Below are 123502 nucleotides of genomic sequence, written 5' to 3'. Positions count from 1 at the left end.
CCCAGTTTATCCCTCCCCACCCCACCACAACCCCCCTGTGGTCTTCAAGGAACTGTCAATCAAAGTACAGAGTGGGCAGGCACAAGATCCAAATTAGGCCACTCGGAGCCTTTATCCTGGAAATCTGAATCTGGACACCAGATACAAGGATTTTTAGCTCACTGGTGGGGCTGGGAAGGAAACTTCCAGACTCTTATCTTCTGCTAGATCCCCACATTTGCCCTGGGACCACCCTTTCTGAGGCCTATTTCCCTTTTACCTTCTAGTATATAAACTACCTCCTTCTCAAAAAAATTGCTTCTTCGCTGATGTTGGCTAGCGTTAATTTCTGTTACCTGCAACCAAGGAAACCCCCTGATCACCTAGGCCTCCCCAAAAGGAACCTTGTTTTTGCAGAGGAGACAGTTTAGTTGCTTTTGCAGAGCACATCCCCTCAACAAGGTGACCAGGCCACTTCTGTCAGGAACAAATGCTTAATTAGAAGGAGAACTGGGACCCTGGAGTGAACTAGGACTCTCCCTGGTGGACCACATGCAGTCATCTTACACCTTGACCACTTAAAAGTCCACAGAAATGGACAGACCTGAGTGGGATCTCCTGTGTTGAGTCAAGTTAAGCTGAAGGCTCCACTACCGCTGGCACCCTTCCTTCGATACCTTTAAGTTTCAGCTGTTCAAACACACTCCTGTGTCCTGTGCTGGAGGATCATGGGAATAATGCAGCAGCAGCCATAGTTGGCATCATTTATGTTGAAACTATGATGGTGTTTGAGCTTCAAACCTCCACCTTTCCTTCCTGATGAATGAAAACATTCTTATCAAATACTTTCGCTATGGGATACCTTTAAGCCTCATTTTTCTCATCTGTAAAATGGTCACAATAATACTGAGGTTTGTTTCAGGGTTAGAAGGTGACTGTGTACGTCCAGCCCAATGTCTGGCATGCCCTATATCATTATTTCTAAGACATTTTTTTCCACATTTTAATATCTCTAAAATTGACCTGCATCTTATGATCGATGGCATACAGTTTATTTTCAGTGGTTTTTTTCTTATTAATACGGAAAATAATGGTGCATCTTAACATCAGTGGTGGCTTAGATTCAACAAAGCATAGTAGCAGATGCTCAATCTATGAATTACCAAATGAATTTTTAACTTAGCAAATTTAATTTAGTATTTTTAGCTTAGTAAACATTTAAAATTCTTACTTTGAGCTCTGCAAGCTATCAATCTCTAGAGAGGAAACAGAGCCTCCTGCAAATTTGCCCCCTGCAAATTTCTCTTGCGGTTTCTTCTCTAGCTGGACATGCTGGCAAGGGAATTCTTGAAAATGAGGTTCAGCTTAGCCAAGTTGACGTCTAGAACCACCACAGGCTATCACTGAAAGCCTAGCGAATGCTGGCGCTAGCCTATGGAATCAGGCTTTATGAGATGGAGGTCAAGATAACTGAGAGATTGTACCAATTTTCTAAGAGCCTGGCAGGAAGGGGAACAGACATAAAATGTAACAGGAGGCTGTGTTACTCCAAAAATATCGCAGGATCGGATGATGTGAAAACCTTCACGGAACATTGGACCATGACACCATTCGCATCGGGATGAGCTGCAATGAAGGAAACATCAAATCTACTAAAGGAAAGAGAGTTTGCTTGATTCTATGTAAGACTCAAAGTAGTATAAAACATGGCCCTCTCGTTATGGATCTTACCATCTCACTGAGGAGCTAAGACATATGCAAGTGAAAAATTAAATGCTGAAAAATAAACGTGTATACAATGTAATAAGAAATAAAATTCTTACTTTGATAATTTTATCAAAGTTCTTCATGTGTATATCAATTCTACAAGGCTTGTTATCAAAATAAACAGTACGCCTACTGCTTCCACTCCAGGCAACCACTTTCAACTTTTAGCTGATCCTTCTTGTGTTTCTCTCCATATGTCTAAACAACATATTGCTGCTTTTTTTGTTTCCATCCTCCCTCCCTCCCTCTCTCTCTCTCTCTCTCTCTTTCAACTTTAGGCCTTTCCTATTGACTTCCTGCTAAGGAAGATAAGAATTTAACCTTAATCATCCCACCTCTGCCATCACAAACACCTCAACCCTCCTAAAAGTGTTGTCTTGTAATTTCATTTGAACAATAATTAGTAAATGCTACTCACTAAGTTTGAGCTTAGCTATGTACTCAACTATGATTATTTTTCCTTTTCTGGAAAATATTTTAACCTTATTCTTTACTTAATAATTACTTTTAAAAACATGTACCTACTTTCTATGAATTCATCTCTAATTCAACTTCAAACTGTCCATGCTTGCCACACAGACACATGAGGTGTTCTATTGCTTCAACTTTTTGAAGACGTGTCTCCCACAGCATCCTGACAGGGGCCCTAGACTCTAGGTTTATGGTAAGACCACCATGTTGAGATGGCCCTTCACCCTCACCTGGGCACTGACTTTTCCTCACTCTTATGCTGGACCTCACACATTTCTTGTTATTCCCCCAACACTGGCCTTCTTTTGATAGAGCAACTCTTCCAGTGGCTTCCGGAGGAACAGTATTTGAGAGGTTACTTTCTTGAGAATTTACATGTCTGAAATTGTCTTTATTTCACCCTTACGCTTCATTAATAGTTTGGGCATATGATTCTAGGTTAAAGTGTATTTTCCCCAGAATTCAGAAGCCATCAGCTTCCAACTTCCAGTGTTACTGTTGTCTGATATTATTCTGATTCTCAGTTATTTGTATGAAACTTGTTCTTTCCCTCTGAAAGCTTCCGGGATCTTTTCCCTGTCCTCAATGTTCTGAAATTTCATGAAGATGAATCTTGGCATACGTCTAATTTTATCAATTGTGCTAGATACTTAATGGGCCCTATTGTTCTGCAGACACACATCTTTCAGTCCCAAGAAATGTTCTCAACATTTTTTAAAGACTCTCTTGGGGAACTTCCCTGGCATATATATATCCCCATATCCCCTCCCTCTTGTGTCTCCCTCTCACCCTCCCTAAGCCACACCTCTAGGGGGACACAAAGCACCAAGCTGATCTCCCTGTACTATGTGGCTGCTTCCCACTAGCTATTTTACATTTGGTAGTGTATATATGTCCATGCCACTCTCTCACTTTGTCCCAGCATACCCTTCCCCCTCCCCATGTCCTCAAGTCCATTCTCTATGTCTGTGTCTTTATTCTTGTCCTGCCTCTAGGTTCATCAGAACCGTTTTTTTTAGATTCCATATATGTGCATTAGCATACGGTATTTGTTTTCTCTTTCTGACTTACTTCACTCTGTATGACAGACTCTAGCAAGACCTGTATGCAGAAAACTATAAGACACTGATGAAAGAAATTAAAGATGATACAAACAGGTGGAGAGATATACCATGTTCTTGGATTGGAAGAATCAACATTGTGAAAATGACTATACTACCCAAAGCAATCTACAGATTCAATGCAATCCCTATCAAATTACCAATGGCATTTTTCACAGAACTAGAACAAAAAATTTTACAATTTGTATGGAAACACAAAAAGACCCCAAATAGCCAAAGCAATCTTGAGAAAGAAAAACAGAGCTGGAGGAATCAGACTCCCAGAATTTAAACTATACTACAAAGCTACAGTAATCAAGACAGTATGGTACTGGCACAAAAACAGAAATATAGATCAATGGAACAGGATAGAAAGCCCAGAAATGAACCCATGCACATATGGTCACCTTATCTTTGATAAAGAGTTAAGAATATACACTGGAGAAAAGACAGCCTCCTCAATAAGTGGTGCTGGGAAAACTGTGAATTCTTAGAATCGCATCTTGATCCTTTTTTCATGGACACGTTATTTTATCTTAGGATATTGATAGTTTTTTATTACTTGAAGTTTTCTTCTCCAGGCATATTGTTTCCTCCCAGATGCTGTCTGCTCTTGGTTCTATTTGTCTGTTATATGAAATGCCTTCCTTACATATGGATCTTTGGGTGCCTGTTCAAGTTTAAGAACAGGGCTCTAATATGTTATCTGGGAATTTCTGTGGGTGTGGGTGGGACTTGGTGGGTGAGGCTTTTTTTGTGAGGTGCTCTGGCCAGCCTGTTTCATTAGGGGGAAGTACCTTAAGTCTTTTATTTTAGGCTAGTCAGATTCCCAAGAAATTTCTTCAATTGTCTGCCTTCCGCCAGGCGGGACAAAGTCAGCTGCCAGTGTCTGGGAGCACAGGGGGAAAGAAGGCTGGTGGACACTCTACAGCCAATACAGAAACTTCCACCAACCTTCCTTTCAGTAGAGTAGCCTCACTCTCTACTGTGCCTGGTGTCCTAGGCTTCTGCAGGGTAATGGAGGGGCAGCTGGCTGGCTACACAGGGGAGCTGAGTGGGTCTAGAAGTCTGATGCTTTGTCTTTCAACTAAACCTACATTTTTAGCCCCATTTCACTCCCCCTTCCAGAGGTTCCTTGTGCCAATTCTTCAGCCTTTGGCGGGGGTGGGGGTGTCTTCAATGATGAAAAATGGGTTCTTAGATTTTCCTACTGCTGACCTAGGATCCAGCCTTCTTGGGTCTGCTAACTCAATCACAGTCTATCTGCTTTCCAGCATCCAAAATTTTGTTTCTGTTGATGACTCTTCCTTTTCACCCTCATGGGCTTATGCCATTAAGAAAATCTCTTTCCTGTCATTTTCGTGGAGACTTCGGAGCAAATGCACCTAAATATGTGTTCAATATACCATGTAGTTATGGTATATTGTTCAAATTTCTAAAAATTATTAAAATTTTTAAAGAAATTCTCATACCAGTAACGAAGATTTTCTTAAGTTTTAGATCACAGAGCATCTTTAACATGCATTTTCTTTGAAACTGATGACAACTATGTAATGGTAAAGATTATTGTTTTATAGATGAGAAAAACCAAGAAAAACGAGAGGTACACATCCTTTATTTAAAGCAAACAGAAAACGTATGTGCCAAATCTATAAGTTTTTTTATAAGAATTTATTAGAAATGTTAAAAATCAAGAAACCTTGCATAAAAAAATCCAATTTTCAGCAGCTTGAAAAATTGGAAAATGGGGCAACACTGGGCCCACACTCCCCATGGGGACAACCATTTGGAGCTGAATCTGGGCTGCCTCTTTCAGGTGGGGCTGAGCCCTCCAATTCACCCCACCTCCACCCAGCTACTTCACTCATGTGTTACCAGGAGACATTTGTTTTGTTTTGTGGTACGCGAGCCTCTCACTGTTGTGGCCTCTCCCGTTGCGGAGCACAGGCTCCGGACGCGCAGGCTCAGCGGCCGTGGCTCACGGTCCCAGCCGCTCCGCGGCATGTGGGATCTTCCCAGACCGGGGCACGAACCCGTGTGCCCTGCATCGGCAGGCGGACTCTCAACCACTGCGCCACCAGGGAAGCCCACCAGGAGACATTTGAATTTGAGGCCAGAAAGAAAGAAACCACTTTATTTGGAAAGGCAAAATGGAACTCAATATATATGCAAAAATAAATCTATAATGCAAGCCACTTCTCTGGGTCCACCCAGTGTCCACCTTGTCTAGGTTAAAGGGGTACCGCAGAGATGAGAAAAGTGAGTAACAGGCACAAATGCAGAGAATATGCATATTTTGTCTCCTTTCCCCCACACAAGCTGCATATACTCGTGTAAACATTTTTGATTTGTAAAACATGTCTAGTACTGCAGACAAATGTGCTGGGACGAAAGGAAATGAAGTCACTAAAACAGCAACAACAGTAATTTACCTGGCTTGGTTCATCAACGTCGCATTTGATGATAAATTCCCACAGGGCCTCAGGTGAGGAGGAGGGGATAAGGATATCCAGGTGCACAGGGGTTACAGATTTTTTCCTACTTACATCCATAAAGGCTGCTCTTTTTCTTTTTAAACCTACAGCAAAACTGAAAGAGACATTACACTCCAGTTTAACTTTAAATTTTATTCCCAGGATCCTCTAAATAAAAGCAGCTCTCAAATCCTAGCTCCAGCTTAGCCTCTAACCAGCAGGGTACTTGGAAAGAGTCTACCTTTCAGAATCGTGGATTCTCTATCTGTGATTGAAGATGCAAATTACATCCCCGACTCTGCTGATCTCCTGGACCTTCCCCTGTTTCTTGCACCTGAAAAGAGTCTCTGATGGCTCCCCAGTTGGGCTGGAATATCCTGGGGTTTTTTTGCTTTTTTTTTTTTGGCATGCCTAGCATTTGTGGAAAAAGAAGATGCCCTAACCAGCTTCAGAAGGCACAGAACTAGCTTTTTAAAGTGGAGTAAGTTCTGCTGGCTCAGAAGGATCTCAGTATTTTGCAGATCATTTTGCTCTCAATGGTCCTTAAAGAAGCATTTGCCTAGCTATCCCAGCCTCCTGCAGAAGGGGACTGCCCTGACATTAAGGCCATGTGAGTGGGTGGAATTACAGGGGTGACCGGTCAAGCCAATCCAGACAAGGAATCATTAACCGGTTGGAGGAACCAGAGCCACAAAGAGTGAGTGCTGTGACTAGGGCTGGTTCTCCATTGTTCATGAATTTACTGAGTGCCTACTCTGTGCTAAGGCACTGTTTTTAAGCACTGGAGACCAAAATAAAAATTGAGATGACTCTTGCCCTCAGGGTTTAATATAGTAGCTCTTAAGTCAGGATTAGAGCAGGGGTTGGCAAACTATAGCCCAGGCAGGCTGTTTTGTCAATAAAGTTTTATTGGAACGCCAGCCATGCTCATTCGTTTAGGTATCGGTCACCGATGTTTCTGCACTACAACAGCAGGGCTAAGTAGTTGCAACAGAGACCACATGGCCCGCAAAGCCTAAAATATTTACTATCTTGCCCTTTACAAAAAAGTTGCCGATACCTGCGTTAGAGGAAAGCACTGACATATAACTAAGAAATGAGACAGGTAGTCAGGGAACATAAATGATTTGCATAATAAAATCTCAAAGAGCAAGGAGGCTGGTTGAACTAACAAAAGCATGAATTTTATGAAGCTTGACACCTTTGAAGAGATAAGTCAAAATAAAGTTGCTTCTAAAATGCAAATTAACTATATGCACTGGTTTAAAACACACAAACAACTTAAGGCAAGCCAACCACTTGATCTGTGCAAAGGGAAAAAGGGATCAGTTCCAACTTCTAAAGGAAACTGGTTGTGATGAGTCCAAATACAAAAACAGGGATACTGTCATTTACAGGTGCTCTACAGGATTTTTCAAGGGTAATTTTGACTCTGCTTGATTTTTCCTTTAGGGCACACTCTGAACTTTGGAACCTAATGCATGCACAGGGTCATGACTTCACAGTACTTAACACTAACATGCTAAAGCACCTGTCTTAATGAACAGGTAAGAATCGTTTGTATGGAAATTTCCTGGAGGCCCAGTGGTTAGGACCCTGAGCTTCCACTGCAGGAGGAACCGGATTCAATCCCTGGTCGGGGAACTAAGTTCCACAAGCCGAGTGGTGCGGCCAAAAAAAAAAAAAAAAAGGTTTGTATGTTACGCTCTGTTTTTTTTATGTTTTCATTTTTAAACAAAGGAAGAGAGGCTGCTTTAGTAGCACTTGGGGTTGATCAAAGCAGTCTGTTTTCTTTGCTATTTGAAACACCAACTGGAATCAAACTGGTGTTAAATCTGAATTCCTTCTAAAGAGAACGCTCATTAAATACAGATAGCCATAGCCTGGCCCTGGGGAAACCACTGGAATTAATGAGTGTTTATAGTTCTTGACCTTTCATTCTCCAACAGCTTAGACAAATCTCAAGGGACCGCTGCTGAAAGCATCCTGCTGCAAAAAACAAGAAAATCACCAAAAGCTTCAAGCAGAAAATGCCAAGGACAGGGGTTCGGGAGCGGATTCTTCATAAGAACACCAGGTGCTAAGAAAATACAGAGGAACACGGTACAAAGGGTACTTCAGTATATTGTGGATGCTGCCACTGAAATGCAGGGTACATGTCCGCTTGGAGGACAGGCTCCAACTTTCCAAGCCACTGTCCTTACATGTAAAAGCTCTGAGGTGCACCCAAAAAGGTGCACAGTAGCTGATGCAGGAGTTAGAGGTAGTGAAAGTGTGCATAGAAAAATCAAACCTGTTTTGTAAAGCCCACTGTAGACAGCATGCTTCAGAATGGAATTTGGCTGTATTCCAGAAAATAAGCTGCATTTCAGGAAGGACATTAAACTAAAAGATTAGAAAACATGGGAATTCCCTGGTGGGCCAGTGGTTAGGACATGGCACTTTCACTGCTGAGGGCTGGGGTTCAATTCCTGACTGGGGAACTAAGATTCCCCCCCAAAAAAATAAAACAGTGTGCGGGTCTTCCCCCATGGTAGAAGGGGGCCTGGGTGATGTACAGTCTCACATCCACCAAAAAACGCCAGCACACTTACAAATGCTCTAAGAAGGCTTTGCACTAAGTCACGACACTACATGCCCCATGGAAAGTTAACGTGCAGCTCTACTGTACCCCCATTGCATCCTTACTCAGGAAACACAGGCTCTGTGGTCCTGAGATTTCAGCCCAGCCTGGAAAGGCTGATGAGCAAAGCCTTAGTATTTTCCATCCAGGGGAGAAAAGATACATTTTCTTACATCTCATGACAAAAACCAACAATAACAACAACAAAACACAGAAGAAGAACCTCAGAGAGATATGTTGGTTCATTAGGCTGCTTTTTCAATCCCCCTCCCCCAAAATGCTGCCCTAGGGGACAGCTGCAGTGTCTCCACTGGTAGCAAAGACATTTTCAAGAGTCAACAATAAAATACAAAAGTTGATTTACAACACACTAAAAATATTTGCCTCCTCCGGCCCCAAAACAACCCTAAATAAGTAAAGAAGTCTTTTTCTTTCCCCCACTCCTAGCCCTTTAGCTTGCGACTGGCTGGCAGTGATTTTTCCAGCAAGCTATTCCTCCATCTGTGCCCAGGCCTCCTCAGCTTTCTCGTAGTACTGGTTGGCCAGCCGGCCCTTCATGGCTTCCATTGCTGCCTCGGCTGCCTTGGTGTACAAGTCGCCTGAAAGAAAGTGAAGGGGTGAAGCACCTGTTATTTTTGCCACCCAGTGTCCCCGACCCCCTCTCTAGAAGATCGCCCTGAGGTTACCCTTTCTTGCCTCTCCCTCCACATAACCTGGTTGGGGCTCTGGGTGGGCATGTGATTCAAGCCTGGCCAATCAAAGCACTTTCTCATTCCCCACCAGGCCACAGGGAGTGGTCCACATTTAGGCACAGCCAATCAGAGTAAGCCATCTCAATAAGCACAGTGATTGGTTTAGGGATGGGTAGGTGATTCCAACTGAGCCAATGAGAATCAGGCTGAGGGCTTTTACAGGGCAAATTGGGAATATATGAAAGTAGAAAAGATAAAGTATAAGAAATAAAAATTATGAACAACCTCACGTCAATTCTGGACAGGTTTTGCCACCAAATGAATTTGTGCAAAACATATAAAAACACTTGGTTTTCAGAGCTTTTTGGATTTAGAAGTTTCAAATAAAGGATTGTAGAGTTGCAGTATTATTTGCTTGATTTTGTTACACCACCTTAAAAAATAACTTTTAAACTTAGCCTCATCCTATACTTGTGAAATCAGGAGCTCAGTATGTCTATCATGTTATTTAAAAAAATACATATAGGGACTTCCCTGGTGGTGCAGTGGTAAGAATCCACCTGCCAATGCAGGGGACACAGGTTCAATCCCTGGTCTGGGGAGATCCCACATGCCGCGGAGCAACTAAGCCCATGCACAACTACTGAGCCTGCACTCTGGAGTCCGCGAGCCACAACTACTGAGCCTGCACGCCACAACTACTGAAGTCCACGCACCCTAGAGCCCGCACACCACAACTACTGAGCCCGTGTGCTGCAACTACTGAAGCCTGCGTCCCTAGAGCCTGTGCTCTGCAACAAAAGAAGCCACCGCAATGAGAAGCCCACGCGCTGCAAGGAAGAGTAGCCCCCGCTCATCGTAACTAGAGAAAGCCCGCATGCAGCAACGAAGACCCAATGCAGCCCCAAAATAAAAAAATTTAAAAATAAATACACATATATATATTTCATATATATATAAAAGTGTGAATCAACTGATGAATGTATAAACAAAATGTAGTATCTATACAATGGAAGATTATTCAGCAATAAAAAGGAATAAAGTACTGATACATGCTACAACATGAATGAACCCTGAAAGAAGCCAAGACACAAAAGGTCACCTATTATACGATCCCATTTATATGAAATGACCAGAATAAGTAAATCTATAAAGATGAAAAGTAGGTTAGTGGTTGCCAGGGATGGAGGGAGGGGGAAATAGGAAGTCGCTGCTAACAGGTACCAGGTTTCGTTCTGGCGTAATGGCAATGTTCTGGAATTAGGTAGTGCTGATGATGGCATCATACTGTGAATATACTAAAACCCACTGAACTTTACACTTTAAAATGTTGAATTTTATGTTATGAAAATGCCAGCTCAATTTGTGAATTAAAAACAAACCTCCCAAACTCCTAATATTTGACTATTAAAATATAAAAATGTTCGTCTGCATACCAACTGCATAAAGTCCCCTTCTAAGCCTGCATTATACGGGTATCCAGCCTGGCAAAAATACAGGGCCAGTACAAATCTTTCTCCCAACCAGAACTGAAAGAAGAGACTCAGTCTTGCATGTTGTTGTAACTCCCAGCGAGACAGGAATTACGTCTCTCACTGTCTAGCACCGTCCCACCCCAGGGGCAGGTCTGCCAGGCCCTACCTGATCTCTGCGGGTTCTTCTCCAGCCCGCAGCCGCCTGTGAACAGCATCTCTGCCTCCCTGGCCAGCAGCAGGTACCGGGGCTCATCGTGCATCCCATCATACTCCCCACCTTCATCACAGTCAGTCGTCTCCAGGGCAGTGTTGTACCAGAGTAGAGCCTCTGGCCAGCTTTGGGACCTTGCCAAGAGACACAGAGGAAAAGAGGGAAGTTACCATAGCAGCAAGGCAGGAAGGAGGAGGCCCATCAGCAGGAAGGGTAAGTCAGGAATCCCTATGGGGTCACCACCTCTGACTCAGGACCCATAGGACCCAATGCCACCACATCTAAATGGTGTCATTTACATTGTAGATTTACATATTTATTACAATAGTGGTCAAGCAGTTTTCCCTAAAAAAAATTGGGATAGTACAACAATTTTCCAAAAAAATTGGGATAGTACAACAATTTTCCAACAGATGGAAGTAGAGCATCTTGAAGAAGGGGAACATTTTCCTCATTTGCACAAAATCACCCTATGGGAATTCCCTGGTGGTCCAGTGATTAGGACTCAGCACTTTCACTGCCGTGGCCCAGGTTCAGTCTCTGGTCGTGGAACTAAGGTCCTGAAAGCCGCATGGTGAGGCAAAAATAAAAAAAAAATCACCGTATGGGTGAATTTTGCATTAGCAGTGGCTGGTATCCCAGCCAATTTGCCCTGTGACTCACACAGGAGAGAAGGTGGGTGGGGGACTCTGTCGAGGCCTCCAGAACCTTCTCACAGCAGTCATTGAGCCCCATCTTCTGCTCTGCCTCTTCCGGCCAGCTCTAGCTCTACTCCAGCAAATGCAGTTTACCCGGAAGAGCTGACTTCCCTCTTCTGGCTCTGCCCTCTACCCTCAACCCTTTCTCCTACTGCAGCACATGAATGGCCAAACCACCAAGGGCATATGCTGAATTCAAGTTCCAGCTGAATCTGAACAATACAGAATAAAGAGCAAACAGGGCAGTGGGCTCTTTTCCTTGGGGTGTACTAATGCATATTACCAAACATGTGAGTAACTATTTAGAGTGCATCAGGAAGGAGCAAAGAGAGACACAGAGAAGAAGGTCTATGGGCCTCATGAAACGTTCCAGGAGCAACAGCTATATATATATATATATGGACCTGGCTCTACCCTCCGGTCTTAGCTCCTGTCAACCTCCTCCCATGCCCGGCTCGTTGGGTCACGTTCTCCTCCCCGAACACGCCAGCTCCTGTCGGCTTTTGCACCTGCTGCTCCCTCTGCTTAGAACGTCCTTCCTTCAACTCTTCCCATACCTGGCTCCTCACCTCTCCAACCTCAGCTCAACTTCTTCAGAGATGCTGTCCCCAAACACCCTATTTCTTATAATTACCTCAATCTGTTCATCTCCTGTTTACCTACTTACTTGCTTATTATGGTTTCCCTGACTAGAACATAAGCCCCAGGAAGGTAGGGACCTTGTCTGTTCTATTCGCTGCTGCATTCCCAGGGCCTGGCAAACAGCACAGCCTCTCTAAATGTCTGTTGAAGTGGCTGGCTAGGATGGTGTCAGGAGATAACCCTGACTCCATTTTATTTTATAAAAAAGGGAAGTTATTTGAAAATTACTGGTGACACACCCAAAATACCAGGGTTTTAACAGTGGATTGGAAGCCACTGAACTACATGATCTCACTTCTTTCAGCTCTGACCCTCCCCAGTCTTGAAGGGCAAGGCAGAATCCCCCCAACACATTAAATGTAAAAGGAGGGAAAGGGCCTACTCTCTCCCCACCCACCCCTACCCAGCTCTGCACCCAGCGGTTATGAGCATGTCTACCCTGCCTTGCAATTTCCAATGACTTTTCCTTGTCCTATTAGATGGTAACTTCTAAGGGGGTCAAAACCCCTTAAAATGCAAATAGCTGACCCTCAATTAATGCTCCCTGAATGGAAGAGGCTGGAGCTGGTTGGAATGAGGAAGAGTAAGAAAAAGACTATAGCAGAAGCTATAGAAGAAAATCTTGATAGATTTAACTACAAAATATTAAAAACCAGCATGTCCCCAGACCCAATAAACAATGGTCATTGTGTGGCACATGTGCCATCCCCTGCCCCCCCCAAATCTATGATAGCCAGCTCTCTTTTTTTTTGGCCACACCTTGCGGCATGCGGAACTTCCCACACCGAGGATCGAACCCATGCTCCCTGCAGTGGAAGCGCGGAGTCTTAACCAAAGGACCACCAGGGAAGCCTTTTTTTTTCTTTTTTTAAAAAAATTTAACACTATCTTTTTTTTTTTTTGGTAGCCATCTCAGAAAATTTTTTAAAAGCCAACTCATATACCAGAGTTAACAGTCTTAATATATTAAAATTTTCAACAGGGAATTCCCTGGTGGTCCAGTGGTTAGGACTCCACGCTTCCACTGCAGGGGGGCATGGGTTCAACCCCTGGTTGGGGAACTAAGATCCTGCATGCCACATGGTGGTGGTGGTGGTGGGAATACATATATATATATATATAATTCTTACAAATCAAAACCAAAAAACCTATTGTCTCAAATTAAAAAGAGAAAGTAGACAGAGGACATAAAGAGAAAACACATACAGCAAAGATTTTTTTTAAGGGCCTCAGATACAGATATTCAATGCCCAGCTCCAGCTCCCCACACCCATGCGGTGGTGCTTCCCCACTGCACTCAATGGGCACCACAGATGTTGGCATTTGATCGGACACAATTGTGTCGTGTCTGTTTTGTTTACCTCCCCACAGAGGAGGGAACTGCCAAACCGCCCCCATCCTGGAGGTTTAGACAATGAAGGTGCCCACCCTGCTCCCTGCGCCTGAGGACAACAGGGGGAAGCCGAGATCCACTGGGAGCCACAGAGGGTGAGCAATGGGTCCCGCTAAGAGTTCAATTCCCCCAACCGTCCTCTGCTCCTGGACTTCTGGGACCTCCCACTGGCCAAGCCAAAGAGCCGAGATGAAGCTGCCATTCTCCTCTCTTCCCACCGCAGAGTCCAGTCCTGGCACCCCTGCCAGAGGGATAACCGAAAAGCTGTTGACACCTGCAGGGCTGTAGCCATCAGGAGTCTTAAAACCGCTCTGGAAAACTCACACCAGGCTTGAACTCCCCTGAAGCTTGCTTCCTTCCCTCCCCTCCCTCTCAGAAGTGAAAAATAGTAGGAATAAAAAAAAAGTAGGAAGAATCAATTAAAATCACCCCTAATTCTACCATCTAAGGACCACCACTCTGGACCTGATGCTACATATCCTTTCAAACTCTTTCTCAGGCAAATCTTTACATGAAATGGCTAAGATGCCATTTATCTCTCACTGTATGTGCCAGGCACAGTGAGGATTAAAGGCAGCATCTCATTTAACCCTCATACAATGAGACACAACCACCCTAGGATGCAGGTTCTATAATCGTTTCCATTTTACACAGTGAAGAAACTGAGGCCAAGGAGGTAAAACTACTTGCCCATGGTCACTGGGCTGGTACTCAGGGGAGCCACATCTGGAACTCAGGTCTGTCCTAACACCGGAGGGGAAGCTCCCACCTGCAGCCCAGGTTCCCACCAGTGTCACCTGAGCCATGGCCACAGTACCTGTCTGGGCTGAGGTTCTGGCCAGTGTCAAAGGCTCGTGCCACCAAGATCATGGACTGTCTGTCGCCAGCTTCAGCTGCCTTCAGTAAGTAATTAAATCCTTTGGTTTTATTCTCTTCTGTCTCCTGTTAACACAAACCAAAGACAGGGAGAGAAAAGGAAATGAGGCTTACACGGGAGGGGCTGCCAGGATCTCACTCATCAATCTTTTCCCTGTTTCTTGAATTGTTTTGAGAGCTCCAGGCTGGGGCTGCTGTAGAATTGCGCATCGTGAGAAAGAGAACAGGGCTTCCCCTGCTGCAAAGAGCTCTCGGGGGTTCCCATCAGGCAGGGAGAAATGGAAGCTTAGCTCACTCCCGCTCGCTCTCCTCTATCTGCTCTGATTCCTCCAGAGACCACATCATCTCTCGCCTCCAGCAGGGGCTCCCTGCTTCCAATTCTTTTTACATTTTTTAGCACCTTTATTGAGATATAATTCACATAACATACAACTCACTCATTTAAAGCGTACAACTCGATAGTTCTTAGTATAATCACAGATTGTGCAACCAGCACCATAATCAATTTCAGAATATTTTCATCAAGCCAAGAAGGATTCAAAACACCATACCCCCTACCATTACCTCCCAATTGTTCCATCCCACCCAGCCCTAGGCAACCACTAATCTACATGCTGTTTCTAGAGATTTCCCTACTCTGGACATTTTATATAAATGTAATCATATAACATGTGGTCTATGGACTTCCCTGGCAGTTCAGTGGTTAAGAATCTGCGCTCCCCTTGCAAGGGGCGCAGGTCCGATCCCTGGTCAGGGAACTAGGATCTCACGTGCCGCTTGGCTCAGCCAAAAAACAAAACAAAACAAAAAGCATGTGGTTTAGTGTGACTGGCTTTTTTCACTTGGCGTAAATTTTTTTTTAATAAATTTATTTATTTTTGGCTGCATTGGGTCTTCGCTGCTGCGCGCGGGCTTCCTCTAGTTGCAGCAAGCGGGGGCTACTCTTTGTTGCGGTTCGTGGGCTTCTCATTGCAGTGGCTTCTCTTGTTGCAGAGCATGGGCTCTACTAGGCGCGCGGGCTTCAGTAGTTGTGGCTCGTGGGCTCTAGAGCGCAGGCTCAGTAGTTGTCGCGCACAGGCTTAGTTGCTCTGCGGCATGTGAGAATCTTCCCAGACAAGGGCTCGAACCCGTGTCCCCTGCATTGGCAGGCGGATTCTTAACCACTGTGCCACCAGGGAAGCCCTGGGATAAAGTTTTCAAGGTTCATTCATACAGCTTCTATCAGTGTTTCATTCTCTTTTATGGCCAAATAACATTCCATTGTGTGAATGTCTCACAATTTGTTTATCTGTTCATCAGTCATCAGGTGACGGCTATCTGGGTTGTTCCCACCGTTTGGCTATTATGAATAATGCTGCTATGAACATCTGTGTGCATAGTTTTTGTATGGATGTATGTTTTTCTTTTGGGGGGATATATATACCTAGGAGTAGAATTGCTGGGTCACGTATAACTCTATGTTTAGCCTTTTGAGGAGCTGTTTCCCACAGTGGCTGCACTACTCTACATTCCCACCCGCTTCCATCCTGCTTCTCCGATATCCATCCAGAGAGATGCTTTAAGCCCAGGTCAGGTCATGTTACTCTACCAAAGCTGCTCTAAGACTTCCTATCTCACTCGGAGACAAATCCAAAGCCCTCCTATCAGCCTATGAGGCCCTTCTCGACCTTCAGGATTCAAGGAGTGTGGCTGGGACTCCCAGTTGTCTGCCATATGCATTCTCCTCTGCCATATTTTTGCTGGCACATGGCTAACCAGCTAAAAACTACATTTCCCAGGCTCTCTTGCAGCTGGAATCAGCGTCCTAATAACAAGAGGCCTATCCACTCTTTTTTCTTAAATTTATTTGTTTTTATTTTTGGCTGCGTTGGGTCTTCCTTGCGGTGCGCGGGCTTCTCATTGTGGCGGCTTCTCTTGTTGCGGAGCATGGGCTCCAGGCACGTGGGCTTCAGTAGTTGTGGTGCACGGGCTCAGCAGTTGCGGCTCGCGGGCTCTAGAGCGCAGGCTCAGTCGTTGTGGCACAGGGGCTTAGTTGCTCCATGGCATGTGGGATCTTGCCGGACTAGGGCTCGAACCCGTGTCCCCTGCACTGGCAGGCAGACTCTTAACCCCTGCGCCACCAGGGAAGCCCGTATCCAGTCCCTCCTGATCTCACTCTCTGTCACAATTTCCCCCCAGCACTTAAGAACAATGCTTGGCACAGGCAGTGCTCAATAAAGGTCAGTTATTTTTACTTCTGTTGGAAATATTTTCATTTGTTAATTATTATCTGTATTACAACCTTATCTGCCTGAAAAGTTTGCTGTTGTGAATAAGAACCTAGGACGGTGCCCAGAGTGTAGGAGATACTCAAAAAGCATGTGCTGGATAAACGAATGTCTTAGCAAGACAACAGGAAAAGGTCCTAAGAATGGGGGCTTTGGGGAAAGCGGGAGATGGGCCAGCAGCCTTTCAGGGCATGTGGCCATGGTTTTCTTTGCTGCCAGATTCTGTCCTGGAGGGAAAGGCCTTTGGGACACCTGCAGATGAGAAAACCGAAATAGCTTCTACATCCCTTTACAAAGGTGCTCGGGTGCAGCTGGTGCAAACAGCCTGAGATCACAGGGAGAGTTACCAGGGAGTCTCAGCGAGAGTGGTCTCCCCAGTCCTGGCCCCTAACCACTCATCCTGGACCCTGGCATTCCTTTATTCAGGCCTCAAACCCTTCTGAGTGTCCTCTCTGTGCCAGATGCTGGGAGAACAGGCCAAACGCAGTGGGTACGCTGGAGCCGGCTCTGCAGGCTTGTGAGAACCGATGTGAAAGCAAGCCAGTCGTAAAACACAGCCATTATTAGAAATTAAATTACGTAAACTTACAATTAAATGAAAGGTAACAAATACCCAAAGCTCATCACTTCCTAACTATTTTACTGTTTTACTGTTGTCTGTCCTCTTGAGGTTATTTATATCTATTGCAGGGCTTCTCAACCCTGGCACTACTGGCATTTTAGATGACATAATTCTGTGTTGCAGGGACTGTCCTGTGCGTGGTAGATGTTTGGCAGCATGCCTGCCCTCTACCCACTAGATGCCAGTTGCGCTCCCAGAGCTGTGACAACCAAAGATGTCTCCAGACACTGCCAAGTGTCCCCTGGAGAAGGGGGAGGCAAAATGACTGGTGGAGAACCACCAGTCTGTGGAATCTTCATGATGGAAATGCTACGTGGAAATGGTGTGCTGTGGTGCATTTCCTCCAACTCCGTGCTCGGCGATGTCATCTTAGTGCTTGCACATTGGCCATGGTAGAAGCAGTTATACCACGAGATGGCAAAAAATATTAATAATGCAGACTAATTTGCAAGTGTGCCGTGTCTGTAGCCATTACATTGTGACTAGCACAAGAAACTGGAGAAACATTCTTCAGTATTTAAAACTATCGTCTGATTCAGCAAAGAAGTTGCTCGTATCAGCAGCAAATAAATGAAGTTCCAACTCTGACAAAGGACTTGCTTATTTCACTTTCATCTTACTCACTAAAGTAAGTGAAAGTATCAACCAGTATCTAACGTCAGAACTTCATGCCTCCATCAGCTGCAACCAAAGCTGGGCTACAGACATGAGTTCCACAAAAATTAGCAACGGAAGTCTGTGAGGATCTATCGACTATATAGAATTCACAATAGTTTTATGATTTGTAAACTGTATGCTCCACGCTCCTTATATCACTAAATGTATAATAAACTTACAAGTAGATGTATAATAAACGTACATACATATATGTGCAAACATTCCCTCCCCACCTGCAAGAGCCAGTTGTTAAGCATTTATCAGCACACCACTGGCTAAATGAGATATATTCAGTCCACTCCTCAGGGAGCACGGAGACGAGAGAAAGAGGAACAAATCATCTGCCTGTCAAAATCCCCTCCCCCAACCAAGCCTGCCCTTCACCATCTAAAACAGGAAATAAAAATGGCTGTAAGTTATCCCTGACCGCACGCCAAAGGATGTATCTGACTGAACCATATGAAACTGCCAATATTCTACCCTCATGACCTACAAAAACGGTTCAACTTCATATGTCCAAGTCTGGTCACTGCAGCAAGTTTTGAGATATCATAAGAATGGAACCAACCCAAGTGTCCATCAACAGGGCACAGTTTAAATAAAGTACCTGTACCATGGAATGTTACTCAGCTGTCAGAAAGAATGAGGAAGCTGTCTCTACAGCACTGAGGGGAAAAGTCTGCAGGACACTGCAGAAATAGGGTCTTTCCAAACAGACAGACGTAACTAGTGAAGATGAGGGCAGACTGGAGTAGGGTGGGCCCTAAACTCCATAGGACTGGTGTCTTCGTAAGAAAAGAGACACAGAGACACACACACAGAAAAAAGGCCATGTGAAGATGGAAACAGAGATTGGAGTGATGTACCTATAGACCAAGGAACACCCAAGATTGCCTCCAGTCACTAGAAGCTAGAAGATCATGGCCTGTCAACACACTGATTTTGGACTTCTAGCCTCTAGAACCGTGTAAATGAATTTCTGTTGTTTTAAGCCCCCCAGTTTGTGGTTCTTAGTTATGGCAGCCCTAGGAAATGAATACCCTCTTGGAATTACATGTGAGAACCTAATAATGATGGTTACCTGTTATCAGGAGAATGAGAAGGTGGAGGAAAAGGTGGGAGGGAGATTTTTCACTGTAAACCTTTTCACATTAAAAAAACGTTTAGTCACATGACTGTATTAACTATTTTAAAAAAATCAAGGACTTTTGGGTGCCTTTCCACACTCTTCTGAGACCCCCCAACCTGCTGGGCCATGGTGAGGCTCACAGAGCAGGGCTGGTGCCCTGTGCCCACACCAAGCCCAGCCTTGTCTGGCTGCAAGCCTGGCCCACGTGACAGAGAGCTGGAGACTTTTATGCTGGGAGCATGTGCACACCAGGGGCCTCTCAACTTCTCTAAGGAAAGGATCACACTCCCTAGGCCACGTCAGGTCCTGTCCGCTGTGCCCACGGACCAGGGGAGTGATGAGGGAGCAGACACCCTCACGGATTCCCATCACACCCATCCTGCCCGGGCCCCTCTCCAGCCTCATCTCCTGCACCTTGTCTTCACGCTCCACACTCCAGCCGCACTGATCGCCTCCTGTCTCCCCAGGGCCTGGGCCCGCGCTGTCCCCTCTGCCCACATTCCCCCCCCCCACTCTGCCTGGCTGACTCCACTGGGCCCGCAGGTCTACCCTAGGGATCACTTCATTCATTCGTTCCACAAACGAATGCTGATTATCTAGTGTGTGCCAGGTCTGCTCTAGCCACTAGGGACAGAGCTGCAACTGCCAATCAAGAAACCCCAGCTGCGGCCCTTCCTCATTTATCTGCAGTAGCATCTTCTGCTTCTCCCGCCGCACAACGTCACAATTGCCTGGGAATGTGACTGTCACCTTCCACTCAGTCCCCAAGGCCAGAGACCAATTCTATCAGCGTCAACTAACTTGGAAGTGCCTGGTCCCAAACTGATGCTCGGGAAATTTCTGAGGCGTAAACCCAGGGAGCAAAGGGTGATGGGTTGCCTGAACCCCCGCCCCCCTCACCTTCAGAGAGACGTCCGCCAGGATGTGGTGGGGCAGCTGCGAGTACATGAGTCCCAGGCCTGCGATGGCCTCCAGCTCGCCGAGGTCGGCCGCCTGCTCCAGGTGGAAGATCGCCGACGCCCGGTCCCACTCCTCGTCCTTCTTGCAGAAGCGCCCGCCCTCATGGTAGCGCACCATGGCCAGATGGACCTGCCACACAGACGGCAGGTGGGCCTGGCTGCCTGGAGGCCACGGCCGCGGCCGAGGGCCTCCCAGCCAGCCTGGGGGAGGGAGCGACTCTTGGGGGAGGCGCCGGGTTAATGCAGAGAGGGCATCACCATACCTTCCCCAAAATGGACTTCCCGATTCTCTTCTCAAGGTCCAGAGCGTTGAGCCTCTGCACTTCCAGGGCCACGGCTGAAGGCCTCGACAGGTGGAGACGGGAGGAGTTGAGGAGATTCCACTTCTCCACACAGACCTGAAGGGAGGACCGGGCAGTTACAGGCCAGAGAAGCGAGGGGCTGGGGATGGACGCACCCTCCCAGCTGTGAAAGTCGGCCTGGCGAGTTAAGGGGCGCGGACCTGTGCGGTGTCAAGTTTTCCTGGACAAACCCGGCTCCATTTCCAGTCACTTGAATTATGCCAGCTTGTGGGCACTGAGGGACACAAGCAACAGGTAGCAACAGGACACAAAGGCTAGCACACTGCACTGCAGCAGTTCAAAGAAGTGTCTCCTCACTTATCCATCTGACTTAGGTCGGGGAGTTTCGACCCTGAGCTGCTCCTCTGCCAGCTCCCCACACAAGGCACCAGAAGAGCCTCACTTCAGACCTGGCAGCAAATCCACTGTGCTTTCCCTGTGCATCCACAGGGTGCTTCAGGAGATGGGCTTAGAAAACACACTACGTTTCCCAGCTAAAAACACCCCTGTCCAAAGTTCTCGCAGGACAGAGCCAGGCTGCTGTGCGTGTATGTCTGTGTGTACGCACACTAAACAGCCTACCATGCACAGGGCATCCTCCACAAAAAAGAATGACCCAGCCCAGAATGTCAGTGGTGCTGGGATCGAACGACCCTGCCTCCGCACCACGCTGTGGCCTTGACCCGACTGAGAAATACCCTGTGGTAAGGAAATACTGCGTAATAAATAATGTGTTCTGGAAGCGGCAGGAGTCAAGCCTGCCCCGGGGATCAGGGAAGGCTCCTGGAGAAGGTGCCACTGGGGTCCAGCCTGGGAGAGCAGACAGGCCTGAGGAGGTATGACCACAGGGGAGGAAGGACCTTGCAGGCAGGAGAGAGACTCGCCTTAGCAAAGGCTGGAGGGTGAGAGGTTCAAAATGTGGTTCCGAGTCAGCTAGAGAAGAGCATTTAGGAGGGTGGTCTTTCCCACACCGGCCTGATGATAATCACCTGAGATACTTCTTCCAACTATTAGCCGGGTAACCTGGGGAGAGTCGCTTAAGACTCCCTTTTTCTCATACATCAAAAGAGGATGAATAACATTAGCCTGTCTCAGTGGGTGGCTGCAAAAATTAAATTTTTGGGGGCTGCACCACGCAGCTTGTGCGAACTTCCCCAACCAGGGATTGAACCCGGGCCACGGCAATGAAAGCCCGGAATTCTAACCACTAGGCCACCAGGGAACTCCCTAGACGTAAATTAACGTATACTGGAAGGCGCTGTGAGCTGAAGCCTCCAGGACAGGCCGTCCTGATCTTCTCTAATTCTCCCCGCTGATCCCGCAGCGTCACACCCAGGAGCTCAAAAAGTATTTGCCGAGGGGATTGGCTCCTTTGCAAAATCGTCCTTTAGGAGACATGTGGAGCACCTGGGCAGGCAGAAGTGAGATGACGTGAGGGGGAAGAAACAGAAACAGAGTCTGAAAAAGGCAAGCACGCAGCCACGACGAGGATTCCTGGGGGCACATTACCCGTCCCGAGCTGCCCAGGCTGTCTTCGTCCGACTCATACCTCCGGTTACCGTTTGAGTGGCCCTGATGGAGACATAGATTAGAGTGATCCAAAGAGCAGCCTTCCTCCCAAGAACCTCCTCCTGGGGAACTGGTCCAGCCCTCCCAGGGGACCCTCCTCAGGGAACTGGCTCGGCGCCTCAGGAAGCTGACACCTCCGTCTGCCAAGCAGAGGGGATGCTGGGTAACAGGCAGGACTGATGTGCTGGGGCAGCCGCAGCCTCCCTCTCGCTCTCACCATGTGCACGGACGGAACCGACTCAAAGGCACAGGATCCCAGCAGACAGGCACCAAGAAAACTGAGCCAAGGGCTTCGCTTAGCCAAAGCCCCCATCGCCTGTCTCTACATATTCGCAGTAACAAAGCCGAGACCAGAGGCCCCCCCGGCAAGACTGCCTGTAATGCGCATGCGCCATTTTGGCACTTGGCCAAAGCTCTAAACGGCTGATACTGCCTAAGACCACCCTCACCAGGATGCTGCTGAAAAGATACCGTAAGGCAGCTTTCATCCTCTGGAGCCTTCCGGAGGGACTGCTGGAATCCCGTGCCTTTGAGCTGGGCCCTCCCATCTACCAGCACCATTCTGGGCCACTGCCCAGCATCCTCTCTGCTTAGCAACCAGAGGTCCAGCTTCACAGTAAGATGCGTCCGCCATATTCAACCCTGTGTCTAATCCCCCATGCTTGTCCCCTTACTAAACTTACTACTCCACATTACCCTGTTTTATCTTCTGCCCTGCAATTATCTTTATCTGAAATGATGTATTTATTAATTTACTTTATGCTCTTACCACCCATTCACATTCCCCCCTCCGCCCCAGCTCTCTATCCTCCTGGACAACTAGGCAAGAGGGGACTCTGTTCTCATTTCCTTGGGGTTCCTTACATGTTCTCGGGGCTCTGGGTCGTCCAGCTCACTCCGCTTCTCACTGGGGTATCCGCTGTCTCCACTGTTCTCAGAGTCCTGTGGAGAAAAGATGGCCCTAGGGTCTCAGTGGTCCTCTGAGTACCTGGTGGTGGTGATATCTGGAATCCCAGCCATTTGCTTTCTCTCCTTTGCCCCATCATCCCACAACATTCTCTTCCTCCTGCCCTTGCTGGTTGGGTGACAAGGGAGCGGTAAAGAAATAGTGGCGAAGAATGTGGGCTCTGGAGCCAGACTGCCTAGGCTCAAATCCGAGCTTTGTAACTCACCAGCTATGACTCTGGATAGCTGCTCAGCCTCTCTGAGCTTTGGTTTCCCTAGCTATGGGGATTCATTATAGCTACCTACATCAAGCAGCTGTGAGGATGCAATGAGATGTCACACTCAGAGTGTGGATCGTAGTAAGTGCCATTGTTAAGAGTGACTCACCCATTTCACAGGCAGAAAAACAAAGCCTGGCTTAAATGATATGACCCATGGATAAAAATGCAGCATTGGAGACGCAGACCTACTAGAGGATGGACTTGAGGACACGGGGAGGGGGAAGGGTATGCTGGGACAAAGTAAGAGAGTGGCATGGACATATATACACTACCAAATGTAAAATAGATAGCTAGTGGGAAGCAGCCGCATAGCACAGGGAGATCAGCTCAGTGCTTTGTGACCACCTAGAGGAGTGGGATAGGGAGGGTGGGAGGGAGGGAGACGCAAGAGGGAGGAGATATGGGGACATATGTATATGTATGTATAGCTGATTCACTTTGTTATAAAGCAGAAACTAACACACCATTGTAAAGCAATACAATGCTTTACATTAAAGATGTATCTTTAACCAATAAAGATGTTTAAAAAAAAATGCAGCACTGGGAACAATTATTTACTACAACTAAGCCCTCTGCCAAAACCGCACACATCACCTGGGCATATGTTTTATTCTTCTAGATCTGAGTTCTGTTGTGAAAAGGAACCTGGTATAATTTAGAATCTCTAAAACGTCAGTCATTTGTCTACCAACGTTGAGCTCTGGCCATATCCACATGTCACCTGCATCACTGTTCAGCTAAAACTTCTATTTTTTTCCTCCTTCATTCCACTGAGAAACATTTCAAACACACAAATAAGAACAGAGAATCCTAAAATGAACTCCTGTGCACCTGTTGCCAAGTTTTGTCAACTCTTAACACTAGGCCTTAGTTACTTTAGATCTTTTATTTCTAAAAGTTAAAACACTGCTGTTAAAATTTAGACCTCTTATGAGTCCCCTCCGCATCCCATTCTCTTCCTCCTCCAGATAAAACTCTTCTCATGAATTCATGCTTCTTTTTTATTATTTTTCTTTAAATCACTTTATTTTACTTAAGTCTATATATATATATATATATATATATATATATATATATATATATATTTTTTTTTTTTTTTTTTTTGCAGTACGCGGGCCTCTCACTGCTGTGGCCTCTCCCATTGCGGAGCACAGGCTCCCGCCGTGCAGGCTCAGCGGCCATGGATCACGGGTCCAGCCGCTCCGCGGCATATGGGATCTTCCCGGACCGGGGCACGAACCCGCGTCCCCTGCATCGGCAGGGGGACTCTCAACCACTGCGCCACCAGGGAAGCCCTTAAGTCAATATATTTTTAAAAGAAGCTTGGTATCACTACCATAAATGTAAAACCTGGATCAGTCTCCTAGACAGATGGGCGCCATGGAACATACACAATGGAATCCTTGGCCTCTGGTCTGGCCAGGATCCACTTCACCCAAAGGAGATGCGTTATTCTAAAAAGGCCCCTGCCCTGGTTTCGAGAAGCACCACAGGCTTCCTACCGCCCTCCCCCAGGTCTTTGTTCTGTGTGAGCCAAATAGTTGTTCTTTTTTTTTTTTTTAACTATTTCAATTTTTTTAATTGAGGTATAATTTACAGACAACCAAACTGAAGTGTTCAGTGTGCTGAGTGAAAGGTCTTTTTTGAAACTGGATCACAGGCTATACCTAAAAGCTCCGGGCAGCCCCCTCCTCGCACCCACTCTCTGCATGACCTTGGGCCCCGTGTCCCACCCTTGGGAACCACTCCCAAGCCGGGCAACAGAGAGCCTCACTGAAACCCCAGCTCTGCACTCCCCAGGTAGACCTTGAGCAAGGCGGCTAACCTCTCCAAACCTCAGTGTCCTCATCTGAGAAATGGTGGAGAATAGAAGCAAAGGGCAGCAGTACAGAGGGTGGGTTCGAGGCCAGATGGCCTGGGTTTGAACACTGGCTCCATCACTGAGTGACCATGAGCAAGTGGCTTACCTTTCTGTGCCTCAGTTTCCCCGTCTCTAAATCAGGGATAATGAGGGCACTGTCTAAGCAGCTGCTAATGCTGGGGATAAGCAGCAGGTGGCTGAGGGGACAGGTGGGAGGGAGACTTTTCACCTTGTAATTTTCTGAATCTTTTCCTTTTCAACCTACGCTGAAATTCTAAAATTCATCCTAGCTCTAGAGTAAAACATAAAACCTATTCTAAAAGGAATAAAAACTATTATCTACTTATCTCATAAGTTGTTGTGAGGATTAGATGAGAATTATCTACCAAGCTCTTAAAACAGTGTCTGCCCGTAGTGATGATTCCATATGTGTCAGCTATTCCTGTTTTTTGTTCCCACTCAAGAACTCTGAAAAGCCGTCAGGAGCGAAGTTGAACCTTTGGAGCTGAGAGTGCAGCTTGAGATGCTGTGGCCTGTGCAAGTGTGATGTGTCTGTGAAGTCTGTTTAAAACATTCTAATGAATTTTTAATTTGACACCATAATATATGTTTGTCTGAATGCAAAGATGTCACCTACAGCTTCTTACTGCTACTCACGCAGAGACTGCAGGAAACCTGTTCTGCTTATCCAAGCTGTGAGCATCACAGCTACCTCTGCTATAAGTTACACATCGGAGACCCAACATAGCCCCCTGTCCCCCAAGATAGCTTGGCCGCACAACGTGCGGCCAAACCAAACCCAGGGCCAAGCCCAGCATGTACCGGAAGGTTGTGTTATTGCTGACTTGGATTCTCTCTGCTTTAACCACCTCCAGGAACTGGAATAGACCCAGCTATTCCCAGACAAAATGCTGCCCTGGGCAGGAGGCTGGGATTCCCTCTCCCCCGTGCACCTGTATCCTGCTGCCAGTGTCCGGAGCAGACCTGGGTTACCCACCTCTGAATCTGAGGTCTCATCCTCAGTTCCCGGGGGAGGGAGGCCCCTCCTCCCCGCCCTGGTCCTCCAGCCCCTCTACTCACCCGGTGGTTGTCCAGAGGGTCGTGGTCTCGGGGTGCCAAGTTATCGAGGTCGCTGAACACAGGCCAATCTGAGCAGGGAGAAAATGGAGGAAGGCACCAGCTCCATCGCTGGAACAGTTCACAAGACCCACCTGCAGCCTACAGCTGCCACCACGCCTTTTTTATTTTAAATTTATAAAGTACAAAAATGGGTGAAGAATGTATGTGGTCAGCACCTGGGGGGACACAATTCTTCCTCGAGAACTTACCCAGAGTCTCTACTCGCCAGCTGTGGGGTCCTGAGCGAGCAGCTTAACAGGTGTGCCTCCTTGGGTTGTCATAATGTAAACACAATTGTGTCATGTATTGACAAGCACCATGTGCTTGACCTACGGTCAAACCTCAGTGAGGTACAGTTGTGAAGGAAGGAAAGCCATTTGTATATTTGGGGTCCCATGAGTAGCTACAAATGGGAGAAGCCTTAGATGGCTTAAAAACCAACCCTCCCAGTCTTTATCTCCTGTCCCAAGCTGCCACTAGCCAAATCTGGCTTGTCTCCTATCCTCATATGGTTTTTAAGAATGCTTTTTACATTTTTTAAATGGTTGAAAAAAGTCAAAAGGAGAATATTTTGTGATGTGAAAATTATATGAAATTTAAAATTCAGTGTCCATAGAGTTTTACTGGAACACAGTCGCATCTATTGGTTTGAAGTATTGTCAGTGGCTGCGTTTATGCCGCAAGTGCAGAGACCACATGGCCTACAAAGTCTAAAATATTTATTACTCTCTGGCCTTTTAAGAAAAGGTTTGTCAACTCTTGCTTCAGACTATTCCCCAGGCCTTCCAGTGGTGATTTACAGGCTTCTTTAATATCTGACATTAAAATCCTCCTCTCCTGCTTCCCTGGGGCCTCCTCCAGCTGAATAAATGGCCCCATCATCCTGCCAGTTCTTCAGATCAAAACCGTGGAGTCAGCCTTGCCTCCCGTCTTTCCTGCAGACCCCGCGTCCATATCACGAGCAAACTCTGTCACTTCAACTTCGGAAATAATGATGCCCATTTTTCTCCTTTGACCTGTTCATATGATGTTAATTGGTTTCTGAACACTGAACAACTTTCAGATTCCTGCAAAAACCCTATTTGGCTGTGACAGACTATTCTTTTAAGGTACTAGTCTTTTTTTTTTTTTCCCCTGATCAGGGATTGAACCTACGCCCCCTACAGTGGAAGTGAGGAGTCCTAACCACTGGATCGCCAGGGAATTCCCTAATATACTAGCTTTTATTTGTTAATATTTTATTTAGAATTTTTGTCTTGTATATCTATTTATTTATTTTTAAATTTTAAATTTATTTTTGGCTGCATTGGGTCCTCGTTGCTGTGCGCGGGCTCGCGGGTCCTAGAGCACAGGCTCAGTAGTTGTGGCTCGCGGGCTCTAGAACGCAGGCTCAGTAGTTGTGGCGCACGGGCTTGGCTGCTCCACAGCATGTGGGATCTTCCCAGGCCAGGGCTCGAACCCGTGTCCCCTGCATTGGCAGGCGGACTCCCAACCACGACATCACCAGGGAAGCCTTGCCTTGTATATTTATACCTGAGGTTGGGATATGGTTTTCTTTTTTGGTGTTTTGTCAAATTTTGGTATAAAAGTTTTCGCTAATTTCATAAAACACTCTGAAAAATGTTACCTTGTTTTCTACAACAAAGACTTGTTTTTACAGCATTTGGATGACTGCATCTTAAAAGTTTATTAAAAAGAACTCACCCGTAAAACCATCTGGGCCCTCAATCTTTTTGGTTGGCATGTCTGATTTTCTAACATAAGTGAAAGCCAGTTTAGCCCTGTTTTACCCGTGCTCGTCCCCTCCAATCACAATGCCCAGGGGCCAAACCATCACTCACGAAGGTGGTCCAGTTTCTGGCTGTGCGGCGTGGCAGAAGATGGCGAGGAAGGGAGAGAGTCAAAGGTTATGTCACTCATGTTCTCATCTCCAGAGTTCTCTGAGAGGCGAAGGAGCAGTGGGGGCCGGCTCCCCGAGAGGGTCCTCACCCGGGGGCTCCCGCACTTTTCCTCTGTCCCCCTCAAGATGGTCTGCGCTGATTGCTGGAGAATTAACAGGGACATGCACGTCACACAGGCACCCTCTGGGAAAGTGGGGCTCTTCCTGTTGCCTATTGTTCCCTCAAAACCTGAGGCCCTTTCAGCCACAGCACCCACCTGTGCCTATTAAGGGACTGGCAGAAAACCTAAAACGAATCAGTGGGGGCTTAACCCAAAGGCCTCTAAGAAGGGGCATCCGGAACAGGAGCTCAGAGGGCCAGCATTCCCAGAAGCGCTGCCCACGCTTTACAGCCCTGAGCTGGGGGATACATTCCAGAATCCCAAGCTGCTCTTTGACAATATTGTCTTAGATCTGGTCCATGCAGTGGGGGTGGGGATGGGGGTACATCCTGGACACGGAGAGGTACTCAGTGAGCCAGGTCCGAGTCTAGTCCAGCCGTTTGTCAACACACCCCACTCACTATCTGTACATACCTGGACCCCTCACTCTGGGCAAAAATGGGCCTATATCAAGCAGACCCCAGCTCCTCTATTAGTGGGGATATTCAGGAGGGCTGTGTGCACTGGCTCAAGAGGGACGAGGGACACAGGCAGGACTAAGAGTCTTCCGGCCCCAGTACTCTTGAATTAAGCATTGCAAGGCCTGAGCCACCAGCACACAGAAAACACAGTTTGCGGGTCCTGCCAGCAGAAGGGCCCTGCCAGTCTGAGCAGGTTCACGCTGGGTACCCACCAGTAGCTTGATGTTCTGAGTCACCGCGTCCCTCTCTCTTGGGGAGAGGTCGAAAGGAGTGAGGCCCATGCTCTTGCAAATCCGGTTGCAGGCATGAGAGTGGAAGAAGAGAGCCATCCCGCGGACACCTGCGGACGCAACAGAGCAGGGGTTCTGGAGCACTGCTCTGCTTTGGGGTGGGGGCAGGACGGTACTGAGCACCCTAAATGCGGCAGGGGCAGGTGTAAAACATGCTAAACTGGCAGGAGCCAGAGGCCCCAGGCTCCCACCTCCACAATCTTGGGGCGCCCCATATATCACCTCGGCCTGCTTTCTTGGGTGAACAAAGAGCCCGGAGATTTTGTGGGGAGTGTGGTCTCCGTGGACATGCTGGCTTTCCCTGCCTACCTAGGTTGCCATCTCCAAAGTCAGTGCCCCTCTCGGTGTGGATCTGTGGGTCGGTGTAGAGGTCACCCACACCCTGGACGTCCACCACAATCAGCTGGTGGCCGGAACGCTCAAAGGTGAAGTGGCTGAAGGCCTGTGGGGTGACATGAAAGAAAAGGTGACCACAAGAGACCAGGCTGTGGGCTGCACAAACGCTGGCAGGCAGTGCTCTGAGAGGTTTCAACACCCCACCTCTGCCCATGTTGGGGGCCTTTATCTGCAGGGAGGAGTCGTACAGAGGCAAAGACAAAGGAAGGAGCCCTGCCTAATTCGGAGGGACCCGAGGTCTGCTGAGATGGGGCACGGGCGTCTGCAGGGGCCTCACCTGCGGTGTCAGGCGCATGTTGTCATCGCGGACGAAGCCTGAGTTGGAGTTGTACTTGATGTACTTGCCCTCGATGTAGTGCTCTAGGTGGAAGAGAGGCCGGCCCTGCCTTTCCTTCAGCTCTATGATGCACATCTGCATGATGTCCACCTGGCGGGAAGGTGGGAGGGGGGGTCAGAGGGAGGGCCCAGCAGAACCCTCCTCTGATAAGAGGCTGGAGCAGAAACGCTGAAACGGCTGACTGTCCCCAGAATCCACTCCCCTTTTCCTTTGAGAATGAAAACCACTGCTGCGGCCTCAATGTATCTCCCCAAATTTCATAGGTTGAAATCTCAACCCTCAAAGGTGATAGTATTAGGAGGTGGGGCCTTTGGGAGGTGATAAGGTCATGAGAGAGAAGCCCTCATGAATGGGATTAGTGCCCTTATAAAAGAGACCCCATAGGGCTTCCCTGGTGGTGCAGTGGTTGAGAGTCCGCCTGCCGATGCAGGGGACACGGGTTCGTGCCCCGGTCCGGGAAGATGCCACGTGCCGCGGAGTGGCTGGGCCCGTGAGCCATGGCCACTGAGCCTGCGTGTCCAGAGCCTGTGCTCCGCAATGGGAGAGGCCACAACAGTGAGAGGCCCGCGTACCGCAAAAAAAAAAAAAAAGAGAGAGAGAGAGACCCCATAGAGCTCCCTCACTCTGTCCACCATGTGAGGACACAGCAAGAAGATTCCAGCTATGAACGAGGAAGAGGGCCCTCACCAGAACATGACCATGTTGGCACCTTGATCTTAACAAATTTCTGTGGTTTTTGAGTTACCCATTCTGTGGTGTTTTGTTACAGCAGCCCAAATGGACTAAGACAACCCCCATCCCTGAGCTTTAACAGGATGCACAGCCATTCGGTAGGGATGGCATCGCTTGGCTTCCCTTGGATGCTAAGTGTGGCCATGTGACTAAGCCTGGCCCATAGGAAGCAAGCAGCAGTGATGATGCAACTCCAGCCTGCCCTCTCCTCCTCTGGCCTTCCTGAGGCTGTAAGGTGGACATCTGCCAGGGAGCCAGATCTGACCATGTAGTCCAGGGCAACTCCCGGCAGGTGGCAGAGCAACAAGACAGAAGGAACCAGGCCTCTGGATGACTTGAGCAGGCAAAGCACCAGCCCACCCTGAGACCCCACCAAAGCGGGATTGTTAGATGAGACAAAAGGGAACCATTTCGAGTTAGCACACAACTGTGGGTCTGTCTGTTAAGCAACTCAACCTGTGCCTTATGCTAATACAGTGAATTTGCGCCAGTTATTTCACCATTCTGTGCCTGAGTTTCTTCACCTGTGGAACGGGTAAGAGGATGAAATCTGTTGGCACAGGGAAGAGGCAGTCAACGTTTGCCGACGTCATTATTATCAGCAGACACAATTCTAGAGTGATACATACCAAACCGTAAGAGTGGTTCTTTCCCTGCAAAGGGGACTTACAGGGAACTCAGACACTCCTTGCTAAATTTTGCACCAAGTACACGTTTAACTTTGTACTCAGAAGAAAACATGTAAGTACTGTGTATGTTTGTAAAGTAGAGCAGGGAAAACCTGAAACTCTAACTCGTTATCTATTACACAAGATCCTACCCACGGCACCCTGTTCCCTTGACGCCACCCACAACAGGAGCCAGGCCTGGGTTTCCCAAGGAAATGACCACCCAGGAAACTGCTTGGCTGAGTCACCAGACAGGCAGACAACAACTGCAGAGGCCAAAGGAGCCCAGAGCTGAGAGCTGAGAACCTCCCCAGATGTGGCCTCAGTCTTGAGAACCAGACAGGGGGGAAGGAGCGGCTGGTTCCCAGAGGGTTCCTGTTCCAAAAGTTGGCTCCATGTCTACCAGGAAGCCTGCTGCAGGGCCACCTGCTTGAGCAGAAGGCAACTGGGTGAGGGTCAGTGGTAAGGATACATCCTCAAGGGGACAGCCACGTCCTCCTCAAACAACCACATTCCTCTCCCTTCATCAATTCAACCACGTTATTATTCACTGAGCACCTAGGCACTCGGACAGAGTTGAACAAGACAGATAAAATCCCTGCCCTCGGGGGAGAGAAGCAACTGAAATATTAACTACATGAATAAGACCCTTTCAGACGGTGCCAACTGCTCTGAAAAAAAAGAAACCAAAACAAAGTGACATGACAGAGGGTGCAGCGGTGGGTTACTTCATTTAGGATGGGCTAGCACAGCCTAGCTGAGGAGGTGACATGAGCTGAGACCTGAACCGTGAGCAGGATTGAGGAGATGCAGTGATGCAGCCTTGCAGGAACAGTCAGTGCAAAGGTCCTGAGGCAGAAACAAGCTTAGGGAGGAAGGAAAAAGCGGCCAGGCCTGAGTGTACTGAATTACTAAAGAGGACACAACCCCCGAGGGTGGGAGTGTGGCTTTTTGTATCCACACCAAGGACACTTAATCAAGGGCTCTGCAAACAGTAGGCACTCAATAAATTCTGCTGGCTACCTGGAAGTGTGGCTCTCCTAGGCACTCAGAAGATGGTACCTTATAGCTAGCAGGTGCACAAACAGTAGGAGAGCTGAGCTGTGAATTTAAGCAGGGCAGAGGCCTGGGGTGCTATTTCCTCAAATGCCTGCAGGCAACAGGAAGTTCTGCTTGGCTTCAGGTCACCAATACCCTGGGGGCTCAAGTGAAGAAGGCAAGAGCAGGGGCTTGGAAAGCCTGGATTTGAGCCCTGGCTCCATCCCTGCCCATTTGGGCAAGACACTTAACCCCTTTGTGCCCTAGGTTCCCCAGGGGCAGATAAGGAAGGAAGCCATTCCCCACTCCCTCTCCTGCTTTTCCTTGGGAGCTACCAATCTCAGTCCACCTAGTCTGGGTGGAAGAACCCATATTGCTGGTGGGTACAAGGCTCAGGCCTGCCTAATCTGCATATTCCCACACCCTGGCCATCGTGATTGGCTCAGTGATAGGCACCTGACCTAATCAAGCCAATGAAACCCATGGGACTTCCCTGACAGTCCAGTGGTTAAGACTCCGTGCTTCCAACAAAGGGAACGTGGGTTTGAACCCTGGTTGGGGAACTAAGACCCCACATGCCGTGCGGTATGGCCAAAAAAAGAAAAAGAAAAAAAAAAAAAGAAACCCAGTTTTGAGACTCATTGAAACTTGCGGGAAAACATGTCATTCCATCAAGGTTGCCGAGAAATGGAAAGGGAGCCTGCAGCTACTGGGACTAACATGTCACTACAAGCTGAAAAGCCGCCTGAGAGTGATGCCAACACAGAACACTGAGACTAGAGCTGGAGGAAGATTCCCAACAACTTCAATTTGGTCCTGGATCTAGCTACACCTGTAGCCAGCACTATTTCTCAGTTATAGGTGGCAATAAATTCCCTTTTTGGATTAAGCCCGTTTGAGTGGGTTTCTGTCATTTGCAAGCAAAAATCCTGACTAATAGATCCCATCTGTAAATGGCATAAAAACATTCCGACCTCAAACAACCTCAGACCTCTGTTTTCAGAAATCAATAACTCTTGGCATGTAGAGTACTTGACATATCAGGCTCAATACATGACGGTTGTTATTAGCTGCTGCTAAGATGGTGAAGAAGGAAGCCTGTGACAGGCACCTCCATCGTCCTCATCTCCAGATACGTCCTGGTGTTGGAGGGCGGCAGACAGGGGTGCCACACACCTGCTTAGGGGGCTTGTGCCGATTATACTCCTCTCCCCAGAGCTTGGCTTCCATCTGTAGACGCACATCCTCAAAGTACACGTCCCTGTCCACGGACTCGATGTAGCGCTTTGCCACGTAGTTGGAGGCCCCCTTCCACTGCTGAGTGTGCAGGAAGTTGGAAAGCTTCTTCCTGAGGGGAGAGGCATCAGGGGGCCCGCCTGGGTGTTCTGGATCCCAGCCCTAGTCCCCAGGACGGGAAGACCCTGCCTGACCCGGCTGGCTAGAGCCAGGAACAAAATGCAAGAGGTGGGAGGGGCTTCCCCACCCCACAGCATCCTTCAAAGAGCTGCGAAGGGGGCTTAAGGGACATACTTCCTGTTCTCCTCCAGCCCATCCCCACAGCCGGTCCCAACGTGTGGTCCAACGGAGACCAGATGGAGAGGAGCTTGGGCTACAAGAAGAGAAGCCACTGTCTCCATTTCTTGACTGGAAATGTCACAGTGCCCCTGCTCTCAGGAGCCTGAGGGAGTCTGGGCAGGGCCCCAGAGAGGCAGGCTGAGTCACTTACGTCCTGAAGCACTCCCTCATTGCTCCCCGGCCGAAGGGCTGAAAGACATCACACAGCGGGTTATCAGTCCCCACACCCCACCCAGAGGCTACCCTGAGCCAGGAGGAGATTTTCCCCTTGGACGTCACCCACCAAATCGATGCCCTGGACCTCATCTCAACCCTAAAATCCCCGGGCCCTCCTTCCTTTACTGCAGCACCAAGGCCTCATAGAACTTCCAGCCTGGAGGCTGCAGGACTGATGAGACCACCCTATTCCCCACCCTAGCTGAGCAGAAGACTCCTCAGGGGGTGAAGATATTATGGGGGTGACGGGGTGGGGGTAGAGACAGTACATGTCAAAGGATGTTTTTTGTAGCCCTGTCTGTAACAGAAAAAAAAGCAAAACCACCCAAATGTCCATCGACAGTATAATGGATCGATCAATCAGGTCTATTTGCTTGACAAAATATTATACAGCAATGAGAATGAACAAATTACAGTTCTAGAAAAAACATGTACAAAACCTCATGGACAAAATGTTGAGCTATACATATACGGTATGGTTCCACTTATAGGGAGTATAAAAAGAGGCAAAACCAATCTCGGGTGATAGAATTCAGGGTAGTGCCTACCCTTGGGGGTAAAGGAGGAGTAAGTGGGGCTGAGAGGGGCTTCTGGGGGTGCCGGTGATATTCTGTATCTTGATCTGGGTGCTAGTTAAACACATGTTCACTTGGTGAAACTCATCAAGCTACACACTTTTCTGAGTGTGTGATACACTACAAAATGTTTCACAGGTCGATCCTGCCCCTTACTATGCAGGAAGTTCTCTATTTTCTAGTTGATTCCTTTTTCTTGCAACCCACTGAGTTCACCTTGTTAGATGAAAAGTAATAGGTGGTGACCTGCAAGTTTTGAAAACGGATATACACATTCACGGTTCACCGATTTTCAAGAAGAGTGTCAAGAAGAATCTTTTGATATATACGATTAATACATGAAATGCCCAGAATAGGTAAATATACAGAGACAGAAGATAAATTAGTGGTTGCCCATGGCTGGGGCAGATAAGGGAATTGGAGACTGACTGCTAATGGGTAGGTACGGGGTTTCTTCTAGAGATGGTGAAAATGTTCTGGGACTGATCGTGGTGATGGTTGCATAACTCTGTGACTATACTAAAAACCACTGAACTGTACACTTTAAATGGGTATGGGGTATGGTGTGTGAATTATATCTCAATAAAGCTGTTGTAAAAAATAAAATAAATATACAGTACTATAAAGAATCCCCCAAAGTTAAAAAAATAAAATAAAGTGGGTGTGGAGGAGAGGAAGCAATCCCGGATCACACTGGGCTCGAGGCTCTGCTCACCTGAGACGCCATCTTGATCAGAACTTCATCCTCCAGCCACTCCCCGGTGACAGCGTTGTACCTGCAGAGACCAGAACCCACCCCAGGGCGCAGCGTCCATTACCTGATCCTGTCACTCACTAGCTGAAGGCAGAAGACTTTTCTGGGCTGCCCAATGCCCTCGGGATCAAATCTTCTCTCTACCCACAGGCCCACCTGACCTCCTGGGTTGGGTCTGTGGACACTCCCCCTCCCTCCCAGGTCCCCACCACACTGGCCTCCTGCCCCTTCGTCAAAGGCAGCTATTCCCTCTCCACCATGTCCCCCAGCGCTTACAGTTGTGCAGTGGGCGGGCTTGCTCCCTACCTATCTGGCTCCCCCACCGGACTGTAACTCCACAAAGGCAGGCCAGTGAACAGGACCTGGGACAGGGGAGGCTTAATAAACGCATGGTGGATGAACAGTTGAATAAGTAAATATCCTTGTTATAACTGGCCTAGATAATGAATGGCGTGTCCCAGGACGGGAGGTGGCAGCATCCTCGGTCTTGCCGGTGTGAGGCCCAGCCCAGGTCCCGGTGCAGGCAGGGCCGGGGGGAGGGTCCTGCCTCTGAGTCCAACCAGGAAAGCGGCTGCCGGATACACACCCAAGGCAGAGAGGGATGGAGAGGGTTCCAGAACATTTTCCTCTCTTTTCCCAGGGATCCTCTTTTCCAGAGCAAATCTGCCCCTAGGCCTGGCTGGGCCTTAACAGGTTTGCCTGGTAGGAAGCTCCTTGGCTCAGTAAATCCCTAAAATCTTAAACCTCCCCCAGGGCTGAGGTGTCCTTAGCTCTAGCAGAGGCCTCCCTGGCCCTCCCTCAGGGGCGACAGACTCCAGAACCTCCCAGCTCGTGGGAACAGCCTTTTCAGAGCCTGAGAAACAAGCAGGGGCCTGGCGGTTAACCCACCCCAGGCCCAGGGTGGGGAGGAAGGCTTGTCAGAGCCACACACCTGCTGGCACCAGCCCGTGGCAGTGCTGTGCCAATAAATAACAGCAATCATTGTTAGCACTGCTACGTAGAGGCCAAGGTAAAGGAAGTCGTCTTCCCTCACTTCCAAACAGACTGAAAGCTGAGAGGCGCCCAGAAGTTGGGGGAGGGCAGAGACATGCAACACTGGAAGGGTCTTAACTGTCCTTCACAATCACTAACCTTACCGAGGACAGAGCTGCTCTGAGTTCACTGAGCATTCACTGTATGCTGAGTACTTACACGGAACTCCTCCATCAACCGTCACTCAGCCCTGTGAGATCCGTACAAATATTGTGCCCACTTTCCAGATGGGGAAACCAAGGTTCAGAGAGGTGAAAAAACCTTCCTGAGAGCCAAGATTCAAACCCAGGTCGGTTTCAAACAGAACCTTGCTCTTAACCAGCCTGGGTACAACCCATGTGAACAGGAAATCTGTCCCAGTAAAGGGCTGGCTTGCAGCAGAGCTCTTTAAAAACCAGCAATAGAGGTGGAAGCCTCCAATTTAGAAATCTCTGGACATTCTGTGCCTGATCTCCCTCTGCTGGCAGCCAGGGCAGGTGAAATCAGCTACTATGGTTAAGAAATAAACACAATTCGGCGCAGCCCCTGGTCCCTGGCCCCCAAGGAGCTCAGGGACACACAGAACCAGCCCAGCACGTGAGTCCTGCTTTTCCAAGGGCCTCCCCGGTAGCCTGGTGTCCTCAGCCTGGAGGCCAGATGTCACCGACCAGCCACCACGCTGCGTTTACAGGCAGGAAGGAACAGAGTCCGCAACCTGGCCTTCTGGGGCCCCGACGATGCTGACCTCAGCTGCCGGCACAGACCCCAGAGTCCACTAGGAGGTCAGCCTCCGAAATGGGGAAAGGTGCACACTAGGTTCTAACCCATCTCCTCACAGGGTGGGAGCAGGAACACATTGCAGAAAGGTGGAGAGGGCTCCACTGTTTCTGCCTGCCTAGCAACTGCTCCCCTTTCTTCTGGTAACAGCACCCCAATTTTCCTTTGGAAAACCCCCATCCTCCATTTTCAGAACATATGGACTGGGTGAAGCTGATCCCCCAGCACCTTCTTGCTTGTGGTATGTGATCTAGACCTGGCCAGTGACAGCAAAGCGCCTGGCACAATGACTGGTTCAGTAACCGGCCTATAACCAAGGCCAGGCCAATGAGATTCAAATGTGGGACTTTTGTTTTAAAAAAAATCGAGAAAGAAAGATCCTTTCCCACCGAGTGAGATGACATGTGGGGCTCCTAGGAGCCGTGTGTGCCACTGATGTAAGACAGTCTATCTGGGGTCAGAGCCAAAAGCACCCTTGGAGCAGCTGGGACTAGCCATACGTGAAGCCCACGTAGATGAGTCAACCGTTCCTTTCTATGCTTAAGCCACTGCGAACTGGGTTTCTGTCACTTGCATTTGAAAAAGAGTCCTGACTAATTCACAGACACTGATCTGAGTCAGAAAGTTATCTTATTAACTACCTGGGTGACCCTGTTCAAACCTCTCTCTCCACTGGGGCAACTGAGGGAACTCACGGGGTTCACCTGGATGAGTCAGAGCTGGAGGGGTCTACAGAGGTCACAGGACACAGGACAGGCCCCAGGGCAGATCCATGAGTCTTCTAAAATTATGAGTCAAATAAGACATATGTGTGCAACTTTCTGAGATGGCTTCATCAGATCCTCAAAGGAGTGCCGAAGGCTTGACACAACTACTCCAGACTTATTTAATGAGTAAATACATATAGAGTGCGTAAACAGTACCTCGCAGATGGAAAATTCAGTAAATAAGGACCCCATCATCATCACCATAGTCCTCCTTATTATTATGTTGGTGGTAGTGTTCTGTTGTTTTTATTTTTCTTCCTAAAACCCCCTGAAAACACTCTTCCTTCCTTCTGCCTTTTCAAATAGGAAATCTAGACCCTCCCAGCTCTGTTTTGTGAATCTTCCTGGGGCCAAGGCACTGAAAGGCTGGTCTGCTTTCTTTCCCTTTGATAGCAATTGTGGGGTCATGTGTTGAGATGATGGAGCCACAAGACAAAAGTAGCCTGGATCCCTGAGATGCCCTGAAGAGTTACTCAACTCTCACCCAACTTCGTATGAGCAAGAAATGCACCTTTGTTGCATAAAGCCCTTGGGGTATTTGTCCTTGCAGCATAGCTCAGCCTAGCCTGTAGAATACACACTTTACAGGATTAAATACACACGGTAAGGATTAAATGAGATCACGCACAATGCCTTGAGCATGCGTAAATACTCAAATACTGGCTGATATTATTATTATTATATTCCCTTTTCCTTGATCTCCAAGGGTACTTAAGCCTCGCTGATTTTAAGCAGAAGGAGGACCCAAACCCCAAGGACTCCTTGTGGACTGGGGTCATATAGTGTCTGTAGACGAGGTACTGACCTGTGACGTGTGGCGCATTCCGTGGCAATGTCCTCCAGGTGGAACTCGGCCCAGGGGTCAGGCATGTGCTTGGCCTTCTCGATTGCATGCTTCCAAGCTTCCTGCAGAAGCAAAGGGGAGTGTTAGGTCCAGACCAGGGGCTTCTGGGACAGTGCAGGGCAGCTCCTCTCACCCTGTGATTTCCCAGTGTCTCCGACCTCTGGGGAGGCAGACAGCATCGGTCAGAGAGAATCACTTCCATCTATTATCCTTGTAGGAACATAGTTCCCAAAAGACCTCACATGGGCACAGCTCACATGGGCCCAGCTTTCCCACCGCCAGAAGTGACCTGTCTTAACTACAAAACCGAAGAAGAAACATAATATGTATAGAAAACACATACTGCTTCACTTGTTATCAAAAAGTTGAGAATGAAAATAAGATGATAGTCCCCCATCCCACCTTGTTCAGACTGGCAAACATTTTAACAGCTGGTAATGACGAGTCTGACCAGGATGTGGGGAAACAGGTGTTCTCACGTACTGTCAGTGGGTATAAACCTCTTCTAAAGGCAATCTGGCAATGTACTAAAATGGAAAAACTGTATTCCTTTATTTTGACCCAGCAATTCTACATCTAGGTATGTATCCTCTAGAAATACAAACATAAGTGTGCAAACATACGTGTACAAGAGGTATCACTGTGATCGTGCAAAATGAATTCATCCCAAACGTCTGTGGGGAGTGGTTAATACGCTTTGATTCTATTCATTTAAAATGCTAAACCGCCTTATGGTGGGAATTCTGGACTCTATCAGGCCCAATGTCACCTTTTCATAAATATTGTATAAATCATAAATACACCCCATTTTACTGCCCTAAATGAAATTCATAGACAATTTAACCTTCTTAAACTCAAGAGTGTATCAAACGATGCAAAAGATATGTTGCCTTTACATTAACAAAGTGCTAAGTTCTCAGTTAATTATGAACAGATTCCCATGAGATGTTCCAAGGTCCTGGGGGTGCAGGACAATTCCTTGTGCAGATCTGCTCTGCCCGTTGCAGGTTCAGCATTCCCGCCTTCCACTCATTTGGTGCCTCAGTGCCTTCCACTGTTGTGCTACCCGAAAACATGTCCCCAAACGTTCAAACCCTGTTAAGAACGGGGCTTCAAGGGTACTAACTGGGAAAGATGACCAAGGCACGTTATGGAGAGAACATGCTGATTCTCAACAGCATCATAGTATGACCCCAGTTTTTTGTTTTAAGAAGCTCATTTGGGACTTCCCTGGTGGTCCAGTGGCTAAGACTCCATGTTCCCAATGCAGGAGGCCCAGGTTCTATCCCTGGTCAGGGAACTAGATCCCACATGCCACAACTAAGAGTTCACATGCCACAACAAAGATCCCGAGTGCCGCAACAAAGATCCGCACAGCCAAATAAATAAATATTAAAAAAAAAAAAGCAGCTCATTTTACTGTTTTTATAATCCCAAGGTGGACTCCTTTCTTGTCCCCTCCAAACAAACACTCCGACTCTCACACTGGGTAGCAATACCCTCTCCATCTTTTCCTGTAGAGCTTGAACCTTTGCCCGACAGCCTCTACAGAGGAATCAGTGAGACCAAACCTCCCTTCCAGGCCACAGGCCTGAGCCACAGGGAGGGTCTGGATCGTGGGCTGGCCACTGTCTGGGCCTGGCAGATTCCAGACCTCCCCACCCCACAAAGGCATCCCTCAGCCTCCTGGACCAGCTCTTAGGAGCTCTTCCACGGACTTGGGTCCAAACAGGACAGCTCCCAGCGCGTGCCCCCGGCCTAGGCTCCATCACTGGGAGCCTGCTCAGAGGAGATGAGGCACACACACACATGCACGCACACGGCCCAGGGCTCCCTTACTGGGGCTTTCTAATCTCTGCAAAGTCTAAAAATGAAGTCCGTAATTTTTTGCTTCCTATTTGGAGGTAATTCATGCTTAATGAAAACACTTGGAAAATACAGAAGACAAAGAAAATTCAAATCTGCCACGTGCTGTCCACCAGAGCAACTATCATCAATGCTTTGGACTAGTTATTTTCCAGATCCCTTATGTGCATTTTTAAATAAAATTGGAATCACACTGCAAATATAACTTACAGCCTTTCAGGAGAGTGGGTCAATGGGACTTGGTTCTTTATTTAGTGATCTTGATTTTTTTCCCTGATTCCAAATGTTTGATCTGCTTATTACAAAAAAGTACAAGTACTACAGAATTCTGAATTAGAAAGCAGCAGTCCTTTCTAACCTCTACTCCTCTGAAAACCTCAGCTGACAGTTGATTTAGATATTCTGCAGGTTTCCTCCTATGCATTTGTTAACTCACACATGAATTTAAGAGCACTGGGACGGTATTGTGTTCTGCATCTTACGTTTCTCCACTTAACACAGGATTCTGGACCCAGCCTTTCCCTGTTATACGTACAGACAGGCTGGATCGACCTCGTTTCCCTTCCATGGTTGTAGGATACACAATTGTATAAATGTACCTTAAGCTGTTTCTCAGACCTCAGTTGATGGTTATTTAGATTCTCTCTAATAATCCCTCGTATAAACAGTGCTAAAGGGACCATCCTCGTATCTAATCCCTGTGCACCTGTGCAAGAGCTCAGTAGGACATACTTCTTGGAAGTGTAATCACTGGATCACAAAGTTTAGAAATCTGGAGTTCTCCTCCAAAAAGATTCTCCTAGGTTACACTCCAAGAAGCAAAGAACAAATCACTCAAATTTTTTGACACAAACATCACATCATGAATTTACAAGTTAGCTGTAACAGCTGTGTAACAATCCACTGCATGGGTTTATCATTATTGACTTAACTGTTCACCTGTGGTTCTCCACAGTGAGACTCTGAGCTTGTCACTGCCTTTTCCCTGTTACACATAACCCTGCAGCAGACATGTTTACGACTAAAGCAGTTGTTGGATTTCTGTACTTTAAAAAAGTGCCACAGTCCCCTCTTGTATTCCAGCTGCTGCGAATGGCAGGGATGGCCTTCTGACCCCCACCTGTCAAGGAGCCCGCTGAGTTCTGAGTAGTCAGCAGGCCGCCCTTCTGAGCATGTCTGTACAAGCGCCCTGTTCTCTGCCTGAGACACATGACTTTCTCAATGTACCTCTCTCAACCGGTGACTAAGACGCGCCCTAAGCAACCAAAGACAGGGCCCCCCATTCAATGAGGATTATCGACAGAAATTACTTGCTGGCTGGACGCTATGGCCGCAACCAAAAAAAACAGTCAAGGAAGAAAGTATTTCAGAATTAGAGGGCATGTTATTTCACAGGCTCAGAATTACCTTTTTTTACAAACCCAGAAAAAAAATCAAGCCACACCTTACTGGCAACAGGTGGGTTTAATGCAAGTGGCTTTTTTTTTTTTAAGCACAATATAAAAAGTCCTGTACTGGGCTTCCCTGGTGGCGCAGTGGTTGAGAGTCCGCCTGCCGATGCAAGGGACGCAGGTTTGTGCCCCGGTCCGGGAAGATCCCACATATCGCGGAGCAGCTGGGCCCGTGAGCCATGGCCGCTGAGCCTGCGCGTCCGGAGCCTGTGCTCTGCAACGGGAGACGCCACAACAGTGAGAGGCCCAGGTACCACAAAAAAAAAAAAAAAAAAAAAGTCCTGTACTAAGATTCAGTTCCCTCAGCTCTGGTTCCGGCCCACTGCTGACGAACTTGGGGAACCTCTATTTCCTCATTTACAAAAGACAATGAAGAATATTTTGACTACTGGTGGTCAACTTCTTTCCTGTCCCCACCCGTGGGGTAGACATGCTCCCACTAGAAACAGTGGCTCACTGAGCACACAGTGCTCATTACGGTTGAACAACCTCAGCTAAACTTAAATCACTGGTACTATTTTATCCATCAGGTTAGGAAAAATAGGTGGTTACGGAGGACCGGGAAGTGAGTGCTCTCAGACACTGTGAGGAGAGTGGAAGCAGGTACTGCCACCTTTGAGGGCCATCTGGTTATGCCAGATGGTCGGCCAGTGGTTATGAACCTTCTTCACTGACTTCTGACCCAGCCATTCCGATCACCTACCCAGGTGTGCTCAGGTCGGTGCTCGTAACGCTATGTAACAGGCAAGCATTACAAACAACCTGCCAGTCCACAGGGGGACGATTAGGTACACTTGGCATACTTGCATGCAGCCGTTAAAAAGATGACGATGCTGATATGGGCAATCTCTAAGGTCTACTGTCTGGGGGTAAAAAGCAAGGTGCTGAATAAAGCAAACAGCATGACACCATTTACTGGTGGAGGAAACCCACAAATCAGTACTATAGATTTCTTAGACTCACAGACAGAGATCAGACCTGTGGTTGCCAAGGGGGATGGGGGGATAGATGGGTGGAATGGGAGATTGGGGTTGGTAGATGCAAACTATTACATTTAGAATGGATAAACAACAAGGTCCTACTGTATAGCACAGGGAACTATATCCAATCTCCTGGGATAAACCATAATGGAAAAGAATATAAAAAGAATGTCTATATGTGTGTAACTGAGTCACTTTCCTGTATAGCAGACATTGGCACAGCATTGTAAATCAACTCTACTTCAATAAATATATATATGAAAAAAATACCATAGATTTCTAAGGATATGTGTGTCTGTAGATATATGCATAAATGTACATTTATATATAAATACATCTTAAAAGGTCTGAAAGTTTTACAGCACAGGGAATATAGCCAATATTTATAATGACTTAATTTTTTAAATAAATTTATTTATTTATTTTATTTTTGGCTGCATTGGGTCTTTGTTGCTGCGCGCGGGCCTTCTCTAGTTGCAGAGAGCGGGGGCTACTCTTCGTTGCGGTGCGCGGGCTTCTCATTGCGGTGGCTTCTCCTGTTGCAGAGCACGGGCTCTAGGTGTGCGGGCTTCAGTAATTGTGGCTCGCGGGCTCTAGAGTGCAGGCTCAGTAGTTGTGGCACCTGGGCTTAGTTACTCCGCGGCATGTGGGATCTTCCCAGACCAGGGCTTTAACCCGTGTCCCCCGCATTGCAGGAGGATTCCTAACCACTGCGCCACCAGAGAAGCCCCTATAATGATTTTAAATGGAGTATAATCCTTGAAAATACTGAATCAATATGTTCTACACCTGAAACTAATATAAGGTTGTAAATCAGCTATACTTCAATAAAAATTAAAGATAAAAATAAATTTAAAAGGTCTGAAAAGTGATTATTCGAAACTGACACAATGGTTATCTCTGGGAATAGAAGAAGATAAGAGGCTGATCGAGGTGACTTCATCTTCATCTACATTCATTTTTTTACTATGAGAATGTCTTCAGGCGTTGCATGTGTAAGTCAACGCTATTAAACAAAGATCACTGGGTTAGATGACCTTAAGGCCCTGACAGCTCTAACATTCTCTAGCTTCAAAGAGCCTAAAACTCAGGTGAGTGGACTAATTATTCTTACATAAAACAGGCGGTTTCACAAAGAGGAAAACATAATCCTGGGAAGAGAACAGAATGGCTTTGGTTCCTCAGAGCCTGAGAGTATAAAATAAAACTAACTAATTAATTAATAATAATAGTAAATTTCCTGAAATATGCCAGGAGTGAGACCAGATGTGTGGCTAATGTGTTTGCAATCTCTTTGGCACATATGATGTTATCAGCTACTGCTGCCGTTTTTATATCACTATTCTTATTACTACTATCACAGCAATCAAAGCCTCTGGATCTTACATGAAGCATCCAGTAGCTCCTTGAAGCTTCCTCCTTTTCTAAAATTAATTTATTTTATTTATTTTTATTTTTGGCTGCGTTGGGTCTTCGTTGCTGTGCGCAGGCTTTCTCTGGTTGCAGTGAGCGGGGCCTACTCTTCATTGCAGTGCGCAGGCTTCTCATCACAGTGGCTTCTTATTGCGGAGCACGGGCTCTAGGCATGCAGGCTTCAGTAGTTGTGGCACACAGGCTCAGTAGCTGTGGCATGCGGGCTCTAGAGCGCAGGCTCAGTAGTTGCGGCACACGGGCTTAGTTGCTCCGCGGCACATGGGATCTTCCCGGGCTAGGGCTCGAACCTGTGCCCCCTGCATTGGCAGGCGGATTCTTAACCCCTGCACCACCAAGGAAGCCCGAAGCTTCCTTCTTGAAACATCAACTGTTACATTCAGTAAGCAGATGTTATAAAATATGTTTTCCCCATCATCACTTCTGTAGAATTTAAGAACTATAGCCCTAAGTCAGCCCTACTTACCCCTCCTGACCGACAGTAAAGGGCTTAAACCACAGCCAAGGACAAGTAAAAGAAGTGGGAAGAAGTGGAGATGCACATCACGCTCTGGGATGGAAAGAGGCCGCACTACTGTGTGGCTGCCCCACTCTGGGCCACACGCATTTAGAGGTTTCGTGCAATTTCCATGGAACCCAGCACGGAATATAATAGCAAAAACCTGGAAACTTCCTAAGGATCCTACAAAAGGAAATACTTAAAGAAACTGTGGCGTATCTATACAACGGGCTGCCATGGGGCCACTAAAAAAATGATGGACTAGATCCACATTTACTGATGTGGAAAGATACGCACCATTTCTTTTTTCTTTTTTTTGCGGTACATGGGCCTCTCACTGCTGTGGCCTCTCCCGCTGCGGAGCACAGGCTCCGGACACGCAGGCTCAGCGGCCATGGCTCACGGGCCCAGCCGCTCCGCGGCATGTGGGATCTTCCCGGACCGGGGCACGAACCCATGTCCCCTGCATCAGCAGGCGGACTCTCAACCACTGCGCCACCAGGGAAGCCCACCATTTCTTGATTGCTGAGGAAAAACTGGTTATTAGAGAACGTATATAGCAAAATCCTGTTATTGTAAAGAAAAGTCCCTGTTTATTTAGTCGTGTCTGTATTTATACGGAAATACACACCAAGACCTTAACAGCAATTGTATCTGCACTTTCAAAGTTGTCTTCTGCAAGGAGCATACATTACTTCTATAAGCAATAAAATAATTATAAAGGAAACAAAGTTAAAAATCCTCAAGAAATCTCTCTCTGTTGAAAACAGTAGCTGCAGGTCATCTTCCCTGACCAGTGGGATTCAGAGTCACGGCTAGAGAGGACAGGAAGAGAAGGATGGGAACAATAACCAGCAAAGCAATAACATTCCCTAGGATGACAAAGCGCCCTGTCTCCTGGAAGTCTTTCCTCAGACAGCATCCTGGCCGGCACCTCACGGTAACCTTGCCAAGGACGGACAAGCAGGTAGGATAGTTCCCAGTCCACTGACGAGGTACCCAAGGCTCAGAGAGTGAGGAGGTGATTTGCCTTCAGATCTACAGCAACCATGAAATGGAAGACCCAGGACTCAAGAATGTGGATCAAACACAGAGTTACCATATGACCCAGCAATTCCACTCGCAAGTACCTACCTAAGAGAAAGGAAAACATGGTCACACAAAGACTTGTGCAGCATTATTCAAAACAGCCAAAATGGAGAAACAACCCACATGTGCATCAACTGATGGATAAACGAAATTGGTACATCCATCATCAGTAAAAAGGAATGGGGCTTCCCTGGTGGCGCAGTGGTTGAGAGTCCGCCTGCCGATGCAGGGGACACGGGTTCGTGCCCCGGTCCGGGAAGATCCCACCTGCCGCGGAGCGGCTGGGCCCGTGAGCCATGGCCGCTGAGCCTGCGCGTCTGGAGCCTGTGCTCCGCAATGGGAGAGGCCACAGCAGTGAGAGGCCCGCGTACTGAAAAACAATAAATAAATAAAAAATAAAAAGGAACGAAGTACTGGCACGCACTTCAACATGGATGAGCCTTGAAAACACTGTGCTAAGTGAGAGAAGCCAGACACAAAAGGCCACGTATTGTATAATTCTACTTACATGAACTGTCTGGAGGAGGCAAATCTGCAGAGACTGAAAATAACGTTAGTGGGTATTAGGGTCTGGGTGGGATGGGGATACTGGGGGGTGATGGCTAAGAGGTATGGGCTTCTTTGAGGGTAATGAAAATGAGCTAAAATTGGTTGTGGTGATGCAGATGCATAATTTTATGAATACACTAAAAGCTACTGAATTGTACATTTTAAATGGCTAAATTGTATGGTATGTAAATTATATTTCAACAAAGCTGCTAAAAAATTTACAAAATAAAATTAAAGAAGGGGAACCCCTGTTAATGAATATCCAGCATATTCCATAAAGGAAAGATGAGGCCCTCCAGCCAGGCTTGACTCTCTTCAGTCTCCTCCTGTTTTCCAGACATCAGGTCACTGACGGCTTCCTGCCCAATGCCAGATGCAACATCTTTTTCCTTCATCCACCCAGCAGGCCCTTATTTTGCCGGAGGTCCAAAGCTTTTTGGACCCAGGACACCTAAGCTTCTCTTTCCCACTCTGCATTCCCAGAGCACTGGGCAAAGTACCAAAATGGTCACCACCTCTGCGTATGCACAGAGTTTCCTGTGGTCAGTGGGCAGGGGCAGAAGCCCAAAGATGCGAGGCTGGGGTCTCCCCGGGCTCGGGTGGGCAGGGACGCCTCTTTTCCCAGTGAGTCATCAGACGCTCATCCACTTCATTCTGGGGCGATTGCTGTACTTTGACCAAGCTGCTAGAGCCACCCTGGGCGGGCTGAAAGTATCAGTCTAATCACCAAAGTCTACCAAGAAGGGCGTGGGAAGCAGGCATGCCCATGCGTCACGGGAGCACCAATGCCGGTGCCACCTCTTTGAAGGGCAATGGGCAATGCTTAGCCAAGTTTTAAACCCACAAACATTTTGCTCCAGCCATTCCACCTGTGGGGATTTACCTGGCAGGCGCACCCCCGAGTGGGCACCAGGACACACGCACACGTAAGAGACACACGTAAGAGATGCTTACGGAAGCGGTTTGTGGTAGCAAAAGACTGGAAACGACGTTCACGCCCACCCAGGAGGGACTGGCTAAATATATTACAGTGCTTCCAGATAATGCCGTGAGATTCGGCCATTAGAAAAACAAAACAAAATAAGCAAGACAACATTCTGCACTCAGGAAGCATCAAGCAATTAAGCTCTCAGAGCCTCAGTTTTACTATCTGTCAAAACACCGATCCTCAGAGGACTGCTGTGCAGATTCAATGAGTTGATATGAGTAAAACACGTAAGGCGGGCCTGCCTGATCCACAGGGCCGGTTATGTAAGTTCTAGCTGATGTCAGTTCATATGTGCCAATATGGGAAGACAGCACAGGAGTGCAAAACAGGTTTGCGGTCAACTAACATTTCTGCGAAAAAGGAAAGAGAGTCACGTACGTACATATGCTTATACTCACAAGGAACATTTCTGGAAGGACATCCCCCAGGGAAACAGGGATCAGAGGTGGGAGGATTACTTTTCACTGTTTACCATTTGTACAGGTTGAATTCTTTCTACCGTGTAGGTATATTATTTACATATTATAAAATACATGTATTTTAAAGTTTGTTTAGATATGTGTATAGATTTACTACAGCACTGTCTGTAATAGGAAAAAAAGGAAACAACCCAAGTGTCCCTCAAGAGGAGGAACTGGCTAGGGATTTCCCTGGTGGTCCAGTGGTTAAGACTCCACGCTCCCGACGCAGGCGGCCCAGGTTCGATCCCTGGCCAGGGAACTAGATCCCACACGCCGCAACAAAGATCCCAGGTGCTGCAACTAAGACTCGGTACAGCCAAATAATTTTTTTTTTTTTAAAAAGAGGGGGACTGGCTAGATAAACCCATGTACATCTTGTGATGGAATACAACTTAATTCACTTAAAAAACAGGTGATCTATATGTGCTAATTGGAATGATCCCCAAGATATTCTCAGCCCAGGAAAACAATTCTTTTAAATAACATTTTCCACTTTATTAAAAACTTGAAAACATATGCTTATTCTAGAAAATGTAGACATGGCACAGAAGTAGAAAAAAAATGATCCTATCCTAAGACAATCTCTGTTGGCGTGTTGATGTACTTCCTTTTAGGGTTTTGTTTTGTGTGTGTGTGTGTGTGCACGTGTGTGTGTTTACAGAGCTAAATCATACTCTATATTTTGCTCTTTAAAATTAACTCCAGAACAGAAGCACTTTCCCACGTTATGAGAAACTGTATAAACATCCTCTGGTTGGCTGCCTGACATGCTACCCAGGGCGTGGCCCCCTAAACGATTCTGCCACCATCCCCCTGGGAACTCAGGCAAAACGCCCTGGCCTTGACAGTGACAAACTCAACAGTTCACAATACACGCCTGGTACCTGCCAGGTGACGCCACCTTGGAGGAATGCCAGGTAGCCATTTTGGTTAAACAACTCAGTTGCCATGTCAACAGTAAATGAAAAAACACATTCAGTTTGTTGGGTGCCAGGGAGAGTGAGGTCTGGAAAACTGAGCTGCCATCTCCCTCTGAAGTCACCACTGGCAACAAGAACCCCATAGAGCCTCCCTTCGATCACCTAGGACGGTGGGCAGCCAAGAGCTACATCTCATCCTTAAACAACCCTTCCTCTGAGTACTGGGGATGAAGTGCAATGGGACACAGCCCCTAGCCTTGAGGTCAGGGGCTGACTCATAAACAGAATGGCATTCAAGAATGACAGATGCACAGAAAGGTCTGCTACGAGCCCCAAGGAATGCCAAGGCGATAGCCAGGGCAGGGCGTCTAGGGAGGCTGAACAATCATTTTAACAGACCCAACTGAAAGAGGTTTCAGGAAGAGGCGTGAAAAGAGAAGCCTGGGGCTTCCCTGGTGGCGCAGTGGTTGAGAGTCCGCCTGCCAATGCAGGGGACACGGGTTTTTGCCCCGGTCCGGTAAGATCCCACATGCCGCGGAGCGGCTAGGCCGGTGAGCCCTGGCCACTGGGCCTGCGCGTCCAGAGCCTGTGCTCCGCAACGGGAGAGGCCACAGCAGTGAGAGGTCCACGTACCGCAGAAAAAAACAGAGAAGCCTGCTGCAGGAGCAGGGAGAGGTGCGGGGCCCTGCGGACCATGAGCTACCATCGTCAGTGAGGATTTTGAACTTTCTCTTGCAGAATCGATGAGTTTTAAAGACAGCCAATTATTTTATAAATTTATTTATTTGTTTACTTTTGGCTGCGTTGGGTCTTCGTTGCAGTGCGCGGGCTTCTCACTGCGGCACCTTCTCTTGTTGCAGAGCACTGGCTCTAGGCATGTGGGCTCAGTAGTTGTGGCTTGTGGGCTCTAGAGCACAGGCTCAGTAGTTGTGGCTCACGGGCTCAGCTGCTCCACAGCATGTGGGATCGTCCCAGACCAAGGACTGAACCCGTGTCCCCTGCACTGGCAGGTGGATTCCCAACCACTGTGCCACCAGGCAAGCCCAAGGACAGCCAATTACTAATGTTTGTTTAGGGGAGGGGCGGTTACCTGGCTGTGCTGCTTTATTTTTCTTCTGCTAAAAACATCCTTTTGCACACAGAAGTAATACATACGTGTAGTTTTAAAAGTTCCAATGTTTAAAAATATATACCATGTAGATAATCAAAGTCCCCCTTAATGCCACCCTCTCCCCCAGAGAGAATCACCATTAACTGTTGGATGCAAATTCCTTCTTTTTCTCGTTAGTAATTTTTAAATTGTTTTATAACATTATATGAGTTTTTGCTATGCAAATACTAATATATGTATATCTATGTTTTTTGATACAAGTGGGATCATATTTCAACTTGCTTTTTACTTCACAGCACATAAAAATAAAAATAGCTAATTTTTGTTTGTCCTTATTATGGACCAGCACTTTCCCAAGAGGTTTTCATGGATTTTGTTTTCTCCCCACAAAAAATATATCTTGTGTATATCTTGGCACTGTTTTTTTTTGTTTTGCGGCATGCGGGCCTCTCACTGCTGTGGCCTCTCCCGTTGCGGAGCACAGGCTCCGGACGCACAGGCTCAGCGGCCATGGCTCACGGGCCCAGCCGCTCCGCGGCATGTGGGATCTTCCCGGACCGGGGCACGAACCCGTGTCCCCTGCATCGGCAGGCGGACTCTCAACCACTGCGCCACCAGGGAAGCCCTGTACAAATGTTTTGTTACTTGTTCTCAACTGAAGGCAGTACCTCCTCATGCGAGCTTTGCAAATATATGGTGGGGAACATTTTGGGTTGTCATGATGAATAGGGGAGAATATGGCGTTTAATGAGCAGGGGTCAGACATGCTGAATGTCCTACAATATAAGGGACAGTCCCACCAAATAAAGAATTGTCCCCACCTGAAACTAATGTAATAGTCTATGTTAATTATAACTCTGAGGTATAAGTATTTTTTACTTTAATAACTATTGTCAAATGGTCCACAGTGGTTTCTGTTTTATGTAAATACCGACTATCTGTCCCTATCTGTCCTTTAGCAAGATAGCACCCAGTGAAGTGAGCTCAGCACTCATCCCTCTCCTCATTCCGAATAAAGCACCTGCTGCGTGCACGGCACTGGAGATGAATGATGAGGCCACAGGGTCCTGCCCTCATGAAGCTCACGTCCTAAGCCAGACTTACAGACAAACTTCCCTTTGCTGGATCACTCCGTCTGTGTTTCCTTTAAAGGATTTACCATACTGAGTTTTGTGGTCAGAGACTGTGTCCATCCCTCCCTGTCTGAGACCCTCCAGCTCCTGGACCCACTCAGTGTTTGCCAAAAGGCCAAACCAGGCTCATGGCTCCTCTGAACAGGCAGCTGTGGGTGGAGCCCTTCTAAGGGGTCTGCCCCACTAGGAGGCCTCCAGGATCCTCCTTCTCTGGAAGCAGCCCCCGTTCTGTGATCCCCGGCGCCCCACCATGCTGTGCCCTGGCCAGAGGTGACTGACTGGACCAGAGACAGAGGATGCCTGACTCAGGCTGGGCCAAGCAGATTAGATTTTTCTCCTCTTACAGCTGGGATGGAAGAAGGTCAGATCTGTCTTTGCATGTGGCTCCGTCTGTAATGAGGGGACCCTGGGGCTGGGGGGATCCATTTTCCCACTGTGTAGACTGAGGTGCAGAGAAGAATAAAGAATAGGCAAAGAGAGTTGAGGAATGAGACAGAGAGAGACAGTCCTGTGGCCTTCCAGCTTCCTGCATCTGTCCCCTGAGAGGCCAGACATTGTTTCTGCCTGTGGGTCTCAAGAAACACTTCTTGCCTGCTAGAATAAATTTCCCTTTTTTTTTTCACTTGAGTTAGCATGAGTTGGTTTGTGTTTCACAAGCTCTGACCCCTCCGGCCCCCTCTGGCACCTGGATCTCCTCACACGTGGTACACGAGGCTGCAGGAATCCACGTTTCCGCGAGCCTTCCTGACTTACTGGAACAGACAGGAGCGCCAGGCTGCTCCCCTGTCTTCCCACGCTGCCCTCTGAGGGGCAGAGTGTGTGTTTCAGAAGCCACCTTAGGACAGGAAAGCAGGGCAAGCCGCAACCTGACCCTTCAGGGGCCCCCCAACCTCAGAGGTGACCCACAGGCCTATTTTTGGAGCTGCCTGCCCGAGAGAGCTAAGCTAGAACTCTGACTTGAAAGGAAAAATATACAACTGTCTGAGAACTAGAATTATTAATTTTCTAAAAACAGATTAATTCTGCAGTTAGAGAAGAATGACTTCAATTTCAAATCCCAAAGTGGTAGTAGGCATTTTCGTTACAGTACAAACGGATACTTACTGTTTGTGAGGATTAACTTAAATAAGGATAACATTACTGCATTAAAAATTTTTTTTCACCACCAGTTATTATACAAAAGTCCAATAACGTTCGCCTTTCTGCCTCTTCTCTATACCAGCTTTGCCATGGTATGAACACAAATTCCTAACAAAATAAGTCCCCTCTTCCTCAATCCAGAAGAAGGATGCCCAACTCTAAGCAGTGGCTCTTTTGACCACAACCAACATGAAAAACTACATTTTACATCCTTTCTCTAGACCCTCATACACACAAATGCAGGGATGAAATAAAAATACTTCACAACCGCTCTGTCGGAGAACCTGGTCACCAACAACCAATTTGGTCACTGCATGTGAATGTGTAAACGTGTGTGTACGTGTCCCTAAAATATCTTTACGACTGTCAGTGCTCTCTGATATTTTTCCCCCCTCCCACCTCCCTCTCCAATATTTTCTAGTCTATTCTGTTCTGTTCTGGGTCTTAAAAAACTGGCCAAGGTTTCCACAACCCACTAGTGGGTACAGAGCAGCTATTCGTAAAACACTGCTCTAAAGTAATGAAACTTATATTAAAACAACCAAATCTTCCCAGGTTAATAGGCATAGCCTCAGATCCAGAATTTACGCACTGGCAAGAGTTTGGAAACAACCTCAACCAGCGACCCCAACCTCCCATCCCTACGGCAGGTGAGCTGGGCAGGGGGAGTGGGGGGAGGGGGGGACCACTCACCTTGAAATGGAAGGAGATGGCCGGGGACCCGCTGGAGCTGTAGCGCTCGCTTTTGGCTAGGTTGCTGTAGTAGTTATTAACCTTGGAATTAACATTCTGGTGTGCCCCCGGATCATCAGTGATGGGGCAGATGAAGTAACCCTCCTCACCATCGCTGTCTGCATCTGAATCACCAGCCCGGGAGGTCGGGCCGCCATCCACGCCTTCCAGGCGGAAGATGAGGTCTTCCTCTGCCATGTTCCCGGGACGCCCGTCTTACCCAAGGGCTGGGCGGCACAGCCAGAGTTACTGGGCAAATACAGCAGTGAGGGTCCTGCAAGGAAGAAAGAGAATGGGTGCTGGGGTCCAGGGGCTGAGAGCTTGCAGGGCACGTCACCCCGAATGCCCCTGGCACGGAAGGAGCGGGTACCCTCAGAGTGAAAACTACTTCCACCTTTAGGGGAGACACTGGCAGGCAGTGTCTAGGAACATTTTAAATGTACAAACCCCTCCACCCGGTAATTCCACTTTGAAGAACTCAGCACTTGAAACAGAAAATAAATGCTTCTTAAGCCACAAGGCTGATCTTTTTAGAACATAAATTAGATCAAATCAATTCTCTGCTTGACACTCTCCAGCAGCTTCTCTTCACATTCTTAACAAAATCCAAACGCCTTTTAAGGCTACCAGGCCTGTGTTAGTCTGGCCCCTGTCCACCTCTCCTCTGGCTTTGGCAGCTCTCCAGGCCCATGGGCTTTCTTTGTGTTCCATGAACACCGGGGGCCCATTTTCCACCTCGGGGCCTTTGTACTTGTTGTGTTCCCTGTGCCTGGAACAACCTTCCCAATCTCCCAACAGTGGGTCTTTCTCATCATTTGGATCCCAGCTCAAAAGTCACCTCTCCAGAGAAATCTTCTCTGATTCAATTCAAAGAACCCCTCTCAAACACACACCCAGTCACTCCCTAGCACATCACCCTGTTTTATTTTCTTCAAAGAGATTTTCCCAAGCAAGCCAAAATCATCTCGTTTAACTTCTTTATCATCTGTAGCCCTGTTGCCTTAAGAATGCCTGGCATAGAGCAGGCACTCAACGCACGTCCCCGGAATGGATGAGTGGCCTGAAGAGCGTTCTCTGTAGCGCAATCAGTAACAGTAAAAAGAGGGAAGAGCCCACAATGACCATCAATGGAGGCCTGTTATATAAACTACAGTTTTTCTACACCATGAAATACTGTGTGACTCTTACAAAGAAAAAGGAAGCTCTAGATACACAAAGACATGCAAAGATAGTCAAGAAAGAGTTCAGCAACATTGTAGGATACAAAAATCAATAGTATTTCCATATACTATCAATGAAAAAATCCAAAAATGAAATTAAGAAAACAATTTTATCTATAATAGCATCAAAAAGAATAAAAAACTTGGCTAGGGGGCTTCCCTGGTGGCGCAGTGGTGGAGAGTCCACCTGCCGATGCAGGGGACACGGGTTCGTGCCCCGGTCGGGGAGGATCCCACATGTCGCGGAGCGGCTGGGTTCGTGAGCCATGGCCGCTGGGCCTGCGCGTCCAGAGCCTGTGCTCTGCAGTGGGAGAGGCCACAGCGGTGAGAGGCCCATGTACCAAAAAAAAAAAAAAAAACTTGGCTAGGGAATTCCATGGAGGTCCAGTGGTTAGGACTCCACGGTTCCATGGCAGGGGACACGGGTTCAATCCCTGATTGGAGAACTAAGATCCCACAAATCATGCGGCCAAAAAAAATAAAATAAAACATCTTGGCTAACAAAAGAAGTGCTTGACTTGTACAGTGAGAAACAAAACGTGTCAGAAGAAGTGAAAGAAGACCGAAATAAGTGTAAAGATATCCCGTGTTCATAGATCAGAAAATTTAACATAGCTAAGGTGGCAATACTCCCAAAACTGATCTACAGATTCAACCCAATCACTATCAGAATCCCAGTGGCTTCACTGAATAAATTAACAAACTGGTCCTAAAGTTCACACGGAAATTCAAGGGACCCAGCATAGCCGAAAGAATCTCGTAAAAGTTACAAGAATCACACTTCCTGAATTCAAAACTTACTACAAAGCTAAAGTAATTAAGACAGGTGATAGTGGCATGAGGATAGACACAGAACTGAGAGTCCAAAAATGAACCCTCACATTTACAGCCAATCGACTTCTGAAAGGGGTACCAAGACAATTCAATGCGGAAAGAATACTCTTTTCAATAAATGGTGCCAGGACAAGTGAATATACACACGCAAAAGGATGAAGTTGAACACCTTCCTACATTATATACAAAGATTAACTCAAAATGGGGACTTCCCTGGAGGTCTGGTGGTTAAGAATCCGAGCTTCCACTGCAGGGGTCACGGGTTTGATCCCTGGTTGGGGAACTAAGATCCCCAAGCTGCGCAGTGTGACCAAAAAAACTAACTCGAAATGGATCAAAGGTTTAAATATAAGAGTAAAACTCTAACACTCTCAGAAGAAAATATAAGAGAAAATCTTTGTGACACTGAATTAGGCAAAGCCTTAGATAGGACACCAAAAACACAAGCAACAAAAGAATAGATACACTGGACATCATCAAAATTAAAAACTTTTGTGCTTCAAAGGACACCACCATGAGAGTGGAGAGATAGCTCACAGAATGGGAGAAAATTTTTGCAAATCATGTCTGATAAGGGACTATGTAATGGACTCATACTACTTAACAATAAAAAGACAAATAACCCAAATAAAAAATGGGCAAAGGGGGACTTCCCTGGCAGTCCAGTGGTTAAGACCCCACGCTTCCACTGCAGGGGCACGGGTTTGATCCCTGGTCAGGGATCTAACACCCCACATGCCACACAGCACAGCCAAAAAAAAAAAAGGCAAAGGATTTGGACAGACGTTTCTCTAAAGAAGATACACATGGCCAGTAAACACATGAAAAGATACTCAACATCATTAGACATTAGGGAAATACAAATCAAAGCCACACCCACTAGGATAGAATTTTAAAAGTGGAAAATGACAAGTGTTGGTGAGGATGGGGAGACATTGGAAACCCTCATACACTATTTTTTTTTTTTTTTTTGCGATACGCAGGCCTCTCACTGTTGTGGCCTCTCAGGTTGAGGAGCACAGGCTCCAGACTCGCAGGCTCAGCGGCCATGGCTCACGGGCCCAGCCGCTCCGCGGCATGTGGGATCTTCCTGGACTGGGGCACGAACCCACGTCCCCTGCATCGGCAGGCGGACTCTCAACCACTGTGTCACCAGGGAAGCCCCCTCATACACTATTAATGGAAATGTAAAATGGTGCAGTCACTTTGGAAAACAGCCTGGCAGTTTCTCAAAAAGTTAAACACAGAATTACTATATGATCCAGCAACTATACTCTTAGGTATATACCCAAACATGTCCACAACAAAAACTTGTGACATATGGTTCATAGTAGTATTACACGCAATAGCCAAAAGGGGAAACATCCAAACACCCGTTAACTGATGAATGGATAAGCAAAATGTGGTCTATATATACAACGGAATGCTCTTCAGCCACAAAAAGGAATGAAGTACTGATGCTAAGTGAAAGAAGACAGTTCAAAAAAGACCATATATTGAACGATTCCATTTATATGAAAAGTCCAGAGAAGGCAACTCTATAAGAAAGTACGTGAGTGGTTGCCTAGGGATGGGGGAGGGGAGAGTCGGGGGGAAATGGGGAACAATCACTAAAGGGTTTCTTCTGTATAGATGAAAATGTTCTAAAACCGACTGTGTTGGTTGCATGACTCTGTTAATACATTAAAAAACCACTGACTACATTAAATCCACTTTAAATAAGTGGATTGGTAGGTTTGTGAATATACTTCAATAATCTAATGTTTAAAAAAATAAAAGACGTGGGACTTCCCTGGTGGCACAGTGGTTAAGAATCCACCTGACAATGCAAGGGACATGGGTTCGATCACTGGTCTGGGAAGATCCTACCTGTGGTGGAGCAACTAAGCCCATGTGCCACAACTACTGAGCCTGCGCTCTAGAGCCCACAAGCCACAACTACTGAGCCCACCTGCCACAGCTACTGAAGCCCGCACACCTAGAGCCCGTGCTCTGCAACAAGAGAAGCCACCACAATGAGAAGCCCGTGCACCATAATGAAGAGTAGCCCCGGCTTGCTGCAACTAGAGAAAGCCTGAAGGCAGCAACAGAGACCCATAAAATAAATAAATGTTTTTTAAAAAGATTAAAAATAATAATAAAAAAAGAAAAGACAAGAAAAACCGTTACATTTAAAAAGCAAGTTCGGGCTTCCCTGGTGGCGCAGTGGTTGAGAGTCCGCCTGCCAATGCAGGGGACACGGGTTCGTGCCCCGGTCCGGGAAGATCCCACATGCTGCGGAGAGGCTGGGGCCATGAGCCATGGCCGCTGGGCCTGCGCATCCGGAGCCTGTGCTCCTCAGTGGGAGAGGCCACAATAGTGAGAGGCCCCTGTACAGCAAAAAAATAATAATAATAATTAAAAATAATAATTAAAAAATAAATAAATAAAAATCAAGTTGCACAAGAGCAGTTACATTATGGTGATCCTATCTGTGCTAAAAGAAAAGGTACGTCCCTGAGGGGCCCACAAGAGCGCTGCCAGCACTGCGATGGGCAGTGGGACTGGGAGCTGGCGGGTGGAGGGAAGTTTTTAACATTTTGTACACTTCTGTACTGTTTTAAGTTTTTTTTTAAATTTATTCATTTATTTTTGGCTGCATTGGGTCTCCATTGCTGCGCAACTGCCCTCTCTGGTTGCAGCGAGCGGGGGGCTACTCTTCGCTGCGGTGCGCGGGCCTCCCATGGCGGTGGCCTCTCTTGTTGCGGAGCACAGGCTCTAGGCACGCGGGCTTCAGTAGTTGTGGCGCACGGGCTTAGTTGCTCCGCGGCATGCGGTATCTTCCCAGACCGGAGCTCGAACCCGTATCCCCCGCATTGGCAGGCGGACTCTCAACCACTGTGCCACCAGGGAAGCCCTGTTTTAAGTTTTTACAAAGCTGGTTGCTTTCAATATAAAAAAAAATTTAAAAGTGAAAAAACTTTAAAAGTTTTTAAATCAACTAATTCCAATTATTCTTAACAGCTGTTTCCATCGGGAGGCAGTTTTCTAGACCTGAGGCTTCAGCACTTTCTTGACAGTCATCAGAGCAAGAAATATATTTATATCCTAACCCAGTACCCACCTACAAAATGTAAGTTAAAATTTCAGGAAACTGTACTTAGCCTTACTTTGTACAATGCCCTCTGCTATTTTTGATTCCACTTGTTTTTCTTTCTTTTTTACTCTTTATCTTTAATGCACCACCCACACTGATTATTCAACTCAGTGTGAAAATTGCTGCTCTGGGTGTCAACCTCCGAGTTTGCTTCTGACCCTCTGGGCAATACAGTCATCGCCTGGATCCGATGCCAAAGCCACCTGATCTTGCTTGTTACCAAAATCGTCCCCGGGCCCTGTGCCCACTTCTCCCCACTCTCGGCCGCTCCCAGCCCCAATGCCTACTCTGCCCTGGTCAGCCCCTGGCCAGAGTCCCTGCTGACCAAGAGACACGGTTGCCTGGAGCTGCCAGCAGCCCAGCCAGGTTACTGGCCTCTGGGGCTGCGCTGGTGCCAGGAGAGGGGCCGGAGCCACAGCCTCAGCTACGGAGCTCCAGGCAGTGTTGCCCAGCAGTTAAGAGCCCGGGCTCAGGAGCCAGGCTGCCAAAGGGTGCAAATCCTAGCTGTGCTACTGGTGACCTTGACTAAATTAGTTCATCTCGCCAACTTCCCCATTTGTGAGGGGAGCTGAGCGGGAAAGTGGCCTGACTGAGGCTCCACAGGAGTTCACAGGGGAATTAGGACCAGAACCCCAGCCCTTGGCCACATCCCACCACAGACCTGACATTTTCCTGGGCCCTGGGAAACAAAATGAGCTGCAGACAAGCAGCTGTGACCCTAGTTGGCACAGTGCCTTGTACCCGGCAGGCACTTGATATGTTTTCCAGAACTGAGTGAGGGGGATCTGTTTCACGGCTTTTCAGTTGTCATACATTTGCTTTGAAAAGGCAGCTGTGGCAACGCCTGCTAACTGTCCCCCGACAGCTATTCTCTCCTTATTAATAACAGAACCACTGCTTTTTAGCTAAGCATGCGGCCACTCATAATAAGGTCTACGTTTCCCAGATTACTTTGCAATTAGGCGTGACCATGTGACCAAGTTCTGGCCATAGTGATATGAGCAGAAGGGTTCTATGCAACTTTAGGAAGGGTTTTTTTTTTCAATTTATTTTATTCAAGTGTAGTTGATTTACAATGTTGTGTTAGTTTCTTCTGTACAGCAAAGTGATTCAGTTATACATATACATACATTCTTTTTCATATTCTTTTCCATTATGGCTTATCACAGGATATTGAATATAGTTCCCTGTGCTATACGGTAGGACCTTGTTGTTTATCTAGGGAATGGTTTTTAAAAAGAGGGAGTGTACCCTTCTGCTCTCTCTCCTTCCTGCTGGCTGGAATGCTGGTGTGATGACTGGAGCTCAAGCAGCTAAATTTATCCATGAGAAGGAAGCCATGTGGCGAGGATGGCAGAGCCATGAAACAGAGAGAGCCTGGGGCAGCATAATCTTACATCATGGGGCACCATAATTATCCTGGACTCACAATCTTCAGAGTTTGCTATCTAAACTTACATGATAGACTATAATTTTCTTTTTTTCCTACTACTTGCTAATTCTATCTGGTCCAGTGCCCCTTCTCTCCCATGTCATAAAAAGTCACATCATATCTCTTATGACAAGTTGATGCCTGGGCACATCAGCCTAGGAAAACTGTGGTCTCAATCCAGAGACCTACCTTGTAGCTGCTTCCACATCTGCCCATAAAGACCGGACACCTGGAGGATGGTGGATTCCCCTAGACAGGCAAGGAGCCCTCACTGGCCCATAACTCAGCCCCATGATGCCTGTTCCAATACCAGCCTCTTAGGAATCTCCATCTAACCTGGGCTTTGCCCGGCCCACAGAGGGCCTCTCTGTGAGCAGAGAGACTGAGACCAGGAGCAGAACCCCAGTTCCCAAGACATCAGGATTCTCGAGAAGCTTTCCTCTGCCCTCACTCAGGCATCCGCATCTTCCCCTCCCAGGCCCTGACACATCCTGGGAAGATATTTCTATGGAGAGGCAGCTGAGCAGAGTTCTGAGTCAGACCCAAGTTCAAGCCCCAACTCTGCCACTTACTGGGTGTGTGACTTTACCTCTTGGCCTCGGGTTCCGCATGATAACCTGGGATGCAGAGTTGTACCCACCCCACTAACCTGACAGTGCTGGTACAGAGCAAGCACTAGGACTATAATTATCATCATCATTTTTATTACCATCAATAAAGGGGGCTGAATCCTGGGTCCCGGCCAGGCTGGTGACCTGGATGCCTGGTTAGTAGCCAAGCCCAGCTTCTTCAGGGGTCCTCAGGGAACAGGCTGTCTTCGGCTCTGGCCACTGAACCCCTGCTCTCACTGCGTCTTGCTGTAAAGGGCTTCTCTGGCAGCCACTGGGGCAGGAAACACTGATTGCAGTGCCTAGGTCAAGGCCTGTGGGCCAAGCCACAGTGACCACCGGCCCTCCTTGGGGCTCCCCTCACCCCCAGGAGCTGCCTTCCTGATGCAGAAATGATCTGGAATCTCCCACCCACCACTCCTGGGAGCCAGCACCCCAGAGCCAACACGGGCTGTGCTGGGCCACCAGTACACACACTAGTATATGGCCAGCACGGCAGAACTCAATGGTCTTCAACTGCAACCACAATGGACCGGGTGACTTATGGACCACCTCGTGTCACGCACCTGTTTCTGTTTGGGGATCTGCTTCTCCCCCACTCTCCAGTCATGGGGTGGGGATCCACCCCCAGGTAATGGGGTGTGTCACATGACCCCACTAAGCCAATCACAGCACTGGGCACCTGGCCATAGTGATTGGCTCAGAGATGGGCATGTGACTCAAGTCAAACCACTATGGCCTAATCTCAGGTAAGCCTGGGGCTTTAGCGTGAGCAACTGGAAGAGAAGGTCAGTCCTTTCCTGCAGGATGTTAATCTGAGACAGGGGCTGAGGCCACCAGAGAACAAAGCTGACTTTTGGTGAAGAGCAGAACAAGAGATGAAGAGAAAAAATGAACAGTGATGACGTCATTTGAGATTCTGAATCCAAACATGCCTGGGACTCATAGATACAGAAACCAAAAGTAGTGTGGACAGGGATAAAGGGAGGGGCAAGTTAAGATACATGAGCTACTATGTATAAAATAAATAAGCAACAAGGATATATTTATAGAACAGGGAATTACAGCCATTATTTGTAATAACTTTTAATAGAGTATAATCTGTAAAAACACTGAATCACTATGCTGTACACCTGAACCTACTATAATATTGTAAATCAGTTATACATCAATTAAAAAAAAGTTGGTGAAAATAAAAGAAACAAAAACCAAAGCTCAGTGTAGTGCCCGAGACAGTTTGAATCCTGGCAACCCAGCTAGGAGCCTGAAACAACAGACTCCATGTGGCAGGCTGGGACTTCCTTGAGTCTCTACCTGCACGGCGCCTGGCACTGAGCAGGGCTCATAAAGTGCTAATCAGATACCTTTCCAGGCTGAGTTTCATTAATTTGCTGCTGGTGGGGAGGGTAACAAGGTGTGACATCAGGAGTTACTAAGTCAAGCCTCCAGCTAAGAGTTCAGGTCAGTGACTTATTAACATATATACCCCCAGGATGTGGAGGTGCTCATGAATAAACATTTATTAAAACTATTTCAAGAAATAATACAGTTCATGTCAGAGAAAAAGGACTGATTTACAGATGTCCCCACCCAAGAACCAGTCCCCATTCACAACCAAGTTCTCACTTCCCTGCCCCTGCACCCTAAGGACACTCTTTCTGGCATGCCTCTCCCACCTGCTGCCAAACCCCTCTGTTCCCTTCAAAATCCAGCTCAAATTTTTACCCCCTCCGGAAAGCCTTCTCTGGGTGGTTTCCAGTCTGTAAAACAGGGGACAGCTAACCCCTGGAATTGGTAGTGAGATCAGGCCCATGAGGCCTGACAGGGAACTGTCCTCAAAAGCACCAGCTGCTATTACGCTCTGACCATACCCCACTCCCCAATTCCTAAGTCACTTCCCTCCTCCCAGGCCCTCCGTAAGCATTTCCATCATACCCAGAGACCCAACAGTCTATGTCACGGGCAGAATAATGCCGCTCCATAGATGCCCACATCGTAATTCCCAAAGCCTGTGAACATGTTCCCTTATGTGGCAAAAGCGACTTTGCAGGTGTGATTAAGGATCTTGAAATGGGACAGCATCCTGGATTATCCAGTGAGTCCTTATAAAAAGGAGGCAGGAGGGTCAGAGTCAGAGGAAGAGATGTGACAATGGAAGCAGGGGTCATAGAGAAATTTTGAAGATGCTATGCAGCTGGCCTGGAAGATGGAGGAAGGGGCCACGAGCTAAGGAATGCAGGTGGCCTACAGAAACTGGAAAAGCATGGCAACAGATTTTCCCTACAGCCTTCAGAAAGAACATGGCCCTGCTGACACCTTGGCTTTTGAACTTCTCATCTCCAGTACCATAAGAAAAGAAAGTTGTGTTGTTTTAAGCCACTAAGTCTGTGGTAATTTGTTACAGTGGCAGTAGGAAACAAATATAGTCCAGAACAGTGGGGTAATTTTGCCCCCTCAGGGGACACTTGGCAATGTCTGGAGACACCTTTCGTTGTCACACCTCTGGGAGTGCAACCGGCATCTAGTGGGTAGAGGCCAGGGATGCTGCCAGCATCCTACAATGCACAGCACAGCACCCCACGACAAAGAACTGTCCAGCCAAACTGTCAGTAGTGCTGAGAAACCCTGTTCTAGAATGACGCTGGTGGATTCCAAGGAGACTTCCCCCAATCCACCCTCCCTCATCTCCTCTTTAAAAACACATCCCCACGCATACCAGAGACAGAGGAATTAGCTTACTCGCTGATGAGAACAGCAACCCGCAGCTGGACCCAGAGAGACAAGTCAACATTGACTCTGCTAAAGCTCATCGTTGCCATTCACTGTCCTTCATTCATATAAAGCTGTTAAGGTGCAAAGGCTACTTTACTGTTTTAAAAATCAGAAAAATACATCTTAGAATACAAAGCACAATAATATAATTACAGCTTCAACTGACAAAATGCACAAGAGGGCTTGAATTTTCATTTTTAATCGTTTGCACCCTTCTCATGTTCCCAGGATACTCTGTCCTCCTGTGGGTCAGATCAGAGAGACGGTGTGGTTCACTTCTCAGGGCAACTCTGTGTTTACACAGCCTCTCGGTGGCCAGACCACGTGAGCGTCTGGAACAAAAGGGGCCGTGTCTTAGTCCTTCTAGCTACCAGCCCAGAGCACAATGCCTGGCACACACTAGGTTCCCTGTAAACGCAGGCTGCATGAATGAATAACTGAACAAAAGTGGGCAATTTCTGCGGGTATAATGAGCATTGTAGGCATGGAGGAATGGAGGGACTATCGGGTTAGAATTACAAGGCATCTGGGGGTTACTTAGCCCAGAGACGCAGCTGAGATCCCGAGTAGGAAAGCCTGGGTCATGGGGAGGCCCTCAAAAAGCAGCCAAGACCAGGATCGGGCCCAACAAGTCTTCTGGGATGAACAGATCTGTGTTCAAGTCCCGGCTCTGCCACTAGCTGAGTGATGTTGGGCAAATTACCTAACCTCTCTGAACCTCAGTTTCCTCATCTATAAAATTCACTCATCCACCAAAGTGGGGCAGAGTGAGCAAGGCGAAGAAGAGGTGAGAGAACTGGTCTGTGGCACAGAAGCCAACTGTCCACTATGGATCTGTTCTCCCCTGCCCAAATCCTTTTGCATCTAGGTGGGGCCATGCGACTACATTTGAGCCAATGGGATGTGGACAGAAGTAACCTGCACTGCTTTCAGGCCCTCCCATCCCCAAGGCCCATTTTCCATGACCTGGTCAGCCTCCCCTCCACTGCAATCCGGCCCTGAGACATGTAGCCCAGAACAGATTCATGGCATTTCAGCACCACTTATAAAGCTCTTGCTCCATCACTCCTCTCAGCTCCTTGGAGGACAAGCGTTGCCTCCTCCCTTGGCTCGCCCACACTGTGCCATGTGCTTGGCACATGCTCTAACCTGCTCTCCCTACCTGTCCCCTGGCCAACTCTGCTCATCCCTCAGGTCTCAGGTTAGATAGATGTCACCTCCTCCAGGAAGCCTCCCCTGAACCCCAGGAGGTACACACCACTGGCTCCATCCTACAGATGAGGAAACTGAGGAACAGAGAAGTTAAGTGACTTGCCCCAAATCACGCGGCTAGAAGGTGGGGGAGGTGGGTCTGAAGCCAGTGCAGGTCTATCCAGGGCTTCACTCAGCCATCACTTGCTAAACCACTTTTTTTGGGGTTTTTTTTTTTTTTTGCAGTACGCAGGCCTCTCACTGCCGTGGCCTCTCCCATTGCGGAGCACAGGCTCCGGACGTGCAGGCTCAGCAACCATGGCTCACGGGCCCAGGCGCTCCGCAACATGTGGGATCCTCCCAGACCAGGGCACGAACCCGTGTCCCCTGCATCGGCAGGCGGACTCTCAACCACTGCGCCACCAGGGAAGCCCTGCTAAACCACTTTTAAAGTGTGATCCTTGGACCACTAGCAGCAGGAGCAGCCTCACCTGAAAACTTGTCACAGGTGCAAATTCTGGGGCCTCACTCCAGTCCTGCTAAAGAAAACTCTGGGGGTGGGCCCAGCAAGCCATGGTTAAACAAGCCCTCCAGGTGGTACCAATGTTCACTAAAGTTCAAGAACCAATGGCGGAGAGAACGTTCTCCAGCTGAGCCTCCTGCCTTTCAGCCACAGCCTGTGGGGTCCTTGCCAGGTCCAGAAAGCATCACAGCTGGAGAACGGAACAATGGCCGCCCTCTGACTTTCCAGCCCTCTGAAATGCTTCTCTGGGTGTTCCACAGTCCTGTGACTTTGGGGACCCAGAGAATGTCATCTTCTACTTCGTCATCAGCCTGTTAGTGACTCACTCCTTCCTTCATTTGAAGCCTTCTTCTTGTGCCCATCAGCCTTGCCTGCAAGAGTTTAATCCAAGCTACTTTTATCCTGTGGTGGTCACTATAACCACTTTCTTCTAGAACATTCTCAGTTCACGGGGATTAAGTCTGCAGTTTCTTGGTCAGCAAAACTGATCTCCCCAACACAGAAATGTTTATTTTTTAATCAGTCCAGCCAGCCACTATTACTTTGAATGCAGTCCCGATCATTAACTTTTCCTGTATCAGCTTTAGGAACAGGGCCAGAAAGAGTAAATCCTAGAGAATGAGCTTGAACAAATCCAAGTTTCTGCTGGTGACCCTCAGCTTTCTTCCACGCTGCTCTCAGTGTCCTGGCAACCGGATGCCAATCCTGCCAAAGACTGGACAAGACTTCTTTGGGGAATCTGACCAGTGTGAGAAAAAAGGCCTAAAGATACCCTTCGCCTGTGGAACAGCCCAGTTAGGTCACCCTGAGGGGAAGGCCACAGCCAGCCAGCCTCTTTCATACCCAAAGACCTTCCGAAGAGCTTCCTGGAGCCCCATACTCTTCAGTGGACAGCCACAGACCACCAGAGAGGGGGAAAGGAGAGGCTCTGCTCCACAGTCATTCAGAGGCCCAGGCTCCTTCCAGCTTGTGGCTCTGCCCTTCTCCAGGCCCTCAGAGTCCTCTCAACTCTGCTGGTAAATGAGGAAAGTGGGGAGGTTTTTAGGGTCCAAGCTTGACGGGGGCACACACTCTCTCTGCTCACATTCCATCAGCCAAAACTCAGTCATGTGGCCCACCAAACTGTAAGGGAGCCCAGGAAATATATCCAGGTGATACCCCAAGAAGAAGAGGACATGGGTGACCAACAGCCATCTCTGCCACATAATTCATTAAAAATGTTTTAAAATCATATCAGTGATATATCCTTAGTAGTCGGCCAGAAAGTACTGTTCTGTCACCAAAAGCGCGCACACACACACACACACACACACACACACACACAATACCCACCCACCGCAAATCACAGAACATACACAAGTGATCATATGTAAACTGAAACTATTTCAAGGGATGGTCAGGCCCTGACTTCCTGCTTCCCCGCCCCCTGCAAAAGATAAGAACTTGGGATCCCAGCCGACACACCCTCTTTAAGAACAGGAGAGGGAGGATGGCAATCTCCACCATGTTACATCTAATTTCCCATCATCAAGCAGCTTTATTGTATTTGCTGAATAAATGCATCGACCAAACAATGACCGTAAGGCGCTGTGGAGGCCACAGAGAAGGATGACGCCTGCCAAACTCTATCTCCTAAACCCTACCTCCTACCACTGGCATCCTTTCCATCACCTCCTCCAGGAAGCCTTCTCCAATAACCCTCCGTCCCCCCCCCACCCCCCACCCCCGAGTGGGCATTATCAGCTCCACCTGCTTGCTCCGTAGTCCCAAACTTAGTCCATCTTGCTTATTAGTATCTGCCGGTAGACCACTCTGGATCTGTCTCCTCCTCTGTAAAATCAGAGGGGTAGACAATTTCCTGGCTGAGCTGCCCTAAGGCAGGCAGCTTCCAGGGCCGAGGACCCAGAAGTCAGGCTCCCATAGAGCGTCCCCACAAGGCAGACGGAGCAGCGCCCCCCTGCCAGCAGCCCATCTGTCTCACGCGGGGCGCAGCTGGGCCGCTTTCCCGCAATCCCCCAGGCGGGTGCGGCGAATCTAGGCCGGGACTCACCCGGTAGGCCCCAGCCCCGCCACACGCATATTAACGCCCGGCCCCTTGGCGCACAGGTCCACGGAGCCTGCCAACACCCGAACTCCTGCAGTCAACAGTGCAGCAAGGGCGCGTCTACACGGTCCTCGAGGTTCCCGGAACTTGGGCCTCTCGTTCAGGGGCCGGGGTGGGGGATGCCGGCCCTGCAGGGGAAGAAAGGCAGCGCTGCCCCCACCCTCTGCGGGCCTCCAGGAGCCGCGGGCGGAGGCCCCAAGCTGCCTCTCCCCGACCGTCACGTGCCAAGTATTTTACCAATAGACACTGCCGATATTCGCCACGACTCCCCCATTTTACAGAAGCAAACACTGAAACCCGAGGAGCTTAACCCCCACGCTCTCCTACCGCCTGCGGCCCCACTTTTAAGCCCCAGACTCTCCGCGCTCCGGGCGCCGGCTGCACCGGGGAGCACAGGCTTGCAGCGCCGGATCCCGGCCCCCCAGGCCAACCGCCGCCCTACCTACCTGTCTCGGGCGGAGAGGCACGGCAGCCGCTGCCCACGGCCGCGAGGATCCAGAGGAGCTGGCAGAGGCTCGAGGCCCGGTGCTCCAGGGTGCAGGGCGGGCGGGCCCCCCGAGAGTGCCGGGGAGCGGCGAGCGGGGAGCGCGGGCTGGCGCTCCGGGGAGGCAGGGGCGGCCGCCGGAACGATCCCGGGGCGCGAGGAGCGCACGGAGCCGCTAGAACGATTCCGGGGCGCTGGGGGCGCGTTCCAAGGGCAAGGGCGCCGGCGACCGTCGGCTGGCCTGGGGCAGCTGCAGCGCGCGGCGTTCGGACGGCGTATCCGGACACTCGCCGAGCTGGGGCTGTGGCTGGGGCAGGAGACTGCGGGCAGGGGCGGAGCCGCGGGCGGGCGTAAGCCCGGCGCGGCGCTCACGTGGCCGCGGGCAATGACTATCACCGCTCCTGCAGCCGCCGCTTGGATCTCCCGGCGCTGCGTCTGCGACTCCCCAGCCGGCTGAATACACAGCATCCGGATCTAACGCGTGGGGCCGGCCTGGCACCTACCAGCGAAGGGGGCGCCCTCCCAGCGGGTAATTTAAAAGGGGGCAGCTAACCCGTCCCTCGCCCACCGCACCTTCCCATTCTCCCTCCGATGCCCGCCTAGTTCCTGTATTCGAGTCCTTTCCAAAATCAGTAGTGATCGGATCTCATTGTACGTCTCTATGCATAACCTTGCAATATTTTTATCAGAAATTGCTTTTTTTTTTCCCTCCGGATTTCTGCTTTGTGAAAACAGGCACTTAGGACTGTGGCAATTCTTATTTGTGTAATACGTTGCTGTATTCCTAACTCAGCGCACAGCCTGGCACATAGTAAGTGCTTTAATAAATACCTGTAAAATGAATGACTAAATATGGAAGGTATAAAGAAGAAAAGGAAATAAAACTAATGATAACTACTGTGAACATGTTCATAGTATATTCTTCCAGATATTTTTTCTAGTGAAATTTTAAAAATTTCACAACTCTTATTTTAGAAATAAAAGTAAGGGACTTACCTGGCAGTCAGTGCGGTGTGGCCAAAAAATAAATAAATAAAAGATATAAGTAATAACAGTAATATTTATCAAGCTATTTATCGCATTCCATCTTCACACCAACGCTAGTACCGCTACTTCGCAGATCATAAAACTGAGGCTTATAGAGATACGCTTGCCCAGAAGATTTACAAGGTGGCTTCTTCCTCTTGGCAAAGGGCATCTATCCATATTACAGGGCTCCTGCTGGTTTGGGGTCTGCTGAGTCACTCTGTGTAGTAAAAAAGGGGAGAGGAATTTGAAGGACCCCCGCAGGTGAGAGGAGTGCAGGAGCCAGGCAGGGGCTGCCAGGGCCTGTGGGAAGGATGAGGAAAGGAAAGGCTTCCAGTAGGGCGGTGTCTAGTGGGGGCTGTTTAAATAGTTCGTGGTGGGGTTTGTGACCTAACCACTTACCTCTGCCCCAAAGAGTTCTTCAGTCAAAGGCTCCTTGGACTGGAATGGTGTATGTGACCAAGTTCTCCCATGGAACTGGAGGGAGGGCTGAGTGTCCAGGTGAGCCCCAGGCAAACACAGAGAAACAGGTGTGTGCAGGCAGGCCAGAGACAGACACGGTTATCTGGGTATGCATATGGGAATACATACATTTTTCCTAACAAGAGTGGACTCATCTATTTCTCCTTTCTACTCAACACTAGGTTGTAAACATGTTGACCACCCCTGTGGTCAAGGGCAACCTGTCACTTGTAATGCCTTCTTTGATGAGCCTTTTTGGGGTTGTGGTAAAAGCTGATATTTACGGGGCATTTATTTTGTGTCAGGTACTGTGGTAACTGCTTTACAGACATTATCTCTTTTAATTCTCATCCCAACCCTCTTACTCTCCTCACTTCATACACAGAAAGAAGGAGGCCGGTTAAGTGACTCTCCCAAGTTTACGTAGTAAGTTGCAGAATTTGACCCAGGTCTAGGTATATACTGACCCCTTTAATGTCCTGTCTATAAGCCTTGCCTCTTCAGTTTTTGTGGCCCCTAAAAATTCAGATCCCGTTGGGAGAGTGAAGTCCTTCAGCTTACCAGCTGCAACGGCCCCTGCAGGGAGAAGGTTCAAGTTTATGAGGCTTGGGGAGTGGGTGACATTCAGGCAGCATCTCATAAGGTGGTGAGGGGAATGAAAAAAAAGAAATAGTCCTGAAACCCATCATTGAGTGTTTTAACTTTTTGGCCTCTGTACTACAAGTTTCAGAAAATATCAATACAAGATCTAGAAGATATAATCATTTTGGTTTGAAGTATTGGCTCCTTTAGTCACCTTGAGAAAACTCCTCTGGCTTTTGGCAAAAAACAAAATTGCACCTGAAATTTTGACCGTGGGAAAGTTGGGCAAGGACAAAGAGTCTGAGCTAGTCTGTCCAAGCCCAAAGCCAGACAAAAAAAAAAAAAAAAACGACTGTTCTACTTATAGCTCTGTGACCCTGTGCAAGTTATTTAGCTTCTCTTTTCCTCTTTAATCTCTTCCGTGCATAAGCATCTTGATTTGTCTTCAAGGAGCCAGTCCACCCTATTCTCAGTTCATGAAAACTGCCCTCCACACTCTTCCTGCTCTAAGATTGGACATATGATTATACCTGGCCAATCAGCATATTCCATCCCTTTTGCCCCATTCATTGGTGCTGGGATGAGTATGTAACCAAAGCCAAGCCAATGAGATACTAATCTGGTTCTTTTATAGAAACCATTTAAAAAGAGAATCTCTTGGAAGCAACCTAAATGTCTGTCAGCAGATGAATGGATAAAGAAGATGTGGTATACATATATACATATGTGTGTGTGTGTGTGTGTGTGTGTGTGTGTGTGTGTGTGTATATATATATATATATATATAATGGAATATTACTCAGCCATAAAAAATAATGAAATAACACCATTTGCAGTAATATGGATGGACCTAGAGATTATAATACTAAGTGAAGTAAGTCAGACAAAGACAAACATCATATGATATCACTTATATGTGGAATGTAAAAAGAAATGATAGAAATGAACTTATTTACAAAACAAATATACTCACAGACATAGAAAACAAACTTAAGGTTACCAAAGGGGAAAGGGGGGGAAGGGAAAAATTAGGAATTTGGGATTAAAAGATACACACTACTATATATAAAATAGATAAACAGCAAGGACCTACTGTATAGCACACAGAACTCTATTCAGCATCTTGTAATAACCTATAATGGAAAAGAATCAGAAAAATAATATATATGTATATGTATAACTGAATCACTTTGTGTGCACTTTCTGTAACAGTTGTGTTAGTTTCGGGTGTGCAGCAAAGATGTATATATATATTCTTTCTCACATTCTTTTCCATTTTAATATTTACAAAATATAGAGAGCTCTTATAACTCAAATAATAAAAAGATAACTCAATTTCAAAATGGGCTAAAGATTTGAACAGACAGTTCTCCAAAGAAGATATATAAATGGCCAATAAGCACATGAAAAGATACTCAACATTATTAGTCATTAGAAAAATGCAAATCAAAACTACATCCACTAGGATGGCTATGATCAAAAGTCAGATAATAACAAGTATTGGCAAGAGTGTGGAGAAATTGGAACACTCATACACTGCAAGCAGGAATGGAAAATGGAAAACAGTTTGGTGGTTTCTCAAAAACTTAAACATGGGGTTACCATACAACCTAGCAATCCCACTCCCAGGTATATATCCAAGAGAAATGAAAACATGTCTGCACAAAAACATATGCACAAGTGTTCATAGCAGCATTATTCATAATAGGCAAAAGGTGAAAAAAAAACCAAATATCCATCAACTGATAAATGGATAATTAAAATGTGTTATACCCATACAATGGAATATTACTCAGCAATAAAAAGGAATGAGGCACTGATAAATGCTAAAACATGGATAAACCTTAGAAACAGTATGTTAAGTGAAAGGAGCCAGACACAAAAGGCAGCAGATTATATGATTTCATTTATATGAAATGTCCAGAATAGGGAAATCCTTAGAGACAGAGAGTAGATTAGTGGTGGCCCACAGCTAGGAAGGGAGTCTGGGGGTAATGGAGAGTGACTACTAAAGGTATGGTATTCCTTTTTGGGGGCATGAAGATATTCTAAAATTGATTGTGAGGAGGGCTGCACAATTCTGTGAAGATACTAAAAAACAATGAACTATACACTTTAAAGGGGTGTCTTGTATGGTATGTGACTTAAATCACGATAAAGCTGTTACCCTCAGAAAAGGGCTCCCGGTATCCTCACGGTGCTGCGGGGTGTGGCAGCAGAGAGAGGCCACCAGGAATGGTGCTCTAGCCCAGAGAGGCCACCAGGAATGGTGCTCTAGCCCAGAGAGGCCACCAGGAATGGTGCTCTAGCCCAGAGAGGCCACCAGGAATGGTGCTCTAGCCCAGAGAGGCCACCAGGAATGGTGCTCTAGCCCAGAGAGGCCACCAGGAATGGTGCTCTAGCCCAGAGAGGCCACCAGGAATGGTGCTCTAGCCCAGAGAGGCCACCAGGAATGGTGCTCTAGCCCAGAGAGGCCACCAGGAATGGTGCTCTAGCCCAGAGAGGCCACCAGGAATGGTGCTCTAGCCCAGAGAGGCCACCAGGAATGGTGCTCTAGCCCAGAGAGGCCACCAGGAATGGTGCTCTAGCCCAGAGAGGCCACCAGGAATGGTGCTCTAGCCCAGAGAGGCCACCAGGAATGGTGCTCTAGCCCAGAGAGGCCACCAGGAATGGTGCTCTAGCCCAGAGAGGCCACCAGGAATGGTGCTCTAGCCCAGTCTCGGTATGTGGCCGCTCCCAGCTTCAAGGGATGGGTGCAATCCTTCCGCGGGCTCAGAGAGGGTTGGAGAACTGCTCCAGACACATATGCCATGGGAGTGAAATGCTTCTCAAGTGCTACCTGCTCAGATTCCCTGTCCACAGGAAGCCGTGTCCATGGGAGCTTAAGGCAGTTTTAGGTTCACAGCAGAGTTGAGTGGAAGGTTTGGAGATTTCCCACATCCTTCCTGCCTCCACACAAGAACAGCCTCCCCCATGATCAACATCTCCCACCAGAGTAGTGCATGGGTTACAATTAACAAACCTACACTGACACATCATAATCACCTAGAGTCCACAGTTTATGTTAAAGTTCACTCTTGGGCTTCCCTGGTGGCGCAGTGGTTGAGAGTCCGCCTGCCGATACAGCGGACACGGGTTCGTGCCCCGGTCCAGGAGGATCCCACATGCCGCGGAGCGGCTAGGCCCGTGAGCCATGGCCGCTGAGCCTGCGCGTCCGGAGCCTGTGCTCCGCAACGGGAGAGGCCGCAACAGTGAGAGGCCCGCGTACAGAATAATAAAAAAAAAAAAAAGTTCACTCTTGGTGGTGTACATTCTGTGGGTTTGACCTAACTTATAATAATATGCATCAACTGTTACAGTAACATACACAGCAGTCCCACTACCCTAAAAATCCTGTGTTTCACCTATTCATCCACTGCATCCCCCTCGATCCCCGGGAACCACAGTGGGATGTCTTTAAGCAGAAGCTTTAAAAGAAGTCCTTGTATGGGAACGTGTGTATGTGCATAGCTGATTCACTTTTTTATAGAGCAGAAACTAACACACTATTGTAAAGCAATTATACTGCAATAAAGATGTTTAAAAAAAAAAAAAAGTCCTTGAAAGTCCTCCTTGGCTCCCTGGCTCAGGAGGTCCAGGGCCTACTGGGCACGAAGCCATCACAGGGCCATTCAATGACCCACCTGTAGCTACAGAAAGACTCACAGAAGCAATGAAATGACCACTCTTCTGTCTTTTGGATAGTGTCTTTCTTCCTTTCTCTTGCACAAGGCAAACCCCAGGATTAGGGTGGGGTATGTGTGGGCCTCTAGTTGCCCCTACGTCTGCATAGGGAAAGATCTGGAAGGATACAGCTAAACTGTTACTCATTATAATGAGTTGTGGGATTCAGCTGTGAAGGAGGAAGGTGGTGAGGAAGAGAACTTCCCTTTAACTTTATACAGAAGGTTTGACATTTGGAAAAAAAATGTACAATGAGCATGCATTACATTATATTTCAAATCTAAAAAGACAAAGAAGCACCTTCCTTTACCAAAGTGTTGACAGAGCTTAACTGGGTGGAGAAATTAAAGGTGATTTTATTCTCTTATTTGTGCTTTTCTTTCTTAGCTTGGAGTTTCAACAAGGAACATGTATTTATTATTTTAGCAAAAGTTATTTTTAACTGTTACTTAAAAAGAAAAAGAAAAGAACAAAAACTAAACAGAGCCTAGTTGCCCTGGTTTCTGTAGCCTCCCCACCCTTGCCTGCCTGGGCCTAGGTTTTGCATAGGAACTGCCCTCCCAGCCTCAACCTTAAGGCATAAATCACCAGGAAAGCCGAGTCAGCACTACTGCAGAAGTCTGCAGGGAGACAGGCCTGCTCACTGGAGCAGACGAGCTCATGGCCTTACTTCCACTGGATTTTTGTTCTGGTGAAGCACCTTTGTCATGCAAGTTCTGAGCAGCTCTGCTTCTCCCGAAAGACCTGATTTTTGCCTGATCTGGCCTAGTAGGTGTTGGATAAATGTTTACTTGAATTAAATTATTAGAAACAGAGAGAGTTGGGAGGGGAAGGGTCACATTAGAGTTCAAGCTCGTACTGCTCGTCACACGACAGGCCAATAAATTGAGAGACGAGGTATTGGGGCAAGGAATAGCAACTTTATTTGGAAAGCCAGCAGAGAAGGTGGTAGACTGGTGTCCCAAAGAACCATCTTCCCCATGTTAGAACTCAGGCTTTTATATTAAAAGGGGAGGGGGTGTGGTTAGTTGTTGTAAACTTCTTGGTGCTGGAATCCTTTGTTCTCGCAGCTGTCCACATAGGTCAGGTCACCATGTTCCTGTAAACCTCCAACAAGATAAATGTTCTTTTCTGTTCTGCAACTTTTTCTCTCTGTCAGAATGGAAAAGTGTTAAGTTTAAAGGTCAGAGCCTTGAGAAGGGGGTATCCTGTATGTTTCAGACTACAGGCAACAATCTCTCACAAAAGGTGCAGAGCCAGCATGACTAAGCACAGGCAACAGACCACAAAGGTTAGAGCTAAAGGAATAGATTCAGCATGGAGTCAGGTTTGTTCTTCTCTGTTATAGTTGCTGTTAACAAATGATGCAAACTACTGGAGAATGCTTTGAGTCATTTGTGGGGGGATGACTCAGAGAGATCTCTGCTTCCTTCTTGTGGCCGCAGGGGGTGATATCTCAGAAGAGCTGAATACAATTAATTCTCGGTGGCAGAAAATGGAAGTTTGTTATGTATTTATTGATATGTATTTGCTCTGAATTTACTGCATTTTGTTTTTATTTTTTTTTTACAAGGAAAACCACCATTTTGGTTCCCAAGTTTTATTCAAGAACTCACACAACATATTCCAGATAATTGAGTTTTAATCATCTTCATCTTGATTAATCTGGAAGTAACGCAATTCGTAACTCTCTTTGCTGTTAGCAACTACGCGTAACCAATCATGTAGATTATTCTTCAAATATTTTTTGGTGAGGTATTTCGAATACCTTTTGGAAAAAGGCACCTCAGAGGTTACAGTAATCTTGTTTTTGCTTCTTTCGGTTGTTACAACACTCCACCAAGATTCCCAGCTTTTCCATTCATTTTGATTCTCTCCTGAAGAAACTGTTCAAAATTGGCAGCATCTATGATTCCATCTTCTATAGGGTGGGTACAGTCAAGGGTAAAATTCGGGACCTGCTTTTATTTTGCTCCCCTTCGCCACAAACTTTTTCACGGGCGCCATGGAGGCAGCGAAGGCAGAAAGGGTTACTGCATTTTAAAACACACTGAAATAGTCTACATAGAAGAACACTGGGTTTTGGGAGGCTAGGGAATCCTGGCTCTGCCTGGGGGTAGCTAACACAAGTTACTTTGCCAGTCTGAGCCTCAGTTTCCCTCTCTGTAAAAAGTAGATACGAGTGATGATTGAGGGAGCCTACATAAGGCAAGGATCTGTAAAAACGTTCAATGATTTTCCTTCCTGGACCCATGATTTTTACATCGCGGTGGCAGGGGCCGGCCATGGGGCCACCCGAGGCTGCAGAGGTTCCCTGAAGTAGGGCTAGAGAGTCCAAACAAGATGGGGACTCGGCCGTCTCCGCGCAAACCCGGCGGGACCCGCAGCCCAGCCAGGAGCAAGCGGCAGCGAGACACTGCCCCCACGTGGCCGTAGGCAGTATGCCACGCTCGTGGAAAATCAAATGCAAACATACATGACGAGTGAATATTAATATTAACAATTGGGAACTTTGTTTTCCTTTTTAATGCTGCGTCCCAGCTGAACTTACTACTGCCGATTACAAGAGCACTCTGACTCCAAAGCCCAGGAGGAAGCCGGGGGTTAATATGCTGTAACTGGCGCGTGAAGCGTCAGGCTGATATCGGGCATGCGTAAACCGATGAGGGTGGGGCTTAGAGAACATGAGGCGCCGCGTCACTAGACTAATATAGTATGAACGGAAAAGCTTGCGACTGGGCGGTAGCGTGGCCGAGTGGTCTAAGGCGCTGGATTTAGGCTCCAGTCATTTCGATGGCGTGGGTTCGAATCCCACCGCTGCCACACCTTCAGGGGTCTCACTTTTCCATCCTTCAACTTCCATATCCTCTCCCAATTACTCTTCACTTTTTCTGCCTTCTGACGTTTTTTTTTTTTCCCCCACAGTAGAAAATCCTCAGAGGGATCCTTCATTTCATTCACTTTCTCCTTACACAGGAATTTCAACCTGTAAAAGTTATTTCTTCCAGTTCAGCCTTTTTTTTTTTAATGGAATGGGGAAGGGAGGGGAAAAGAAGGAAACTGCAGGACAATCCACCTCACTCTCTAGCCTACTACACAAACCCACCAATCCCGCTACCTTAAAAAACGGAAACAAAAACGTCTCCCTGTTTCCATGGGAAAGCATCCTGAGATACCTTGAAAAGCTGCTTCAAGGCCTGAGGCCACTGGGAGTGGGCCCCTTTACCTCCCAAGGACAAAGATTAGGTGGAGGTGATTTTAATCAAGACGTCAGTTAGGAAGGGTCCCTTTCTGGCCCGCTCTGTGTCAGCAGAGAGCTCAGGCTGACTCCATAAATATCACTGTTGGTAGAAACTGTGTCAGGTGACTTTATGGAGGGTCTGGGGTATCAGGAGCCTTGCCCCCCCCAAGGTGTATCAGCCTTGAGGTCCCAGCTTCATTGATCCACTTCCTGCTTGTTTATTTACTCATTCAACAACCATTTATGAAGGGCCTACTATGTGCCAGAAATCAAGATCAACCTGAGGCTACAGAGCAAAACAGGGGACACGTTTTGGGCCTCACAGAGTTCACAGCCACTGTAATTTCTTTAATTAGACCTGTGAGGAGTGTCATGCAGAATGCGGAAGCCGACCCAGGGACAACGGAACAAGTGACTTTTAGCTTGGACTTGAAATTGAGAGATTAGCTAGTGAAGGTGGGAGAGGGGAGTTCCAGGAAGAGGGAACAGCATGTGGAATATCCTAGAGGCAAAGGAGAGCCTGGTGAGTCTGAGATGCTGGGAAGGTAATTCAGGGCAGCTGGACAGAGAGCAGCTGGACATGGCTAGAGATGAGACTGAAGTGTTAGGCAAGCAGGGCCATGAATGCCAAGTTAAGGCTTTGAACTTGGCCCTGAGGGCATGCGAAACCATGGAAAGGTTTTAAGCCGGAGGGTGGCATATTCCAATTTTGGATGTTGCCTCTGGCAGTAGGAATAGGAGGTTCCATTCAAAGCCTACTGTAGTTGTCTAGGACAAAGGAGAGTGGCTTGTACCATGGTTGTGACAGTGTGTTGCACAGGGAGACATTTTGGAGGTGGATCTGACAGAACTCAATGACGAAGACATGAAAAAGAAGAACACATCGAAAGCGATGACGAGGTTTTGGGCTTGAGCCACTGGATGGCTGGCAGTGCCTCTCGTCTCCCTAGGAGGGAACACGGGATGAAGAGGACGTTTGTGGAAAAGATGATTTCACTCTGATCCACACTGAGTTTGAGATTTAGGACATGGGGTTGAGTAGATTGGACATAGAAGTCTGGAGGCCAAGAGAACACTCTGAGTAACTGATACAGATTTGGGAGGCATTGGAGACTGAGGTCATGGGAATGGATGAACTTGCCCAGGAAGAGCATGCAGAGGAAGTAGAGGGACCAATATGGAGTCCTGAGGACCATCATCCTAAAGGGAATGCAATGGAAAAGAAGCCAGTGAAGGAGATAAAGAGACTGGAGACACAAGTGGAAGACAGGTGTGTTGTCATATAGATTGTTGTCAAGAAGATTATGGCAAGAAGGAGGGAGTAGCCAACTATGCAGAAGAGACTTGGCAGAATAAAGACTGAAAAATATTCTTTGGTTTTATGATTTGTGGACAAGGTCATTGATGACCTTAATTAAAGCCATTTTGGTGTGAGTTGAAGAGAAGAAATGGAAACGTAAGTGTGGACATCTCATCATGAAATTTGATGAGTGATGGTAGCAGTAGCGGGAGGGGGAATGGGGAGTCAAGAGAAATTTTTTTTTTTGGCGATACGCGGGCCTCTCACTGTTGGGGCCTCTCCCGTTGCGGAGCACAGGCTCCGGACGCGCAGGCTCAGCGGCCATGGCTCACGGGCCCAGCCGCTCTGCGGCACGTGGAATCTTCCCGGACCGGGTCACAAACCCGTGTCTCCTGCATCGGCAGGCGGACTCTCAACCACTGCGCCCCCAGGGAAGCCCAAGAGAAACATTTTTAAGATGAGAGAGACCAGATGATGTTTTAGACGCCTGGCATTGGGTCTACAAAGGGGAATAGCTCCATCACCCATAATGGAAAGTTTATGAATTCGCCTTAATGGTCCATCCTGATTGGCTATTTCACTTTGAGCTGCCCACAGTAATGACTCTTTTTTCTGCGTTTATAATGCTTCTGCTTAGTGTCTCCAAGAAAGCTAGGACCGCTTCCTACTTGCTGTCTCAAAATTAGAACACTCCCTAACACTATACGCAAAAATAAACTCAAAACAGATTAAAGACCTAAATGTAAGGCCGCATACTATAAAACCCTTAGAGGAAAACATAGGCAGAACACTCTCTGACATAAATTGCAGCAACATCTTTTTTAATCCACCTCCTAGAGTAATGAAAATAAAAATAAACAAATGGGAACTAATTAAACTTAGAAGCCTTTGCACAGCAAAGGAAACCATAAACAAGACGAAAAGACAACCTACAGAATGGGAGAAAATAGTTGCAAATGAAACAACTGACAAGGGATTAATTTCCAAAATATAAAAACAGCTCACGCAGCTCAATATCAAAAAAACAAACAACCCAATCAAAAAATGGGCAGAAGATCTAAATAGACATTTCTCCAAAGAAGACATACAGATGGCCAAAAAGCACATGAAAAGATGCTTAACATCACTCATTATTAGAGAAATGCAAATCAAAACTACAGTGAGCTATCACCTCACACCAGTCAGAATGGCCATCATCAAAAAATCTACAAACAATGAATGCTGGAGAGGGTGTGGAGAAAAGGGAACCCTCCTGCACTGTTGGTGGGAATGTAAATTGGTACAGCCACTATGGAGAACAGTATGGAGGTTCCTTAAAAAACTAAAAATAAGGGCTTCCCTGGTGGCGCAGTGGTTGAGAGTCCGCTTGCCGATACAGGGCACACGGGTTCGTGCCCCGGTCCGGGAAGATCCCACATATCGCGGAGCAGCTGGGCCCGTGAGCCATGGCCGCTGAGCCTGCGCGTCCGGAGCCTGTGCTCTGCAACGGGAGAGGCCACAACAGTGGGAGGCTCGCGTACCGCAAAAAAAAAAAAAAAACCCCCCCCCCTAAAAATAGAGCTACCATATGATCCAGCAATCCCACTCCTGGCCATATATCTGGAGAAAACCTTAATTTGAAAAGATACACGCACCCCAGTGTCCATTGCAGCACAATTTACAATAGCCAGGACATGGAAGCAACCTAAATGTCCATATCCAGAGGAATGGATAAAGAAGATATGGTACATATATGCAATTGAATATTACTCAGTCATAAAAAAGAATGAAATAATGCCATTTGCAGCAACATGGATAGACCTAGAGATTGTCATACTGAGTGAAGTAAGTCAGACAAAGACAAATATCATATGCTATCACTAATATGTGGAATCTAAAAAATGTACACATGAACTTACTGGAGTTTTCATGGCTGTAGAAAACACACTTACGGTTACCAGGAGGGAAAGGGCGGGGATAAATTGGGAGATTGGGATTGACATATACACACTACTATATATAAAATGGATAACTAATAAGGACCTATGTATAACACAGGCAACTACTCAATACTCTGTAATGACCTGTATAGGAAAAGAATCTAAAAAAGCATGGATATACGTATATGTATAACTGATTCACTTTGCTGTACACCTGAAAGTAACACAACACTGTAAATCAACTATTTCCAATAAACATTTAAAATAAAATATCTATGAGAAGGTATACAAGAAAAAAAAAAAAGAACCTCACGGAGGGTGGGTTATCTGGGCAGCCTCTAAAACCCTCATGGGCACTTGGTTCCTCTGCTGGGTGGAAGTGCTACCTCGTTTCCCATTGGGTGAAGACACTTGAGCGGAAGGAAGCTTTCTGGCATAGTGACCCATGCTGGCCCCATGCCCAGGGTTTAGACAGTCTACTTTCAGGGAAAGAGATGACTTAGAGAAATCCAGAAAACAAAGAGATCCGTTTTGCTTTTGGGTTTCACAAGCTGAGGTTCGGCAGTAGACAAAAGATCTAGAAGATTATGTGAACAGTGAAAACCTGTTTGCCCTGCCCTAAGAACAGATTTCGCAGGACTGGTAGAGAAAGTCAGAGGAGAAGGTGAGTTTACACGCAAGCATGTTACTGAGAAGCAAGAAAGCCCCAAATGGCCTGAGGTTTGTGGATCTGAGACTGAGAAAGATCCCAGAGCTCAACCCAAGCCCTGACGTGGCTAAGGTGCAGAAAAGCAGAAATAACCATGTGTCGTGTTTAGGCCAATGGGCCTTGGGCAGGTCCTCCAAATTACCCCGCCTGTAGAGAAGTGACCCCCACCCTCCTCTACTCTTTGAAGTTAGGCAACCCCAGTTTCCTTATTTATAAAATAAGAATAATAAGCTCTATGTAAGGGTGGGCCTGAGAATTAAGTACAAGCATACAGATGCAAGAGCTTTCAAACTGTCAAGCATTAAACATAAAGGATAAAGCATAAACAAAGCATAAAGGATTATTATTGAGCTTTTAAAAATTATATACACACATGCAAATTCAACATAGCAAACAGGAGCACACATTTTTGAACTGCTTCACGAACTTTCTTAATTGTTCAGCAGAGGACATACTGCTGATGCCCACGCCGGGCGATGGCCACGTTGGCCCTAACACATTTGCTCCCCCCGACCCCGTCACAGATTTCTTTAGGCTTGTGATGGTTTTCTTCTCTGCTAGGATCCATAGTTTTATCAGCCAATTCCACGTGTGCATATTATGATATATATATACAGATGTATTTACACACTAATATTTTGGTATTCACAATTGATACCAAGATGATAGGGAGGCACTGTTTCTGTGGAGAGCAGCGCTGGATTAAGAAATTTTGTGGTTTAAACATTAAAGATTATTGTGATCACTACTGGCCCCCTCATTAACAAATTGAAGCGACAGTAAAACAAAAAATATGACCAACTAATTTCTAATAATTCCCATTATTACTATATTGGTACTTTTTAGAGAGATCCAATTTTTTTAAAGGTTTTTTTTGAGACTTAATTGACATGTAACATTACATTAGTTTCAGCTGTACAACATAATTATTTGCCATATATATATATTGTGAAATGATCACAATGTCTAGTTAAATTCCATCACCACACAGAGTTCCAATTATTTTTCTTGTGATGAAAACGTAAGATCTACTCTCAGCAACGTTCTTTTATACAATACTGTATTATTAACTATAGTTACCAGGCTGTACATTTCACCCCCATAATTTATTTACTTTATAACTAACTGGAAGTTTGTATCTTTTGACCACCCTAAAAATTTTTTTTTAATTTTCCTTTTTTGATGTCCCTTCTGGTATTGAAGTCTGTGCTTACTGAGTCATCCCCAGACTCGTGCACCGGAAACCCAAAAAGGCCAAGTTGGGCTGGGCAGAAGCCTGGGTCTCAGGTGTCCTTCCAACCCCGTCTATCAACACACAGGGAGACCTGCATGAGTGAGCGAACCCAAAACATAAGCATAGCAGCTGATCAAACTCAGTGCTCCTAGAAGGGGTCTAATCCAAGATCCCGAGACGATCTCAGGACAAGCACAGAGAAGCTCGGGCAGCGAGGAGGGTCCGTGTCCCTAGAGAGGTAGCAGCAGCCAGCGAAAACTTGCAAACGTCAGCCCAGCTGCACGAGCGGCTGCAGCTAGGCCCCTAGGAGTGGAGCCAGACGGGAGGGGATGGGGCTAAGGCTGAATCACAAACAGGAGAGGAGAGGGACCGACCAAGAGGGATGAGCGAGTCTAGTTACCAAAGGAGAAACCAAGGCGAGGATTCAGGCGTTCGGCTACAGCCAGAAACGGGGCGGACCAGAGCAGGGGAGAACGCGGGGGCGGGCCAGGCCTGGGCAGGGGCGGGGAGAAGGCCTGGAAGGCGGAGCAGGCTGTGAAGATAGGACCTTCTCGTAGGCATCCCGGCCAGGTCAGAGGGAGACCAAGGCCGGAGGGGGGGAAGGGGCGTGGTCAGGGCTCAAGAGGCGGGGCAGGGGCACGTCGAAACCCAGAGGGCGGGACAGGGGCGGGGTTAGAACGCCGGAATATCCAAGCGGAAGACCTGCTAGGCAGATCCAAGCCCGGGGGGTGGGGCAGGGACAAGCCCAGGACTCAAGGGAGCGCCCAAGTCCGCAGGGCGGAGCAGGGTCTGGTCCAAGTCCTGAAGGCGAAGCAGGGGCAGGGACAGGCCGGCGACGATGGTCAGACGACGAACGGCCGCGGGCCTAGGAAGTGCAGGGCCAGCACGAGCAGGCCAAGGAGCAGCAGCAGCCCGAGCAGCAGCCGCAGGAGCGTCCGCGCTGTGGAGCCGCGGGTTCCCTGGCCCGTCGACTGCACGTATCGCTCCACGGCGTCTGCGAAGCTGAACTTGTCGGGCACGTAGCCAAGCTGAGCGCGGGCCTTAGCGATCTGGAAGGTGTGCGTCACGGCCACGCTGCGCACCTGCGGGGAGAGGCGGGGCAGCCGAGGGACGGGAGTAGTGGGCGTGGGGAGCAACCTCTACCATGTTTCACTCGGATAAGAGAGGGTAGGGATTTCCCTTCCGTCGCGCAGAGATTTAAAAGGACCTCTATGCTGGATCTTGCGTCTACGACGCCCTCATGGGGAGGACTTCCTGTCTCTCTTCCACCTCCATTTTCCTCGGGGGGGGGGGCCGCCTCCAGGATACATTTTCTGCATCTCCCCACCCTACTGAACTCCTCAGTCCCCCAAAAGTAAAGGCCCCACCTCTGCACTCCCCTTCCCCGGCCCTAGCACGATGCCGGGGCTCAGGAGGCCCTGATACATTCTGCCTGTGGCCTGAGTGCAGCTATCCGGAAAACTTGTCTCCAGGAAACATCCTTCACTTCTCAGCCCACAGCCCCAGATGGAGTCTGGGCAGGCAGGCTCCAGGGTGCAAGCTTCACGCCCTGGCTGATTTAACTGAGCTTCCCTAAGAGAGGAATTCAATTATGCATAAGTGATTACTCTCTCCAGGGTTTGAAGCTGCGTTTCCTGATGCCAGATGGCCTGGGTACCACAGGCTTCAGAGGTAGTGCTGACAACAACAATTACTGAGTAAGCACTCTGTGCCTGTCATGCGCTAAATTCTCTCTAGGCCATATCTCATTTAATCTTCTGAAGTGGTAATACCACCATCTCCTCTTTTGAAAATTGAAGATCAGAGAGGTTAAGTGACTAGCCCAGGGTCACACAGAGAAGCCAAACTCTAGCTCATGCCCTTCCCAGCTATGCTAGGATTGAGAAGATACCCTCCCACCTGACTCATTTCTTTGCCTTTTGTTCCTCAGCTGGACACTGGGAAGGAGTCCACTAGCTGCTTGATTCTGCCGTGGCCCTGAAACAGCCCTTGGGGTCAAGCCCCTGGTCTTGGATGCTTGTGTGAGGAGAGAGGGAGAGAGGCCAGTTCTTGTCCTTTTTTGCCTCAGCTAGTAAATTCAGGGCTTTGGCGGGTACAGCTGTGAACTAGATAGGCAGGGTCCTGGGACACAGCATTCTCAGATGTCAGGCTTAGATGTCACCTCCTTTGGGAAGCCTCCTTAACTTCCTCAGAATTGGCTTAGGTGCCCCTTCTGTGTACTCTGAAGTTCCTCATTATTTCCCCCAGTATAGCCCTTGCTGGGCTGTCTTCCCCTTTGGACTGTGAGCTCACCATTAAATGAGATCATAATCTTTTTGCCCCTCCTAACTTAGCAAAGCAACAGGGACAATCAAATGAGAGAGTGGACTGGAAGGATTTTGCAAATAACACCAAACACCACTTGTTGCTTTACTGTTTACAATCTGCATTAAAACATCCTCTCTTTTAAACTGTATGTGTGAATAGAAAGCAAGGACTGCCTTGCCTCCACTCCTCAGCACAGTGCCTGGCCTACATTAGGTGCTCAATACATGTCAAATGAATGAAAAAAGGCTATAAAGTCAAACTAGAGGGCTAGTTGGGGTGTCATAGACTGACCAGAAGAGGGCGCCCGAGCTACAGTGCCCAGAAAATTCCCAGCTAACTAGGGATCCTTTGCCCCGCCCCGAGTTGAACAAGGAAACCCACCAGTAAGTGGAGAGAGAGGGGAGCCGGCTCCCTACCCGACCACAACTCAGCAGCACTTCGGCAGCTATTTTATGTGACTATGATTCCTGACATTTCACAAGCTAGTGGTTAAGCTTGAAATCATTTAGGTCTCCTCTGGGTTCAAATCTCGATGCTGCTACATAAGGGAATGGTCATGAGCCAGGTTATTTCACCCCTCCCCCTCCCCCCGCTGAGTGTTTCATTTCCTTCTCTGTACATGGAGGTGATAATAACAGAATCCACAGTGTATAGTAGTTGTGAAGATTAAATGAGATAAACACAGTGCCTGGCATTTCACACTCTATAGATGGTCCCTATTTTCATTATTCTCTTTCCTCTGCTAGTCCAGACGGTTCAAAGGAGAGACCATAGGGAACTGCGTCTTTCTGTGGCCCATTCTCGATCCTCTGAGGTGGAGAGCACTGAGCTTGGAATGTGAAGCCAATTCCAGAATGGTGGGAGCTTGGACAAATCACTTATTTCTCTAGTGCTCAGTTTCTCACCATTAAATGAGATCATAATCTTTTTGCCCCTCATAACTTAACAGAGCATCAGGGACAATCAAATGAGAGAGTGGACTGGAAGGATTTTGCAAATAACACCAAACACCACTTGTTGCTTTACTGTTTACAACCTGCATTAAAACACCCTCTCTTTTAAACTGTATATGCAAATAGAAAACTGCATCATCATTATTTGAGAACAGTGTTCTTAACACAGTAGGTACTTAATATATACTTATTATTCAGTGAGCAGGAACTGTGAGCCTCGAATCAACAGGCTGTGTGTGTGTGTGTGTGTGTGTGTGTGTGTATTGACAGTTATTGGGAGGAATGACATTCCAAAAAGTGTATTTCATGGAACCTGCCTTTGGGAGCCTCCAGTCTGGCTGGGAAGACAAACTGCTTATGAATGAAATGACAGTGATAAAGGATGGGATTGGGCTTCCCTGGTGGCGCAGTGGTTGAGAGTCCACCTGCCGATGCAGGGGACACGGGTTCGTGCCCCGGTCCGGGAAGATCCCACATGCCGCGGAGCGGCTGGGCCCTTGAGCCATGGCCGCTGAGCCTGCGTGTCCGGAGCCTGTGCTCCGCAATGGGAGAGGCCACAACAGTGAGAGGCCCACGTACCACAAAAAAAAAAAAAAAAAAAAAAAAAAGGATGGGCTTGGAGCTGTTGCCCTTCAGACCAAGAGAGCACAGCCTCAGCAGAAGCTCAGAGGTTGGGACGTTATACAGGAGCTGGCCCTAGATTTGAGCCCACATGGTAGGTTCTGAGACCTCAGGCAAGCATCCAGTTACGGTGTCAAAAGGTGAGGGTTTGTGGAGTGAAGAAGGGGCAGGAAGGCAAGTGAGGGGCACCAGGACACAGGGGCTCCCCTCACAGCAGCCCACTTACCTCACTCCGGGTGAGCAGTGGCGGGAGGCTGCAGATGGGCTTCAGGGCCAGGTGCAAATACTCCATCACCGTGGCTGTGTGGGGAGAGAGGGACCAGTGACCAGGGGGCCTGCTCTAGGCAAACTCCAGGGAGGTCGTCAGAGACAAGTCAGTTGGGGGCATTATTTGCTTTGCTAGGGGGAATCTTCACGTTGCCAAGTTTTCCTGTCCTTGGATTCCTTTAAATCAGCAGTCCTGGGGTGCCTTGTTTGGCTGTGAAATATGTCACAAGTAAGTTATTATTAATATGAAAAGACTGACATTTTAAAATAAATCTGAGCAGATTCAAAGTGATCTCTACAATCACGTCTCTCTCACGCACTTCTATCCCGATATGCTCTCTTGAGTCAGGGAGAAAGAAGTGGGAACAGCGGTTCAACTCAGCCTGGGCTGCACTTTTTAAAATGTTCCTTCTTCCCCCACCCCCTTGCTTCCTGCGGAGGTAATTGGTCTGGGGGTGTGGCTGAGGCATTTTTAAAAGCTCCCAGGTGATTCTACTGTGCAGCCAAAGTTAAGAAGCACTGAGTTTACAGTCAGCTCACTGGGAATTGGGAATTTATAGACAGTCTCCCAAACCGCCAGGACCTGCGGTTGAACTTTTCTCAGCTGGGGGTCAAGGAGTGTCAGTCCTGGTGGTGATGCTGTGCAGGGGAAGTCATCCTGTGTGGGCACCTTAGGGGACAAAAATGTGCAAACCCCTGCTTTAAATGGCGGGCATCCCAATGCCTTATTATTATTATTATTTTTTTGCCTGCGCTGTGCAGCACATGGGATCTTAGTTCCCAGACCAGGGATCGATCCCACATCCTCTGCATTGGAAATGCGGAGTCTTAGCCACCGGACCACCAGGGAAGTCCCCCAATGCATTTAAAGTGCAAGAGATCCAGCTGAGGTTTTCCAGGAACACAGTTATCTGTGACTTGGGGGCCACCTGCCCCCTCGGGCTGATCACTCCAAGCCTGAAGCCCGTGTTCATTCCAGCTGGAAGGAGGCCAGCATAGGGAAGCTGGGGCGTGAGAGTGGAGACTGACCTTCAGGGTGAGGAGGAGACTCTAGGGTCAAACAGAACCCTCACATGTCCAAAAGCAGCCTTAACTCCAGGGCGACCTTGGGGGATGGGGCATTCCAGCACAGGCAGCAGGACTGGGCGTGGGCTGCGCAGTCAGCGGAGCCCAGTGGGAATTCTGCCTCTCCCACTTTCTCACTGGGGCACCGTGGGCAGGTAGCTAACCTCTCAGAGCCTCAGTTGCCTCATCTTTACAATGGGCCTAACCCCACCCACCTGGCAAGTGGGATAGGGTTTAAACAGGGCCAGGACTAGGGTGAGGGGAGTGAGGTGCCTCGAGTGCAAAATTTAAGGAGGCACTTGCTCTCAGGGCTGGGCAAGTGCAGGTGGGGCTTGGAGCATTTGACTCCTGCGAGTGAGGGCTTCCTTAAATTTTGTGCTCTCAGTGCCCCACTCGCCTCAGCCAGGTCCTGGCTCTGGGTTTAAAATGAGGTAATGCGTGTACATCTGGCACATGGAGGCTTTTCACATACACACTCCTTTCCTCACCTGACAGGTAAACCCAGGAAGTAGGAACCTGGATCCAGGGCTTGCTGTACCCCAGCTTCTCAAACTGCAAGGAAACATGGCTTGAGGTGAGAACAGATCCTTGGGGGGCTGGTATAGGCCACGTGTTGCCTTTACCCCAGGGCCAGCAGAGCACCTCCTGGCCCCTCCTCAGCTGCCCACCACAGGGGGCAGAGCCCACAGCCAGCCCCAAGTTTACACCGGTCTTTAAATGGAGCCCGCACTGTGACCTGGAAAACTAAGTAGGAACTGACTGCATAGGGTGCAGTCCCATCATTTAGTTATTTTTTACATCTGCGTACAGCCAAGACACTCTAAGGCACTTACATAGAATCTGATTATTTTCTAGAATCTGCTTTTCTGCTATTAAATTAAAAAAAAAAAGCATACGTGTGGAGGGTGGTGGGAGAAGTGTGAAGAGATGGGCTGGCATAGGATGAACTGAGGTCTTCACTTGTATGAAAACCCTCCAGGTCAAAAAGACAGATAATAACAAGTGTTGACAGGATGTGGAGAAACTGGAACCCTCTTACACTGCTGGTGGGAATGTAAAATAGTGCAGCCACTTTGGAAAGCAGTCTGGCAGTAACTCAAAAGGTTAAACATAGAGTTACTGTATGATCCAGCAATTCCACTCCTAGGTATATACCCAACAGAAATGAGAAAATATGTCCACACAACTATTTACACACGAATGTTCATACAGCATTACTGATAACAGGCCCAAAATGGAAAACCCAAATTTCTATCAATTGATGAATGGATTAACAAAATGTGGCACAGCGATTGAATGAAATATCTTTCTGGCAATAAAAAAGAATGAAGTACTTTATGACACATCCACAACATGGATGAACCTTGAAAACATGCTAAATGAAAGAAACTTAACACAAAGCCCACATACTGTATGATTCCATTCATAGGAAATGTCCGGAACAGGCAAATCTACAGAAGCAGGAAGTAGCTTAGTGGTTGCCTATGGCTAGGGGTGGGGTGGGGTGAGAGGTAAATAGAAGTGACAGGTAAAAGGTATGGTTTGGGGAGGTTCTTTTCTGGGAAGGTGACAAAATGTTCTAAAACGTGTTTTGCTGATGGTCGCACAACTCATACTAAAAACCATCGACTTGTATGCTTTCAATAGGTGAACCGTATGGCCTATAAATTATATCTCAATAAAGCTGTTAAGAGTTGACACGCAAAGGGCCTGAATGCCCCCAGGATGTATCCTCCAGCGCGGGGTTTCTGGTCTACCCCTTCCTGGAGTCTGTAGGCTGCTGCGAGAGGAGGCCAGGACTCTCAGAGGGGCTGCAGCGTAGGGGCCCGAGGGCAAACACCTCCCTTTGTGCTTTGCCTACCTTCTACTTACCTCTTTCAGGGCCTCACCATATAGTACGGGGGCCACAAGCAAAATCCCACAGGGCAGGACATCGACATAAATCAGGAAGCGGGCTGGGAGGGACTATGGCAAACTGGGGAAGCGCACAGCCCCCCAAAGGGGCAGCCACTACCCAGCTCCAGCCGGTTCCAATGTTGCTCAGTGGACACTGTTGCCAGAGCTGGTTTTTAATGTGAAATCCTCTGATTTTTTGGGAAAAGGTGACAGGGAAAGAAGACATGGGGATCCCTGAATTCTCACTTGGGATGGGGGCGGTGTCCGGGCACCTACCAGTGGGGCCATCCACTCGAAGATGTTGACACTCTCCCCGTCATTGATGTAGTACGCCTGCCCACTCTGAGGGGGACATGCGGGGAGGGGGACGGTCAGGCACATGCCCGCCGCCGCCTGACCCCACCCTCTCCGATGGCTCCCAGCAGCTGCCCCAACTCCCCCCTTCTCCTGAGCAGCCCTGGAGACGGACCTGAACAAGCCCCTCTGAGTTCCGGGGCTGCCAACTGACTAGCTGTATGACCTCAGTGGAGTCACTTAACCTCTCTGTACCTCAGTCTCCTCATCTGAGAAATGGGAGCATAATAATGGCATCTCCCCCTTGGGCTGTTGTAAAGGTGCAGCTGACAATATATGTAAAACGCTTAGCATTCGGGGACTGTAATTCCGGGCTCAACAACACCTACCTCACAGGGTCATTTCAAGGAGCTAACGATGCTCTAAAAGGCCACTTCCCCCCACCCCATCAGGCAGCTTGAACTGGGGAGCTATGCCGTGTGTGAGCCAGGAATCCCCGAGGGATGGGGGACCCGCCTGCAGCCCGAGGGGTAAGGTCGGGGGAGCACTGCAGGAGACTCACGGCCACGTAGCCCTTGCTGGCGGTGAGGGCCTCGGCTGCTAGCACGTGTGCCTGCACCAGGTTGCACACGTGGACCCAGTTCATCCTCGTCCTGCGGTCCCCAAATCGGAACATGAACAGTCTCTTCTTGATGTGGCTCTGGCGGTGGGGGGAGAGGGCGAGAAACACAGACCTAGCCTGGAGTGGCTTTAAATTCCATCCACACGCAGAAGGCTCCCAGGCCGGGCTCCTCTGTCCCAGCCCCACATGCCTTCCGGAAGTCTCCACTTGGCTGCCCGATAGACAAGGCAGACTTGTCCTGTCCTGTGAGCGCCTTATCCCCATTTGGCCGCCCCCCACCCCCAGCCCACAGCACCCAGGGCTCAGGCCTAAAGCCTGCAGCCAGCTTTGGCTGTCCCCTCCCTCACGCTCCACACCCAACCCGTCTGCAAACCCAGTCGTCTCAGCCATTACAATCTGTCCAGAATTCGGCCACTCCTCACTGTACTGACTTCCGCCCTCATCTCTCACCTGGACACTGAAAGAGCCTCCTAACTGGTCCCCTGCTTCCACCCCCCCGCCGCTGTGGCCTGTTCTCCGTGCAGCTGGGGAATCCTTTTGAATCCTAAGTCAGATCGTGTCTCTTCCGCTCAGAAACTTCCGGGCGCCGGGTGGCAGAGGAGGCCCTTCTGCTCTGGCCCCAGCTACTCTCTGACGTGTCTCCCACCGACCCTTTTGCTCACTCTGCACGAGCTACTCGGCCTCCTGGAACGTGCCAGCAGGGCCCCACCTCAGGGCTTCGGACTAGCCGTTCCCTCTGTCTGGAAGGCTCTTCCTCCAGATAGCTGTGTGATGCACCTCGTCACCTTCAAGTTGCTCAACATCCCTGCTTGAAGAGGCTCCCCGACTGCCGGCACCCCCAGCTTCCCCCAACCCCACTCCACTTTTCCTCTTTCTCCATAGTCCCTGGCACCTTCAAACGTTCCTTGTATCGTATCATGTTTATTCTCTCTCTCTCCTCCTGTGAGAATATAAACCCCACAGGGGCGGGAATCATCTGTTTTGTTCACTGACCTGTCCCCAAACCTGGAACAGTTTTCCATTTCCAGCTTTGTGCCCAAGCTGTCTCCTCTATTTGGACCACTTTCTCTCTACCACCCCATTTCCTTGGTTAGCTCCTTCTGTATCCAAACAGCACAGCCATCACTTCCTCCAGGAAGCCCTCCTGGACCTCCCCTGCCAGGCCCTCTCTGCTGTGCTCCCATCTTCTCCCTCTCACCTCTACACAGCCCTTACCACCCTGAATCTGTGACTGTGGAGTCTGTCTCCCTGACTAGGCTGTGAGAAATTTGAGGACAGGATCTAGAGCCCCTTGTAGCTATATCCCTGGCAACCAGCCTTCTCTGGAGACAGGTTTTCTGTGTGAAAAGCCTGGTGCTGGCAGCATGAGATGAGCCATCTGGCCCTTAGGGAGCTCACATCTGAGCAGGGCAATAGTTTCCTCTGCTTCTTTGGGGTCATAGCTCCACGTCTCCTCTACCGGTACCCAGGCCTGGCTGGCGCACCCCGAGAGCTCTGTTCCTGGTGGGCCTCATGGGGGCAGGACTTCTCCCAGAACTGAGGGTCCCCCGCTCGGGACACTGCCCTAAGACTGACGCGATGACCGTGGGTCCCCATTCACACACATATCAGCCAGGCTCCTCCTGTGCCTCCGGCCTGGGGCTGGGACAACATACCGCCACACGGGGCAGGTGCCTCTGCTCTTCGGGGCCGTAGATCCCTGGGGGCCGGAGCACACATGTCCGCAGAGCGCCGCCTCCTACAACACAGGGGAGGGCAGTCAGGGGCCTGGGGAGGGGTGGATGTGCAGGGAGAGGGACAGAAAGGCTGTCCGCATCTCCTGGTTCTTACCCGGAAAGGTTAGTGGGGAAGGCAGGGCCTTGGGGTTTCCTCATTCAATTAATTATTCTCTCAGTCGATCAGTCAGTCATTCAACAAACACTGTTCACAAACATTCCCCACCTCCACCCCCCTCAGCACTGGGCCCTGGGATGGATGCTGTGAAGAATCCAAGGATGACCAAGAAATGGTCCCTGCCCTCACAGTGCTCTCAGGCCAGTAACAGAGGCAAGACCTAGATGTAGGTATCTGCATGGCCCGTGAGAGTCTAACCAGCACTTGACAGACATGACCTCCTTCAACTCCCAGAGTCCTACTGTGTCCATTTTACAGATGCGCACAGACCCACACGTCCTCATGCCAATAGCTATAGTACTTTACTTTTTCTGGTCATCAGATAAGGATCACGATGGCTCTCAGAGAGGTCCTACGATGTGTCTGGTGCTCTGGTAAGCCTGGAATTTTTCCCTCCAAGCAACCCTATGAGGTGGGAGCTCTTATTATTCCTGTTTTATGGATAAAAGAACCAAGGCTCAGAGAAGAGATGTGATTTGCCTAAGGGCACACAGCTCCGCCTGGCGGAGCGGAGATGGGGACCAAAGTCCGGGCACTTTCCACTAATACCTCCGGTGATACAGTACCAACAAATAGGCCCTCAGCTCTCTCAGCCTGGGTCTCCTCACCTGGAAAATGGGTGCTTTGTAACTGGTGGTGGCAGTTATACTTTCCAGACAACCAATGGAGAAATGAAAAGACTAGAGCCATCAGCATGGGAGCTGGGGGTCTGTTCCCCTAACGCTCACTGCTCTGTACCAGCAGAGTCCCCAGGCCAAGACAAAGCTCGGTTCTCTTCTGAGGGGCCCCCACTGGTGGAAGTGGGGGCATGTCTCCCCAGGGGAAGTCTGGGGGTACAGCCTGAAGGGCTGCTCCAAACATATTCTTTTTAAGTCTTAAGAGGACCTACAAAATTTTCAATTTATTCTCATAATTCATTTGTGTTTAAGATTTAATTTTTTTTAAATTACTATTTGTAAATTATTCGATCCCCAACCCCAACTCCTTAACTGAGATGGAGTCTCCTGGAAGATGTTTCACTCCTCCAAGGCTCAGGTTTCCTCCAGTTTGGGGAGCCTAGTGTATGCCATCCTCTGGGACCGGAAGCCCACCTTCCTTTGGGGGCCCCTTCCCCTTTGCACCAGGTCTAGCGGGGGACTGTCAGTCTAGATGCACCTCTCCTCCCTGAGATGGCAGCCACGGGACCCAGGCTGGGCCAATGCCATGTTCTCACCCAGGAATGTGACTCTGTGCATCACTGACACGGGATCGAAAATCACAGGCGTGGGTTCACCCAGCTCCTGTCTCCCAGGTCCCTGGAACTGCCCTGACCCTGTCCTTTCTAAGCACTGGTGGTCATTTTTCTGGAATATATTTTCCAGAAGCTATCCCAGTATAAATTCCATTTTCTCCATAAATTAGCCAGGGTCAGTGTCTCCGGGTCATAGCCAAACACCCTGACTGCTCCCCCACCAAAACCCTCACTTTACAATGAGGCCCAGTGTATTGGGTTGAACAGTGGCCCCCAAAAGATATGTCGGTGTCCTGGAACCTGTGGATGCTACTTTATTTGGAAAAGGGGTCTTTGAGGATGTAATTAAGGACCTAAAAACGAGATGATCCTGGGTTATCCGGGCGAGCCCTAAATCCAATGTCAGGTATCCTTATAAGAGACTCACAGAGAAGAGACAGATGGAGAAGAGGAGAGGCCATGTGAAGACAGAGGAGGAGACTGGAGCGACGCAGCCACACACCAAAGAAGGACCCCAAGCTTCTGGGGCCATCAGAAGCCGCAAGAGTCAAGGAAAGATTCTCCCCTCGCACTTTGGGAGGGATCGCAGCCCAAATGACACTTTGATTTCAGACTTCTGACTGCGAACTGTGGGAACTGCAAGAGAAGAGATTTCTGTTGTTTTAAGCCACCAGGTCTGTGGTAATTTGTGCCAGTGGCCCCAGGACACTAATGAACCCAGAGACAGGAGGACACAACACATTCACACGGAGCTGGGGTCTGCATGCCTCAGGACTCTGCTACAGGGACCGGGGTGCTCCATGCCAGGTTAGAGGCAGAGTCTCAGGGACCAGCTTGGGTAGTAGGGACTGGAAATCACCCAGGGTGACGTGGCTGGGCTCCTGCAAGGCAGGTATCAGGTGAGCTTTTCTGTAAACAGCCTGCAGCTAATTTTAAACTCTGGGTCACCTGGGCATGGTGCGGGGAGGTTGGTTGGGCTACAGCTGACACTGGCCAGTGGGGCACTGGGTGGCCACGTCACAGAGGGACTGCGCCCAGGGTATCCATGACTCTCCTGACCATGGAAAGCTGGGGATGCTTGTATAAATAATTCTCAGCCGGAGGATTAGGTGTCTGGCTTGTAGGCTGCCGGTCCAGCCAGGGGAGGCCCTGGTAGAGAAGAGAATTCAACTGCCGAGGGTCAAACTCCTGGGAAACACAGATGGATGTTCCCACTGGGATAAGGGGTTGAGGCTTGACAGGCCCAGGGTGAGAGGGTGGGGTGGGGAGGCTTTTAGGGAAAAGATTTCATGCTCAGAGACTTACTCAGCCATAGCTACAGTGGAGCACAATGGTTAAGCCCCAGGCTCTGGTTTTAGACTCCCCTAGGGGGAGAGGGGGTTTTCAAATCCCACCTCTGCCACCTAAGAGCTATGTGACCTTGAGCTAAGTCAGTTAACCTCTTAGCCTCAGTTTTCTCTCCTGTAAAATTGGGGATTATAATTTCAAACAACCTTCGTTCTCCAAATCCACTTGGCTCCTGAGTTTAGACAGTGAGGGAAACCAGGTTTTCCGTTTCTTTTTAGTTTCTGAATTTCAGAAAGCAAATAATGATAATTTAGATAGCAGGAATTTATCTGAATCTATTGATATTTGACTCCTGAGTTTGGAAAGCAAGGGGTAGCTAAGGTTCTTACCTCATATAGATGCTATGAAGATGTATTGAGACTTTTGCAGGTAAAATCAGCGTGTAAAATAGGGCTTGGCATGTAGTAAGCACTCAATAAACACAAAATGTCCATGTTAGTGTTTGTTTTTTTTTTAACAGTGCCCATCACTATTTTGTTCTCACTCAAGCTCCTTGAGGTAAATTCCACTACCAATTTTTTCATAGGTGAGGAATCTGAGGCTGGGAGAGGGTAAGTGCATTGCCCAAGATCACATAGCTGAGAGGCGGTGGAGCTTGGATTTGAACTCATTTCAGTCTGATGCCAGTACGTGGGTGCTTAGCCACTGTGCCATGCTGCCACCTGTCCTTAATCTACTATTATTTCTCTATCACAATACAGTAAGAAGAGGCAATCCAGTAAGGCAGCCAAGGCCAATTCTTCTGGGAGTTACTGAAGGGCTCCTCACTTGCACAGCCCTTCCAAAGCGCTATATTTCATGCATATTCATAAGTTTGTACTCTTATAAAGAGGGTCCCCAAAACTGGATGCTCTCCTATATGGCAGAAAAGAGAGCTAGACGTGGACTAGCTCAAGTGTCTCCCCACCAGGACATGAACAATGTGAGGGCAGAGATTGGGCCTGACGTTTTCCGGGCTGTATCCCTGGTGGAGTGTGGGTGCTCAGAATTTGTTGGATGACGAATGTCCAAGGCCCTGGGGAAGGGTTCTTTGGAAGGAAGCTGGGAACATACCAGCTGTAAGCTAGAATCGCACATGTGCTTCAGGGAGGGAGCAGTGGGCATGCACGTTGGCTGTGAGCAGGGACTCCCAGTACTCACCTGGGAGAGGCGTCCCGTTGGCCATGAGGATCAACTGGTCAGCAATGGCTTTGGTTCGGGAGTAGTGGTCCACGTGCTATCAGAGAACAGGAAGCACAGAGCCACCGAACGGGGGTCAGAGACACTGCTGGCCACACCTGCCCGGCCCACCCAGCCCTCCCGGCCCCAGGGCTGTACCTCTGCTTCAGACCACATGGGGGTTCACTTCTGGGACCCCCACTGGGAAATGGCCAGGCCCTGAGCCCCACTCCCCTTCCTCTCCCTCTGGGTGGGAGCCACAGGAACAGAGGAGAGAGTTCAGAGCAGTAAAAACGACCAGGGGCTCCCTGATTCGGGGAGGCTCCTGCGAGCCACAGTGCCTGCTCTGGGATGTGAATGCTGGACGTGAGTGGATGGATTTTTCACATGGAGGCCTTAAGCGCTCACGGGGCATTTTCACATACATCAACTCATTTCCTGGTCTCCACGTCCCCATAGGGTGGTGCTATCACACCCAGACGAAGAAGGGGAGCCTCCAAGTGAAGCGGTTTGCTCAGGGTTCCACAGTAGAAAGGGGCTTTGCTGGTTCAAGGCCAGGTCTATGTGATTCAAAGCTCCTACTGGCACGACCAGCCAAAATAGGAGAAGGCTTTGGCGCCACGCCGTTTTGGGGACCTTTCTCCTGGGTCTTACCCTGAATTGTGAAATTGACCCTGGCTCCGCCCATCCCTACCCTTTGGACTGTGGGTTCCAAGTCCATTGGCCCCGCCCACCTCTCCTGGAAGCCAGGTACCTTCTCCAGTGGGAAATATGGCACAGAGTCCTCATCGCCCTGTTCTATGGGCTTCCCGCCGAATGCGACATTGACGGTGCTGGTGTAGACAAGCCTTGGAACCCGCCGGTGGACACAAACTACAGTGACAGGTCACACGGCAACACACACACACACACACACACACACACACACACACACAGTTGATGTGAGCAGGGAGCTGGTTGAGGAGGAACCCATGGGGACCTCCTTGGGCAAATCTTCCACCCAGCCTCCTGCACACATCCTGGCTCGGGACGGAAGAGCCTCCTTCCCTTAACTTGGGGAGGGGTCAAGTCCCTGCTCCCTGGGCCCTTGGGGGCCGGGCTGGCTCATTCTTCCTTCTCAGTGTGGCTGTGGCCCCTTAGCTAGCTTGCCAGGGACAGGTCAGAAGAAAGTCTCACTCAGTGGGGACATAGGGAAAACACACTCTAGAATCAAAGAGAAAAATGCAGGACAAGGCAGGACGTGCCCAGAAAGCCCAGGTGTGAGTTTTCTAATTTGGTGCTCCAGCAACTTTTCTCGCCCGCAACCCCTAACCCCTCCGTGCAAACTCCACTCCCCGCGTCCCCAGACACACTGAGGCCACGCTGAGCCCCATGCCGGGGCCTGGGCAGGCCTGCAGAACAGGAAGGATGTGCTGCCCACAGGCCCTCTACTGGGGAGGGCGGGGGTCGGGGGGAGGCTCCCACCTTTGTCCCCCTGCCCTGTCCCCCAGAGCCGGGCCTGCGCAGGGGTGGGGAGAGAAGCACAAACACACAGCAGGTCACACTCTGCTCTGAGCGCCTACCATCAATCACTAGTTTGGTGCCTCCAACATTTATAGACTCAATCTGCTCTTTTTGCAGCTAAAAGACAAGATGGAGGTGGGAGAGTCGGGGTGCTGTCTCGTGCCTTGTAGCTGAGGCCATGAGGCTGGGCTTGGGTGGCAGGGCGGGGGGGCTGCAGCTCAGAGGCAGGGATCCCAAGGGGCCCATGGGCAGTGCGGGGGCCCTGGGCTCTAGTGCCCTTTTCCGTCCCCATATGCCTGGGCCACAGGGGAGGTTCTACCCACCCCTCTGGCCATCAGCTCCCTCATCTATGAAGTGAGAGAAGACCCCCTTGGGTGGTCAGCAGGATTTAATAAGCCCCATGAGAGGACATGGTACAGGGCTTGACACAGAGAAGAGCCTCAGATGTGTTGGATTGTTTCCTGGCTCTAGAAGTCTCAGCTTCCTTATCCGTAAGACGGACAAGTAATACTGTCCCTACCCAAGTGAGAGGGCTGGGCCTTGAAAAATAAAAACAACTGGGCTACAGTGAGAGCTGCTTGTGCGCCAGGGATTGGGCGAAGCCTTTACATCTCATTTAATCCCTACAACCACATGAGAGGTGGGTTCCCTATTGATTTTCAAACTATATTTATTCTTGTTGTGGTTGTTTTCAATAGGTAACACAGTCACAAGGTTAAAAATAACTCAAACAGTAAAACAAGAATGCAATGAAGAGGAAATTTCCCTCCCAATCCTGATTCCAAGGCTCCCTTTTCCCTCCCCAGACTGTTACCAGTCTCTGTATTTCTAGAGATAATCGACACATTAATATCAGCGCACACAATGTGTGAGTATATAGCTTTTTTTAAAAAAAAAAAAAACAGTGTCAAACACTGTTTTCGTACCTTGGAAATTGTCCTGTTATCAGTACATATCGAGTTACCTCATTCTTTTGAATGGCTGCCTGGAATGTCATCGTTTAGCTATATCGCAATTTATTTACATAATCTCCAACGGATGGACATTTCAGTTATTTCCTGTTTTGTTATTAAAAACAATGCTACAAATACATAAGTAAGTGTAGTTTCTGAGTCAAAGGGTATTGCGTGCTTTGATAGATACTGTTACACTGCTCTCTGGGGAGGTCGTGACATAAGTACCAATAGTGTCCTCACTCTACAGGTGAAGAAACAGAGGCTCAAAGAGGTTAACTCTCCTAGCCACGCAGCTAGAACACGGCAGAACTGGCATGTGGTCCCATGGGTGTAGCCCAAATCCTCCCTGGAGTAGGTGAGGAGCCTGATGGACACCGGGCATGAAGGGGGCGGGCAGAGCCGGGGCCTAAGCCTTGCGTGGGAGGCGCTCACCTGCTCGGCACCAGACATTCCGCAGGAGGCCATGTGGAACACACAGTCCACGCCTTCGAAGGCGCGGTGCAGGGCTTCTGCGTCACGGACATCAGCCTGAAACAGAGAAGGAATACACGGAGGTAGGAGGTCTGGGTCCAAGGCAATCAGAGGTAACAGCTGTGCCGGGTCCCGGGGCCGGGCCCCTCTCCCCACCCCGGGCCCAGCACCTGCAGGGCCCAGACAGGCTGTGGGGCAGGATTTACTAGATGATCCCACTGGCCGTCTTCATCATCATCGGCCCCACGTATGGAGCTAAGTCACAGAGGCTGTGCTCAGTGTTTTACATGCACTGTCTTCTCAACTCCCCACGAGACCCTCGCGAGGTAGATATTGTTAGCGTCCCCTTTCTGTGGGTGAAGACGCGAGGCTCAGAGGTGCGGGACCCTGTGGCCAAGGCTGCCCAGCTGGGAGCTGGAGTTGGAGCTTAAACAGTCTGACTCCGAAGACTGTGCTCTTCAACGCCAGGCACCGGTTACACATCAGACACCATCCCCTGACCTCCACCACCAGCCTGCCCCCCGCCATCACTGCACCTGGATGAACTCGGTCCCTGGGCACAGCACCCACTGGGGTCTGCGGAGGTCGAGCAGGATGACAGAAGTGCCGCTCTTGGCCAGGCTGGAACCCAGGCTAAAGCCCAGGTAGCCTCCTCCTCCAGTCACCAGAACCTTCTGCTTAGAGGCCTGCACAGGTGTGGTCTGAGTCTTCTGCTGCAGTACTGGCACTGGGGCTGTCACTGGCTCACTGGGTTTCTGCCCAGCCCCTGATTCCCGTCTGGGCCCGGGCCCTACCCCTGACCCAGATAAAGGTGCAGCTCCTGAACCAGGTACTGACCCAGCTCCTGGCCCAGTCCCCAGAGCTTGTCCAGGCGCTGAAGCAGTACCAGGCCCTGGTCCAGGCCCCGAAGCAGTACCAGGCCCTGGTCCAGGCCCCAAGGCAGCACCAGGCCCTGGTCCAGGCCCCGAGGCAGCACCAGGCCCTGGTCCAGGCCCCAAGGCAGCACCAGACCCTGGTCCAGGCCCCGAAGCAGCACCAGACCCTGGTCCAGGCCCCGAGGCAGCACCAGGCCCTGGTTCAGGCCCTGGTCCAGGCCCTGGTCCAGGCCCCGAAGCAGCACCAGGCCCTGGTCCAGGCCCCGAAGGAGCACCAGGCCCTGGTCCAGGCCCTGGTCCAGGCCCTGAAGCAGCACCAGGCCCTGGTCCAGGCCCCGAAGCAGCACCAGGCCCTGGTCCAGGCCCCGAGGCAGCACCAGGCCCTGGTCCAGGCCCCGACACTGCGCCAGACCCTTGTCTGGGTCCCAGAACAGCACTAGGCTCCTTCCCAGGCCCTGACACTGCTCCAGTCCCTGGCCCAGCCCCTGAAGCAGCACCAGGCCTTGATCCAGGTTCTAGAGCCACACCAGGCCCCAGCCCAGGCCCCGGAGCAGCACCAGGACTCGGCCCAGGCCCTGGCACAGTACCAGGCCCAGGTCCAGGCCCCGGAACAGCACCAGGCCCCGGCCCAGGTCTGGACGCAGCACCAGGCCCCGGCCCAGGCCCTGACTCAGACCCCAGGCTTGAGACCCCACCCCAGGCCTGGCAGACAGGGCAGCTCTGCTCGCCCTGCGCTGCAGCCTTGCAGGCCTCTGGGGAGGAGCCTGCCAGGTTGGGCTTCATCTTCTACTGAGCCATGTGGACCCGGGATCTGTCCACCTGTGGGAAAAAACAGAAGAACGTATGTTCTAGAGTTGTCTCGACTCATGCGGATTATCAGACCCCTGGGGGCTCAGGAGACCTCCTGGTGGGAATTAGAGACCCTCTGAGTTCCCAAACCTGTCCCTTTCAGAATCTTGAGAACTTCCAAGGTGGCCGCTGCCTTCCTCAGAGTCAGAGACAAAGCGGCCAGGCCTTGGGTTTCACAGCTCAGGAGACCAAGGCCCAAAGTCACGCTGCATGGCTGAGATTTACACCAAGAATTCCTGACTTCTCCACCAGTTCCTTAAAATCCCGGTTCCCATGTAGTACCAGAGGGAGACAGATCAAATCGTGCCAAGGGGAACCCCACCTGACTGGGGGGGTGACTGCTTTCTGACGGGGAAATGGGGAGGGCTTCCTGGAGAAGGAGAGAAGGGAGGAATCCACATGGGATCCAGAGGGCCTTGGAAACTTGCACAAGTGCTGCACCGCCTCTGCCCTGGCAACTGCTGCCTCTGGTTCTCCCAGGTCCCCCCGCAGTGCAGACGGCTGGTACCACAAGGCCTGCCAAGCCCCCTGCGGGCTTCAGGATCAGCTCTGTGGGTCTCGGGGGCCAGCACTGAGGATCTCGTCCTCCTCACTCTAGACTTAAAGCGAGCCAGGCTGTCAGTCCCTGTTACCATCGTCTCACCCCCTGCCTCCCACTTCCTGCTCCACCCGAGGACAAGGCTGGCCCAGGGGCCGGATCACCATCATCATCATTAATGACAGCAGCGACTGTGTACTGTCAGCCTGCCGTGCGCCAGGCCCCGTGGATACAGAGAGAGGTAAACTCTGCCCTGCGTGGCACACAGGGGCTGTAAAAAAAGAACAGGTGCGACTGGGTGACCGAATGACTGAGTAACGAGCCCCACAGGTGTTGCTGGTGGTGGTCACGGGGCAGGGGCCGGGACAGCTATACAGCATCTTCTAGTCTCCTCTGTCACTGCCCTGCTCTCCGAAGTTCTGAGTGAGGGATATAGTCATGCCCCATACAAGCACTGACACTCACGGGTGTGACAGGGAGGGGAGACACCCCAGATGTTAGTCGTCACAGGGGATGGGTCTAATTCCTCCACTGGGAGGGGGGAATACAACCACAGGGTGGAGCCCTCCTCTACCCAGGCCCAGGGGACTCTGTCCTGGGGAAGGGTTTGTGGCCCCAGAGCTGTCTTTCTATCCTCTGGGGCTGCTTCCAGCGACAAAGGCTGGGACCCTGCCTCAGGTCCCATTTGCTGGGTGTGCCCTTGGGCAAGGTCCTTATACTGGAGTCCTTATACTGCACCTCAGTATCCACGTCTGTCAACTGAACCCCCATAACTCTCACAGCTGGCAGAGGCCTCACAGACCACTGGCATGCGCGCTCCAAGAAGGCTTGGATCACTGTAGTGCGTGGCACCCTGGCACAAAGCAGGCCGTCAGTAATCAGCCGCTGAGTGAACGAAGCCACTCAGGACTGTTCTGCAGGAGGGAGCCTAGGGCCAAGCACCCGGCTGACCCCCCCGGCACTGCCACATTTAATCCTCCTGGCGGTCCTGTGCAGCGGGGGCTACTGTTCCCATCATCCGGGGAGGGAAACTGAGGCTCAGAGAACATTTGCGAACTCTGATGGCGTCTCAGTGAATGGCTGGCCCTGGATCCAGGTCGCTGGGGACCCAAAGCGGGGTTGGGTGAAAGGAATCTGTGGAAGATGGTCGGGGATCCCTCCGGGCGCGGGCGCGCCCCCCTCGATGGGGCGGCAGGAGCGGACCCCCAAGCTGAGAGTGGCCGCCTGGCAGCTCGGGGGCGGGTCCTCCCTGCTGCCGCGTGCGCCCCCCGCCCCGCGTCCCTAGCCTCACGCCCTGGCTGCGCTCACCCGGCCCGGCTCCCGCGGCGCTACGCGATCCCGGCTGCAACCCCGCGTCAGTCAGTCTCCGCGCAGAGCCCGGCGCTACGGGGCTGCCCCCCTCCTCGGGGCGGGGCCGACCGGGGCTCCTGGCACCGCCCCACGCCCGCCCCGCGCCGGTTTCCTGCGTCCCGGCTGCACCCACTACCCCCTCCGCCGCAACCGTCGTCTCTAAGGCGGGGACACGCACGCTCTCCCAGAGGGGAAACTGAGGCCGGTCGAAGGGTGAAATGGGCCACGATGCTAGTGGGGAAAGGGCGCGAAGGTCCTGCGTGCTGGTCCGGGTCCTGCCCGCATAGACGGCCTAGAACCCCAAGAAACGTTGTTTCTTTCTCCACCCACCTACCCATCCATGTCCCCTCCCACGTGGTCCCGTCTGTTCAGCCTGCCTCTTGCCTTCTTTCCTCCTGCCCTCCTCCCCTCCCTCCTTCCTCTCTTTCATCTATTCATTATCCCACCTATTCTTCCATCCATCTCTTTGTCTATTCATCCATCCTTCCACCAATTTTAAACTATGTTTTTGTCCATTCATCCATTCATCTAGTCACCCGTTATTCTGTCTTTCCACCTCTCTATCCATCAAGCCTTCCATCCAGCCAGTTCATTTCATATCTTTCTGTCCTGCCTTCCACCCATCTATCTACCCTTCCTTTCTTACATCCTTCCACCCACCTCTGGGTTAGCCATTCTCCAATGCCATCATTCCACATTTAATAGGGGATTCTTCAGTGCTGTCCTTTCCCTTGCACTGGGGACCCAGATGGATCGCACAATCCCTGGAAAATTCATTTGCAAGTGCCAGTGGCAGAGGGCAGGCGTATGCCCAACAGTGGGCACAGCTGCAGAGCACCAAGGGCTGGTTACTTCGGTTTGAAGAGGGCTACTGGAAAGGCTTCACCTAAATGAACCTCCTCTGTGGACATAGGTGGGTGCGGGGAAGAGAAAAACGTCAGCCAGCACATGCGATGTGCCAGGTGGTAAGGTATCTCGCTTAATCCTCACAATTCTGTTTTAGCCCAATTTTAGAGACAGTGAAGCAGGTTCAGAGAGATAAAAAGGGGCTCAGAGTGCAGTGGGAAAAGGCCGTGGGGTCAGCCCTGGGTTTAAATCTCGGCCCTGCCACTTTCTTGTTGCGTGTCTTGGGCAGCTACAAGGCTTGGTTTCCTCATCCGTTAACAGGAACTGGTGTGTACTTTACAGTTGTGATGTTGCAAGCCTTGTGGCTCACAAGGTACCATATGTAGAATGCTGAGTATTATGCCTGCCCAGTTGGTGCTCAACCAACGGTAGCTGTTATCATCGTTATATGAGAGGAGGTTGGGATTCAAACCCAGTACCTGTGATTCGCTGCTTTGCAAACCACGTCTCTGGTCTGTCCTTCCATTCACAAAGACCAGGCTCTTCCTCTCCCACCAGCAGGGCTGGTGAACTCTTGTTCCCCAGGCCCAAGAGTCATCTGGCTGGTGTCATCTAATTAGGAGAAGCATAGTTTACGACACAAGTGTTATAGCTGAATTGTGCCCCCCTCAAGTTCATATGTTGAAGTCCTAAGCCCCAGTACCTCAGCATGCGACCTTAGCTGGGAATAGAGTCGTTGCAGATGTAATTAAAGATAAGGTCATACTAGAGTAGAGCCCTAATCCGGTATGACTGGCATCCTTATAAAAAGGGGAAATTTGGACACAGACATGTGCACAAGGAGAGCATCATGGGAAGATTGGAGTTATGCTGCCAGAAGCAAGGAGCTGCTAGAAGCCAGGAGAGAGGCCTGGAACAGACCTTTCCCGGTGCCTTCGGACGGAGCATGGGCCTGTCTGTACCTTGATCTCGGACTTCCAGCCTCCAGAGCTGGAGACAATACACTTGTGTTATTTTGGCCACTCAGTCTGTGGTACTTTGTTATGACAGCCTGAGTGACGTACTGCAGTGACCACAGGCGTGGATAGAGATGATGCAGAGGGCAGCTGTCCAAGACAGTGACCAGACTGAGACCCACTGTGGAAGGGGCTGTGGTCACTGCTGTCTCCCTGGGCCAGTACAGAGCCTGGCCAAAGCCATGGCTTGTCAAGTCTCAGTAAACTGTGTTTTTAAACAATCTGATGAATTTTTACTTGTGTATATACCACTGTAACCACCGCCAGATCAAGGTATAGCCCCGTAGTGGCCCCAACACACAAGGTAATCACCCTTCTGACTTCTGTCACCAACAATAGTTTTGCCTATTCTTGACCCTCATATAACTGGAATTATACTGTATGTACTCTTTTGTGTCTGGTTTCCTCTGCCCAATATTCCTCATAAAATTGACGCAGTTTGTTGAATATAGCTGTAGTTCATTCTTTTAAATTGACGCGTAGTATTCCACTGCACAGATGTATCACAATTTATTTGTCCATTCTACCATTGATGGGCATTTAAGTAGCTTCCATTTTCTGACTCTTACGAATAAAGTTGCTGTAAACATTCTTGTGTATGTCTTTTGTCGAACGTGGGCGCTCATTCCTCTTGGAGTGGAATTGCTGGCAGAGAGAAGGCACACGTTCTACTTCGGTGAAAATTGGCAGACAGTTTTCCAGCGTGGATGCACCAAGTTACACCGCTCCACCCTCCACTCCAGCAACGCCTGAGGGTTCCAGCTGCTGCCTATCTTCATGTTGCCAGTCTTTATTTTTAGCCACTCTGGTGGGTGTGTAGTGGTTCTCACTGTAGTTTTAATTAGCATTTCACTGATGCGTAAGGCTGTTGAGCGCCTATTTTCATACACCTCTTGTTCATTTATACCTGTCTGAGCCTTTGGTCCATTTTTAAAAATAGGATGTTTATCATTTTCGTATTGATTCGGAGTTCTTCGTATATCTAGATACGAGTCTTTTAATAAAGTTTTATCACACCAAAAATTTACACAGAGACACACACACACACAGCAATGATCACATCCATTTAAAAGTAACTTTGATCCTATTAATTAAATAAAAGCAATTTTTCCTGTCTTAGAAATGAGCCCAGCTGACATAACACATGACACAGTCATTTCATATGTACACAGTAGGGCTGGCCCAGCAGCTCCAGCCCGATTTTCACATGCTTGAGCTGAGCATTCGCTCTGGACTGGGCTCCAGAGCAGACTTCAGTTCAGTTCAGATGAGCAGGGGCAGTGGGTGGCGGTGAGGCTCACTTGTTTCTTCTTCCTCCAAAAGGGGCTGATGGCGAGTCTGCGTCGCACCTGTGGATCAGGGTGGTGGGGAAGCACAGAACAAGAGGACTGAGGCAGAAACAATCTTATCTGGCTGGTCTCCAGAGCTGGGCTCTCACAACTAAGCTTCGTGCTCACTGTTTACTATGTGTCTGCCACGTGGCAGATTCTTGGGACCCAGAGATGGTTAGGACACCAGCCTCATCCTGAGTGAGCTCACGGTCAAGGAGAAGAGACAAGTGGGCAAGGAAGCATAATGTGGAGTGCTAAGTGTAGTTAAGTGTCACCTCCATAAAGAGGGATGCATGGTCAGGATGCTATGGGGGGAAGACTGGAATCTCCCAGCTCTTGATGGGTCCCAGGGGCATCTTCACAGTGGAGTTGATGCCACTTGCGCCGTGTCTTCATGGACGAGAAGCAGTCACCAGGCAGAGGGTGGCAGAAGGATGTTCCAAGCAGGGGGCTCAGTGCAGGACTTCCAGCAAGTGACAATCTTGTGACTGGAGTGTAGGGTGTGTTGGGGACAATGCGGGAACATCGGGGTGGACCCAGGGATAGAGAGCTTTCCTCTCTCGGCTTCCAGGGAGTCCTGGTGCCTGGAATCATGCTGATCTGTGGGTTACAGCTTTCTAGGGCACCTTTCCCTCTGGGCCAACATTTGCTGAGTGGTTCTTTGTAGGATGGCCTTTCTATTTAAAGGAATCATTGTTTCTGATCCTTGCCCATAGTCACTGCTGTCCACAAAATAGAGCATGCTGCCTGGTCCTTGACGGGCGCTCAAAAGTTGGTGAGTTCATCCCCTCCCCTTACCTGAGAACACTTTTCTAAAACGGAGCGACCTTCGGTTCTGTGTTGTTTTTCTTCTGGAGTTGGGACCTAGTGAACAGGAGATGAAGAAAGACGGACCCTCGATGCCCAAATTTCTGGGCCTGGCAGGGAGAAGCAGGGCAGGAGCTCTTGGAGCAAGGGTGTCATGACCGAGTGGGCACTGACCTGAGGGGGGCCCAGGGTCTGGGTGGGCTAGAGCCACGAGGCAGGTGGGAGGGGCTGCTTGAAGGGCACACCTGAAGGACTGGGCCTGCCAGAGGAAGCTTCTGGCCTTGGTGATCTCCTGGGCCAATCTCCTTAAATCATCTCCTTCAAATAGTGGCAGCATGGGGTCCTTGAAAAGGGGAAATGAGTATGAAATTAGATCCATTAAATGACTGGGTGGGACCTGAAAATCCAAAATCTCAGGAGAAAAGTTTTAGAGTGAACTCAAAGCAGCCTTCCTCCCAGTGCAGGAAATCTTGTGGGCCTCAGCTTGCATGTTTCCAGGGACAGGGAGCTCACCACCTGTCAAGGCAGTCATTCTGCAAAGAGGACACTTTGCAGTTAGATGTCTGAGAGTCAGTGTAGGAAGGGGATGGTGGAAACTAAAACGGTCTAAGGACTTCACTGAAGTCAACACAGCTCTGCCCAGTAGAACAGAAGTAGTATATACACTTTATCTCACTGTTAATCAGTAAAACCTATCCAGCCCCTTCTCTATTTCTTCTAGTAAAACAGCTCCACAGATATGCCTTTTTCTTATGTCAACTAATGAAATTCTAGAGCCTAGCCTTAAAAGTACAAGTTCTGGGGCTTCCCTGGTGGCGCAGTGGTTGAGAGTCTGCCTGCCGATGCAGGGGACGTGGGTTCGTGCCCCGGTCCGGGAAGATCCCACGTGCCGCGGAGCGGCTGGGCCCGTGAGCCGTGGCCGCCGAGCCTGCGCGTCCGGAGCCTGTGCTCCGCAACGGGAGAGGCCACAGCAGTGAGGGGCCCGCGTACCGCTAAAAGAAAAAAAACCTATGACTTTACTGTATTTATTTTTTAACAGATCATTTGAATATCTGCGCTTCAATGAATTTAAGGCGGGAAGACAGAAATATGCAGGAATTAAAGCACAGAACTTAGGAGCATGGGTGTCTGGGCTCTGGCTTTACCATTTACTCCGACTTTCGGTGTATTCCGAAACCTGGCTGAGCCTGTTCTTTCGTCTATTAAATGGGTATAATAATGGTTGGAAGGCTTAAAAGAGGTACTTTACATAATGCAACAAACCTGTAGCATGTAGGCAGTGCTCAGTGAATGTGAACTGTTCTACTATTAAATAATGCCCCTAACCCTGCTTCTTTCCCAACCTCGAGGGGAGGCAGCCTAAAAGGAGAGCAGCAGGGAAACACAACTTTTTTAGTCAATACTTTGTTTTACAAGAGGAGCAGAGATCTTATCAATCAGGAGGAAAAAGCCACGCCTGTTGACATTTTGTTGAGCTATTTCAACAGAACTCACCCAGTAGCTCCACAACCTACCCTTTCGTTGATGAAGCCCCTGGTCAGCAGGCCCTGCATTTTTAAGAGCGAGTCCTCACCGACAGGGCAGTGATAGCGGCCCCCAGTAAGAGAGGCCAGATCTCTCAAGAAGTTAACCGCTGTCCTGCGGGGAGGAACAGAGGGCTGGGGCCAGGCCCACCGAGGTCTCTGTGAGCCCCCAGCCCCTGGGGAAGTCACATGAGTGGGGTAAGCGGTCTTGGACCTCGAGGTCTGTGCCACTGAGACTGTGTCAGCATCACCAAGCCACCCTCCCAGCTGGTATTTGGGTGGCAGTGGCTACTGCTGTGTGAAGTGGATTCACCGTATGAGGGTCACCCTCAAAGCACGGGGCCCCATTCCTTAACTGGACATCTATCCAGTGCCTACTATGTGTCTGGCCTGGCAGGGACACAGTGTGACCTTTACGGAGCTCACGGTTTAGACAGAGAGATTAAACATGAATGTTCTGAAGGAGCTGAATCTCTCCTGTCTAACACATGTTCTTCTATAAAAATAACCATAGCGGGCTTCCCTGGTGGCGCAGTGGTTGGGAGTCTGCCTGCCGATGCAGGGGACACGGGTTCGTGCCCCGGTCCGGGAAGATCCCACATGCCGCGGAGCGGCTGGGCCCGTGAGCCATGGCCGCTGGGCCTGCGCGTCTGGAACCTGTGCTTCGCAACGGGAGAGGTCACAACAGTGAGAGGCCCGCGTACCGCAAAAAATATAAAAATTAAAAAAAAAAATAACCATAGCTACTTTAAACTTTTTCCCCCTAAATATTCACAAATGTGCCCCGAAGGAAGACGAAACGGGAGAACACAGTGTGTGACTGTGGGAATCGGTGCAAATCCATTTCCACGCTGGAGAAAGTCAGGATGCTGATGGGTGGGCAGGGACACAGAGGGGCTCTCTCCGGTGCAATGCCTGCCCAGGGCCTCCTAACTGCTCACACATGGGACTTGGGCCCAGGAGAGCGAGTCCCTGGATTAGGTGAGGATGAGCCTTGCCCCTCAGCCACGCGGCCGTGGGGAAGGGATACAGCTCCTGACCGCCCACCTGTCTGAGCAGTTCAGGGAGACGGTGTGCACTTTCACGTCTCTCTTCTCCGTGAGTCTTTGGACTTCACTGAGGATAAGGCTGCAGCTTGTGTCTGGCTTCCCGTCCGTCAGGAGGTACAGTCCTTCCACATCAGGAAGACTGAGAGCTTTCTGAGAGAGCATGTAGGTTGTCTGGCTCAGAAGAGGGGCCAACCGGGACTCAGAAACCACTGGCCTGCTGTCCCCAAGTCTGGTTGGATCTCACCAACTTGTCATTAAGACTGAGAGCCTCCTCTTTCAGCCTATGACAGACCAGGAAGCTGCTGAGGTTTAGGAGAAAGAGCTCAGCCCACTTCCTAGCTGGTTAACCCCAAGCAAGTCACTTAACCTCTCTGGGCCTCTGTGTCTTCATCTATAAAGTGAGAACAGCGAGAATCTCATCCTCACTGGGTTGCTGGGAAGATGAAATGATTTAACAGTAAATTCTAAAGCGCTCTTTGTAAACTGCAAAGCATGGCGCAATGTCAGGATAGGGGCGATGGTATTTCTGCTTTGCCACTGGGTCAGGCTTGGCGGTGGAACTTGCCAGCAATGCTTGCAAGACTGAGGTGCTCCCCTGAGCATGCAGGTTGGTCACCCACTTCATAGCCTCGTGACAGGCTGCGTCTGTGGTCCCCACCAGAGTGTCCTGCCACAGCTGTAGGCCCTCTGCAAAGCTGAGCAGGTTAAAACTGTGGAGAGCGGAGAAGAGGTGGGGGGCGGAGAGGAGGTGAAAGAGATTGGTTAGAACGCACCCGTCTATACTGACCTCAGGGGAAGTAACCTCCGTGAGGACTCACACCTATCCCTGAAGACCTACAGCAAGCCCTGAGCCCCCTGTGGACCACCTGAGGATGAGAACATACACAGTGAAGATTCTGGGTGCAGACAGAAATAGATTTAAATCCCACTTCAGCCACTTACTGGTTATGCAATCTTGGGCAAATGATTTAACCTCTCTAAGCCCTTGTTTCCTTTGCTGAAGAATGGGGATAATAATAAGACCGTTGTGCAGACTGAATGACATCACGCATGTAAAGCGCTTGGCACAGGGAAAGTGCTCTATAAGTGTTGAGGAGGGAGTGACCTTGGCCAGGGGAACCTCAGGAACTAACCCTTGGATCTCCTGACCCCCGCGCACCAGCACCCCTGCCTCTTACCTGTCACAGTGCTTCCGCAGCTGTTCCCAGACCAGCAGAGCGAGCTCTGTCTTCACCTGCTGCAGGTAGGGGCCCATGGATCCCGACGTGTCCAGCAGGATGCACACTTTGCTCTCCAAAATGGCCCCAAAGAGTCGGTGGCTTCCTGCTCGGAGGCGGGTGGAGGCAGAGGCAGGGGAGGAGTGAGGGTGGCTCTCCTCACTGCAGCTATAAAATCCAAGGTCTTGCCACACCCGTTGCCTGAGTGATCACGGATCAGATGTGAACCCACCGGGAGATGGCCTCTGTGGTGTTGCTAGAGGGGTCATTGTCCAAGGGCAGAGCCGGTGCATGGACTGGGCTTGCGGAGGTCGAGGTTTCAGCTGTGGCTTTGCCTCGGATGACTTGCCCAAATGATTATAACTTCCCTGGGCTTGAGTTTCCTCACCCCTAAAGTTAAGTGATTGGGTTAAGCGGTGTCACAGTATTGTTTGGGGCTGGAAATGATGTTACAGAGCATGGAGTCTGTAGATTGGCTGACAGAAATCAAGTGAGCGTGCACTGTGTGCCCGGCACTGAGCAAAGTGCAGTGGAGACGACAGAGTGTCCCTGCCCTCACGGAGCTGCCAGTGAGGCAGGGAAGACGGATGTTATACCAACAGCTACCACTCTGCTGAGGGTTATGACACAAAGTTAAGGAGTACATACTTGGGAGAATCTGAATTTGATGGATGTGGGGTGGGGAGCAGACAAGCTATGGCTGAAGGATGAGAGGGGGTGTGTGCGGGGAGAACAGACTGTGAAAGGCTCTGAGTGGGAGAGAGGAGCATGTCATGCTTGAGGGACAGAGAGAAAGCTGGAGAGGTTGTTAAAGGATTGGGATTTATCCCAAGGGGAAACAGAGAGGGCCAGTGACTTGCCCAAGGTCACACAGCCTGGCAGCGAAGCCGAGATTCACATCCAGGTCTTCTGATCCACACTTTAAGGCAACCGCTAACCCCAGCCCTTCTGGTGCCCCAAGGCTAAACGGAGGTAACACGGGGGAAGCCAAAGAGAAGAAGATGGCATGTACAGCATTCCCGAATCACACCTCAGACCTCACTGGAGGCAGGAGTAGAAAAAATGGAAAACTGCTGCAAAAAGGGTCCACTGGTCTCCAGGAAAAGGTAGCCTGAGCTGGCTGGACCCACTGCCCAGGAATCTTCCAGGACTCATCTGGGCTGTTCTCTGGCAATGCTCATGGCAACATGAGGACATGAGGGGAGCCATCCTGAGGTGTGTGGACGTTCCGCGGGGACAGCCAGCCAGCTGGTCGAGGGGCCTCCCACCACAGAAGGCCAGCTGATCCATCTTGGGAACCAGACAGCGGAAACACCCTGCAAGCCACCGAGCCCCGCCGTTATCGCCTCCCTAACTCTGCTTTTTTTGTCCGTCTCCATCATCACTACCCTTCCCAGCTATCCTAATCTTTCCCCTGGATTCCTACTAGGTTCCCCTGATTGCACTCTGTCCCCTCAGCAATTTATACTGCACGCAGCAACCAGAGGGATTGTTGCCGATGCTAACTTCATCACTTTCCCCTTATTTAAAACCTTTTAGTGGCTTCCCATTGCTCTTAGGATAAAGTCTGGGCCATGGCCTCATCTCCCTGGAGTGGTGGCACCCTTTAATCACAGCCACCCTGCTTCCTTCAGTCTTTGTACTCAGCCTCCTCCCCCGCTGAGCACCTCAGTCATGCCCTGAGAGTCTTCCCTCTCTTTCCTCAGGTGACATCTAGTCATTCTTCAGATCTCAGCTCAAATATCACCTCCTCGGGGAAGCCCTCCGTGATCTCTCTGTGCAGGACCCCTGTCCCTCTCTCACTGCACCATGCCTGTCTCCTCCTTACACTTGTCACCCTGCTCTTTGGGTAACAACTGTCTCCCCTAGACCATGAGCTCAGGGAACCTGTGAAGTGTTTCCCCTACCACCTCCCCAGCACGGAGCGGGAGAACAACACTTATTCGTTGAATAATGAATGAGTGGCTCAGCGCAGCATCCCCTGGGTACGTTCGGAGGCGTTAGATAGTGTTGGGTGTGTAGCTGTATGTGAGGTGGGGGCGCGACTCATACCACACAAGAAGCGGCTGCACGGCTGCCCTTCACACTCTCCCCGGCGGGAAGTGTGCGTTGGGAATACGCACACGACCTCGTTGCCCCGCCTCAGCCTCTGACCTGACAGCTGCACCCGAGCTTGCCGCCCGCTCCAGAGGCTTTGGAAAGCAGCAGTCAGCCCAAGGACTGTTTATACCAGGTTCTACTGCAGAGGACTGGACCTAATGAATTTGGGCAGGCACCTGAGTGGCCCACCCTGGGATCCTTCCTCTATCGTCCCAGGAACCCTCCAGGCCCCAAAGCCTGAACTGAGCCTCCGGTTCAGTCCTAGCTGTCTGCCCGGCCTTTTGGACTGGATGCTTCAGACCATCTCCTAATGCCCAGCCCAGCCTCCTCTGGGATGTGAGCCTGGCTGTCCTCAGCCAGCCCTGCCATTCACCTCTCCCAGAGGGGCCTTGGTGCTCTCTGCAAAGAAGAACAGGGGCATCTTCCCTGTCCGGAGCCCCTCCCATCTCTACCTTCATGGACTGGTTCTGTGGGGCCCAATCAATACTAAATTGAGGCTCCTGAGGGGCAGCAGCCCTTCAGTCACACCCAGGAGGCGAGGTGTGGGAGACGAGCCTGCAGAGCGGCCTGACCAGGCCTGGGTCTCCCTGCTGCTCTGGCTCGTGCTCCACCGCCCTGTCATCCAGCACCTTGCCTGACCTCTGAACCCAGAAGTCATGTTGCCCCTGGGTGACAGTCTGTGAGTGCCTAGCCTGGGAAGGACTGACCCTGGGGTCCCTGAGGTTGCCCTCCCGCTGCCCATCACGCTCGTCCGCCCTCCAGTATAGCAGGCAGGCTCACCAGACAGCAGCCACTGCAGCCTTTGGACATAGCGCCGCGTCACCTTCTCCAGGTGTGTGATGTACGCTTCGATTTCCCTGGGTGTACACTGAATGTGTCTCACCATCCCCTGGATTAAGGCAAGCAAAGGGAAATTCCAACCCCGTCAGCTATTTCTTCACCTCCCCATTACCCCCGAAAATAGTTTAGTCTACCGTGGTTCACAATTTTCAAAACATTGTTAAGCATACATTTTTGTCTGTTCGTTTAAAAGCTTTTCTCTTTTATTGAACTACCAAATGCACAGTTCTCGGAAGGTGTGTGGGAATTGGGATGACGATTTCTGTGGCAGATGTGGTCACTGTAATAAGAAAAAAACATAGTATCTCTAAATTTTAAATAGAAAACCCTTAATGGTAGGATGGGAGGTCGATGCATTTCAAACTAAGAGACGACCTCTGATGGAGGAGGGGGGCGGCATGATTAAACTCCCATAACATTTTTCTGGTGGCTAGTTTTAGCTTTATAGCTGACAATGTCATATCAGAGGGCAAGGAGAGAAAATGGGGTCTCTGTTTCAAAAGCACGATTAGATTTTCATTTTCTACTAAATGTACCTGTTCCAGTGTCAAAGCAATAAAAAAAATGACCTCAAAACGAGAAAATAGAGAACCCCCTCGCCTCCTGCCATAACCGCTGTTCCCGGCCATCCTGATGGGACCATCGTCAGTGTCAGGGTACAGAGCTCTTATTAGTGAGGATTCCAGCCACTGCCCTGCATTCTCGGCAGTTGTTTCTAATTCCCCCTCCATTGAGCCCCTCTAACCCTAGAGCATGGTCTCAAGCACTCTGAGGGGCTGACTTTTCTTCCAACAGGATTCTGCATCTCCTATTCCTTGAGCGCAGTCCCCCTTTGGGGGGTGGGGTTCTTAGAAGCAGGAATTGAAGCCAGGGGCATACATTCATGGGGAGTTTTCCCCAACACACTCAGCCATTTGTGCCTGAGAAGAGACAGGAGCTGGGAGGAAAAAAAAACCAACAGCAATCTTGACTTACGTTGATCTCTATGCTGGGGAAGATACTGCAGTATTTGGCTGACGCCGACGTCTGTGTTGACTTTTGATGAGTGCATTTGGGACCAAGGTATCTGGAGATCTCCATCTTCAGTTTTTTTAGTCCATAATTTGCTACCCACTTTAGAATAAAGGAAAGAACTATTATCTTGGGTAATTCAGGCTTAATGGAATGATTGACTCATCTTTTAAAACCTCATGTTTGAAATCTGTCTTGTATTTGAAATGTGGGGTTCCCAGGTCCTCACTGAGCCTTCATCACATTCAGATTCCTGCCCCTGTGCTGGGGAGAGATGCACAAGAAATACGGGGAACAGGGAACAAAATTTATTGAGCACTTACTACTCCCTAGTCTGGTGGATACTGTTGCCTCCCCAATTTCCATTTCAACCCTCTCCCATGAAATTTGAATGGGATTGTTCTAAAGTTTAGACTCTAAACCAATGAGGATAGTCTCAGGCTCCTTGTCGCAATGAGAGAGACAAGAATGGCTCGGTTTAAAGAAATCAGAGCATGGCATCCAGGGTCAGAACAAGCTCAGCCTTTTATTGACCGGTTGTGGGAAGAAGAGATGATCTATCTTCTGGATCTGCACAAGAAGGGGGATTTCTGCTGCTTGCGTCCGAAAGGATCTGACGCCACTAAGTACTTTACACAAAATATACTTCAATTAATCAGCAATCCTATTAGGTACAATTGTTTTCATTTTATAAAGGAAGACATTGAGACTGAATGACTTGCCCAAGGTCACCCAGCTAGGAAGTGGCAGACCCAGGTTCCCACGTAGCTCTATTGAATCCTTATCCTGACACTTTAAACAGTCATTCTAAGCAGGTTTGGCCTCAATTCCAAGTATACCCACCCTCTCAGAAATAATGGTTGGTGGAAGGAATTATTGCGTGGGGGCATGTGCTGGTGCAGACAGCATAATACCTCTAGGCTGGAGCAGACTGTATCCTTTCTGGGCAACTCAATAGAAAAGCTAGTCCTCCTTAGGGCTCTTCCTTGAGGGTACTGCCTGTACACGAAGCCTGGGAGAAACAGAGCAGGGTTACTTTGTGCAATTTTCTTACCCTAGCCTCCCTTTTCCATGTCAATTTCTCTGTCAATCAAGTCAGCTGTAACATTCCTTAGGTGCAATTTGCTGAGAGGTAGGAGGGAGGCTGTTGTGCTGATCTGGGGAAGCATGCTGGGATCTTCCTCCTCTACATGTCAATGGGTTGCTACCGGGACCTGTGCCATTTCACAGCAATCAATCCGGCTGACCTGGGAGGCTCATCTCCACTCCCTTCCCATCAGTCTGAGGACACTTCCCCTCATGCACAGAGCAGGAGCGCCGCGCCCAGGGACCTGGGGAGACGCCGGCAGCAATTCTTCCCACTCTCCTGCCTGTGTCAAGACTTTGCAAGCTCATGTCCCTGGGCTGGGAGATGTGAGTGGTTTGAGGATAGGCCTGCTTGGGGTGCACTGCTGCCCATGTCCCGGGACTGCGGGAGATTTCTCCTTTCCCTGGGGCCTGATCACCTTCCAGGTCCCACGGGGAAAGGGGGCTGTCCAGACATCTGTGCAGGCTCCAACTTACCCACATTATTCCCTGTCTCTGTATAGAAGAGCGAGAGAGAGGTCTCTGCGTCCCTTGATTTGGTCTTCCTCCTCCGAGCTGCAGTCCCTTCTTTCACTGGCTGGGCTGTAGCTAGAGGACATTTGGCCTGTCGGCTGGAGCAGCCTTGAGGGTTTATGTGGTGAAGCTGTGCAGCTTGGCTTAGAGACTAGTCAACTTCAGCTATGCTCTGCCCTTGCAATGGGGCTCCCAGGTGGATCTGAGGTCCTTTGGGTCCTCTGGCCTCCCCTGGATCAGTAAAGCCAGAGCTGCTGATATATACCAGGCTTGGTGCGAAGTGCTTCCCGTAGCCTGTCTTGTTTTATCCTCATAGTACCCCAGCTTACAGATGAGGTAAGTGGGACTCAGAGTCAGTAAGAAGCAGAGTAAAGATTCCGTCCAGGTCTTGCGGACTCCAGAACTCTGCTCTGAGCCGCTCTGCTATGTGTCTGACATTAGAAGACACATGGTCTTAGGTTCTATGAGCTGAGTACTTTCATAAAAATACTGGTGCCCTGTCATGACCGGCTGACACTGGACATTCTCCTTAGCCCCTCTGAGCCTGAATTTCTTCATCAGTGGAATGGAGGAACTAATAGATTCCCTGCCATACAGGACGGATTGCTATAAGCCTTAAATGGCACAATCTTAGCAGAAGGGCTGGCACACGATTGCCGATCACTTTAGTTACTGTCTTCACGAATCCATGCCTCAGCCGTGCTTGTCCACCCCTCCACCCCCGGGGCCGTGCCTTACCTGGGGGGATGCCCGCTTTGCCACTGAGTGGACTCCATAGCAGAGCTTTCAAGGGGGGACTCTTCTCTCTGTCAGGGTCATCTTTAATGCTCTAGAAAACAGCAGTCTTTTCCATCAGAGGTCTGTTCTCTGTGGGGGGCAGTACCCCAGTCATCCCAGCCTCAATCTGTCAAGTAGGAACCTTTGCATGGCGCGGCCTCAGGAAGTAGACTTCTCACACGCTCGCCCCATCTCCTGTTGCACATTCGGAGAGGACTCTGGGGTTTGAGGTGAAAAGGGTGTGTGTGTGTGTGAGTGGGAGTGTGTGTGAGTGTGCATGCGTGTGTGTGACTAAGTGTGTTTGCGTGTATGTGAGACAGTGTGTGTGCGTGTGTGAGTGTGCGTTGTGAAAGTGGGTGTGCGTTGTGTGTATGTGTGAGTGTGTGCATGGGTGTGCGTTATGTGTGTGAGTGTGAGAGTGCACGTGCGTGTGTGAGAGTGCGCGCGCGTGTGCGCGTGCATGTATATGTGAGTGTGTGGGGGAGTGTGACAGCGTGCATCCGTGTGTGAGTGTGCGTGCATGTGTGTGCGCGTGCGTGTGAGTGTGAGTGTGAGTGTGTGTGTTATGAGAGAGGGCCTGCTAGGACAACTGTGGGGATTTGCCTGAACTTTCTTCACCAGTTACCTGCCCCTCTTCCTACTGGACGGGGATTTCTGGGCCTCCAGCATGACAAGCTACCACTCAGGTAACTTCCATGCCCTATTGGGCACCTCGGTTTTAAGGAAGGGGTTCCTTCATTACCGGGTACAACCGGAACATGGTGATGGTTAAACAAAGTCACCCAGGGCCTGGACCAGCGGAGGAGACCTCTGGGTGGCGGCTGTGAAAAACGCCCAGAGCTGCCATCCCAGAGAGCCACCCGCCAGCAACCCAGCTTCCCACACCTGCATTTCAGGAGGCCTGCCAGAGGCCCTGGCGCAGCCCAAGCCCCCTCGTAACCAAGCCAGTTTGGGAACCACTGAAGGCCCAAGGCGGACTCCGAGACCGCGGGGTTTCACCTCAGAATCTGGGAAGACGGGAAGGCGTGATGTCTCTGGGCTGGCGCCCAAAACCTGGTGGAGTTCTGTACACGAGGGCAGTGCCCATGGGAACAGAACCGCTTGGAAGTGCTGACCGCAGGAAGGGAGCTAGCTGCGCACGGTTTGGGTGGATTTCTTCATTCTGAAAGTGTGCTGTGTTCACAAGGGCCTGTCAGTTGGTGAAATGCTGAAGCGCTCACAGATCTCACTGCCCTTCTGCTCACAAGTGCTGTGGAGTCTGGGGTGTCCCCCCAGGCACACCTCTAGAGGCCCCTTCTGATTGCCGAGGTGGGTATTTTATGCAGGTCTTGTTCCAAAGCCAGATTTGACAGGCTGTGAACGGGGATCAGCCCCGGGCAGGCCCAGGTCCACCCTCAGGCTCCTATCAGGCCCCCAAAAGCCTCGGGCAGCAGCAGAAAGGACCCATTAGATGCCCCAAGCCCCTAATTCCTTTGCCCCGAGAGACCCTCCCAGACAAGCCCTCTTGCCTTCCAACCAGCACGTGTAACGGAGGGTGCCGAGTCCACGGAGCCCTTGGAACCACAAAGCTGGGACAGCCAGGCAGAGCCAAAGGTGGGGTGGAGGGGTGGCCAGAGCTGAGAAGCAGGCCCCCCGGGGGTCCCCTCCCCCTGGAGGCCAGGACACTGACCACTGAGGACCCCGCTCCCACCTCTGCTGGCCCTGGGGTCTGGGGGCCTGGCCCAGGCCACTTCAAGATCTAGGAAAGACCAGGAGACAAGGCAGAAACAGAATCCCCTGTGTGTTATTGGGGAGGGGAGTCAAACCGTTCTGGCCACAGAGCGTGCTCTGGGCTTGGAGGGACAGAACTTCCCGGGCTGAGGTCTCAGCTTGAGCGTCGTCGGCTTTTCTCTCAGGAGGGCCACACTTTCCTGTTGTTTTCCGGACTGGTTCTTCAGAGACGACACGAGTAAGGCACACTGCAGGGGGACTGGGAGCGTCAGCAGCACCCGAGCCAGCGTGTCTCCACGCAGGGCACTGGCGCGCACACGCGCGCGCACACACACACACACACACAGCAGGAGGCGCTGGGGCCACTGGGGCCCCTGTACTCCTCTTTCTGTCCCTAGAGTGCTGCCTGGGGCCAAGAGCACTGTGGATCAGGCCTATTAATAATAAGTACCATGGGGCTTCCCTGGTGGCGCAGTGGTTGGGAGTCTGCCTGCCAATGCAGGGGACACGGGTTCGAGCCCTGGTCCGGGAAGATCCCACATGCCGTGGAGCAACTGGGCCCGTGTGCCACAGCTGCTGAGCCTGAGGGCCACAACTGCTGAGCCCGCGGGCCACAACTGCTGAGGCCCACGTGCCTGGAGCCCATGCTCTGCAACAAGAGAAGCCACCGCAATGAGAAGCCCGCGCACCGCAACGGAGAGTAGACCCCCGCTCGCTGCAACTAGAGAAAGCCCACGTGCAGCAGCGAAGACTCAATGCAGCCAAAATAATAATAATAATAAGTACCATGTATGGAGGGCCTGGGATGCATCAGGCACCGGGCTAGTTACTGCCTGGGGGTCTCAAACCTCCTTGCCAACAAGACATGCAACTACACTGGCAGGGCAAGGGCTATCCTATCCCCATTTTACAGGTAAGGAAACCAAAGCTTATGAATTTAAAGGATTTGTCCAAGGCCACACTGTGAGTAAGTAGAGGATCTTCCATCCAATCCCAGGCAGGTCTTGTTCCAAAGCCAGTGTTCTCTCCATATGTGGACCCAGCAGCCACATGTGGTGGTCAGCTCACCATGTGCCCAGGGCCGACCCTGGATGCGGGCAGATTAGTGGTGTGATACTTCGTTCCTTTGCCTATATATTTCTCAACTGCCTGCAAGATTCTTCAATAATTATTCTCGATCAAGGCACTAGAAGACACCACTCAAATGTAACTAACATCATAAGAAGGGTGGGTTAAACCATTAGTGCCCATTAACACCTTGTGAGTGAGTTTATCAGATGAGGGAGCAGGACTAATGTGCACCTGAGAAGCAGTTGAATAAAGCAGCAAAGAGGGACCCTTTCTGGGAGGACAGCTCAGGCACGTCTAGGGGAGCTGCAGGTTTGCCAATCTATGGCCCTGCCCTCCCAAGAGCTCACCATGTAGTTGGGGAGACGGGCAGTCCTGACAATGGTCGTATTTGAAATGTGAGTCACGTCCACCTACATGTCCTCTGTGCATCCTCATGGCTTGAGCTGCCCCACACCTCTATGTCCAGGCCTCATCTTTATCCACCTGCCTGAAGGATGCCCCCACTTGTTATCTCACAGGCCCCGCAAACTCACCTTTGTTCTAGGCCCACCCTCCCCGAATCCCCACCTGTTTTCTCTCTCTGGGTCCTGTCTACCAGGTCCTGCCGCAAGGAACTTGGGAGTCATCCTGGGATTTCTTTTTCTTCCTTGCCCCATTCACTCAATCAGCCACAAGTTTGGTCAATTCTTCCTTAAAGACATGTTCTCACATTTGTTCCCTTATTTCCATTCTCATTGCTCCCGACGCGATCTGGTCCCGCTCTCATCTCACCTTGAACTGCCCAACTCCCTCTCTGAGGAGGTAACATTTTAGTGAAACTTGAATCATAAGGAGCAATCCATGGATGACCTGGGAGGGGAACAGTTGGGGAAGGAAGTGGCAGGTACAAAGGCCTTGAGTTTAGGAATGAGACTGATGTGTTCAAGAACGTACGGGCCAGGACGTAGAGCACACGGACCTGAAACCAGTGACTTACAGGACACTCTCACATTTCATTGGAAGCCTTTGGGGTCTGTGGATCAGCACAAAGGTGGAAAGCTGATGTGGGATGAGTCGTGTCCCCCAAAAAGGCATGTTGAAGTTCCCCTGTACCCATAAACATGACGTTACTTGGAAACAGGGCCTTTGTAGATGTAATTAAGATGTAAGTTAATGAGGTTGTAGTGGGAGGGTGGGCCCTTAATCCAATACAACAGGTGTCCTTATAAGAGGAGAAGAGACACAGACACACACACGGAGGGAGGAGAGCCATGTGGAGATGGAAGCAGAGGTTGGGGTTCTGCTGCCACAAGCCAAGGACAGGCAAGGATTGCTGTTGCCAAGGACTCCCTCCTTGACCAAACTTTCGTCATGTTCCTCTGAGCCCTCTTCTTGACTGGGCTTTGACTTTGGTCTGCTGAACCCAGTTTTAGCAAAGAATCCTGTTGAGCCTGTTTAGCAAGAATCCGCCTACCCTCGATATCTGGTCAACTTCATCTTAGTAATTTTCCATCCACTGACCCGCTCACTCTGCTCATTGGCTATAAATGCCCAGCTATCTTTGCTGTATAATCGGAGTTGAGTTCAATCTCTCTCCCCTATTGCAGTCGTCTTGAATAATGTCTTCCTTGCCATTTTTTTTTTTTTTTCTGCAGTATGCGGGCCTCTCACTGCTGTGGCCTCTCCCGTGGCAGAGCACAGGCTCCGGACGCACAGGCTCAGCGGCCATGGCTCACGGGCCTAGCCGCTCCGCGGCATGTGGGATCTTCCCGGACCAGGACTCGAACCCGTGTCCCCTACATTGGCAGGTGGACTCTCAACCACTGCACCACCAGGGAAGCCCTTCCTTGCCATTTTTAACAAGCGTCCAGGGCAATTTCATTTTCTTTAACAGCCACCATCACCAGAAGCTAGGAAGAGGTAAAGAGGGATTCTACCCAGAGCCTTCGGTGGGGACATGGCCCTCTTGATACCTTGATTTCAGACTCTAGCCTCTGGGACTGTGCGGGAATAAATGTCTGTTGTTTTAAGCCACCCAGTTTGTGGTACTTCATATGGCAGCCCCAGGACCCTAACACAGAAGCCAGCGCAGTCATTTGCCCCACACCTAAGGCATACCTTTTGGGAGTAGTTGAGAGCCTTTTCCATCTCAGACGTGATGGCACTGATATCATCGCTTTCGTAAATACCTGGAAACAAAGCAAACAAAGTCATGATCGATCGTGGGGAAGGGATGGAGATCCTGGCAAGTGTCCACATCTGTAAACACGTGGGCCATGTGGAGGTGACCTCAGCCTAAGGGGCAGGGTGGGGTCTTAATGGGCTTAGCTGACTAGCCACCCCCCATACTTTCTGGTGGTAAAGGGGATGGATGGGTATAGTGAGGATACCAAGAGCGGGGCTGGCCTTGGGACCCAGCACCCTGGCACCCAGCCAAGAGCTCTCACCCACAGGAAGCGTAGGTCAGGGGAAAGGTCCTGCTCCTCCAGTGAATAAAAAGATCCACCTTGGGGTTAATTAAAGTAGCTAATGTCTGTAGTGAATAATGTCTGTAGTAATATCTCAAATATGACTCATTTGAGAGGGACTAGAGTATAATGACTAACAAGACAGACTCTGGGTTCAAATCCTGGTTCTACTACTTACTACATCTATGCTTTGGGTTCTGTGTCTCAGCTTCCCTATCTGTAAAATGGGGATAATAGTAATAACACACTTCATAGGGTTATTGTGAGGAACGAATCACAACATATGTAAAACACTTAAAACCGTGTCTGGCATATAATAGCTAGTCTATAAATGTCTGCTATTATTAATAATAATCAACAATAATAACTTAAATGTATATGCCTAGCACTTTTCATGAGTTCCACCCCTGGCTATGCCACTAATTTTGTAATCACAGGCACCTCATGTTCTTGGGAGTCATTTCTTCATCCATAAATCAGAGAGGTCAGAATGCACTAGCATGTCCCAAGCTTCAGTCCCTCCTGAATCACGTCACAATTTTGCCTTGTCTGCACATCATCTAAACCATAATTTACTTAACATATATTTTTAATCAATTCACTTTCATTTACTTAAAAGTACACACATATACAAAATTGAGCTATAATTGACATATAACACTATATTACTTTCAGGTGTACAACATAATGATTTGATATTTGTGTATATTGTGAAATGATCACCATAAAAGTCTGGTTAACATCCTTTAAAAGCGTATTTTAAAGAGAAAATTTATGTCACTGCTGACAATGAATGCTAGCATTTTTTAAATGAAATATTAAAACAATCATATAATCATTTAGGGGAGGGAAAAAAATTTTCCTCTACCCTCCTAGATTCGCCAGCTGGGGCCTTGGAAATCCAACTGACAAAAGACAGATTAACAAGAGAAAAATAGAGTTTATTAATGCATGTGGTGTGCATACATGGAGGAGAAACTCAGCGATGAGTTACTCAGAGGAACTGGTTGGAACTTGGGGCTTCTGTAGCATCTTAACGAAGAACAATAGAAATGACAAGACAAAGGAAATGGGGTTTGGCTTTGAGGGCCGGCAAACTGTGGGAAGGTAAATATTTGGGGGGAACTAATGGAAGACAAGGGTTTTTTAGGTGAGGGTTGTTACGTAGATTCCTCTTGGTGCTGTGAAGAGCCCAGAGCCGCCAACCAGAGCTTAAGAGTCTAAGATTCACCCTTCTCCTCCTGGCGCAGAAGCAGGACATAGAAATTTATGTCCTGCTTTTAGGCAAATGGGGGAAGGGGGAGCAGAGAGGTTTTGTGGCATCTGCTGTTTCTTAATTGTCTTCAGCTCAAAATAATCCTTATGCCAAAGTGGCACATATTGAGGTGGCATATTCTGATCTCCTAAGCTATGACCAAAAATTGTTGCTTTGTGTTCCGTGTACAACTATCTTGCCAACCACCTGCTGTGAACGTATCACCTTTTGAGAAACGCTAAACTAAGGGACCTTTAGGGCCCCTTCCAGCCCCGACATTCTAAAATATATATATATATATATATATATATATATATATAATTTTTTTTTTTTTTCTGGTATGCGGGCCTCTCACTGTTGTGGCCTCTCCCATTGCAGAGCACAGGCTCCGGACGCACAGGCTCAGCGGCCATGGCTCACGGGCCCAGCCGCTCCGCGGCATGTGGGATCCTCCCGGACCGGGGCACGAACCCGTGTCCCCTGCATCGGCAGGCGGACTCTCAGCCACTGCGCCACCAGGGAAGCCCTAAAATATTTTTAAGTAGTTTTACTTTTTTTCTTTTTCACTTTAAAACAATTATGGGAAGATATACATAACATGAAATGTACCACTGTAACCATTTTTAAGTGTACAGTTCGGCAACATTAAGTATATTTACACTTCCTTGCAGCCATCGCCACCATCCATCTCCAGAACAGTAATTTTACATTTGCAAATGTGATTTTCACATACCGCTTTCCTGGAATATGTCTATAGCATAGGGAGCTATATTGGCACTGAGACAACTGTCTGGAAAGAAAGATGTGGAGAGTGCAGCCAACTCTTACGCACCTGTGTCTCCAAACCAGTGGAAGCGGCCCCCAGCAGCCCGGGTGAACTCCCGGTAGGCGGCGGCCGTGTCACTGCGGCTGGCATAGCAGGCAGGGGGCGTGGTGTCCATCTGTGACTCGCCCACGTAGAAGAGACACACGTTCAGCTGTAAGTCACAGCCCACACGGGCCTCGGCCACGTAGGCGCTGAGCATGGCCTGTGCGGAGACAGGGAGGAGGGGCCCACAGCTGAGGGCTCTCCAAGCCGCTGATCTCGGGTTAATTCAGCCTAATTGCTTTCTTGAGGACCTACTGTGTACCTGGTCTAGTAAGTATGTGGCACTGAGGATGGAAAGGTGAAAGAGCCTGGGTCACCATTTCTCTTACTATCTTA

General features: G+C 49.2%; 3 protein-coding genes, 1 non-coding gene and 1 pseudogene across 5 annotated transcripts in view; 1 reads left to right on the top strand and 4 right to left on the bottom strand.

Annotated features, from left to right (window-relative positions):
• Positions 1 to 5435: 5435 nt before the first annotated feature.
• EEF2K (eukaryotic elongation factor 2 kinase) lies at positions 5436 to 67625 on the bottom strand. 2 transcript variants are annotated; one of them, XM_060122359.1, is made up of 18 exons: positions 67270 to 67619; positions 52965 to 53277; positions 38615 to 38715; positions 35216 to 35276; positions 33861 to 33898; positions 33311 to 33482; positions 29637 to 29786; positions 29273 to 29405; positions 28886 to 29013; positions 27993 to 28194; positions 26113 to 26180; positions 22810 to 22887; positions 21886 to 21948; positions 20299 to 20433; positions 19977 to 20165; positions 14343 to 14467; positions 10748 to 10926; positions 5436 to 9013 (listed from the first exon to the last, which is right to left on the bottom strand). In XM_060122359.1, the coding sequence occupies exons 2-18, from the start codon at positions 53199 to 53201 to the stop codon at positions 8904 to 8906; spliced, it is 2169 nt and encodes a 722-aa protein (XP_059978342.1). In that variant the 5' UTR covers positions 53202 to 53277; positions 67270 to 67619; the 3' UTR covers positions 5436 to 8903. The 2 variants fall into 2 exon arrangements, 1 of the variants encoding a protein (XP_059978342.1); XR_009535060.1 differs by lacking the exon at positions 14343 to 14467 and having other exon boundaries at positions 67270 to 67625.
• Positions 67626 to 74741: 7116 nt separating this feature from the next.
• On the bottom strand, positions 74742 to 75107 carry LOC132505743 (large ribosomal subunit protein eL22-like; annotated as a pseudogene).
• Positions 75108 to 75841: 734 nt separating this feature from the next.
• Positions 75842 to 75923, top strand: TRNAL-UAG (transfer RNA leucine (anticodon UAG)). The gene has a single exon. It is a non-coding gene; the product is annotated as a tRNA-Leu (tRNA).
• Positions 75924 to 82345: 6422 nt separating this feature from the next.
• SDR42E2 (short chain dehydrogenase/reductase family 42E, member 2) lies at positions 82346 to 101684 on the bottom strand. Its single transcript, XM_060124803.1, has 13 exons — positions 101658 to 101684; positions 99526 to 99781; positions 98624 to 99315; positions 98049 to 98144; positions 96720 to 96777; positions 95912 to 96030; positions 95140 to 95215; positions 91184 to 91266; positions 89469 to 89606; positions 88889 to 88954; positions 87205 to 87268; positions 85611 to 85684; positions 82346 to 82585 (listed from the first exon to the last, which is right to left on the bottom strand). The coding sequence occupies exons 2-13, from the start codon at positions 99743 to 99745 to the stop codon at positions 82346 to 82348; spliced, it is 1926 nt and encodes a 641-aa protein (XP_059980786.1). The 5' UTR covers positions 99746 to 99781; positions 101658 to 101684.
• Positions 101685 to 103993: 2309 nt separating this feature from the next.
• Positions 103994 to 123502, bottom strand: part of VWA3A (von Willebrand factor A domain containing 3A) — a 46230-nt gene continuing 26721 nt past the window's right edge. The window contains exons 19-33 of the mRNA XM_060124320.1: positions 123131 to 123326; positions 120694 to 120764; positions 117621 to 117773; positions 115777 to 115867; positions 115003 to 115113; positions 114354 to 114451; positions 113404 to 113541; positions 112369 to 112477; positions 109450 to 109594; positions 108837 to 108981; positions 108270 to 108421; positions 107214 to 107337; positions 105874 to 106042; positions 105691 to 105756; positions 103994 to 104910 (exon numbers count right to left, since the gene is read on the bottom strand). Coding sequence (XP_059980303.1) covers positions 104825 to 104910; positions 105691 to 105756; positions 105874 to 106042; positions 107214 to 107337; positions 108270 to 108421; positions 108837 to 108981; positions 109450 to 109594; positions 112369 to 112477; positions 113404 to 113541; positions 114354 to 114451; positions 115003 to 115113; positions 115777 to 115867; positions 117621 to 117773; positions 120694 to 120764; positions 123131 to 123326 — 1854 coding nt within the window. The 3' untranslated portion in view covers positions 103994 to 104824. The remainder of the gene's footprint in view (positions 104911 to 105690; positions 105757 to 105873; positions 106043 to 107213; positions 107338 to 108269; positions 108422 to 108836; positions 108982 to 109449; positions 109595 to 112368; positions 112478 to 113403; positions 113542 to 114353; positions 114452 to 115002; positions 115114 to 115776; positions 115868 to 117620; positions 117774 to 120693; positions 120765 to 123130; positions 123327 to 123502) is intronic.

This window comes from Lagenorhynchus albirostris, chromosome 15 (assembly GCF_949774975.1).
Source record: "Lagenorhynchus albirostris chromosome 15, mLagAlb1.1, whole genome shotgun sequence".
Classification (NCBI taxonomy): Eukaryota; Metazoa; Chordata; class Mammalia; order Artiodactyla; family Delphinidae; genus Lagenorhynchus; species Lagenorhynchus albirostris.
This window is presented reverse-complemented; position numbering and strand designations above follow the sequence as displayed.

What these genes read in the sequence shown, in the direction of transcription:
- SDR42E2 (XM_060124803.1), bottom strand. Translation starts at nt 99,745, where the DNA reads ATGAAGCCCAACCTGGCAGGCTCCTCCCCAGAGGCCTGCAAGGCTGCA. An exon ending in CAACGGGACGCCTCTCCCAG is followed by an intron (nt 91,267 to 95,139) that starts GTGAGTACTGGG and finishes CCTGTGTTGTAG; the next exon opens with GAGGCGGCGCTCTGCGGACA. An exon ending in GGCACCTGCCCCGTGTGGCG is followed by an intron (nt 89,607 to 91,183) that starts GTATGTTGTCCC and finishes CCCCACCGCCAG; the next exon opens with AGCCACATCAAGAAGAGACT.
- EEF2K (XM_060122359.1), bottom strand. Translation starts at nt 53,201, where the DNA reads ATGGCAGAGGAAGACCTCATCTTCCGCCTGGAAGGCGTGGATGGCGGC. An exon ending in CCAGAAACTGGACCACCTTC is followed by an intron (nt 26,181 to 27,992) that starts GTGAGTGATGGT and finishes CTCCCTGCTCAG; the next exon opens with ATTGGCCTGTGTTCAGCGAC. An exon ending in CAGAACCTCAGCCCAGACAG is followed by an intron (nt 10,927 to 14,342) that starts GTACTGTGGCCA and finishes TCTCTTGGCAAG; the next exon opens with GTCCCAAAGCTGGCCAGAGG.